Genomic DNA, 124868 nt, shown 5'->3' with positions numbered 1-124868 from the left:
AGAGCACCTCCTCCCAGCTGGTCACTGCACTGAGGCTAGGAAACACTGTCACCACCGATAAATCTACGATAATCGAGAACTTCAATAAGCATTTTTCTACGGCTGGCCATGCTTTCCACCTGGCTACCCCTAACCCAGTCAACAGCTCTGCACCCCCCACAGCTACTTTCCCAAGCCTCCCCATTTCTCCTCCACCCAAATCCAGATAGCTGATGTTATGAAAGAGCTGCAAAATCTGGACCCCTACATATCAGCTGGGCTAGACAATCTGGACCCTCCCTTTCTAAAATTATCCGCCGCAATTGTTGCAACCCCTATTACTAGCCTGTTCAACCTCTCTTTCGTATTGTCTGAGGTCCCTAAAGATTGGAAAGCTGCCGCGGTCATCCCCCTCTTCAAAGGGGATGACACTCTAGACCCAAACTGTTATAGACCCATATCTATACTACTCTTTCTTTCTAAAGTCTTCGAAAGCCAAGTTAACAAACAGATCACTGACCATTTCGAATCCCACCGTACCTTCTCCGCTATGCAATATGGTTTCCGAGCTGGTCATGGGTGAACCTCAGCCATGCTCAACGTCCTGAACGATATCATAGCCACAATCGATAAAAGACAATACAATGCAGCCATATTCATCGACCTGGCCAAGGCTTTCAACTCACATTCTTATCGGCAATCTCAACAGCCTTGGTTTCTGAAATTACTGCCTCGACTGGTTCACCAACTACTTCTCAGATAGAGTTCAGTGTGTCAAATCGGTGGGCCTGTTGTCCAGACCTATGGCAGTCTCTATGGGGGTGCCACAGGGTTAAATTCTTGGGCTGACTCTTTTCTCTGTATACATCAATGATGTCGCTCTTGCTGCTGGTGATTCTTTGGCTATGCCGGATTAAGTGATATGACATGCTATTCTATAAAATCCTTTCTCTGTAATTAATATTACCTGATTAAGATAATCATGTAAATGTAATTAACTAGAAAGTCGGAGCACCACAAAATAATATTTATAGAGCAGTTATCTTCCAAATAAACTCTTAAAGACCTAGTAATATTTTACATCAATAGCAGTCAATATTAATCGTCACCTTATTTCAGTCTCATCTGAAAGTTGTAAATTCTTGGTTATCTTCACGAACCCTGGCTAACAAGTTGAATCAGCAATACAAAATTGGGTTTAATTATTTATTTACTAAATACCTAACTAATCACACAGAATTGCATATACACAGAATGAATCATACATTCATTACACATTTCGTCATAAAGGAAAACGTCCCTAGCGGGCGGAACAGATATGACAGCTGGCTACCCAAAGAAAAGGGTTTGAGTGAAAGAGCGGACGGACTGAGGAACAAAGGGAGAAGCGATGTCTCTTTTGTAAATATTGTATCTTATTCATTCCAAATTACCGCCCATTTGGAAAAGGAAAATGCAATAAATATTTACTCTGAGCTGCGCTTCGGTAGGTTGGTGGTAGATGAAAAGCTGTGTCCTTTGAAGAATGTCTCTGCTGGTAAATTGAATACGTTGTAGTAACGTCATTGTGTGGTAGACGGGATACGCTGTCTGTTCTTTCCTAGCCCACGTTTGCAGCTGCTGTTGCTAACTCAACGGCTAGGAGGTATCACTTCTGTAGTGAATAAGAGTTCAAAGTTCATACCATTCGCAACCAAAGCTCACGCTGAGGTTGGCTTCGTTCTGTAGTTATTATCTGAACCATTTTGACATCGGACCGTCGTCCTCACATCCTCGGAACAGGAGGTTACATTTTCTTCAAGGCTTTATATATTGGAGTGAGAAGGGTGTGTTTGAAAAGTTTTATAACCCATGTCTCTTCACAGGGGTGCGCCACTGATTGAGCAAATCTCTCATTTGGAAGCTAAAATTACATTTAATCTCTTCACCAATAATTTTATATTCAAACATTTAAATTGAACAACAATTCCATGTGAATCCGATTACTACAATGTGTGGTGTCATCCTATCATTGATGAGAATGTCTCAGATGACAATCGAACTGACATCATATTCATTAAGTACCACCGCATATGTTCAATTGCTCGGATTACCAGAATATAGTTCATTTCCCCCCACCTTCTGATGTTCCCAGAGTCTCTATGTTAACCAAAGGATTATCAAATGTCACATCAGTAAGGTAGAGAGAGAAAAAAGGAGGGAGAGGTATTTAAGACTGTCATGACTGTCATGACAATACCATTCTGTATACATCTGGCCCTTCTTTGGACGAGCTTCAATGCCATACAACACTCCTTCCGTGGCCTCCAACTGCTCTTAAATGCAAGCAAAACTAAATGCATACTCTTCAACCGATCGCTGCCCACACCCGTCCGCCCTTCTAGCATCACTACTCTGGATGGTTCTGACTTAGAATTTGCGGGCAACTACAAATACCTAGGTGTCTGGTTAGACTGTAAACTCTCCTTCTAGACTCACATTAAGCATCTCTAATCCCAAATTGAATCTAGATCCGGCTTCCTATTTTGCAACAAAGCATCCTTCACTCATGCTGCCAAACATACCCTCGTAAAACTGACTATCCTACCGATCCTTGACTTCGGCGATGTCATTTACAAAATAGCCTCCAACACTCTACTCAGCAAATTGGATGTAGTCTATCACAGTACCATCCGTTTTGTCACCAAAGCCCAATATACTACCCACCACTGCGACCTGTATGCTCTCGTTGGCTGGCCCTCGCTTCATATTCTTTGCCAAACCCACTGGCTCCAGGTCATCTATAAGTCTTTGCTAGGTAAAACCCTGCCTTATCTCAGCTCACTGGTCACCATAGCAGCACCACCCATAGCACACGCTCCAGCAGGTATATTTCACTAGTCACCCCCAAATCCAACTCCTCCTTTGGCCGCCTTTCCTTTCAGTTCTCTGCTGCCAAAAATCACTGAAGCTGGAGACTTATATCTCCCTCACTAACTTTAAGCATCAGCTGTCAGAGCAGCTTACCGATCGATGCACCTGTACATAGCCCATCTGTAAATAGCCCACCCAACTGCCTCATCCCCATATTGTTTTTGCTCCTTTGCACCCCAGTATCTCTACTTACACATTCATTTTCTGCACATCTATCACTCCAGTGTTTAATTGCTAAATCGTAATTATGTCACCACTATGGCCTATTTATTGCCTTAACTCCCTAATTTACTACATTTGCACACACTGTATATAGACTTTTCTATTGCGTTATTGGCTGTACGTTTGTTTATCCCATGTGTAACTCTGTATTGTTTGTGTCACACTGTTTTGCTCTATCTTGGCCAGGTCGCAGTTGTAAATGAGAACTAGTTCTCAACTGGTCTACCTGGTTAAATATAGGTGAAAAATGTATATATAAAGTGGGGCAAAAATGTATTTAGTCAGCCACCAATTGTGCAAGTTCTCCCACTTAAAAAGATGAGAGAGACCTGTAATTTTCATCATAGGTACACCATGACAGACAAAATGAGGATAAAAAATCCAGAAAATCACATTGTAGGATTTTTAATGAATTTATATGCAAATTATGGTGGAAAATAAGTATTTGGTCAATAACAAAAGTTTATCTCAATACTTTGTTATATACCCTTTATTGGCAATGACAGAGGTCAAATGTTTTCTGCAAGTCTTCACAAGGTTTTCACACACTGTTGCTGGTATTTTGGCCCATTCCTCCATGCAGATCTTCTCTAGAGCAGTGATGTTTTGGGACTGTTGCTGGGCAACACGGATTTCAACTCCCTCCAAATATTTTCTATGGGGTTGAGATCTGGAGACTGACTATGAAGCCACTCCTTCGTTGCCCGGGCGGTGTGTTTGGGATCATTGTCATGCTGAAAGACCCAGCCACATTTCATCTTCAATACCCTTGCTGATGGAAGGAGGTTTTCACTCAAAATCTCACGATACATGGCCCCATTCATTCTTTCCTTTACACGGATCAGTCGTCCTGGTCCCTTTGCAGAAAAACAGCCCCAAAGCATGATGTTTCCACCCCCATGCTTCGCAGTAGTATTCTTTGGATGCAACTCAGCATTCTTTGTCCTCCAAACACGACGAGTTGAGTTTTTACCAAAAAGTTATATTTTGGTTTCATCTGACCATATGACATTCTCCCAATCTTCTTCTGGATCATCCAAATGCTCTCTAGCAAACTTCAGACGGGCCTGGACATGTACTGGCTTAAGCAGGGGACACGTCTGGCACTGCAGGATTTGAGTACCTGGCGGCGTAGTGTGTTACTGATTGTAGGCTTTGTTACTTTGGTCCCAGTTCTCTGCAGGTCATTCACTATTCACTGTGGTTCTGGGATTTTTGCTCATCGTTCTTGTGATCATTTTGACCCCACAGGGTGAGATCTTGTGTGGAGCTCCAGACCGAGGGAGATTGTCAGTGGTCTTGTATGTCTTCCATTTCCTAATAATTGCTCCCACAGTTGATTTATTCAAACCAAGCTGCTTACCTATTGCAGATTCAGTCTTCCAAGCCTGGTGCAGGTGTTTCTGGTGTCCTTTGACAGCTCTTTGGTCTTGGCCATAGTGGGGTTTGGAGTGTGACTGTTTGAGGTTGTGGACAGGTGTTTTTTATACTGATAACAAGTTCAAACCGGTGCCATTAATACAGGTAACGAGTGGAGGACAGATGAGCCTCTTCAAGAAGAAGTTACAGGTCTGTGAGAGCCAGAAATCTTGCTTGTTTGTAGGTGACCAATTAATATTTTCCACCATAATTTGCAAATAAATTCATAAAAAATCCTACAATGTGATTTTCTGGATTTTGTATCCTTATTTTGTCTGTCATAGTTGAAGTGTACCTATGATGAAAATTACAGGCCTCTCTCATCTTTTTAAGTGGGAGAACTTGCACAATTCATGGCTGACTAAACACTTTTTTGCCCCACTGTACATATGTATTATTTTAGTTTTAATCACTTAATAATTTATAAAGAAAATTAATATCAGGAAAAACACTATACCTAATTGATAGGTCTAACTTTACTTGTTACTTCTGTGAACCTTTGTTATCCCCCTCATGAGGGAGAGAAATTAGAAAATATCTTAAAGTTTTTGGTAACAGAAGTGTTTCTTAAACATACAGAAAGCAGAACCTTTATTGATGAACTAAATATAAATGTTGATATTAGTGGGCAGGGGTCTTCAACATTATTGTGTTTGATGTATTTCTAATAATTTTTAAGACTTTTTCTGGTAATGTTTTTTAAGATTCATTTTCCATCTGTTTGACAAGCCTTTGCTTATTCCACATTTTTAGGATGGGAATTGGTAAAATGTTGTTTTACATGTGCCTTAATTAAAACAAAATGTAGACTCTTAGCTTGCTCATATGAACTTCACATGTTGGTGCTCATGGGTCCTTCTACATGGAAATTAAGTTAATTCAAACATGTTTTATTTTATTCCATTATGTTGTTACTTTGTTTCCAGTATGGCACCAGAATAATTGGTTTTATTTCAAAAGGTATAACCCTAACCCTAAAGTTGATTAATTAAATATATTTTATAATATAAATGAAAGAAAATGACTTATCCAAGGGCTTGCCAGTGATTCTTCCTTGCCATTTGTAAAGGGCCAAAAAGAGCCCGTCGGCGGACATTGTGCGTGGCAAAATGGGCTCACTGAACCCTGGAAATGGGATTTGCAGCATGCCCGGATCTCTCTCTTTCTCCCTCTGCCCATTCCAACACTGCCTGCCACGCCAGCCTACACCCAGACGTTTCCTGGGAAACTCAGCCAGGCCAGCATCTGAAAACAATTTGGTTCTTAATGAGAATTTACTTCACACATGCGGTGTGGGAAAATGGGGGGGGTTCTGCTCCTTGGACACTCAACATTGAATGCCCTGTTTATGTACAGTATTTTAACAAATTAAGCTGATGGTTTAATTGAAGCTACAGTTTATGCCCAAATGTCTGGGTCAAGGTTTTATTTTTCTATTAAGAGTAGGTCTTTTGATGCGTCTCAGCTCACATCCTCTGAAATTCCTATTTATCTTTTCCTAATGAAGTACATTAGATGTATTGATATTTTCCTTATGAAGTACATTAGATCTATTGATATTTTCTTGTGAAGTATATTAGATCTATTGATATTTTCCTAATGAAGTATATTCGATCTATTGATATTTCCTTTAAGAAGTACATTAGATCTATTGATATTTTCCTTATGAAGTATATTCGATCTATTGATATTTCCTTTAAGAAGTACATTAGATCTATTGATATTTTCCTTATGAAGTATATTAGATCTATTGATATTTTCCTTATGAAGTACATTAGATCTATTGATCGTTTCCTTATGAAGTATATTAGATATATTCCTTTGTCTCCCCATATAATTGTACCTGAAAAGTTTTTGATTACAAAATGGGTAGATGATATGATAAACTTTTGAAGTGTGACACTTCTCCCTTTCTCAATATAATATTGGGTTTCTAGGCTTATCAAACTGTCAGCTCTCTGTAACTCACCTAATATTGCACATGTATGTCTCTCTGATTAACCCTTTAAGTGGAAAACAGCCAGACTTAATCTCTGTGACACTCCTCCCCAAACTTTAAATTGCAGCCCAATTAATGGCAGTGGTTGTTGTTTTAGTGGCTGATTATGTAATGGCATTCTGTGCTCCTCTGTGAGGTGATTAAGCTTGCCATGGGGAGGAGTGCCAGCTTCAACTGGCGACTCTCTTTGTCCCCTGGTCCCTTTTCTCTTCCATTTTGTTTGAGTCCAGTCAGCCAGTAGCAAATTGTCCCTGCAGCAAGGGGCAATACGGTTGGACGGTACTGTGGTGAGTGTCCTCCTCCCACACACAAACTAACTATTTCCCAGTCCTCAGCTCCTTGGTTAAATGAACTTTAACCCAGCATAGAGGGGGGCTTTCAGAGTAAAGAAGCAACTTGTATTGTATGCCAAAAATAATGGTAGGCAGAGGGGGATGGGGAAAGATGTATAGAGTAAGGTAGTGTGGACTCAAAGAGAGTGGGGGACATGTAGGTGTTTGAATGTAGCAAATTTTAAAAATGTAATTGAAATAAGTTCCCTATCTTACTGTATTTTACCATGTTAATATAATATATGCCACTTGGTAGATGCTTTTATCCAAAGCCACTTACAATTAAATGATTGCATACATTTCTATGTGATCCCTCTGTTGCTCAGCAACTCACTGCCTTCCGGAAGACAAATAATATATACGAAACGCTACAATCTGGTTTTAGACCGAATCATACTGCTGAGACTGCACTTGTGAAGGTGGTAAATTACCTTTTAAAGGCTTCAGACCAAGGCTCTGCATCTGTCCTCGTGGTCCTAGACCTTAGTGCCACCTTTGACACCATTGGTCACCGCATTCTTTTGGAGAGATTGGAAAGCCTAATTGGTCTACACGGACAAGTTCTTGCCTGGTTTAAATCTTATCTGTCAGAAAGATATCAGTTAGTCTCTGTGGATGGTGTGTCCTATGACAAATAAATTGTAAATATCGGTGTTCCTCAAGGTTCTGTTGTAGGACCACTATTGCTTTCACTATATATTCTACGTCTTGGTGATGTCATTCGGACACACAATGTCAACTTTCACTGTAATGCTGACGGCACACAGCTGTATATTTCGATGAAACATAGTGAAGCTCTGAAATTGCCTACCCTGGAAGTCTGTGTTTCAGACATAAGGAAGTGGATGGCGGCAAATGTTTTACTTTTAAACTCGGACAAAATAGAGATGCTAGTTCTAGGTCCCAAGAAACAAAGAGATCTGCTGTTTGATCTGACAATTCATCTTGATGGTTGTACAGTCGTCTCAAATAAAACGGCGTTACTCTGGACCCTGATCTCTCTTTTGACGAACATATCAAGACTGTTTCAAGGACAGCTTTTTTCCATCTTCGTAACATTGCCAAAATCTGAATTTGTTTGTGCAAAAATTATGCAGAAGTTAATCCATGCTTTTGTCACTTCTAGATCAGACTGCTGCAATGCTCTACTCTCCGGCTACCCGGATAAACCATGAAATAAACTTCAGTTAGTACTAAATACTGCTGCTATAATGATCATATAACTCCAGTGCTAGCCTCTCAACACTGGTATCCTGTGAAGGCTGATTTCAAGGTTTTACTGCTAACCTACAACGCACAACATGGACTTGCTCCTATCTATCTCTCTGATTTGGTCCTGCCGTACATACCTACACGTACGCTACGGTCACAAGATGCAGGCATCCTTATTGTCCCTTGAATTCCTAAGCAAATAGCTGGAGGCAGGGCTTTCTCCTATAGAGCTCAATTTTTATGGAATGGTTTGCCTATCCATAGGAGATATGCAGACTTGGTCTCAACCTTTAAGTCTTTACTGAAGACTCATCACTTCAGTAGGTCCTATGATTGAGTGTAGTCTGGCTCAGGAATGCGAAGGTGAATGGCAAGGCACTGGAGTGATGATCCGCCCTTGCTATGTCTGCCTGGCTGGCTTCCATCTCTCCAATGGGATTCTCTGCCTCTGACTCTATTACTGGGGCTGAGTGCTCTTCCATACTGTCCGTAGGAGGAGTGTGTCACATTACGCAAGGCTTTAAAAAATAAAATACTACTTGACTTGAGTTAGTTGAGCCACTGACATGTTCTTTCTGTTCCGTTCTGTGCCCCCTTGGGCTTGTGCGGTGGAAGAGATCTTCGTGGGCTATACTCAGACATGTCTCAGGGTAGTAAGTTGGTGGCCTGTTGGTGTGGGGTTTGTGCTTTGGCAAAGTAGGTGGGGTTATATCCTGCCTGGTTGGCCCTGTCCAGGTGTATCGTCGGACAGGGCCACAGTGTCCCCCAACCACCCCCGTCTCAGCCTCCAGTATCTATGCTGCAATAGTCTATGTGCCGGGGGGCTGGGGTCTGTCTATCCTATCTGGTGAAATTCTCCTATCTTCTCTGGTGTCCTGTGTGTACTTAAGTCTTTTCTCTCTCTTTCTCTCTTTCTCTCTCTCAACTTGAGCCCTAGGACCATGCCTCAGGACTACTTGACCTGTTGACTCCTGGCTGTCCCCAGTCCACCTGGTCGTGCTGCTGATCCAGTTTCTGCTGTTTTGCCTGTGGCCATTGAACCCTGACATGTTCACCCTCTACAACCACTGTGATTATTATTCAAACCTGCTGGTCATCTATGAACATCTTGAAGAATGATCTGGCCTTAATAATCATGTACTCTTATAATCTCCACCCAGCACAGGTTCCTCTCTAGGTTTCTTCCTTGGTTCCTGCTTTTCTAGGGAGTTTTTCCTAGCCACGTGCTTCTACATCTGCATTGCTTGCTGCTTGGGGTTTTAGGTTTGGTTTCTGTATTATCACTTTGTGACAACAATGGCTGGAATGGAGTGAATGGAATGGTATTAAAGCATATGGAAACCATGTGTTTGATACCATTCCATTAACTGCGTTCCAGCCATTACAATGAGCCCGTCCTCCCCATCAAGGTGCCACCAGCTACATGTGTAGTGCAGTATAACAGAATTAGTATTAGTATAACCAAATTTTGTGGCGCGACTGAGAGCATAACACAAGTACACATACTGAACACAACCCATATAAACAGCAGCACCCACAACAAATAGAGTAATAAAGAGTTAAATCCACTTAAATAAATAAACAGCGGACTGGCTGCCTTGTGTTCCTATGCTCCAATCTGGGCATGAAGTGATTTGTTTCATTCACTGGCTGCAGTCAGACCTCTCCCACGGCTTACAGTGGGGAAGTCACCAGTCCCCGATATCAGATTGTTGTTGCTGACTGTGAACCAGACATGTCAGGGGAATTGTCAAGAATGTCTTTTTTTGGAACTGGTCTGTTTCCATAGCCCCCGATGCCCTCAACAACCCCCAAGGCTCACACGGTGGAGAGGTGGCATTGTACGATTGGAATTAGTGTAGAAAGAAGAGCACAGTTGACGTTTGTCACTGGAGCCATGTAGACAGCATTGTTGTCTCGGACTTCACAATATGTATTATTAATTAGTCTGACGTGTATGGGGAATTCAACTGAGTGAAGCATGAGATTATTTCTCCCAATTGCGTCACACTGACTGAACTGACAAGCAAGATTATCGTGGCAGGATAGTCATGTTTCAGCGGAGACGTAATTGTTGGACTTGGAAAGGTCCTTACACACATATCATAACAACAACACATATCCTAACGACGGATAAAACCAACGTACAAACAATGGAAGGTCAATGTGAGAGCTGACATATCTGTTCACTATGTGGATGACTAACAGGAGAAAACAACTCTGCGATTGCAACCCTGACACTACGAGAAGAATTCAATTTGTTTTCAGAAATGGGATGCACAGGCGAGAATGGCTCATTTCCTGGTGACATCCAGGCTTCCTGTCACTAGTGTGTCCTCAGCACCCCAAAGCGATACACACATCCTTCCTAAAAAATGTTCAGCCAGTAACCGAAAGTTGCTGGTTCGAATACCTGAGCTGACAAGGTGAAAGTCTACCCATGTGCCCTTGAACAAGGCACTTTACCCCGAATTTGCTCCAAGGGCATCGTGCTACTATGACTGACCCTGTAAAACAACATATTTCACTGTACCTATCCCATGTATTACACACCGACTCAGAAAAGTTGAAGATGTGAGTTTGCAATTGTGAAATGTGACCTCCGAAATAGGACTTTTGGTAACAGCCGGATGTTCTCTGGGCAAAAAGACGAGGGATAGAGGAGAATAAAGTGCAGGAAGGTGAATATGACAGAGGTAGCTAAGGTCATAACTTCACTGTAGCCTTACTCAATGTATCTGCTGTTGAATAATAGCATCCAATCATACATCCCGTAGTAGGGTTTTTAAATGTTATGACCAGGTATTCTTAGCATTCACTGGAGCACTCATTACAAATGCAAAGCCCCAGTGTTCAAGACCATGGGGCTTGAGTGAGCCCCCTTTGTGCAGTAATTGGAGATTGTTCTGTTGAGGCTAACAAAGAAGTGCTGGTCCTCCTCTTCTCTTTCCCACTATCTCCTTCCCTTCATCTCTCGTCACTACTGTCATTCTCATTATGCTCTCCACACTCTTTTCCTGACAGTCGTGTAACTTGTTGCATAAATACTGTACAGTATAAGCAAACTTTGAGCACAAACGTCTAGGATTGACTTGTGTTTTTATGAAAAAACCTCTTAGAAAGTCCATTGTTTCCTTTGAGCACTTGTGAACCTGTTTCTCTAGCTGCCAAATACTGCAGGTATTTGCAGGTACAGTGCCTTCTGAAGTATTCACACCCCGAGGGCTGGATTAATGCAGGGGTTTACCGAAGCTGAAGCACCTGGGCCCAGGCCCGTGGGGGGCCCAAGAGCCAGCAAAAAAATAAATAAGGAAATGTACTGTACAAGTTAAGAGTTTGGACACGCCTACTCATTCAAGGGTTTTTGTTTATTATTTACTATTTTCTACATTGTAGAATAATAGTTTAGACATCCAAATTATGAAATAACACGTATGGAATCATGTAGTAACCAAAAAAGGGTTAAACAAATCAACATATATTTGAGATTCTTCACAGTAGCCACCCTTTGCCTTGATGACAGCTTTGCAAACTCTTGTCATTCTCTCAACCAGCTTCATGAATAATGTTTTTCCAATAGTCTTGAAGGAGTTCCCACATATGCTGAGCACTTTTTGGCTGCTTTTCCTTCACTCTGCGGTCCAACTCATCCCAAACCGTCTCAATTGGGTTGAGGTCGGGTGACTTTGGAGCCCAGGTCATCTGATGCAGCACTCCATCACTCTCCTTCTTGGTCAATAGCCTTTACACAGCCTGGAGGTGTGTTTTGGGTCATTGGCCTGTTGAAAAACAAATGATAGTCCCACAAGCGCAAACCAGGTGGGATGGCATATCACTGCAGAATGCTGTTATATCCATGCTTGTTAAGTGTGCCTTGAATTCTAAATAAATCACTGACAGTGTCAACATCAAAGCACCCCCACACCATCCCACCTCCTCCATGCTTCACGGTGGGATCCACACATGCGGAGATCCTCCGTTCACCTGCTCTGCATCTCACAAAGGACAGATTCCACCAGTCTAATGTCAATTGCTGGTGTTTATTGGCCCAAGTAAGTCTCTTCTTATTATTGGTGTCCTTTAGGCCTGATTCACGCATTCTCCTCTGAACAGTTGATGTTGAGATGTGTCTGTTACTTGAACTCTGTGAAGCATTTATTTGGGCTGCAATCTCAGGTGCATTTAACTCTAATGAACTTATCCTCATGACAGCCAATTTCATCATAGTGCTTGATATTTTTTTGCGACTGCACTTGAAGAAACTTTCAAAGTTCTTGAAATTTTCCAGATTGACTGACCTTCATTTCATAAAGTAATGATGGACTGTCGTTGCTATTTGCTTATTTGAGCTGTTCTTGCCATAATATGGACTTGGTCTTTTACCAAAAAGGGATATCTTCTGTATACCGCTATCTTGTCACAAGACAACTGGTTAGCTCGAACGCATTAAGAAGGAAAGAAATTCCGAAAACGTACTTTTAACTAGGCACAACTGTTAATTGAAATGCATTCCAGGTGACTACCTCGTGAAGCTGGTTGAGAGAATGCCTAGAGTGTGCAAAGCTGTCATCAAGGCAAAGGGTGGCTGCTTTGAAGAATCTCAAATATAAAATATATTTAGATTTGTTTAACACTTTGGTTACTACATGATTCCATATGTATTATTTCATAGTTTTATGTCTTCACTATTATTCTACAAAGTAGAACATAGTAAAAATAAAGGAAAACCTTTGAATGAGTAGGTGTGTCCAAACTTTTGACTGGAAACTGTATATATTTTATTTTTTAATGAACACTGCCAACCACAGGAGGATTCAGAAAACCGCTCTCAATGAGTGTCGACAGCCTGCTGCTACCGCTCCGCTAATCTTCAGATGGGGGGAGGAGGAAGGGAACACACGTCGGTAACTGGGGGCCCTGCCTTGATTGTGTAACTGATTAATAAAAAATAATAAATACATGTTACTGGTAAATTGTGTGAGTCAGTCATTTTTATCCAACCACAAGAGCCCGTTCTCTATTTTTTTTAAACAAAGCCCCGGGTCCTATAATTTCTTAATCCGGCCCTGCACACCAATCAATCAATCAATCAGTCAATCAAATGTATTTATAAAGCCCTTCTTACATCAGCTAATGTCACAAAGTGCTGTACAGAAACCCAACCTATCTCCTGAAAACCCTCCTCTCCTCCCTTACTGCATCCTTTGACTCCCTATGTCCCCTATCCTCCAGGCCGGCGCTCGGTCCTCCCTCCCGCCTCCGTGGCTCGACGACTCCTTGCGAGCTCACAGAACAGGGCTCCGGGCAGCAGCGGAAATGGAGGAAAACTGCCTCCCTGCGGACCTGGCATCCTTTCACTCCCTCCTCTCTACATTTTCCTCCTCTGTCTCTGCTGCTAAAGCCACTTTCTACCATTCTAAATTCCAAGCATCTGCCTCTAACCCTAGGAAGCTCTTTGCCACCTTCTCCTCCCTCCTGAATCCTCCCCCCTCCTCCCCTCTCTGCAGATGACTTCCAACCATTTTGAAAAGAAGGTCGACGACATCCGATCCTCGTTTGCTAAGTCAAACGACACCGCTGGTTCTGCTCACACTGCCCTACCCTATGCTCTGACCTCTTTCTCCCTCTCTCTCCAGATGAAATCTCGCGTCTTGTGACGGCCGGCCGCCCAACAACCTGCCCGCTGACCCTATCCCCTCCTCTCTTCTCCAGACCATTTCCGGAGACCTTCTCCCTTACCTCACCTCGCTCATCAACTCATCCCTGACCGCTGGCTAATGCCCTCCCGTCTTTCAAGAGAGCGAAGTTGCACCCCTTCTGAAAAAACCTACACTCGATCCCTCCGATGTCAACAACTACAGACCAGTATCCCTTCTCTCTTTTCTCTCCAAAACTCTTGAGCGTGCCGTCCTTGGCCAGCTCTACCGCTATCTCTCTCAGAATGACCTTCTTGATCCAAATCAGTCAGGTTTCAAGACTAGTCATTCAACTGAGACTGCTCTTCTCTGTATCACGAGGCGCTCCGCACTGCTAAAGCTAACTCTCTCTCCTCTGCTCTCATCCTTCTAGACCTATCGGCTCCTTCTACTGTGAACCATCAGATGCATCTCCGGCGCGGCCCACGCTTGGATTGCGTCCTACCTGACAGGTCGCTCCTACCAGGTGGCGTGGCGAGAACCACGCGCTCTCACCACTGGTGTCCCCCAGGGCTCTGTTCTAGGCCCTCTCTTATTCTCGCTATACACCAAGTCACTTGGCTCTGTCATAACCTCACATGGTCTCTCCTATCATTGCTATGCAGACGACACACAATTAATCTTCTCCTTTCCCCCTTCTGATGACCAGGTGGCGAATCGCATCTCTGCATGTCTGGCAGACATATCAGTGTGGATGACGGATCACCACCTCAAGCTGAACCTCAGCAAGACGGAGCTCCTCTTCCTCCCGGGGAAGGACTGCCCGTTCCATGATCTCGCCATCACAGTTGACAACTCCATTGTGTCCTCCTCCCAGAGCGCTAAGAACCTTGGCGTGATCCTGGACAACACCCTGACGTTCTCAACTAACATCAAGGCGGTGTCCCGTTCCTGTAGGTTCATGCTCTACAGTCCGCAGAGTACGGCCTCACACAGGAAGCGGCGCAGGTCCTAATCCAGGCACTTGTCATCTCCCGTCTTGATTACTGCAACTCGCTGTTGGCTGGGCTCCCTGCCTGTGCCATTAAACCCTACAACTCATCCAGAACGCCGCAGCCCGTCTGGTGTTCAACCTTCCCAAGTTCTCTCACGTCACCCCGCTCCTCCGCTCTCTCCACTGGCTTCCAGTTGAAGCTCGCATCCGCTACAAGACCATGGTGCTTGCCTAGGAGCTGTGAGGGGAACGGCACCTCAGTACCTCCAGGCTCTGATCAGGCCCTACACCCAAACAAGGGCACTCGTTCATCCACCTCTGGCCTGCTCGCCTCCCTACCACTGAGGAAGTACAGTTCCCGCTCAGCCCAGTCAAAACTGTTCGCTGCTCTGGCCCCCCAATGGTGGAACAAACCCCTCACGACGCCAGGACAGCGGAGTCAATCACCACCTTCCGGAGACACCTGAAACCCCACCTCTTCAAGGAATACCTAGGATAGGGTAAGTAAGGGTAAGTAATCCTTCTCACCCCCTTCCCCCCCCCAAAAAAAAGATTTAGATGCAAGTGGCTGTTCCACTGGATGTCAAAGGTGTATGCACCAATTTGTAAGTCGCTCTGGATAAGAGCGTCTGCTAAATGACTTAAATGTAAATGTAAATGTATAACCCCAAACAGCAAGCAATGCAGGTGTAGAAGCACAGTGGCTATGAAAAACTCCCTAGAAATGCCAGGACCTAGGAAGAAACCTAGAGAGGAACCAGGCTATGAGGGGTGGCCAGTCCTCTTCTGGCTGTGCTGGGTGGAGATTATAACAGAACATGGCCAAGATGTTCAAATGTTCATAGATGACCAGCAGTGTCAAATAATAATAATCACAGTGGTTGTAGAGGGTGCAACAACCTCAGGAGTAATTGTCAGTTGGCTTTTCATAGCTGACCATTCAGAGAATCTCTACCGCTCTACCGCTCCTGCTGTCTCTAGAGAGTTGAAAACAGCAGGTCTGGGACAGGTTGCACATCTGGTGAACAGGTCAGGGTTCCATAGCCGCAGGCAGAACAGTTGAAACTGGAGCAGCAGCACGACCAGGTGGACTGGGGACAGCAAGGAGTCATCAGGCCAGGTAGTCCTGAGGCATGGTCCTAGGGCTCAGGTCTTCCGAGAGAGAGAGAAAGAAAGAAAGAAAGAAAGAAAGGAAGGAAGGAAGGTAGAAAGGAAGGAAGGAAGGAAGGAAGGAAGGAAGGAAGGAAGGAAGGAAGGAAGGAAGGAAGGAAGGAAGGAAGGAAGGAAGGAAGGACGAAAGAAAGAAAAAGAGAGAGAGAATTAGAGAGAGCATACTTAAATTCACACAGGACACTGGATAAGACAGGAGAAATACTCCAGATATAACAGACTGACCCCAGCCCCCCAACACAAACTATTGCAGCATAAATACTGGAGGCTGAGACAGGAGGGGTTGGAAGACACTGTGACCCCGTCCGACGATACCCCCGGACAGGGCCAAACAGGCAGGATATAACCCCACATATTTTCCCAAAGCACAGCCCCCACACCACAAGAGGGAAGTCTCTAACCACCAACCTACCATCCTGAGACAAGGCCGAGATAGCCCACGAAGATCTACCCCACGGCACAAAACAAGAGGGGGTGCCAGCCCGGACAGGAAGATCACGTCAGTGACTCAACCCACTCAAGTGACGCAGCCCTCCTAGGGATGGCATGGAAGAGCACCAGTAAGCCAGTGACTCAGCCCCTGTAATAGGGTCAGAGGCAGAGAATTCCAGTGGAGAGAGCGGAACCAGCCAGGCAGAAAAGGCGAGGGCAGTTTGTTTCTCCAGTGCCTTTCCATTCACCTTCACACTCCTGGGCCAGACTACACTCAATCATAGGACCTACTGAAGAGATGAGTCTTCAATAAAGACTTAAAGGTTGAGACCGAGTCTGCATCTCTCACATGGATAGGCAGACCATTCCATACAAATGGAGCTCTATAGGAGAAAGCCCTCCCTCCAGCTGTTTGCTTAGAAATTCTAGGGACAATAAGGAGACCTGCGTCTTGTGACCGTAGCGTACGTGTAGGTATGTACGGCAGGACCAAATCAGAGAGATAGGTAGGAGCAAGCCAAGGTAATGCTTTGTAGGTTAGCAATAAAACCTTGAAATCAGCCCTAGCCTTAACAGGAAGCCAATGCTGAGAGGGTAGCACTGGAGTAATGTGATAAAATTTTTTGTTTCTAGTCAAAATTCTAGCAGCAGTGTTTAGCACTAACTGAAGTTTATGTATTGCTTTATTCAGGTAGCCGGAAAGTAGAGCATTGCAGTAGTCTAACCTAGAAGTGACAATAGCATGGATTCATTTTTCTGCATCATTTTTGGACAGAACGTTCCTGATTATTGCAATGTTACGTACTGTTGAAGTCGGAAGTTTACATACACTTAGGTCAGAGTCATTAAAACACGTTTTTCAACCACTCCACACATTTCTTGTTAACAAACTATAGTTTTGGCAAGTCGGTGCATGACACAAGTCATTTTTCCAACAATTGTTTACAGACAGATTATTTCACTTATAATTCACTGTATCACAATTCCAGTGGGTCAGAAGTTTACATACACTAAGTTGACTGTGCCCAAACAGCTTGGAAAATTCCAGAAAACGATGTCATGGCTTTAGAAGCTTCTGATAGGCTAATTGACATCATTGAGTCAATTGGACGTGTACCTGTGGATGTATTTTAAGGCCTACCTTAAAAATCAGCCAAGACCTCAGACTTTGTTTTTAGACCTCCACAAGTCTGGTTCATCTTTGGGAGCAATTTCCAAACGCCTGAAGGTACCATGTTCATCTGTACAAACAATAGTACGCAAGTATAAACACCATGGACCACGCAGCCGTCATCCGCTCAGGAAGGAGACGCAGTATGTCTCCGAGAGATGAACGTACTTTGGTGCAAGAAGTGCAAATCAATCCCAGCAAAGGACCTTGTGAAGATGCTGGAGGAAACAGGTACAAAAGTATCTGTATCCACAGTTAAACAAGTCCTATATCGACATAACCTGAAAGGCCGCTCAGCATGGAAGAAGCCACTGCTCAAAAACCGCCACAAAAAAAGCCAGACTATGGTTTGCAACTGCACATGTGGACAAAGATCGTCCTTTGGGGAGAAATGTCCTCTGGACTGATGAAACAAAAATAGAACTGTTTGGCCATAATGACCATTATTATGTTTGGAGGAAAAAGGGGGAGGCTTGCATGCCGAAGAACACCATCCCAACCGTGAAGCACGGGGGTAGCAGCATCATGTTGTCGGGGTGCTTTGCTGCAGGAGGGACTGGTGCACTTCACAAAATAGATGGCATCATGAGGAAGTAAAATTATGTGGATATATTGAAGCAACATCTCAAGACATCAGTCAGGAAGTTAAAGATTGGTCGCAAATGGGTCTTCCAAATGGACAATGACCCCAAGCATACTTCCAACGTTGTGGCAAAATGGCTTAAGGACAACAAAGTCAAGATATTGGAGTGGCCATCACAAAGCCCTGACCTCAATCCTATGAAAAATTTGTGGACAGAACTGAAAAAGCGTGTGCGAGCAAGGATCCTACAATCCTCACTCAGTTACACCATCTCTGTCAGGAGGAATGGGCCAAAATTCACCCAATTTATTGTGGGAAGTTTGTAGAAGGCTACCCGAAACGTTTGACCCAAGTTAAACAATTTAAAGGCAATGCTACCAAATACTAATTGAGTGCATGTAAACTTCTGACCCACTGGGAATGTGATGAAATAAATAAAAGCTTAAATAAATCACTCTCTCTACTATTATTCTGACATTTCACATTCTTAAAATAAAGTGATGATCCTACCTGACCTAAAACAGGGAAAATTTACTAGGATTAAATGGCAGGAATTGTTAAAAACTGAGTTTAAATGTATTTGGCTAAGGTGTATGTAAACTTCCGACTTCAACTGTAGATGGAAAAAAGCTGTCCTTGAAACAGTCTTGATATGTTCATCAAAAGAGAGATCAGGGTCCAGAGTAATGCCGAGGTCCTTTACAGTTTTATTTGAGACGAATGTACAACCATCAAGATTCAACAGCAGAACTCTTTGTTTCTTGGGACCTAGAACTAGCATCTCTATTTTGTCCGAGTTTAAAAGTAGAGCATTTGCCGCCATCCACTTCCTTATGTCTGAAACACAGGCTTCCAGGGTAGGACATTTTGGGGCTTCACCATGTTTCATCGAAATGTACAGCTGTGTATCGTCTGCATAGCAGTGAAAGTTAACATTATGTTTCCCAATGACATCACTAAGAGGTAAAATATATAGTGAAAACAATAGTGGTCCTAAAACAAAGCCTTGAGGAACACTGAAATGTACAGTTGATTTGTCAGAGAACAAACCATCCACAGAGACAAACTGATATCTTTCTGATAGATAAGATCTAAACCAGGCCAGAACTTGTCCGTGTACACCAATTTGGGTTTCCAATCTCTCCAAAGGAATGTGGTGATTGATGGTATCAAAAGCAGCGCTAAGGTCTAGGAGCACGAGGATAGATGCAGACCCTAGGTCTGACGCCATTAAAAAGTAATTTACCACCTTCACAAGTGTAGTCTCAGTGCTATGATGGGGTCTAAAACCAGACTGAAGCGTTTCTTGTATATTGTTTGTCTTCAGGAAGGCAGTGAGTTGCTGTGCAACAGCTTTTTCTACAATTTGTTTGAGGAATGGGAGACTCAATATAGGCCGATAGTTTTTTATAGTTTCTGGGTCACGGTTTGACTTTTTCAAGAGAGGCTTTATTACTGCCACTTTAAGTGAGTTTGGTACACATCCAGGGGATAGAGAGCTGTTTATTATGTTCAACATAGGAGGACCAATCGCAGGAAGCAGCTCTTTCAGTAGTTTAGTTGGAATAGGTTCCAGTATGCAGCTTGAAGGTTTAAAGGCCATGATTATTTTCATCAATGTGTCAAGAGATATAGTATTAAAAAACTTGAGTGTCTCCCTTGATCCTAGGTCCTGGCAGAGTTGTGCAGACTCAGGACAACTGAGCTTTGGAGGAATACGCAGATTTAAAGAGGAGTCCGTAATTTGCTTTCTAATGATCATGATCTTTTCCTCAAAGAAGTTCATGAATCACTGCTGAAGTGAAAGCTATCCTCTCTTGGCGAATGCTGCTGTTCTTATTTTCCTCAATTAAGTTGGAAAAATAGGATGGTCAAGCAGAAGTGAGGGCTCTTCGATACTGCACGGTACTGTCTTTCCAAGCTTTCCAAGCTAGTCGGAAGGCTCCAGTTTGGTGTAGCACCATTTCCGTTCCAATTTTCTGGAAGCTTCCTTCAGAGATCGGGTATTTTCTGTATACCAGGGAGCTAGTTTCTTATGACAAATGTTTTTTGTTTTTAGGGGTGCGACTGCATCTACGGTATTGCCCAAGGTTAAATTGAGTTCCTCAGTTAGGTGGTTAACTGATTTTTGTACTCTGACGTCCTTGGGTAGGGGGAGGGAGTCTGGAAGGGCATCTAGGAATCTTTGGGTTGTCCGAGAATTTATAGCACAGCTTTTGATGATCCTTGGTTGGGGTCTGAGCAGATTATTTCTTGCGATTGCAAATGTAATAAAATGGTGGTCCGATATTCCAAGGATTATGCGGAAAAACATTAAGATCCACAACATTTATTCCACGGAACAAAACTAGGTCCAGAGTATGACTGTGGCAGTGAGGTCTGGAGACATGTTGGATAAAACCCACTGAGTCGATGATGGCTCCGAAAGCCTTTTGGAGTGTGTCTGTGGACTTTTCCATGTAAATACTAAAGTCTCCAAAAATGTGTGACTCCAAGGTCCAATAGGAATTTATTTCAAGTTGGTAGTTGATTGTTCCTAGACAGCAATTTTATTGCTGTAGATGTTCCGAATGATTTAAGTCAAAACTGAGGAACATTCAATGTTGTCTTGGTAAGTAACTCCAGTGTATATTTTGCCTTGAGTTTTAGGTTATTGTCCTGCTGAAAGGTGAATTAATCTCCCATTGTCTGGTGGAAAGCAAACTGAACCAGGTTTTCCTCTAGGATTTTGCCTGTACTTAGCTCCATTTGTTTATTTTTTAAGCTGAAAAAAACAAATCTTAAATGATTACAAGAATACCCATAACATGATGCAACCACCACTATGCTTGAAAATATGGAGAGTTGTCCTCAGTAATATGTTGTATTGGATTTGCCTTTCGGTTATTGACAAAATGCTCTTACCCACTAGGCTACCTGTAATGTGTTGTATTGGATTTGCCCCAAACATTACACTTTGTATTCAGGACAAACAGTTAATTGCTTTGCCACATATTTTGCAGCATTACTTTAGTGCCTTATTGCAAACAGGATGCATGTTTTGGAATATTTGTATTCTGTACAGTTAGTATTGTGGCGTAACCACAATGTTGTTGATCCATCCAGAAGTCTGTTATCACAGCCATTAAACTCTGTAACTGGTTTAAAGTCACCATTGGCCTCATGGCCAATCCCTGAGCGGTTTCCTTCCTCTCCAGCAACTGAGTTCGGAAGGACACCTGTATCTTTGTCGTGCCTGGGTGTATTGAGACACCATCCAAAGGGTATTGTAATTAATAACTTCACCATGCTCAAAGGGATATTCAGTGTCTTCTTTTTGTATTTTTAACCCTTGTATTTTATCTGGAAAATCTCCCTGGCCTTTGTTGTTGAATCTGTGTTAGAAATTCACTGCTCGACTGAGGGACATAACAGATAATTGTATGTGTGGGGTACAAAGATGAGGTAGTCCTTCAAAAATCATGTTAAACACTATGCAACTTATTATGTTACTTGTTAAGCTAATGTTTTGTCCTGAACTTATTTAGGCTTGCCATAACAAAGGGGTTGAATACTTATTGACTTGATATTTCAGGCCTTCATTATTATTATTTTTTTTTTTAATTAAAAAATCAAAATTCCCTTTAACATTATTGGGTATTATTGGGCCAGTGCCAAAAAAAATCTCAATGTAATAAATAAAAAATGTAACACAACAAAATGTGTAAAAAGTCAAGGGGCGTGAATTCTTTCTGAAGGCACTGTCCATGGAACTCTCTGCCACCCCAGGTAACTCAAGGTAGCAATAAAACCAGATAAAAACCAGATAAAAGAACGCGTCGGGGACTGTGAGGAGACAGACATTTTGATATATTTTATATTGTATTGTGTATTGTATTATGTAGTGTTATGTATATTATGTATTTTTTGTTGTTTTGTTCCCTGTTTGGACCCAAGATTTGTTTTTTTGCATACATAATTAGCCCATTATCTGACTTGTTAAGCACATTTCTTCTCCTGTAGCTATTTAGGCTTGCCATAATAAAGGCTTGCCATACTTATTAATTCAAGACATTTCAGCTTTTCGTTTTTTTTATTCATTTGTACAAATTTCTAAAAACTTAATTCCACTTTGAAATGTTGGGGTATTGTGTGTTGATCAGTCACAAAATCAAAATGTTATACATTTTAAATTCAGGCTGTAACACAACAAAATATTGGACAAGTCAAGGGGTGTGAATACTTTCTGAAGCACAACGTTTTTGAGGATCAAAAATAGCCTTCTTCTGTTACAGCTAGACAGAACAACAAGAGAATCCAAAAGTTCCTGTCCAATATTTGGTCGAGTTCTTTTCCCATCTCCATACATAGTGCAAACCTAATCTGGAAGAGATGGATTCTAGTTGTCTCAGGTGACATTGTTTCCAGGTCCTGCCTGAGCCGGAAGGTGGAAAAATCTAGAATCCACTTTCCAAGCATGTGGGAGATCAAGAGATCAAATTTGATCGTAAAAGACAGTGGGATATCTAAAATGAGGTAGTAATTGTTTAGCAATACTATATATTTGGGTTAAGCAAGAGGCAAGATATCTGAATACCAAGGTGCACTAATAAGGTTGTCATTGTATCAACTGAAAGGGTATTTGGAGACATTTTTGAGTATTATATTTCCAAGAGGTAACATACTGTAGAGCAGCAGAGGTCATAGCACTGAACCCAGAGCAACGCTTGGGTATTTTGCTAAATGATTTGTCATCTGTCATCTAGCCAAATGTACAAATTGATTCCGGTCTGGTAGATAGGATTAAGGGGACAGAAAGATAGTGGAGGTGAAAAAAACATTTTGTTGTAAGACCTAGGGGGAAACAACGTTCAGATAGAAATCCATTTTTTTCATTGACAGAACAAGCATGATCTGATCAGTTAAGAATTCTTTCCTATGTGTGAGACATGCAGTTAAGTGTAATTTCACAGTGTTGCCATTCTATTAAACATGCCATGTTGTAGAGTGCCTGCTAATGGAGAATGGCGGTGATACAGGCGACAATACGCTTGCGCACGTTCTCCGTTGTTCTCTTCACATTCTCACACAAAACACAAGGTCCAGCTGTGAAAACAGTCATTGTACAAATTTCTATTGGAAAAAGAGCAGAAATACTGTACTACAACCAGTAACAGCTTTGTGCCCCTCAAAGTGCAGGACACACCATATGAAAGGGCAGTTGTTGTTATTGTTCAATAAGTTTGTTTTTTTTGCTCTCATCCTGAAGACACCTCAGCTGGTCGACAGCTCTTGCATTGTTCTCACCCGGGCTGAAAAGAACTTGAAGACCATAAACATCTCCCCGGTTTATGAATGTGACATTTGAGGCCTTGTTGAAAGAAATACAATGCAACACTCTTACAATGGAACCCCCCGCCTCTCATAAAAAAGAAATTGGCTGTATTTACATACTGTTATTATTACCCTACTGTCAATCACCGCCATACACAATATACACTTTAACGTCCGACTCAGCCTGAAAGGTTAGTCTCACCGGGCACCTGTTTCCCAGGAAAGCCAAGGCCAGCTGTCGACATAGCTCAGGCTGTACTCTGCTTACACTTTGTGTGTGTGTGTGTGTGTGTATATCTATTGTAAAAAATATTCTGTAAGAAATATTGTGAAATGTATAACCTACTTTACCACTAAAGATTCAATATTTACTCCTAAAGATTCGACAAAACTTAAAATTAGAGATATATACCGTGCCTTCGGAAAGTATTCAGACCCCTTGACTTTTTCCACATTTTGTTTTGTTACAGCCTTATTCAAAAATGGATTGAATTAAACATTTTCCTCAGCAATGTACACACAATACCACACATACCAATACCACAAAGCGTAAACAGATTTTTTGACATTTTTGCAAATGTATTAAAACAGAAATACTTTATTTACATAAGTATTCAGACCTTTTGCAATGAGACAGCTCAGCTGCATCCTGTTTCCATTGATTATACTTGAGATGTTTATACAACTTGATTGCAGTCCACCTGTGGTAAATTCAATTGATTGAACATGATTTGGAAAGGCACACACCTGTCTATATAAGGTCCCACAGTTGACAGTGCATGTCAGAGCAAAACCCAAGCCATGAGGTCAAAGGAATTGTGTGTACAGCTCCGAGACAGGATTGTGTCGAGGCACAGATCTGGGGACGAGTACAAAAAATGTCTGCAGCATTGAAGGTCCCCAAGAACATAGTGGCCTCCATCTTTTTTAAATGGAAGAAGTTTGGAACCACCAAGACTCTTCCTAGAGCTGGCCGTACGGCCAAACAGAGCAATCTTGGGAGAAGGGCCTTGGTCAGTGAGGTGACCAAGAACCTGATGATCAATCTGACAAAGCTCTAGAGTTTCTCTATGGAGACGGGAGAACCTTCCAGAAGGACAACCTTCTCTGCAGCACTCCACCAATCAGGCCTTAATGGTAGAGTGGGCAGATGGAAGCCACTCCTCAGTAAAAGGAACATGAAAGCCTGCTTTTAGTTTTCCAAAAGTCACCTAAAGACTCTCAGACCATGAGAAACAGGATTCTCTGGTCCGATGAAACCAAGATTGAACTATTTGGTCTGAATGCCAAGTATCACGTCTGTAGGAAACCGGGCACCATCCCTACCACGAAGTATTGTGGTGGAAACGTCATGGGAGACTAGGATCGAGGCAAAGATGAACGGAGCAAAGTACAGAGAGATCCTTGATGAAAACCAGCTCCAGAGCGCTCAGGACCTCAGACTGGGGTGAAGGTTCACCTTCTAACAGGACAACAACCCAAAGCAGACAGCCAAGACAACGCAGGAGTGCCGGATTTTAACCCGATCTAATATCTCTGGGGAGACCTGTAAATAGTTGTGCTGCAATGCTCCCCTCCAATCTGACAGAAATTGAGAGGATCTGCAGAGAAGAATGAGAGAAACTCCCAAAATACAGGTGTGCCAAGCTTGAAGCGTCATACCCAAGAAGATTCAAAACTGTAGTCACTGCCAATGGTGCTTCAACAAAGTACTGACTAAAGGGTCTGAATACTTATGTAAATGTCTTTTTTTGTAGTTACATTTTTTTGTAGGAAACTAGCAAAAATGTCTAAAAACCTGTTTTTGCTTTGTCATTATAGGGTATTGTGTGTAGATTGATGAGGGATTTAAAAAAAAACAATATTAGAATAAGGCTGTAACGTAAAACAAAATGTGTAAAGAGTCAAAGGTTCTGAATACTCAGTGGCGACCCGTCATTCAGGGCCTATTTTGAGCTCCAAATTTTTTGCCCAAAAAATGTAATATAGTGTATATATTTATTTATTTTTTGGGGGGTGGGGGGAGGTTTCTCATGCCCCTTGGGTGCTGCCATAGAGTTATATTAGAAGTGCCCATCCAAGAAAGCTCAAAGTCATTGGCCACAGATAAAAGGAAGTCAAATCAAGTTATATCTACAGTAGCTTTGATTAGACTGATCATGTCAACATAATACTTTCAAAATCTTAGCTTGCAGTCATCATCATGTATCAAGTCGACAATCTACTGGCAAATCCTTTTTAATCCTTGTCATATGAAGAAAAACAATGAAGAGAAATTATAGATCAAATGTGTCGGTGCTCATTGGCCATAAACATTACACAACAAGTTGGAAATTGCAAATTCAACAATGAGTGCTTTGGAAGGAATCAGTGGATAACTGCAAGCATTGCAAAGCCATCACTAGCCTGCTATTCAGTGGAGTGGCTGTGTGGGCCAAAGTCTGGGTTTAAGGGTCTCTTTTCCAATCTTAAAATTATAAACATTCAACATTGACCATGCTGTCAATCCAGAATGATTTCTGCCGCACTCAAAACAACTGTTAACTTGGAACTGGGAAATCTGACTTCAGTGAGTTCAAGACAACTGGGAATTCGGGAAAAAATGAGCTCCGACTAGGAAAATACGTTATAAATGGTCATAAAACTTGGAATTGTAGGTTGGAAACTTGGGCCTCTTTCTAAAGCTACGACCTGAAGATCACTGACGTCATCATGATTCAACCTTGTTTTTTTCTGAGTTCCCAGTTGTCTTGAAAGCACCATAAATCCAGAGAATGCCAGACATTGATGACAAGGTTTGATAAAAAAATTTGCCCACGAAGGACCGCCGCAACACCTTCCTGTTCAAGTGTGGATAGCACAACAAGGTGAGTCCAAAAATGTCTTGTATGCTGCTGCATAAATGATGTAATATGCCAGGGAGCTATGTATACTGTAGCTAAGAAAGTACTACTAAGTGTATGTTGTGTAGTAAGCTGTTAGTAGCACACCCTAATAATTTTCTATTTTCCCTTCTTAATTTTGCCTACTGTTCTGACTTGGTGGTGCACAGGTGGCCTATAACCTGTTTTAGAGAAATGTAATCAGCGAATATTGTAAGCGCTTTTATTGTCTACTTATATGCCCCCTTTATTTATTGTACGGTTCTGACTTGGTGTACAGGGAGAACACTGTAAGAACGGCACATGTTCTGAATTCAGTCGCTGTACATTTCAAAAGTGCTGAACAAATAGTTATATTGACTATATCTGTCCTAGCTCGCTCATTAATGTCTTAATCTAAATTACGGAGTGCTTCTTCTAAGGGGCGGCAGGGTAGCCTAGTGGTTAGAGCGTTGGACTAGTAACCGGAAGATTGCAAGTTCAAACCCCCGAGCTGACAAGGTACAAATCTGTCGTTCTGCCCCTGAACAGGCAGTTAACCCACTGTTCCTAGGCTGTCATTGAAAATAATAATTTGTTCTCAACTGACTTGCCTAGTTAAATAAAGGAGAAAAAAAATAATGCTGAATGAACTGTTTTCACAGCTAGACAAGGAATTGGTTGTTAGCCAGATGAAGCAGTGCTAAGGTGTTGGGACTCCTTTATGTAGGCCCTAACATTTTGTGGGCACTGGCTTTCACCGTTATAGTGCAATTAATGTATTGTTTAGTGTTGTGTTGTGTAGTAGCTTTGCTGGCATGCTCCGAAAAAAAAAAAAAAAAGTGTTTGCCCCATCAAGATGTACATGCTAAAATCACCAATGTAAATACTTTCCGAATGCACTGTATATCTACGTCAACATGACAAAATTGATAGCCTAAGTTTTTTTCACTCTGCATTTATCTTTGTTTATAAAAGCACGATATTGTGAAGGAACATTTTATGTTTGTGCTTTTCTAATAACCAATTCAACTTGGTTCATGCAAGTGACTGATTGAGCGTTCCTGGGAGGAATCCTCACTATCAGTATAAGCAATTTTAGCAGTACGGCCAGAACATTGTTTTGAGAACTGAAAGGGGTGTCTCAATTTCAAGCCTTGTGAGGTTTTGGTCGGTCACATGCATGAACCAAACGTTAATAACGAAATAATGATGAATAATGAATAAGCTAAATCATGTGAATATAACTTGTCTGTGTAAGCAGTATATAAGAGAACTAACGGGACTGACCCGGCAGAGCTCCTGACAGACATGTACTACTTGGTGCATTAAGTTTGTTGGAACCTCTCCAGCTTGCTGATAATAAAGAATGATTAATTTAACATTGATTTCAGGTGTCTCTGGTGGTAATTTCCACAACAATATAGCGATGAATCATGAAATGAACATCATGAAATATGTACTAATTATGGAGTTATTTGTTCATGTATGAAAACATGGGATTCCCTTTGACACATGCCGCTGGCAGTGTCTGGGCCCTCTGGTTGGTTACTGTAATGTGAGTTGAAGTTGTCATGACAGCAGTGGCTTCTGCTTCACTGACCCCCCCCCCCCTAAATCCAGCTGATTCCTGTCTCATTATTGGAGAGCAACAATGACCACATACAAAATAAATCATTCAAATCATTCTCAGTTCAGAAGACATAAAATGGAGGGTTGAGCTTCAGTGTTTCTGTTTCCCCGTGTTGCCATTGACCTTTTCCCAACCCCCTTTAGAATGTCTTGTCAATAAACATTTTAGTTAGCTTATTACTTGTTATAGTTCTGTTCAGTAGGGAAGCACAGGAGAAACATGTTAGGTCTGGAATTATCAGGATTAGCCATCTCTATGTTTGTTTTGAAAACTCTTGTTCTTTGCCTTCTGTGGTAGTGAAGGGGTTTAAGACCTTACCCAGACATCTTTATTGGGTACGAAACACCCATAACAGCGGGATAACAGAGTACAGTACACCCAAGCATGATAACAGTTAGACAACAAAAAAACACAGCAGCTCAAAGTCACTCACAAACTCTAGTTAGGAGTAGACCACAAGCTCAGATCTAGGATCAGGATACCATACCTCCGATTATAACATTAGCCACCAGGAATTAAAAATCGAAAATGACTTTAGATCAGCTCTTGTGGCACGTTGTACGCTCAATACATTCAGTGTTTCTTATTATGCCTGGAGGCCACTGGGTGAGAGTGTGGGTCAATAACAAATTAATTCACCCCCAACGATTATTATCGTATCACAATGTTGAATCAACACACATTAACATGTCACAGACAGCGAGAGAGAGAGAGAGAGAAACAGGGCAGAGGGCATACCGACGTCTTATTCGATGACTGACATGCACCGGACTGGGTGACGCCAAGGGGGTTCTCCCTCTATTTGTGGTCTGACTTTGCAGTAAGAAGATTACCACTCAAGATCAACCAAAGAGATACGGTAGGTAAGGAGAGACTAGTTGGCATCCAGCGCTATAATGCAGGCTATAGCTTGGCAGCCTCACACAGTCTTGAGTCGACTCAGGGTTGATATCGGGTTTGATAGTAGGGACCCAGAAATGAGGCCAGAGGACTCCAGGTATGTACAGCCTGGGTCCTAATGTTGAACCTCTTCATATGACAGACACATCATTCTTTTTTAAATGACATGGTTTCACACTCCTATTTCACATCTCTGAATATGTCTCTGGCTGTAGACAGCATTCCTTATGCCAGTTTCAAACACTGTTGGAGAGGAGGATTTTTAAAAACAAAATCCCCTTTGCCTATTCTGTCCGGAGGGAATAACACAAGGAATTTTAGCTACAGGATGGGAGAGAGCAATGACCTCTGACTCCTGAGTTGTGACCCCTGTTATCTGATCTCTCATGTAACGCTGGCTGGCCACCCATCACACCGAGAGGCCTGGACACCAAAGGTTGTTCTCAGGACCCCTTGGCCTGGTTACACTTGTAACTTGTTCTGCACTGTTTGTGGACTTGGTGTTGTTCCTAGTTCTTATTGATATGGGCCACTGGCACTGCACTACAACTGAGAGGTCGTACTGGATGAGAATAATCGAAGAGCATTGACACATCTGAATATGTGAAGAATACTGTTTGAATTGAATAGTGTGTGTGCGTAGCATAGAGCAACGTGAAAGACGGTAATGTTATTTATCCACACAGTTATGAATGTCATACACAACTGGTTATTAGTATGTTAATAACATTAATGGGACATTAGAGGGTGGAACTTGCAGACAGATATCATCACTCATGTATCAGCTCCTATTGCACTGTCATCATACCAGGTATTAAGTAGATAAGCAAAAAGGCTTGGATCCATTTCCATGATCATCCTGTTCTTTGATTGACCACTATTTATTGACCCCTGCACTACATTACAGACGGAGGATCTTATTAATTTGTTTACCTTGTCGCTGGAGAACGTGTAGTTTATTTCGGATTTAAAAAGGCTTCTGGGGGCCTCCCAAGTGGCACAGTGGTCTAAGGCACCGCATCTCAGTGCTAGTTGTGCCACTAGAGATTCTGGGTTCGAGTCCAGGCTCTGTCGCAGCCGGCTGCGACCGGGAGGCCCATGGGGCGGTGCACAATTGGCCCAGCGTTGTCCGGGTTAGGGAGGGTTTGGCCAGCAGGGATATCCTTGTCTCATCACGCACTAGCAACTCTTGTGGAGGGCCGGGCGCAGTGCTTGCTGACACGGTCGCCAGGTGTACGGTGTTTCCTCCAACACATTGGTGCAGCTGGCTTCTGGGTTGGATGAGCATTGTGTCAAAAAGCAGTGCGGCTTGGTTGGGTTGTGTTTTGGGGGGCGCATGGATCTCAACCTTCTCCTCTCCCGAGTCCGTACGGGAGTTGCATCGATGAGACAAGAATGTAACTACTACCATTTGGATACCACGAAATTGGGGACGTAAAAGGGGTGTTAAAAATACTACAACAAATACTGAAGGCTTGATTTTCCCTTACGAAAAAGGTATCAACCCCTACAAAAATATTTATGAATTATAATCCACATGATTATTCGACATTTCCTGTTGCTGCAGGATTATTTTCCTGCTGTAGCAAACTGACTCAAATGATGATCCTCCTGTACATTTCCCTCTACATCCCAAATCTGTGGATATCTACATTACCAAGTGTGAAACCTGGAAAAGCCTGTTAATTACAGCAAATAGCCATGGTGCTTACAACGCCCCTCTCTTTGAATTCAGTTGTCCAACAGATTCCCTCTGCTGATAGACTTTCTTGTTGCTCTATTGTCACCTGGAACACAGTGTCCTTACAAGAGGTTGTTCAGCTCCCTGCCTCCCTCTCACACAAACACAAACAGGTTTGTATTGGCAATTAGTGTGATGGTATGGTATACTTTGCATGTATTGTATGCACCTTTATCACAAAACATGTATTACTCACACACACAAGGTGTTACACCATCAACAAAGTGAATTCAACTATATATTGTTCAATGTTTGCTTACAACAAGAGCCAAACAACAACATATAGTAAGAATTGCAATAAGATCTCTTCCGCTTACTATAATGAGTTGAGTCCACATCCCATGATTGTTTCCCCTTGTAACATTGGTCCACTGTATACTTCTAATGGGTGGTCTGTTTGGGTCAGTGGGGTTTGTTAATAGCAAGTTATTATTAGAAGGGCACCTATTGGTAGATTGTTTTTTTTTAAAGCAGACGTTGAGTATCCCTTTGAGCATGGTAAAGTTATTACACTTTGGATGGTGTATCAGTACACCCAGTCACTACAAAGAACTCAGTTGCCAGAGAGGAAGGAAACCGCTCAGGGATTTCACCATGAGGCCAATGGTGACTTTAAATCAGAGTGGATCAACAGCAATGTGATTACAACGCAATGCTGACCTAATTGACAGAATGAAAAGACAGAAGTCTGTACCAAGAAGGATGCGACAAACAAAAGAATATCCCTTCAGCAGTAGTCCTGTGGGCGAAAACACCTCACTGATGAGATTCCACATGTGAAAGTGAGATTCACATGTGGGTCGACATATGAAATTTAAGTACAACGTGAAAACAGCTATTTCTCGTGGGGAAAAGCGATTTCACATGTGAAACTACATATTTGTAAAGGCGAGCACACCTGTCTGATATATAGGTTAAGGAAACATGTTGTACTTTGGTATCCAGTTTAATTATAGTACTTGGGTCAATCATTTGGTCATACAGTATCTCCCCTTATAATCTGGAAGTGGAAGTTGACTAGAAAAATACATATTTCATAAAAAAAAAAAATCATTTTCATACAGTATCTTGAATGTTTGTGGGGTGGATGTTCGCTCTGAATTGGAGCATGTGCTTTAAATCAAACTCCACTCAGCCATTCATGACGTATAATTCTTAGGTTCCCTTCAGTAAGCACTCTTCAACTTTTCTATGACCTCATGAACACATAACTATAGTCACTCTCTCCACAAGAGTTATTATGTTTTACAAGGTCAGACTTTGAAGTAATGTGGCATATGAAGAGTCAGTAGCTATTCCCAAACCACAATTTTCCCAAAGGGACGTTTATGACATCAGAGGAAGTGAGGAAGATGAGGAAGCAGTCTAATGCTTTCCTCTGCTCCCATGGTAGCTCGGCGCAATATCCACCTCTACACCCCTCCTCTCCCACTCCCAGACTCCAGAGAACTCGACTACCTTCATCTTTCTATTCAACGGACCCCCCCTCCCAAGGAGGCCACAGGATGTAACTAGTCTGTCATAGTTAGAAGAGCACTGTAAAAAAACTTTTTTTTTCATTGGTTTGATTTCTACAGTCAAGTTTAACTGACTCATTCTACTGCCACTGTATTCTGTCACTTAACTTTAGGGATCCAGGCATTGTCATAATGCTGACATAGTAGCTATATAACGCTTGCCGTAACTATTAATGACGAGCATTGACATAACAGTGAAAATTATGCAACCGTTCATATCTACTACTACAACCAAGAAGACTCCCCTCAGACATAGATGCTTTCACATACGCGCTCATTGTAATGGTTGGAATGGGGTAACCGAAAGTTAAGTTGACCCACTCTTCCCTGTGCACCGTGAATGTTAATTAAGGCTGTCCTCTGCACCTCTGATTCAGAGGGGTTGGGTTAAATTCGGAAGACACATTTCATTTGAATGCATTCAGTTGTACAACTGACTAGGAATCCCTCCCTTTCTCATAGACTGAGTGCTCATTAACAGATTACACAGTCCAACACTGGGACTTCAACTTCTTCTGTGGGTGTGCTCCCAACCCATTCAAAGGCCCGCTTCAATTAGACACAAGCCCATTTACATTCCTCTGACATGCTTAGCTGAACCCTTTTATCAACCCTTCCCCGAATACCCCTCTTCCCCTCTGTGAGCCCCCTAAACCCCACCCCACCACTTCAACACCCCTCCTCCCTGCAACAAGCCCTCCATGGGTCAGGGTCCTAACAGCGCTGTTCTATTTTTCTCTAGCTCTTGTTCAGTTTCATTCCCGCTTGAGACAGTTAGGAGTAATTATAGCCACAGTGGCAGTTGGTTCTGACATTCCTACAGGGAATATTCAAATGGATTTCTTTTGTGAGAGCAGTCCAAGCATTGTGCTGTCTGGTGTCCTTTGGCCTGCTAATCATGCTAAATTGGTTTAATCTCTCATTGAAAGGTCCACCATATCACATCTTCATCAAACATACACCCAAATGTTTTCAATACGTGAGGAGTAGACCACCTGAGTTATATTGTATTGAAGGACGGCACTCAGTGTGAAGTCAAAGATGGAGGTGATCTAAGACGTTGTAGAAACAACAAAAATACATTAGTATTTTTTTCATTTATGAGAGCTGAAATAAAATGTCAAGGAAGATATGTTTTTTATTTATTTTGTTGTACTGTGGAGCGCATGCCTGAAATGTGGCTCTTTGCCAGGTTGCAATGACGTGCACTTGATTCCATTTGCACATTGATAATAACAGACTGACTTAATTTAAATGCATAATGAATTGCAACGCCTTTGCCAAGAGCTGGTAGCCTGAGATAAAGGAATAATTTGAGTAATTACAGTTTGGAAAATGCCATACTCAGTGTGTGCTTATAAAGAAGGCTGGTTTCAACTGAACTATGCTGTCCCAAATTCTAAATGACATACTACACATGATTTATGCTCTCAAGGTTTATTTGAACAGTGAATTATTGCTGGGAGGAGTCTGGACAATGTCTAGTTTAGCCTTTTATGGCTAAAGATTGTGCTGCTGCCAACAATGGAACCGATGGGGCTATGGCATGTGCAATTGACAGTATAAAACATGAATAACATGGGGGATAGTACACATCCTTGTGGCACACCTGTGTTTACAGATTACGATGTAAGCACACTCCACTAGGTGTTTGTTTACTGAGAGCATTAACTGGGCCTTACATTGTCAACCTTCAAGTGTATCCTTATAATGTCTGACTTCCTAGAGATGGTAACACTTTATTTGGATTGGCCACATGTAGATGCTCTACAGACTATCAGTAACATTTCAACTAACTATCTATTAGCCCTAACCCTTAACTTAACTCTTACCCTAACCCTAGCCCTAACCTTAACCAAACCCTTATTTTAAACCTAACCCTAACCGTAACTTTAACTCTCATAAATGCTGCTGCTCCAGTTTCAACTGTTCTGCCTTGTTATTATTCGACCATGCTGGTCATTTATGAACATTTGAACATCTTGGCCATGTTCTGTTATAATCTCCACCCGGCACAGCCAGAAGAGGACTGGCCACCCCACATAGCCTGGTTCCTCTCTAGGTTTCTTCCTAGGTTTTGGCCTTTCTAGGGAGTTTTTCCTAGCCACCGTGCTTCTACACCTGCATTGCTTGCTGTTTGGGGTTTTAGGCTGGGTTTCTGTACAGCACTTTGAGATATCAGCTGATGTACGAAGGGCTATATAAATACATTTGATTTGATTTGAACTTCAAGCAGTTGCTTATCAAGAGATAGTTTGTTGATAGTATGAAAATCTTGACTATCTCAATAAAGTGTGACCCTAGAGATCAAGGTGTCCATTGTGTACCATTTGGCTGGTTGGCCTGGTCTTCTTTGAAAGCACAGTATCTCATCAACTGGAAGACTGTGAGACATGAGGACAAAGCTGAATGATGGACACACTAGCTCTGTTTCCGAGTCGAGTTTATCACTTGGCAGAGAGTGAGCTGGATCTCCCTGTGGTCCAACTCTCCACGGTGATACAGGAAGTCCCCTGGAAGGGGACCCGGACATCTTTCCATCAGCACAGCAGAGAGTAGAGATTGGCCCAATCACTACATTGCCTTCTCCCTCATGGGGTAAGAGACTGATGATTTACAGACAATTTAAATGATTAGATTCAAAGCACCCTGACAAAGGCTTTTAGCTGAAATGTGTTGTCTTCTAGTAATAAATAACTATTTGTCTATTCAACTAAGTTAATCCATTATATCAACAACTATACCTAACATACTATACTGTATGTATTTTCAATTTTCTTTGTCTTCGCAAAACTGGCAAGCTACATTTATTTATACTTTTTTTGTTACAAATCAGAGAGTTTAAAAAAAATCATGTTTCCTCTCTGTCTCACTTGATTGAGTGCTCCTCCATATTAATGAATATATTGAGCTGGGGGATGGGAGAGGGATGTAATAGTTTAAATTGGGACGAGACACACCTTTTATGAGCATGCCTTTTACTTCCCAGCAGGGAGAACTCAGCGGGCTGGCCCTGGTGTTTGCAAGCATCCCATTTGTTCCAGGTGCCAGCTGGTACTTCCCCCGAATGACCCCACTTTCCTTTGCGCATCCATACAGGCGTAGACAGTACTGTCTGGTCTCTTGCCAGACACAAACATTTCTCACTTCATTTTCCTGGAACAATCGGCCCCGTTTCAATACACACCTGAGCCAAGGTAAACAGACACAACAAAGTGAGGGGTCTTCCACGTAATGTTACGTAATAAGGGACATTTACTGTGAAGGATCATGGCATGGGATATGCCTTGTTGATGTACAGAGGACCCCTGTCTCTGTTTCCTTGAGCTCCATATCATGATAGAGGAACTACTCAGTGAATAACCCATGGAGGTTTATCAAGAAAGAAAGTCATTTAGATAAAGTGTACCGACTAAAAACCCTGAACTACATCCTGAGAGAGTCAAAGGTGATGTCAAAAATAATAATAATCACCATGGTCATTGTAACAATAGCAATGTGTCATAGTCATATTTGTCTGAGAGGTTGGGTGTGCCGTCCCATGGCTTCCCCCTGGCTGCCTCACCTTTTATGGAAGGTTCCCAGCCATTCTAGGGCTCAGGCTCAGGGATGTGTCTGCGTTGTGACCTCACTTCCTCTCTGACTAAGCCCTGTGTCACACACACACATCCTGGGTCAAGTCTTGTGGCCGGTCAGTTAGAGCCAGGTCATTGTTTAGGGGCGTCGTGCCTCTAGCATGGACAGTGTGTACCAACAGATCCCAGGTCAGGAAACAGGGCTGGAAAATAAGACAAAGAACAGTCAAAACTTTGGCATGACATACTGTGGACTGTCCCTGCCATTTGCTTGTGCTACAGGCATTTTACAAGTTAATGGCGAGCTAATTCCAGAAAATAGCTTACGGTTGTGAGTGTGACGAAATCAATGCAGGGCATTCCTCTGGAGAATTTTAGAACTTGGATACTATCTTGTTGGCCTAATGTTATGTGCTAATTTGACTTTGTTGTTCTTCATATTACCATCTCTGGTAACCACACACTATATCAAATAAAATCAAAGTTTATTTGTCCCATGCACAGGATACAGAAGGTGTAAACGGTATAGTGAAATCGTTACTTGATGAGTGGAGTCTATTGTTTAGACATGTAGCTAGCTAACTGAACAATGAATCACAATCCCAACTCATAATGTTACTAATGGCTCTGAGATACGCAATGGCTCTGAGATACACATAATATTACTACCCAGATCACGTTTGCTAGCTAGCTAACAGTACGCTTTCACTTGCAATGAAAACACATTTTTGACTCAATTAGAAATGTATAATATCTGAAAATGCAGCTAGCTAGACTCTCTTACCCGTACACATGGATGAACGCTTCTCCCTCTCTGTCACGGATGCCATGGTTGCCCTTAGTTTGAAGATGTAATCCAGAGACAAGTGTTTTTTCAACAGCCTTCTGTGTGTTCTCTTTTCGACTCTCTCCGCATATTTGCAATCAAACGACTGAATTTTCTTCATCTCCTTAGCTATCATACTCTGCTTCCATCAGGCATTCCACTGATTTCAAACCTCGGTCCTCCAGAAAGTGGAGAGCTTTAGCAACACATTTGCAACACATTAGCAACACAGTTCATCATGATATCTTTCAAAAAGCTGCATTAGATAAGGATTAACTACACAGCTCATGTTATTTGCAGAAGCGTGCTACATGGCAGACCAATCTGAACACATCTATCGGCATGTCCAGCCCAACTTGTTCTCAACTGGCCTACCTGGTTAAATAAAGATGAAATAAAAAAGAATTTTAAAAATCCATTATTTCAGCCAATCATGGCTAGCAAGAAGGTTCCTGACTTTTTCCGTGGCAAAACCAACTAGGCTCGTAATTTAACAATATGTATTCATATTTACTGATGTCATACACGTTTGTTATTAAGGTACATGAAATCTAACATGTTCCAGAAGGCATTTCTGCCCAAAAACGCATGTTGACCAAAAAAAAACGTTTTACGTTCAAATGTTACTCCTGTGATGTAGTGATGAGCACCATACGCCTAGTTTCTTGAAACGAGTCACATTTTTAACCTTTCTGTTGACAGCAAAAAGAAACAGTACTGGGGTACTTTGTTTTCTTATGCAAAACTGTATAAACATGAGTACAATGTTTATATATGCAGCAACATCTCCATTTTAGATGTGATAGCAGGGGACCTGCCTGCCAGCAGGGAATTTGTTCCTTCATTAACAACATCCAGTGTGGCTGTCCCAGAATGCATTGGTCTGGAAAGGCAGCCTTTTGTTTGCCACTGACCAATCATTTCAGCTCAAGAACCTTCAGTAATACTTGACCTCTTAGGATCATCATCTGTCAATGGTGTTTTGAAATTTCAAAGACACAGAGACCTATTGAAAGTCATTTTAGGATGTACAAACAAATAGCCAGACATGGACTTACAATGTGATGTTTGCTGCAAGCTTGGCCTGTTAGTTAGTGGGTAAGCTCAAGTTGGTTTAGGACTGAACTAAATGTCCATGGTGCATTTTTACATGGCAGTGCAGGGAGAGAGACCAAGACTCATGACCTGTCCAAATCCCATTTCCTGTTCGACTGAAAGACTCTGAAAAATAGAGAAAAGATGAGGAGAAAGAGGAAACTTGTGAAGGGGGCGTTACTCCAACAAAAGACTCTTTCCTCAGAGTGCAGTTCACCCTTTTCAGGGCTTGGCATAGTTTACTCCGCACCATGGCGACAAGCTGAAGAACTAGCAGTGTCAATGCGCCTGTGTCCTGGTTCCCTAAAGAAAACCTCCACTGGGGGAAGTGAATTTCCCAAAGTTACTGTAATGTTAGGCTCATCAGAAAGAGACACAATGTGACGTGACAGACATCCTAATATGTGTTAGGTGGAAGAGTGGACAGTTCTTCGCTCCTGCTATAAGAGCTCAAACTTGACAGAGGGCTTCACAAAATAGAGCCTCTCAGTTGATTCCAAACCAATGCTTTCTGACAGAGTAGATCCTAAGTGAAGGACACAACTGGCCAAAATGTCCAATCAGAGTGATAGTGGGAGTTGCACAGTTCTATATAAGTTACAGTTAGGGATGGGGATGTCCTTCCACAGTTTGCATTTCTAATATCAGTTTTTTTTAAAGCCATGCCAAAAGAAGCATGGGTTTGGATCTCACTGACACCATGTTATGCTATTAGCTATATGGATGAGGCAAGTTAGCATGACGATAATATGGCAATGATACAGTTCATGCATCTGTGTCTTTGAACTTGACCAATATAGGAATAACCCTTTACAGGACAATGCCTATTTGACCTTTGCCTGAAGTAAGTCAGTCAGGACAGAATCCAGTGTACAGCAGCCATTAGCCTTTCTGAATGTCATTATCCATATCCACGACACAGTTAAAAATAAGAGTATACTGTTTGCCATGTCAGAACCGAGGAAATGAACGAGCAAAAACAATTTACTGAGTAAATCTATATATTTTTTAAAATCAACTGTTAGAGTACTTGACCAATTCAGCGTGTGACCAAACAGTGATGTTACCATGAAAGAATTAAGACTACACAAGTGGGGTGAGCAAACGAGGTCTACACGTGACACCTAATGTACGCACGAAACAGTTTGCTTTGTTGTGACTGCATATTACAACGCACACATTAACATTTCCTATTTTACTCTAATGCCAGAGAAACCAATCAAAACAGAAACATGCCTTTAATTCCTGCAGAGATTATTACTAGGAAATATTTTTCTGCTTGAATTCTTCCACTGAAGCTGATGATATTAGGATCTTCCATAACTGAATTGAACACCAGTTTGATAACAGAAGACTAGTGACTTCTCTGTAGCTTGTTCTCACTTCTCCCCTTCCCCACAACTCTTTCTGGCCACAATGATAAGAGCCTGATATCTCCTTTACATAACATTGTTCAAGATCTGTGTGTTTGGGCCAAGTGTGTGTGGTTATTTTTTTTTTGTCCTGTGTTTTAAAACATAAAGCACTCTTTTGTCTGAGAAATCTGAAAAGCCCCTCTAATATACGAGGGCTGGCCGAACGGCTTATGCTGAGCTGGATCCCGCCGTGCTCAGATTTGCCCCCCCCGACAACAAAGGGAATCCGAACAGCTTTCTGGACAATGGTCTCCATGGAGATTTTTGCTCTCTTGTCCAGCAACAGATTATGTAGATGACTCACACAACTACGACACGTTGTCACGGAGCCAATGGTTCCAATATTCCACACACGGTCAGTCCTGGCATGTCCCGAACGATGTGTCTCCCATCTCAGAGACCTTAGTGTTAACCCAGAGCATTAGGCTACTTCTCAAGGCTTCCCACAATTCTGACTTTAATGGAAAGTAGGTTTATGCTGTAACCTTATTCACAGTGAACACCATGACAACTGAAATAACATAACTGAAATAACCTGCCACCCATGCCCTCAAATGATGTTATCTTAAAAAATAAAAAACCCTAACAACACCTAACGAATAGTGACAATTTTACACCATCTCCATTCCGAGTCCTGCATTTGATGATGAATCCCTCCTTTGGGGAATATAGCTCCCATGATTCATTTGTCAATAAAAGGGGAAAAGACCGAACCCACTGGGCACACACTGGCCGAATCAAGGTTGTTTCCACGTCATTTCAATGAAATGACAATGAACCAACGTGGGATAGACATTGAATAAAACGTCTGTGGCCAGTGAGAAGCATCAACAATTTCACTTCAGGGGGTTGAGAGACATTCCAGGGACTTCACAGCTAGCCATGTGGAGATGATTACTGGTAAGGGATTTAAAGCCAATTGAAGTGCAGAGCATGTAGAACACATTGTTCCTTGCAGTCTCACCCAATATGGTTGACTTGGCATCTCATGGGCACCTCTACTGATCATCAATCAATCAATCAAATGTATTTATAAAGCCCTTTTTACATCAGCTGATGTCACAAAGTGCTGTACAGAAACCCAGCCTAAAACCCCAAACAGCAAACAATGCAGGTGTAGAAGCACGGTGGCTAGGAAAAACCTCCTAGAATCATGAAAGATCCAGAACACATCATCCCGTTGCATGATGTGTCCTGAGAGTTTAACACTGGCTTTCTTAAATGGCAAGAATCTCTCTGCCATGTTCTGTAGGCCTACTACCTCTGTTTGGGAAATAAATCAAATTGCAACATTATCATCTAAGATTCAATAATTAAATGCATTGTAATGACCATCCTAAAGTGTTTAAATCTGACAAGGTTGTATTTTTGGTCTGCTTTTTGATGACAGTGCTTCTTTCTGTATGTTGTCAAGACGTCAATAAAGAGTCCCAAACTGTGTTTTGGGTGGGGTTGATTGGCGCTATCTATACTGACTGTGAGAACCGGATGGAGGAAGGAGAAAAGTCACTTTTTTAGGGCTTCGGAGGGAAAAGGCAAGGATGTGGTGATTGTTATCTTTCATGAAATGTTGTTCTTCCCCTCCCTTTAAGACTTATATTTGACTGGTTGAACTGGTGGAACTCTGGGGCTTGTTTGTTGATCTTAGAAACAAGATTTTAGATAAGTGGTGGATGGGTGGATAATTAGAATTGGAACTCACGTTAATGCTCGTGGTTGGTCAGGGACATTAAAATCCTGCTAAAAGACATTGAAGAGTAAGCTGTTCAGTTTTTTTTCTTCTATTTCCAACGATGCCATCCATACTACTTGTGCTTGTCAGTGCGTCTTATGTGTGAGTAATAGACATCTAGATATAGGACACACTTTGTTGCAGATGTACGTTTCCATTTAACACTTAGGCCTACCTAAAGTAACATGAAACCCTAGGAGGCCTTGTAAAAACCATAGTCAATTAATTTAGCTTTCTGTACTCTCATTCATTGAGCATTTCCTAAGATCATATTCCTCTGGAATGCTTTATGAGAGCAGTTTAACACTGTAAGTACACCCACAGGTATTTTACGACCTATGACTTGAAGGGGTTTGAAAAAAACACCTACGCTACTCCCCACCTTAAAACCACCCCATTTTCTACCTCACGTCTAGGTAAAACTTGTTTGAGGGAAAGCAATAAGAATGGTTGTGGGTTTCCTCTCCACTTTCTTTTCCACTCTTGCTTTTCTTTCAATGGGTTTTCCTTTTCTACACTGACACTACACTGGCACCCGGCAAGGTCAACAGAACAGCAGTCATGTTACCAAACAGACTAAATTGATGTTGGTGTGTCCCGTAATGTAGTAGGCTACTGGGAAATCATTTGCTGCACTTAACCTGTCCTGCAGCGCCATGTCTCTTTCTTATATGTATTGCTTTCTTTTAACAGATGATTTGCACTCAATACTTCATTCGCCGTCCAGACCAATGGCTACAGTGTAATGCTAAACTACAACATAAACCTAGAGTTAGTACCGCCTATTGAGTTGAGTTGCCTATGCGCTCTCGTTGCCTTCGCCGTCATTCTCTAGGCCGTGTCAGGGTATGCTATGCTCAGACGTGACCTCTGCACATGTGACTTTGACTTACAATCTCTGTAGCCTATCATTTTTTGATATCCTGTGAAAAATATACTCCACAAACAATTCATCCATTTAATTATGGGTATTTTTATTTGCATGGGTACATATTGTATATCAAACATATTCTTGTATGGAGTGGGGGGGGGGTGTATTCTACAAAATATGATCAACCCATAGACATTCAAGGCTTTTCTCAATCCAATGATTGTGTTGGTGTGACTGTACGGTTGTGGAGCTACATATTGGACACAGATTCTGTTGGTGTTGCGCCTAGAGAAGGACCGAGGCAATGATTGGGAGTCCCGTAGGGCGGCTCACAATTGGCCCAGCGTCGTCCGGGTTTGGCCGGAGTAGACCGTCATTGTGAAATAAGAATGTGCTCTTAACTGACTTGCCTGGTTAAATAAGGGTTCAATAAAAAAATGGTGAACCAACCAGATGCAACAGAATGAAGAGATGGCAAAAAGAAAGTGGAATGGGTTGGTGGTGAGATGCCAAATTCAGCTGGCACAAGGGTGTGTGGAATGTCACTGTTGAAGTATCATGATGGATCAACTGGAGCACGATGGAGCATTTCCAGTACTAGTGAGTAACCGGAGCCCTCCTCTTCCTCATGGGGCCAATGCAGGGGCATGTATTCATGGATGCCATGGGAAGCCAGGCTTGCCCCCAAAAAAAAAAATGACCAAGATAACTATTAAAAAACATTACATCATTTTCCCTTCAATTCGCAAGAGGCTGAATGTATCTCACAGGAGAAAGCCTCTGAGCGAACGAAACAGCGCCGCCTATGTCTCTCTACGTGTAGGTCATCTAGCTGATGCTGTTTGGTCCAAACGAGTATTACATTGTTGCCGCCCCTAGCACTGAACGCAAGGGAAGCCAGCGAGCATTTGGCCTCCCTTGATTAAAATAAAAAGTATGAAACATTTGCCAATCGGCGTTGAGCTAAACTGAGCGAGCTCAACTGTGAATGGTCCTGGAGCAAAAAGTGTCAAGGGAAGCTAGCTTGGATTTTGGCATCACTCCTATCAAATCGCACTGAGAGCATATGTCATTGACAGAGACAACTTGAATTGTTGCATCTTGTTATGTTGTTGTCCTCCGGTGGCTAGCTAACTGGCTAGCTAAAATTCTCCCTTTCCTAAATTAGCCATCGACGGAGATAGGGATTTGGGTTTTACTTCATTCTTTGTACTGGCCAATGATTATAATGGCGATTCTGATCCAACCATTAACTCATACATTGTTGTGCCCCTGGCCTGAAAAGATGGATGTTAAATATGTAACTAGATGTAGAAAGCTAATATTAACGAGCTAACGTTGCCCATGAATGGAAGTTAGGCTAGTGAGCAAGCATTTTAGCCAGGTAGCCTAGGACAACTAAAATAAAAGCATGTACTGTATGACAGGGTGATAGACTGTTTCCTCAACATGAAAAAGAGGAGGATGAGATTGGCGTTTCTCTACAAGTAGGGTGAGTCAATATGTTTTTCTATTTGCACGAATGCGCTAAACACATGCACGCACGCACACAGAAATCAGAACCATGGACAGCCACATCATATTTAGCTTACGTTGATTGGACTAAATTGTTTTTGGTATCTTTTAGTTGTGACTGTGTTAGACTAAACAGAGGTTGATGATGTTGAAATGTTGAAGTTGAAATTGTGCTGGAATAGTGGAGGCAGCTCCTGTTTTCTCTGCGACTTGCGGTAACTCTCTCTGGCTCTACGTCAATAGCTGTTTAGTGATCCAAAAATGTTGGAAATATTAACTTGCTTGATCATGCTGTAGGTCATGTAACTGTCTGTTTGTTATGTGCAATATGCTATCTGGACTTCACCAGACAGAGGTGGCTATCCAGTTTTGTGATAAAACAAATATGTGGAGGAATTTATTCTGCCACTGTTTCTTCTTATTGTCTCGGCTTTCAGGCCTATATATCACTATTGCCAAACAACGCAATTATCACAACACATTGGTTGTAATATGTAGGGGCTTGGTTTTACTGGTGATTTTACCCATGCACCACTGCTGGGTCACTTCATCTCCTTTACCTCTCTCCTCTGAGAGTCATGAAACAAAGTCTGTGGAGCTCATAAAAGCACAAACCACCGTTTCTTAATTCCCTTTTTCCTTTCTTCTTCTCGCCCCTCCATGTATTTTTCTGCATGGCTACTCTCCCACTGACCGCTCGGACATTGGAGGGGAGGGGGGTAACTAGTCTAAGGTCCCAGCTGCTTTGGTTCACATTCGCAACAATGCGAGTCATCAACTGTCCCTGACCGTCTGAGTCCACAAAGTAGGATCTGTTAATGAAAGACGACACTTGTCGTTGAAAGTCAGGTGCTATGTTCTCACATTATATAGCGACGTCATGCAACCCAGTGAATTCTATCTGATTTCATACGTTTTCAAAACCCATTTTGTAAAGAAATGTGTCAAGTACAGCAACAATGTGTACTGTAGCAAATTATTATAGTGAAATTAGTAGCATATAAAGTCCAGAGATCTTATCTGGATGGGCCATCTATATGCCCATTTGCTTGAGATTCATACTGATGTTCGCCTCAATTACGCCATGTCGGGAGCAACCACTATAGGAGGAAAAGTGGGCTGAGTCCTGTCGTGGACGAATTCCGTCTAAGTAAAGGGGTTCAAAAAATAAACAAAGAAAGAGCAATGGCAGTGGAGCTCCCCAAAATGAAAGACCCTGTGTCTCTCTGCAAGCAGGCTTTTGATCTCACTTAGTTTGATGGTCCGGAGAGCTGACAGCGATGGTGCCAACGCTCGCTCACAGACGACCAACTGGAGCATGGATATAGATATTCTCCCCCGTCAAAGAATGCACCAAAGAGAACTCATGAAGGAAGGGTTTCCTTAGTTAGTTTTCCATGTTTTTCTTTTCCCTTTCAGTCATTTCCCTCACTCTATGCGCTCTATTTCACACACAGACACAAACACGTAAGGATTTAAAGGAAAAAAAGATATATAATTACAAGAAATCACGAGAAAATGTTATGACGTGATTGAATAGTTCTATGAATACATCAATATTTGGTGAAAGGAACCTTTGCATGACAGATATACTGTACACACAGATATACTGTACACACAGATATACTGTACATACACTCAGAAGAGGGTATGGATATGCCATGTTTCCTTACAGCCCCACCCCCTGAGGGAAGAGGGCTGGGCGGAGCTGTAAACCTGAAGAGACAGAGGGAGCAGCACATGTGATTAATGGGCAGAAGAAATGGGGCACTGGGGATGGAGCTGGGAGCAGAGACGATGGAGGAGGGCGGTTACTCATGCACATATAGCTTGGGGCGGGGGGGTAATGTGCACAGCTGGTGCAATCCCAGAGATGAAAACAAAGGATTTCTAATAACACAATTGAATAATTGTATTATTGGTATCCTTATGGTTGTGTATGTATTATTACTACCACAATTGCTGCTGGCTATGCCAATACTTAAAGTAATAGAACGCAATAATAGGTGTCATACTAAGTAGTCATCTCTGTGTTCACTGCATCCATTAGAATATCTAAATTCATGTTAGTAAGCATACTAAATCAACTGCACCACATCTTCAATACAGATGTTTGTATTTTTTGGCAGGCTATTCTGTTCTTCCTATTGATTTGAATAAAATGTATTCACATTTTATCTATCTACTACTAACTCATAGCTTATTACTCTGCAATTACCATTCTACAATGGATGTTCTTAGTACATACATGATAATTCCAGCAGCTGAATGGCTGAGCTATGCACTTTTGATTGACAGCAATTGACTCAGAAATGAGCCAAGGCCATCCCGCCAAAGGGTTTGCATTGTCCAAAGGAGAATTTAAGTTTACAAACAGTGATGATGATCATGATGATGATGATTTTAGTTGGTTTAGGTTGTACCAGTTGCCTAGCATTTATGATTATTATTATGATGGACAAATATTCTCATTATTATCACTGTCTTTATTATTTAAAGATTGTAAATCTACAAATGAATATTAATTGAAAAAACATTATTTTAAGGCACATATATTCGTGTTCTGCACCACATCAAGCGCTATGATGAAACTTGCTCCCATGTAGACTGCCACAGCAAAGGAAGACGCTGAATTACCTCTGCAGCAGAGGATAAGTTTATTAGAGTTACCAGCCTCAGTCCAAATAAATGCTTCACAGAGTTCAAGTAACAGACATCTCAACATCAACTGTTCAGAGGAGACTGTGTGAATCAACCCTACTAAAGGACACCAATAATAATAAGAGACTTGCTTGGGACAAGAAACACGAGAAATTGACATTAGACTTGTGGAAATCTGTCGTTTGTTCTGATGAGTCCAAATGTGAGATTTTTGGTTTCAACCTCCGTGTCTTTGTGAGACACATAGTAGGTGAACGGATGATCTTCGCATGTGTGGTTCCCATCGTGAAGCATGGAGGAGGAGGTGTGATGATATGGGGGTACTTTGCTGGTGACACTGCCAGTGATTTATTTAGAATTCAAGGCACACTTTTAACCAGCATGGCTACCACAGCATTCTGCAGCGATACGCCATCCCATTTGGTTTGCGCTTAGTCGGACTATCATTTGTTTTTCAACAGGACAATGACCCAACACACCTCCAGGCTGTATAAGGGCTATTTGGAGTGCTGCATCAGATGACCTGGCCACAATCACCAGACCTCAACCCATTTGAGATGGTTTGGAATGAGTTGGACAACAGAGTGAAGGAAAAGCAGCCAACAAGTGCTCAGCATATGTGGGAACTCCTTCAAGACTGTTGGAAAAGCATTCCAGGTGAAGCTGGTTGAGAGAATGCCAAGAGCGTGCAAAGCTGTCATCAAGGCAAAGGGTGGCTACTTTGAAGAATCTAAAATCTAAAATATATTTTAACAATTTTTTTGGTTACTACCTGATTCCGTCTGTGTTCTTTCATTGTTTTGATGTCTTCACTATTATTGTACAATGTAAAAAAAAAAAGTACAAATAAAGAGAAACCTTTGAAAGAGTAGGTCAAATATCAACAATGGACTAATGAAACAAATACCAAATATAGTTTTTGGGTGGAGTCTTCCTTTTATGGGGAAGGGGGGGGGGTATAAACTGACAAAAAGATTTGCTTTTACTCAGCCTCTCTTGCGCACTGTGCTCATTCCATGAAATCACGCAGCAAACACACAGAACTCAGCCGCTGGAAAATATAAAAAAGTTTCTGATTCGAGGATTTGTGCGAATATAGGTTGATACTTGGAATATTCTCATTGATGACCACTATTATGGTAAGGAAACATTTGCTTAATTTCTAGACTAGATTTTATTAATGTACATGGCCGAATTAGTTTTGGCGTCTGGTCATCAATAAGAATGCAAATCAAAGTTGTGCATTTAAGTTAATTTAAGTTAATAATAATCATATCTTAAAAACAGAAGGAATCGATAAAAATACGTTTGAACAAAATAACGTGAGTTTCAAGCGCATTTCAAGTTCATGTTGAGAGATTCCGTTACATAGTTATTGCAATTTTTTTTCTAAAGTTTATGGATTTTTTTTTAAACGTTGAAAAAAACATTGAATAAGTGCATAGCTTCCCAATGCGACCCCCCCCTCATTCTTAGCACAGTTCAAAATAGCCTATCATGATGATCATTTAGCTCATGCATCAGTGCGATGCTTTTCCATCTTGTGGAATTCAGCATACAGTCCAGAATCAGTTACCATACTAAATATCATATCCACAAAGAATCGGCCAGGTTTACCGACTTTCCTGTTCGTTTGCTTTTATTTGATCACATATTTCTACAAGACAATGTACCCTAATTTACTATTGGACAAAATAATTGCCTCTGTCTCCCATTCCATTCTGTCTCCCATTCAAGGACTTTTGTTCTGTATTTGTATTTTATGCTGAATTAGTCTACTGAATCGTCAGTCCTCATTTCACATAAAATTGAAGGAGTATTAAATAGTATTTTATTTTATACGTTTTATTTGATTTTTTATGACTGTTCTAAATCGGTATTTTCCCTATTTTTTTTAAGGTGTTTCATGATGGAGTCCAAGATCATACTCAGAACATCCTGTGGCAATAAGGATTATTTGATTTCGTGTCTGCAATGACAACCTATCAAGTGCTAAGGAATACCATTGCCAGCTGTGCCTTGGCCTGCCATCGCCCCTCAGTGGACTAAGTGGTGGACTACAGAATTTATAGGATTTAAATTCAAATCAGAGCCATGGGTGACTCAATGTATTCCGACTTAATAGCCAGACACTACAACTTCACAGGGAAGCTCCGGAAAGTGGAGCAGGATTCCAGACTCAAAGCGGACTCTGTGGTTTTCATCATTGTATGTTGCTTCATTATCCTTGAGAATGTCTTGGTCCTGCTTACCATTTGGAGGACCAAGAAGTTCCACAAGCCCATGTACTACTTTATTGGGAACTTAGCCCTATCAGACTTGCTGGCTGGGGTGGTGTACACTGCCAACATCCTGCTGTCAGGTGCCAACACATACAAGCTGACCCCCACACAGTGGTTCTTCCGGGAGGGGAGTATGTTTGTGGCCCTGGCAGCCTCAGTCTTCAGCCTGCTGGCCATCGCCATCGAGCGCCACCTCACCATGCTGAAGATGAAGTTGCACAACAACGGCAACACGTGCCGTGTCTTCATGCTCATCAGCACCGTGTGGCTGATTGCAGCCATCTTGGGCGGCCTGCCCATCATGGGCTGGAACTGCATCCAGAGCATGCCCAGCTGCTCCACCGTACTGCCGCTCTACCACAAGACCTACATCCTGTTCTGCACCACCGTCTTCAGTGTCATCCTCATGGCCATCGTGGTCCTGTACGCGCGCATCTACGCCCTGGTGCGCACCCGCAGCCGCAAGCTGGTGTTCCGCAAGGTCTCCAACGGCCGCGGCGGGGGTAGCGCTAGCAGCAAGAGCTCGGAGAAGTCCATGGCCCTGCTGAAGACCGTGATCATCGTGCTGAGCTGTTTCATTGCCTGCTGGGCTCCACTCTTCATCCTCCTGTTGCTGGACGTGGCCTGCGACATCCGCATGTGTGCCATCCTGTACAAAGCCGAGTGGTTCCTGGCCCTGGCCGTGCTCAACTCGGCAATGAACCCCCTCATCTACACGCTCACCAGCAACGAGATGCGCCGCGCCTTCCTAAAAACGCTCATGTGCTGCAGTGTCTGCACCCGGCCCTCTGGCAAGTTCTCTCGGCCCATCATGGGTGCAGAGTTCAGCCGAAGCAAGTCGGACAACTCGTCCCACCCCAATAAGGACGAGCCAGAGTACTCGCCAAGGGAGACCGTCGTATCCTCTGGGAATATCACCTCCTCTTCTTAAAGGGCCTTGTGGACTGTTGTGAGAAAATTAGCTTCACTGCTTAGGGAACGTGGATGTGTGTATATATGTTTTTGCGCAGTGTGCAAGTGTGTGTGTGTGTGTGTACATTATGTATATATGTGTATAAGTAGAGTGTGAGTGTTTGTATGTGGTTTTGTTGCACCGTGGTTGTGTCTATGTACAGTGTGTAAGTTGCCTCTTTAGTTGATCATTTTTCGAAGGGTCTGTCTTTGATGCATGAGAAGAAACTCATCAGAAAAAAAGGGCTAAACTGGAAGAAAGTGAATATCTCTGGCCATCCAGTAGCCCATGCTAGAGAGTAGAACTGAAAGAGTGTTACAGTTTGTGTCCTTCTCCCCCCCCCCCACACACACACGTTGAGGACGGCCAGCACTGAACTGAATATTTTCCTATTCAAAAGACAATGTCATGGGGAAGCACTTACAGTGCAGCACCCAACGTGTAAACCTGACTTCTCAGTATTGAGTTCAACCATGTTCTTCTTACAGATTGAGAAGAAGCCATTTTAGTCAAAGGTATTTTTTATGTATTGAGTACAGCACTTGTTGTAAAAAGGCTCATTAAAAAGCATCAACCAATTATAGGTGTTTACTGATTCTCTAAGGTGTTGATGGAAGTGTGACAATAGTTAGCAGCGTTAATTGTTCTTATTGAAACGTTTAAGAAATACAATTAATGAAGCTCTCGTGTTTCTTCGACTTAACTCTGAAGGCTAGTACAATGTAAATTCTACCCCTTGATTAAGAATGTGTTTTGTACTTGTAATTTGTTTTATTTCACTCTTATTCGATACAAGTTGTCCTTGTAGCGATGCAATGTAGTTGCAATAATAATTTATATTCTGGTTGATGTGTGACAAAGGTCGTCTTTCTTTTTCCAGTTATGATTTCTTTTTACCTGCCTTAATAATAAAGGAGGATTCCTTTTAGATGTTGTAGATACTGTGGCTCCAGCCATTCAACATTTTGCATATTTGCCTGTTCCTCGGTTTCCACTCTCTTGTGAAAACCAGCATGCCCCAATATTAGGGAAGGACACGAGGTCGAAAAACCCCCACAAGAGATTGACATATAAGGATAAACTCAATAGCAGTCGTCCATTGTTGAAAGCACCGACCCCAATAATGACTTACATTTTTCATAAAGGAAGAAGTGAATACAGACCTTACTGTGGGCACACACATCATCAATAGCTCACTGGAATAGTTCGGTGAAACCGCCTATGGTTTGTTCAGTTAGTAAATATGTGTTATTTAGAACCGTAAAACACCCACAGACATGTACAATAGCGCTTGTCAGTTGTCAATTAATCAGTTTGCCAAACTTCCATGTGACCCCAAGTCATATTTTGCACGTGTTTTTGTTGCAATGATTTGGTTAGCTCTTAATAAATATTGGAAATAAAAAAGGTTATTGTTGTCTTCTCTTAATGCACACTGAGACCTGGTATGGTAGGCCCAGTACAGAATGTTGTGACATTAAAGCAAAATTATCGTTTTATTTTTTACCAAGGAAGTTGTCATTTTGTGACAGAAATAAGTTCTGCCACCTAAAGATGGGGGACAGTAGTGAGAATTGGATAAATATCTGTTAATAATAGGATAATCCTCTAAAGCAAGGAGTTTGGGGGACAGGTCCATCACTGAAGGAAACTTACCCAGCTGTTTCAGCAGAACAGGAGATGAGGGCAGAGGGTTATCTCGTCCCCAGCCGGCTCTCGGTCAAACCGATAAACTGGCAAGTAATAACAGAAATGAAGTTGAACAAAAACTATCAAAACCACCACAAGGACCTCTAATGACATGTTCGATTTAGAATACCAGTATTGAATACTGTTGCTGTCTGGTGTTCCATTCAACATTTGTCCAGATATGTGGTGTAAAGTGCTTAAGTAAAACATACTTAAAAGTACTACTTAATAATTAAGTTGTTTGTTTTTGGGGGTATCTGTACTTGACTATTTATATTTTTTACAACTTTTTCCTTCACTACACTCCCAAAGAAAATAATGTAGTTGTTACTCCATACATTTTCCCTGGCACCAAAAAGTACTCGTTACATTTTGAATGCTTAGCAGGATAGGAAAATGGTCCAATTCATGCACTTATCAAGAGAATATCCCTGGTCATCCCTGGTCATTCCTCTGATCTGGTGGACTCACTGAACACAAATACATAAATTGTACATTTGTTGGAGTGGGCCCCTGGCTATATATACATTTAAAAAACAAGAAAATGGTGCAATCTGGCTTGCTTAATATAAGGAATTTGAAATTATTTATACTTTTACTTTTCATACTTAAGTATATTTTAGCAATTACCTTTACTTGTAAGTATATTTAAAACCAAATACTTTTAGACTTTTACTCAAGTAGTATTTTACTAGGTGACTTTCACTTTTACTTGAGTCATTTTCTATAAAGCTATCTTTACTTTTACTCAAGTATGACAATTGGGTACTTTTTCCATCACTGGTCTAGAAGCAGGGTTGAATGTTGCTCCTTCAATTTGATACATTCTAACCTAGGCTATACTGCACCAAACAGGAAACATTTGATTAATTTTCCTGTTAAGAAATGAGCTTTTGCTCCAAAGTTCAACAATGAATATATTTTACACATACTCTGGGTCTTTGGAGTTGACCAGGAAACATGTATTGTTTCATCGTGCTGTAATAGAGAGTAGTGTGCCAGTCATTGGTACACTACTCTAAATCATAGCTGACCCCTCCCATGTAGGCTACTTCATTCTGAATACCAGCTTCTTCCCTCAGGTAGACTCTATCCGCTCCCAGAGGGCAAGCTGAACAGATTAAGCCCTCTCATTTGTTGGGGTAATCTTGGGGGCACACCTATTTAAACTATAGTCTAAGACTATGGGTGGCACTCAAGTCTAGTTCTGATTTACAATAATTAAGATACTTAGCGCCCCCTATGGCTATCTGCCGTTATTGCTTCATAAAGCAGATTCATTGACCGTTTTTGGGACCAAATGTTCATTTCTTTTTCTGTATATTTAATTCTGTATGTAACAGGTGTAACACATGACGAGATCCTCCCACTAGGCATACCACGTCATTTCAATGTGGTAATTTCAAATGACATTTCAACCTTTACTCACCCACTGAAAAAGACAGCCAGAAGTTTGTTGAATTTCCAATGTTTTATCATTGTGCCTTCAACCATCTAAAAGCACAACCGAATTCCAATGGAAATGTTAGATTTTTGGTGTAGATGGTTGTGTTACTCATTTTAAGGGCGAATAAATACTGTTACATTACTTTAAGTTGGCCTTAACTTTAGGCTATTTACTGTATTACAAAAGTAATATTGAATCGGTTGATTACTCAACATTAACAGGAGACGTGAATCTAACATACACATTTTTAATTTGTAGAATTCAAGCCAGACTAAGGGCTCTATTCAATCTGTAAAGATTCTGTACACACATTTAAAGGTCATTTCCGATTGAGCCGACATATGCAGCGTTTACTGTAAATGCAGTCTCTGCTAAAGAGGAACATTGCCTTTAAATTTCAATCACAATGTAAAGCTGAACTTCTGCAATGGAGATTGAATAAATCACAGATGGAACTATACAAGCAGAAGATCTCCTTCAAATGTTGATATTTAATTGAGTTGACAAGAAAACAATTCAATATCATTACATTACATTTACATTTATCCAGTTTGTCTACACATGAATAATTGATATGTTGGACTCACATCTCCATCTCAACCCTAAATCTAAGTTGAAGGGCTACTCCGGGATTTTGGCAAGGAGGCCCTTCATCTACTTCCCCTGAGTCAGGTGAACTCGTGGATATCATTTTTATGTCTCTGTGTTCAGTTTGAAGGAAGTTGCTAACTAGCGCTAGTGCAATTTCTAACTAGCGTTAGTGCAATAACTAGAAGTCTATGGGTTTCAGCTAGCATGCTAGCTGATGCTCATAGACTGCAATGACTGGAAGCAAATTCCCATGAATGCTAGCATATACCCATAGACTTCCAGTCATTGTGCTAACACCAGTTAGCATTGACTCAGGAAACTACCTTTAACTTCCTGCATACTGGACACAGAGTCATAAAAGTGGTATCCATGAGTTCATCTGACTCTGGGGAAGTAGGTAAAGGGCTTCATTGTCAAAATCCTGAAGTATCCCTTCAAAGAATAGTGCTTTAAATAAAGTTTGATTTGATTTGATTCTTTATCTTAGATTTTTGGTTGAGATGGAGACGTAAATCCAACATATTAATGATTGGCGAGTAGAATAAATGTGAAATCAACAAAAGCGTCAAACCCTAGGCATAGTGCCTTCAGAAAATGTTCCCACCCCTTGACTTTTTCCGCATTTTGTTGTGTTATAGCCTGAATTTAAAATGATGTTTTTAGAAATGTTTACAAATTAATTTAAAAAATGAAAAGCTAAAATGTCTTGAGTCAATGGCAATCCTAAATAAGTTCAGGAGTAGAAATGTGCTTCATAAGTTTCATGGGCTCACATGAAACTTAGCAGTGTTTAACATTATTTTTGAATGACTACCTCATCTCTGTCTATTATCTATAAGGTCCCTCGGTGGAGCAGTGAATTACAAACACAAATTAAACAACAAAGGCCAGGGAGGTTTTCCAATGCTTCACAAAGGGCACCTATTGGTAGATTGGTAAAAAAACAGACATGGAATATCCCTTTGAGGACGGTGAAGTTATTAACCAAACTTTGGATGGTGTATCAATACACCCAGTCACTACAAAGATACAGACGTCCTCCCTAACTCAGTTGCCGGAGAGTAAGGAAACCACACTTTCACTCACACACTTTCACCATGAGGCCACTGGTGACTTTAAAACAGAGTTTAATGGCTGTGATAGAAAACTGATGATGGATCAACAACACTGTAGTTACTTCACAATACTAACCTAAATGACAGAGTGAAAAGAAGGAAGCCTGTACAGAATACAAATATTCCAAAACATGCATCCTGTTTTCAACAAGGTACTAAAGTAAAATTGCAAAAAAATGTGGCAAAGAAATTAACTTTATGTCCTGAATACAAAACGTTGTGTTGGATTTGCCCCAAACATAAGACCTCACTGAGTACAATTCTTCATATTTTTAAGCATGGTAGTGGCTGCATCATCTTATGGGTATGCTTGTCATCGCACGGAGTAGGGAGTTCTTTTTAGCATAAAAATAAACAGAATAGAGCTAAGCACAGGCAAAATCCTAGAAGAAAATCTGGCTTGACAAACTATGACTAGATTTGAAAATGTTTGGGGCCTCCTGGGTGGCGCAGTGGTTAAGGGCGCTGTACTGCAGCGCCAGCTGTGCTACCAGAGACTCTGGGTTCACGCCGAGGCTCTGTCGTAACAGGCCGCGACCGGCATAGCGTCGTCCGGGTAAGGGAGGGCTTGGCCGGTAGGGATATCCTTGTCACATCGCACACCAGTGACTCCTGTGGCGGGCCAGGCGCAGTGCGCACTAACCAAGGTTGCCAGGTGCATTGGTGCAGCTGGCTTCTGGGTTGGATGTGCGCTGTGTTAAGAAGCAGTGCGGCTTGGTTGGGTTGTGTATCGGAGGACACATGACTTTCAACCTTCGTCTCTCCCGAGCCTGTACGGGAGTTGGAGCGATGAGACAAGATAGTAGCTACTAACAATTGGATACCACGAAATTGGGGAGAAAAGGGGGGTAAAATCCCCCCCCCCCAAAAAAAAAAGATTTGAAAATGTTTGTCTAGCAATGATCAACAACCAACTTGACAGAGCTTGAAGAATTGAAGGATAATGGGAAAATATTGTACAATCCAGGTGTGCTGCCAAATGTTATTTGAACACTTTTTATGTAAATTAGATATTTCTGAATAAAATGTTCAATACATTTTCACTTTGTCATTGTCTGTAGATGGGTGGGAGAAAACATATATTTCATTGATTTTGAATTCAGGCTGTAACACAACACAATGTGGAAGTCTGAGGACAAAATGAGGGAAATGATCTCAGAGAAATTGAAGATGGACCACAGGAAGATTGAGGTGGAGTGCGACCACAGGACTGGAAAACCAAGTACCGGCCCGATTACTCGTCATGTTCCTGAGGTTCAAGGACAAGGTAGCTGTTCTGGAAAGAGCCAAAAACACGAGAGGAACATATATCTTCCTCAACGAGATCTATCCTGAAGCTGTGCGCCAGAAGAGGAAAGAACTGATCCCAGCCATGAATGCTGCCAGAGCTCGTAGGGACATTGCTTACATCCGCTAAGACAGACTCATTGTCCACCCTCCTTCCCAGAAGCCTGGAGGGGATGAGAGAGCCAAGCCTATGGGTTTGTTGCTTCTACCCCGCAAAACACACACACACACACCAATTGATTAATGGACTGCTTAATGTAGATTTTTTTCTCTTGCTTTTTTGATATGGTTTATCTCTGATAAGCTACCCAGGAAAGGGCTGAAACTAGCCCATATTAATATGTGTAGCCTTAGAAATAAGGTTCATGAAATCAATACCTTACTAACATCAGATAACATTCATATATTAGCCCTTTCAGAGACTCGCCTAGATAATTCATTTGACGATACAGCACTAGCAATACAAGAATATAACATCTATAGAAGATGCAGAAATGCTTATGGGGGAGGTGTTGCTGTATATATTCCGAGCCAAATCCCTGTAATGGGACCAATCCTCCATCATTTGTTTCAAGTGTATTATTCTATAAATAAATCTCTTTGCCAAAATTCGTCATCTCTCCCATGTCTTATTCGACTAGTATGTTTATTGCTTGCCTACATTTTACTCCCTCCCCTATGCTTAATTTCCTTGCATGCTGACCCCCCTTCCCTTCTATCTTGGGACTGCAAGGCTTGGTACATTTCCAAATAATTTTGGTAGCTCATGTTGACCAGTAGTGTGTGCCACAGAAAATATTTGACTCCAGCCACAAAATTAAGGGAATTAGAAGGGGAAGAGTATTAATGGCATGGCAAGAAAGTGGCCTTGCCGAAATCCTCCTGTTTTATCCGGTGTCCTTTGTGAATTTAAGTATACTGCCTCTAATTCTCTCTCTCCTTTTCTCTTTCTATCTCTCTCTCTTTTTATCTCTCTCTTTCTCTCTTTCTCTCAGAGGACCTAAGCCTAGGACCATACCTCAGGACTACCTGGCCTGATCACTCCTTGCTGTCCCCAGTCCACCTGGTCGTGCTGCTGCTAGAATTATAGCTGTTCTGCCTGCAGCTATGAAACCCTGACCTGTTCACCAGACGTGCTACCTTGTCCCGGATCTGCTGTTTTCGACTCTCTCTCTACCACAACTGCTCTCTCCAACTCTAAGTGATCGGCTATGAAAAGCCAACTGACATTAACTCCTGAGGGGCTGACCTGTTGCACCCTCTACAACCACTGTGATTATTATTATCTGGCCTGCTGGTCATCTATGACCTTTTGAACATCTTGGCCATATACTGTTATAATCTCCACCCGGCAAAGCCAGAAGAGGACTGGCCACCCATCAGAGCCTGGTTCCTCTCTAGGTTTCTTCCTAGGTTCCGGCCTTTCTAGGGAGTTTTTCCTAGCCACTGTGCTTCTACATCTGCATTGCTTGCTGTTTGGGGTTTTAAGCTGGGTTTCTGTACAGCACTTTGTGACATCGGCTAATGTAAAAAAAAAAGGGCTTTATAAATACATTTGATTGATTGATTATCATGTCACTAGAATAAAATCCTCAAAATGTATTGGAAATGAGCATCAAGCTCATCACCTTGCACTTTCACCACCCAGTGAAGTTCAGCATAATTCATTTCATCTGTAGCCTAATAAACTGCATGATTGCCTGACGAGTCGTATTGGGAAGATCACACACTCATAACGCCAAATTTACTTCGATATGATTGTTATATCAGTATATGCTCACAAAAGCGTTTCCACCAACATTTCTTTAATAATTAATTTTACCAATACAAAAAGATCCCACCATGTCTAGCCTACTTTGTTTTGTTGACATTTGAAAAGTTTACTGAAACATTTTCTGTTTCCATCAGGACATTACATGTACTTTACTTGGAAAAAAAGGTTGAATGGAAACCTGGTTAGTGAGACAGAAGCGTATACTATACTAAATTAAAATAATTATTTGAACAAAAATGTGCAGAAAGTGTGGTTTCAATTTTTAAAAAAAATCTAAATAGTGTGCCACCACTGGCATTCGACCCCATACCTCACGTGATCAAATGAAACTGACTTCATTGTAGCGATGGGCATTCCGGCTCTTTTCAGTCAGCTGTTTGGCTCAGCTCACCAAAAAGAGTCAGCTCTTTTGGCTCCCAAACGGCACTTTAAAAAAAAAAGGTTTTGGATTTTTTTCAAGTCAAACAGTTTGCAATAGTTTGACTATGATTGGTGTTAAAACAATTCTAATGAAATTATTGTTTGAAATCATATTCTATCTTAACCACAATGTATTTAAAAATGCAAATTGGTTTGTTATGAAAAAGAATGCTATTAAACATTTGCATTTAAAGTATCACTTTTTAATGTATATTAACAAAGTGCATATTAATCTAACCATTCAAAACTAATACAATCTGAACAGCATAATAGAATATTGCACCATATCAAAGAAAAATTAATAACAATGTGCAAAACCGCAGCATCCCACTTAAAACATTAAACTGGTCCCTCTTTTCTCTCTCTTCTTTATTGCCATGTTATAACCAGCAGCTCACAGCAATGCTGACCATATTTTGCTTTTATGAGAGATTTGCATTCAGAAATGCAAGCTGCCTCACTTTCGAGTGACTGGTGCGGTTTCTTATCTCATTAATTATTTGTCCCGTTTTCGAGAAGATCCTCTCAAAGGGAACGGATGTGGCCACTATGCAGAGTCTCCCTGTCATGCCTTTAGTAAGCCGTGGGTAGACAGAGGCCTTGTTCCTCCGCCAGCTCAGAGGATCTGCTCCTCCGAATAGGATCGGACCTCCATTATGGCATCTGCTGAGGGATTCCTTTGTCCTGCATCCCCAGTTGTTCTCTTGTCAAACAGCATCCAAACAGCAGACGTTTGTGGCACTACTGCTGGTGCTTCTGCTCCATCTGTTCCCTCTTCTTCCTGTTGACCTGGTGCCTGAGCCAGATGACTGCTGAGGTTGTCCCTCCCTGCTGCTGAGGTTATTCTTTGAAGAGCCTCATCAAATGCTTTGGCATCACTGAAGGCTAACTTCTTACACCTGGGGCCAAGTGCAGCGGTTTCAGATAGCACGTGATTATATTCCATTCTGTGGAACTTTCTGTCCATTGATGAACATAGGGTGTCCATCGACTCTGTCACACGTCTTGTGGTTACATTTGCTTCTCTCTGGCGGCTGGCTGTGATTCGCTGCAGACCCTTACACAGGAGTATCATTTTTGAGACTGTCACATAGCTGAAAAGAAAGAACAGTAACTTATTAGTTCAGGTTCATGTTTTGTCTACTGATACTACATTCTGATCTACTGCTCATATACATATATAATACTGGATTAAATAATGATGTAGTAATAACTGCCTACTGTACCTCTCTCCACTGATCTCCACAGTGACCTGCTCAAAGGGTTCCAGGACTCTGCACACCTCCTCCACCACCTCCCATTCCTCTTGGGTCAGAGCATCAACAGGTGCATTGACAATGACCAGGATAGAGATGAAGGCATCCTTTGACTCAAAAAACCGCTTCAACATATAAAATGTTGAATTCTACCTTTTAGTGCAGTCTTGTTTAGGCCTCAGCTCAGGCATCCCCATCTGGCGTTGTGTAGACTTTAGTTTTTCAGCACCTACTGTGCTCCTGTGGAAGTATTCCACAGCTGCTTTCACTTTGTCCACAGTGGGCTTCATCACCTTCAGAGCATCTCTTACAATCAGGTGGATTGTGTGGGCAAGACATGGACGATGGGTCCATTTAAAATTTTTCATGGCTTTCGTTATGTTAGCTGCATTGTCACTAATACAACAGACCACTTTTCCATCTACTTGCCATTCTCTGGCAACTCTCAACAGCTCCTCTGCCAAGTTCTCTGAGGTGTGTCTGTCGCTGAACTCAAAGCAGTCCAAGGAGACAGCTAGACATCGAAAAATCTTGAAGTGACATGTAACCGGCATGGGTTTGAACCTGGGTCCTCTGTCTCACCAACACAAGTGACTGCCCGCGAGACAACATGCAAAACATTTGAGCTATACAAAATGTATCAACTGGATAACTCCCTCAGCAACAATCCAAGCTTCCCGTGGAGTGAGGTATGGCACGTTCCTAACTCTGTTCCACTGTGCTGACATGCTTTCCTTTGCACTGCAGGCGGCATGGTAGTCACAAGGTCAACATGGAGTGGTAAGACAGCAATGCCATATTCTGCTTGAGGACTGAATGTTTGCCATGTTCTAACAAACAACCCCCTTTACAGATAAAAGTAACATGGATCAATGTGAATTCATCTGACATTCTGGAGGGAGATTCATTGAGAGTTCTGTGTGGAGTTGCCATTGACTACACTGCTGTCTTTATAGAGGTAGGAAAAAGTTGCTGCAAACCAATGGTTACACATATGAGTTCCTCATGTCCTCACAAGAGCTGCTGGGAGAGAGCCCTGCAGGGACACGGACAACCTTGAGGTGTGACTATGAGGCTGTCTGTGTCCAAGGACAAATGTACAGTGGTGGTTTGAGGGGAGGTGCCTATTATGTCTACTATGGTTATATTCATCCTGGTTTATAGGGACCACTATTTTCAATCTTAAGTTGCTTAAATTATGCCAATTATGCCTACAGGGGCCCCCTCAAGGGTGCGTGCTTAGCCCCCTCCTGTACTCCCTGTTCACCCACGACTGAGTGGCCGTGCACGACTCCAAAACCATTGAGATTGCTGACAACACAACGGTGGTAGGCCTGATCACCGACGAGGGTGAGACAGCTTATAGGGAGGAGGTCAGAGACCTGGCGGTGTGGTGCCAGGACAACAACTTCTCCCTCAACGTCAGCAAGACAAAGGAGCTGTTCGTAGACTACAGGAAACGGATGGACGAGTATACCCCCTTTTACGGGGCTGTAGTAGAGCAGGCAGAGGATTTCAAGTTCCTCGTCCACATCACTAAGGATCTATCATGGCCCACTCACACCAACACAGTCGTGAAGAGGGCACAACAATACCTCTTTCCCAACAGGAGGCCGAAAAGATTTGGCAATGGCCCTCAGATCCTCAAAAGGTTCTACAGCTGCACCATTGAGAGCATATTGACTGGCTGCATCACTGTTTGGTATGGAAACTGCCAAGCAGTTTGGCGAGCTTGCCAGGAGAGAGTGACTACTGCGTCTGGATGATCTTGTACCCAATGTGCAGCGCATTAAATTATAAGGTAAGCAGACGCCTGTTAAACCAGAAGTCTGAAATTAGAAAAAGCACTGTGTGGTTGATGACTCTTTCCAGTATGTAAGCGGCACTGGGGTTGATAATTACAGGAACAGTCGATACCTAAATGTATGTACAAACCCGTAATAGGATGTATATGTGATAAATGACACAGAATCCCAGGTGTAATAGTTAGAAATTCCTGAGGGTCTAATGGAACCTTGTGTCAGGAACTTGGTTATAGATTCGGATGAACCAAGTCAGTACTGAGGTACTGGGTGACAAGTGATTGAAAGTGTTATATGCACATGGTGTTCTTACCTGAGGGAAGACACTGGTGTTATGTATGGTGTTCTTACCTGAGGGAAGACACTGGTGTTATGTATGGTGTTCTTACCTGAGGGAAGACACTGGTGTTATGTATGGTGTTCTTACCTGAGGGAAGACACTGGTGTTATGTATGGTGTTCTTACCTGAGGAAGACACTGGTGTTATCTCTGTTCTGTAAGGAAGACACTGGTTTATTTGGTGTTCTTACCTGAGGGAAGACACTGGTGTTATGTATGGTGTTCTTACCTGAGGAAGACACTGGTTTTTAATGGTGTTCTTACCTGAGGAAGACACTGGTGTTATGTATGGTGTTCTTACCTGAGGAAGACACTGGTGTTATGTATGGTGTTCTTACCTGAGGGAAGACACTGGTGTTATGTATGGTGTTCTTACCTGAGGGAAGACACTGGTGTTATGTATGGTGTTCTTACCTGAGGAAGACACTGGTGTTATGTATGGTGTTCTTACTTGAGGGAAGACACTGGTTTTATGTACTGGTGTTCTTACCTGAGGAAGACACTGGTGGTATGTATGGTGTTCTTACCTGAGGAAGACACTGGTGTTATACCTAAATGTTCTTAAGGAAGACACTGGTGTTATAGGATGGTGTTCTTACCTGAGGGAAGACACTGGTGTAATGTATGGTGTTCTTACCTGAGGGAAGACACTGGTGTTATGTATGGTGTTCTTACCTGAGGGAAGACACTGGTGTTATGTATGGTGTTCTTACCTGAGGGAAGACACTGGTTTTATGTATGGTGTTCTTACCTGAGGGAAGACACTGGTTTTATGTATGGTGTTCTTACCTGAGGGAAGACACTGGTGTTATGTATGGTGTTCTTACCTGAGGGAAGACACTGGTGTTATGTATGGTGTTCTTACCTGAGGGAAGACACTGGTGTTATGTATGGTGTTCTTACCTGAGGGAAGACACTGGTGTTATGTATGGTGTTCTTACCTGAGGGAAGACACTGGTGTTATGTATGGTGTTCTTACCTGAGGGAAGACACTGGTGTTATGTATGGTGTTCTTACCTGAAGGAAGACACTGGTTTTATGTATGGTGTTCTTACCTGAGGGAAGACACTGGTTTTATGTATGGTGTTCTTACCTGAGGGAAGACACTGGTGTTATGTATGGTGTTCTTACCTGAGGGAAGACACTGGTTTTATGTATGGTGTTCTTACCTGAGAGAAGACACTGGTTTTATGTATGGTGTTCTTACCTGAGGGAAGACACTGGTTTTATGTATGGTGTTCTTACCTGAGAAAGACACTGGTTTTATGTATGGTGTTCTTACCTGAGGGAAGACACTGGTTTTATGTATGGTGTTCTTACCTGAGGGAAGCTATTGGTTTTGTTTTGATATATGTATAATTGGTGTGATTATAGATTTGGTGTGGAACAATTGTTGTATGAGTTGAGTGTATTTGATAACAGTGAATGGACATATGCTAGTCAATATCAAGAATTTCTATGTACTGAAAAAAATCTAGACTGGTATAGAGAACAAATCTTTAAGACTAGTACAAGAAGGGATACATTTGCGAATTGCATATTGGGAAAGACATGTTGTGAGTTTACTCTTCCATTACATCCACAAGAGAGGAGAGAGGGAGACTGTACTGAAGTTAAAATACAATTGAAGCCAATTGTGGCTATTTACCACACATATGTGGAACCATTTACAGTCGTGTGGTTAGTGAATAAATGTAGTGAAACTAAAGAAGAAGAAGGTTAGAGGAAATAGAACTGCGTTCGGTACATCATCCTATCTTAGGTTCTACTACCCGTATACGGGGATAGAACTGGGTTTTTCTACAGTACCATACAGATAAGTCACTCAGTCCACATTACATAGAACCTGATTAAAACAAAATCACGGGGCACCATGACAGATTCAACCAAAGGCAGTGCAGAGACAGTGGATCCCACACCAATGAAGGGTGAGCCTGACCTCTGACACTGGCCTGACTGATGCTGACTTGGAGCTTTTCGTTGACGGTTCTCTGCCTATATGGATCAAACAACAGGGAAGAAACTTGCAGGGTTTGGTATTGTGACAATTGATAGAACCACATACAAGAACCATTACCAGATACTTTCTCAGCTCAACAGGCTGAACTTTTGAATCTAACCATTGCCTGTAAAATGGGAGAAGGGAAAAGGGTTACAATTTTCTCTGATTCTGCTTATGCAATAGGTCCCTCCTGGTGTGGTGTCTGGAGGAGCAGGGGTTTCCACAATGCTAGTGGAAGTCCTATTCGGAATAGAACTATGGTTTTAGATCTCTTGGAGGCTATGATGCTGCCCTCTGCTTTGGCTATTGTGAAGGTTGCTGCTCACACTGGGGGGGAAATGTTGTGAGTATGGGTAACGCCATGGCAGATGAGGCTGCTAAATTGGCTGCCTCCAAGTGTTCTTCTCTGCTACTGTTGGGAAAGACACTGATGATTTGGCATCTTAACAGGCTTTGGATGCTGGTTCTCATTTGGTATGGCAACAGCGGGGTCATTTCCCTACGCCAAGAGGACCATTTGTCCATCTTGCCATGGATTTTATAGATCTTGCAGAAAGAAAAGAAAAGAAAAGGTACTGTTTAGTCCTTATTGACAGGTTCACCAAGGTGGGTGGAGGCCTTTCCCACAACACACTGTGAAGCTAAGACAGTAGCAAAGCTACCAGTGAGGGAGATTATACCTAGATTTGGTGTTCCTGGGGTTTATCTGCAGACAATGGTACCCACTTCACTTGTGATGTAGTGAAGCTGGTAGCCATAATGATGGGAGTGGACCAGAAATTTGTGTCCATCTACCACCCCCAGAGTAATGGGTTTACCGAGAGAGCTAACCAATCCATTAAACAAGGGTTAGCTAAGGCATGCCACTCCACCAAGAAATCTTGGTTGGATTGTTTACCAATGGTGTTAATGAAAATGTGCAGCTATGTTAGTAAAGACCTGAGGTGTACACCAAAGTCAATTTTGACAGGATATCCATGAATGTTTCCGCACACAGACCCATGACTGACAGACATATAGACCTCACTCTAGCTGAAGGAGTACATGAAAGAGCTAAGTACTATTGTCAGATCTCTCCACTCTAACACTAGGAAAGCTCAGGAGGAGGTACCAGGTGAGGACCCCGACTATCTGCCTGTGGAGGTTGGAGACGGGGTCAAAATCCGGGTCCACAAGAGAAAATGGAACCAACCAAGATGGATGGGGCCATTCAAGGTAACCATGGCAACACCAACCGCAGTCAGAGTTCAGGAAAGGTCTGACTGGCCCACCTGCCAGAAGGTGTTCACCCCACAGGAGATGATGGAGCCAGACACAGCCTTAAAATAAGAGGCAGAAGCAGATGTGAGTCGAGACCAACGACTTGAAAAAGATGAAGGGCAAGACCAAAGCCATGAAGAACCAACTGTTTTACATGATCAGGAAGTTTATGTTGAAAACCCTTGGGGGGTATAAGAGAGGGAAGACAACAACATGTGGTTGTTGGTGGTTGACTGTGTTGGCTCTATCCACACTACTTGTTTGTGTGGGTGATGCCGTACCTGTCAACACGTGGGTAAAGTTTGTTCGAGACTTAGGTAGAAAAGTGTCCCCAAACGGGACTGTGGTGTTAATGTTGTCTAAACCCAAATCCATGAGAGAGTTGTTTGGTTCAATGAGTAGACCAATGGCAGAGACAGATCAGGCCTGTGGAATGTTGTATTTTATGAGGAGGGCAAAATAAAAGCAGAGCCAGCGTAATGGTTCACTGGGAAATTTGGACATTTTATGTTCCAGATATGAATTGGTATCTTATCATTTGTAGTTCCTGTGTTGATAGGATTTTGCTGTGTTTTGATTTTTTGTTGTCTTGGTAAATGGGCAGTGAAGAAGAGCATGCCTGGTTTAACAGTATTGGCTTTACCTGCCTCATATGATGAACACTATGAATCCACTGGTGTGACCCTCTCGCTTGCCCAACTGACCCAGAGGATTATTACTATACTACCTATATGTGAATGGTTCCAGATGTCTAATGTCGATTTCTGTACATGGTTATATGAGACTAGGTAGTCTCAAAGGGGGGAGTTTTGGGTTACCTTGGGGGTCAGGTGTGGGGCTACACCAATGCCATGATTACTGCATATATGTGATAACCTTTGTATGCTTGCAATGCGCAATGATGGAAAATTGAGATGTACTGCTTTAGTTCTGAGAATTGTCTGCACCTGCTGATAGTCACGCAGCCTCAAGGCGGAGATAGTAGAGTGAGAAACCACAGTCTAGACATGTTTTTCTCATTTGACATACTTTGTATCTAATCTCTGTCTGCAATTGCATTTTATTACTAAAGAGTTTTATACCAAGGTTCCTGTGTCTGTGTCGTCTATCTGGAAGACTGATTGTTAAGGGAAACGTACATCACCCCATGCAAAGGACCACTCAACAGTTCCATTTACTGCGCAGTACTTTAATGCTACTACTGCAGACAGCCAATGACTCTCAGTCAGGGACAGGAAAGGCAAATGATTACTGAGGCCATCAACAGCAGCATTATTTCCAATCAGATTTGTACATACCTTAACTGTTGGGTTGTTTGTTCAAGTGAAGTGGCATAAAAAGTTATACTGTGGAAAATTATATTTAGGATACCAATTAAAAAGACAAACAAACAAAGGACATGTTGGAATTTTTGTTTGATCTGTGGAATAGTTTGAAAGTGTGTACTTAATGAAGGTGGTGGAGAGTTTCAGTCTTCTATGCTGACTCCTGAAGTCCAGAAAGCACATCAGACTGAACAGGCAATCGAGGGCAACATTAATATAAAAGACATGGATGGGGAAGCAGATGGTGAGGGGAAAGAAAGAGCAGTGTTTTAAATTACATTTACACCCAAGAAACCAATTTTTCTGCCCGTAGTTGCATGATTTTGAACTATAAACTAAATGCCCATAAATTCTTCCTTAGAGGATTATTTGTCTGCCCCCCCCCCCCATTTTTATTATATCAGAAAGTCAAGTTATGAAAGTGATCTTTTCAACATTCTCAACTTTCAATCAATCAACTTACAAACTAACAAGCAAGAAGAGATAGTCTACTGCACTTTTTTTCTCTCATTTTTGCTACTATAAGTAAATAAATACATCAGAAACTACAAGCACCATAAACATCTGTTTGACTTCAAAGTAATGCATTCTGGGAACAGATGTTATTTTATCGAGCGTCTTCTCTGTTCTCTGAGGGCTTGTCAATGAGAAGAGAACACCAATTCCCATCATGCAAATTCACTTTTTCCCTCGAAATTGTCCCGTCTGCCGTATCACGAAATGGGAAAATGAGAGCAGCGAAAGGAGTAACCAGGCAGATGAAATTGAACATAAGTTAACGTGCACATAGACACATTAAATATGGAACAGTACCGCAGTTGTATTACGACGGTTCGTTATGACATAGAAGTTGTACGGTGTTCTGTCTTTCTTCGTTTTTGTTGTTAGCCACATGGACGTTGAACTAGCTGGCTAACGTTAGCCACCTCCCTGTCGCGAGCAGCGCCGGGGTGGATATCTTCGTTTAGGCTTCAGCTCATCACCGTACTGCAGTATGTTACAGTGGCTAAAAAGAGGGCCAGGGCTCGGTTATAGCATTTGAGCGTTACCGCTGTGCAAAAACAGCGTCGGTTCAAACCATTGGTCAAAAATGCACAACCCTTTGCAAGCTATAATTAATTCCATATTCTATGCAAGTTAGCCAGCCAGCTTAGTCAGTAGTTAATATGATGGTGCAGTACAGAAATTAATTGCAAGTAACGTTTCATTGCCCGTGGTACAGTGCTGCCGTTGTATTCCCGAAAAGGTAAGAAAAGTTGTCCTCTTTTGCTAAGTAAGCAAAGTTTCTTGGTTAGGTTATCAAACAGTTAATCTCCAAGATATCTGTCCACTAGTTTCCAACTTGGGGATCATACAAGGCAGCATGGAGCGAAGAGACACCATGGAGCGAGGAGACACCATGGAGCGAGGAGACACCATGGAGCGAGCTGGCAGCATCCAACTGGACATCCCTGACTTCAGCAACTCTGTGCTGTCCCACCTGAACCAGCTGCGTATGCAGGGGCGGCTGTGCGACATTGTGGTGAACGTGCAGGGCCAGAGCTTTCGTGCTCACAAGGTGGTGCTGGCTGCCAGTTCCCCTTACTTTCGAGACCACATGTCACTGAGCCAGATGAGCACCGTATCCCTGTCAGTCATCCGCAATCCCTCTGTGTTCGAGCAGCTCCTCTCCTTCTGCTACACCGGGAGGCTGTGCATGCAGCTGGCGGACATCATCAGCTACCTGACAGCTGCCAGCTTCCTGCAGATGCAGCACATCATCGACCGCTGCACCCAGATCCTGGAGGGCATCCATCTGAAGATCAGCCTGGCGGATGTGGAGGAGGAACTGGGGGCTGGAGTGAGGCACAGGGGGGCTGGGAGCTTGGAGGCCAGAAGAGGAGGAGGGGGGTTAGGAACATCAGGGGGCTCGCGCTCCCTTAGCCCGCGCCACAGCAGCCCCAGGGTTCTGGGCCTTCGAGGAAGCAGTGCTGGAGGGGCCTTGGATATCCGGGAGGTGGGAAGCCCAGCGGGGGAGTCCATGAGCCCCCAGATGGTGGAGCACAGCGGGCTGGGCCCAGAGGGGCTGGCTAGGGGGTGGTAGTGGGCAGCAGGCTGGGGAAGGAGCCCATACTGCGCATCAATCGGGCTGGCCAGTGGTACGTGGAGGCCGAGTCAGAGAGAGGGAGTGGTGGTGAAGAGGGGGAGTCAGTGCGGGTGGTGGACGGGTTGAGGATAAAGACTGAGAGGTTGGAGGAGTGGATGGGGGCCGATACCCAGGAGGAAGGGAGCGGGGCGGAGGAGGGAGCAGCCATGATGATCGACACGTCCGGGCGCAGCTCATTGGTGCAGGAGGGTATTGTCACGGGGGCCAAAAGCTCTCAGCCCTCCAGCAGCTTCAGTGAGACAGAGAGGTGGGTACAAGTTCCAGGGAAGCAGGCCCTTCATGGTTTCATCTATGCCTTTATATAAAGGGAGAGTGTGCATGCAAGTTTTAAACTGCAGTCAAATTCAGTACGAAGTACCTCAGAAAAGCACTTTGGGTAACATTTAAAGTTGAGTGAAAATTCAATACAAAGTAGCCTACTATATGTATTACTAATGGAAGATGGAGTGCTAAGGTAAATGGCAAGGTGGAGCTACTCACCGAACTGAGGTTTTACGGATCCAGTATCTCTATCTTGTTAGGTTTAGTCCTACTGGCAGTGTGGTGGTGATGGCCGAGAGACAGAGAGCCAAAAGTGAGTCACCCAGCAGAGCGGACAACCAGCGCCACACCAGCTCACAGGTATGTGTCACCCTCATCGACTGGTATTCTACCCTGGTGGTCAGCACTATGCATTCCCAAAGTCCACCATACATCGCTAGTCCTGTGGTTTGTTTGCCAGGGGGAGGAGCAGGCCGTGTTCGACATGGGTGGTTACGAGGAGTACCTGCGTGAGCAGGTGGGTGACCGCTGGTTCCGCTACAACCCTCGGCTCACCTGCATCTACTGCTGCAAGTCCTTCAACCAGAAGGGCAGCCTGGACCGCCACATGCGGCTGCACATGGGCATCACACCTTTCGTTTGTCGCATCTGCGGCAAGAAGTACACCCGCAAGGACCAGCTGGAGTACCACATTCGCAAGCACACAGGAAACAAGCCCTTCCATTGCCACGTCTGCGGCAAAAGCTTCCCCTTCCAGGCCATCCTCAACCAGCACTTCCGCAAGAACCACCCGGGCTGCGCCCCTCAGGAGGTGGCCCACAGTGCCTCCCCAGAGACCACCACCGTCTCCTCACGCGGGGGCCAGAACGAGGAGGAGTCGCCCAGCCAGGAGGAGCCAGAGGGGGGTAGCAATGGAGGAGGGGCCTCTTTTGGAGAGGGTGCCCAGGCCTCGGTCTCCACCACTGGGCCTGATTGACTCAGTGGACCATGGAGGGAGATGGTTGGGGTATGGGAGAACAGGGTATTTTTTTTTTTTTGGGGGGGCAGGCAGGCAGGCAATTAAGCTGTCAATTTGTGCTCTCCTGCCAGGCGAAGGAAAAAATATATATCTTGAAGTTGCTTCAAAGGAAAGGATGAAAAGGGAGTAGGTGATTTCAGAGGGTTTCAAGTCCATCCAGGGTGTTATTTTTATAAGCATTTTTCAAATCCCTTCAACTAAACAGCAGGGACGGGAGTTCCAGAATGATGCAAAAGAGTAGTTTGATAGGGCACTTTGTATTATATAGTTATTTATAAGTGATATGTCCGCTTTAGACCACATCTACCTTCATAACACAAACTGAACAGATAAATCGAACACATGAAGAAATGCCACACTCTAATAACTTCATACAACACTGAATGCCCATAGTTTTTATTTGACTGTCTATTTTCCCATGTTACAGTTTTATACTTTTGTATTACCGGTTTACAGGTTCAGAATGCAGAAAAATAACAGGCTGAACTGGTCACAGTTTGGTCATATTGTATTAATATTGCCAAAACACTGTGCCAGTATAATAACTACATATATACATACTCTCCATTTTTTTCCTTTTGCCTTGAGACAATCTTGAGCAGTTGGGGGTCAATGATAGATAATCAGACTCTTCATATATGCTCATTTTAAGTGCCAGAATGGCTTAAAAAAATGCAATTGCACATGAATAGTAGACATGGCCCAGTGAACATAAAAACTGTTAATTTGGTAGTAATAAGTGCAATGATGAAAATAACACAACCTTCTTGACAGATGTCAAGAAGACCGAAGGGTCTACATGGCTAAATGCTTTCGAAAGTGTAACATAATTTAATCAGTACAACAATTTTACAGATGTATTGTGAAAGAGGACTCTTGATCTATCTGTAATTTGCCAGTTAAAACCTCATATCTCTACATTCTTCAACTAGCTGCTGAATGCATACTTATATACAGGAATGCAAAACACAGGAAACTCAATGGTCTTCAACCTCAGATAAGCTACAATAAAACTCAGTTACCTCTCACACATCACTACGCAATACAGGTCTGCTCAAAGCAGATTGGTCGATACACTCAGCAGAATTTACCGTATGTAATTGTTTTCTCATTTTTCTATGTTGTGGTTAACGTTAACTACTTTTTTTTAATGATTTTTTTTCAAGTGACAAGATTTTTTCTCCCGCATAGATCTCATGTCTTTCGGAACATTTTTGTATCTAGCTCTGACAATGTATCTGGAGGACGTAGAGACGAGACGAGATTGTAATGGGGGACACTCGTATCCCTATCGGGGGAGTCCTAAGGAGGAGCAGGATGGGAGACTAATAAGACCTTGCGGCTGTACTGTAGTACCACCCAAGAGAAAGCAGGAGGTCACTGACTGCCACGGATGGCCTGTCACCAGAGGATAGACACGCAGCCTGCGTGCTTGCTACAGTAGAATGTGCTCCTTTGGCAATCCATAAGAGGCATCCTGGCAACCAATGGAATTGAGAGGATAAGCCAAGGAACTTATCCCCCCCCCCTCACATGGAGGCCAACATTACTATGCCAAGCACTTAAAGGAGGGGTTTGAAAGGATAGCATTTAAAAATTATGTAAAAGGTATATATCGCATATGCATATTTAAACACATTTGTTGCTATATAAGAGTAAAGAGAACCTAAACTTGCTAAGATTTTGAACGCAGATATAATGGTAGCATAGTGGATTGGCTGTTCTCTCTCTCTCTCCCCCCCCCTTTTGGTTTTACAGAGCTGTGAATCATTTGTGTTTGTGACAGGAGTTTTTATGAATGGGTGTATGCAAGTGAAAAACAGCTACTGATTTGTCCACTGGTTATTTCATATCCGGATTGAGAATGCATTACACATCACCACAGTACACCTCAGTCTAGATTCGTCAGACAAAAACAGGTCAACATTTGTTACAACAAATATCAGGTATTTTTGTTTACTGTTTTTAAGTTTACTCTCTTTGTAAGTTACGTTTAATATTATGGAGTTTAAAAACATGCTTGGGCTAACAAAAGTGATATCTTACAGCAAGCTTTATTTAGCAAGTGTGCAAAGCTTAAATATACATGTTTTAATAACATGAATAAAATATTTTATTGTGTAAATGAAAATGCCATTATGGGAGTAGCAATGCAGCTATTATCTTACGTCGAAACTAGGGATGCACAAATGTGGAACTGAAACCGGTTGCTTTGGGCCCAAGCCGTTAGAGTTTTTAGGAACTCTGTTGGGGTCTCAACTTACAGTTTTGCAATTTAGTTAGTTGAGCATCAGCAGTTTTTTTCTCTTATGTCAGTCAATTATTGAGCGTGCACGAAGGGCACATGCCCAGGGGCTTCCCATTAATTTTGCCAGTCACTCTCCCTCAGATATCATATTAACGTGGCGTAAGTCATGGCAAAATCTGTAGAATTGCAGGAAATATGGTGTAAAAAGGAAGAAGGAAATCTCCACCCGATGGCAAAATGAGTGGAATAGCATTGAAATTAAACAAAATCGCAGTCTTCTCTCTGCACCATGGCAAAATGTGTAGAATTGTAGCAAACTTGCTTTAAAACAGCAATATTTTCTCTGCGCCCAATGGCAAAAACAAAAATGTATTGCAGGAAATTCACTCAAAACATATATTTTTTTCTCTATGCCATCAAGAGGGGTCCACTAAAATATTTTTCTCCTGTGAGGTGGGGGGGAGGCCTCCCAACAAAATGTTGCTTTAGGCCCCCAAAAGGCTAGGGGGAAATCTTGGTCAGTAACCAATATCATTTTGTCCATGATGACTGATATAATTTCTGTATCAGCCATCATGGGAAAAATGGTATTACAGAAATTGTGTCAACAACTAGCTATTTATCAAAAGGCCTTTTTAACATAATTGATAAAAGACCATTTTTTGTAAAGGTCCAATATAGTTTCACATAGAGAACACCAATCCCCGGGTGTTGGGAGTTGTACAAGGTGAACAGTGCACCATGTCATTTTATTTTAGCTCAGATTTAACACCATATAATATTGGTACAGAATATTGTTTTTTTCAGCCATATTTGTCTTACACTGATGTGAAGTCAAATATGTTTCAATTAGGGATGCATGATATAAGTATTTTAATACTCAATATTATGTTTGCAGCATGAAGATTCTTAACAATGAGATGGCTTCAGCTAACATTTTTTTAAAAATGTGTCACGCTCACAGATCATGCCTCTAAGCCAGTGGTCACCAACCTTGGTCCTGGAGAGCTACAAGGTGTGCCGACTTCGAATTAAAACATTCCCGTGCGTACATAGCATTCCAAAGTAGAACTAAAGCGGAATCATTTGAATTGACAGTTGATTTTCAGATACATTAGATTTCAATCATTTTAGAGATTACATTACATTTACAAACCTTGATGCCGGAAAACCTGGAATCCAGATAGGGAAATGTTCCTGCATTGTGTTTTAAAAAACGATTTGATTTTTAAACGATTACTATATGAAAAAAGAACAAAACTCAATGTTTGGTTTTACAAGATTTTTTCCCCAGCAGGTACCAGGTTTGCCAGATTTCAATTTAGTTTGAATAGTACTCCCAGGCCTTTTTGGGGATTCGACCAAGATTGATTGTCATGCTGTTTTCTTTGTCTATTGCTCATAATTCAAATAGCTTTTGTTACTTTTTTAATAAGCTTTAACTGTGCAGAGGACATGTGTATTTGCAGTGTAAATATGATTATTGAACCCTTGTATATGTATTGTTACTGCTGAATGTGGATCAATGACAGGAACAAGCCATCTCGTGTAGCCTCTCCAGTTTCAGCAAACAGATCTATGTCGTCTCCACTTACCTCGGTATGTCGTGTGAAGATTCTTACTAAGCTAGTGCGAGGGTGTCAATAATGCATATATAGTTGATTTAAGTACTGCTCTGGAAAGTTCTGTTTTGACCCATCTATCCAACTGTGAAAAACAACATCTAGCTAAAAATGTTAAGATGTCAAAATCAGGAATCCAAACATTTCAGTTACTTGAATGAATTGTCAAGCTGAGGCCCTTATTTAGCATCAATGCATGCCATCTTTGTCATAGGTTTTCAATGCCAAACTTGGGAAAGTTTCTTTATCAATATATTTGCTCCAAAACATGCCAAATAATGTTATTAGGTGACATTTAATATATTCTACATTTTGTGCTATTATGTCTTGGTCTTGCTGATCCATTGTCCTGATTCATTTTTTTTAAATATTTCTTTTTCTACAATTGTCTTGTGTGAAATGTCTATACACAAATGCATACATGCAGTAGATCCAATATGATTTTGACTGCAAAATGCTTACTCCAACTAATTATTAGGCTATGTAATTAATTGGCAAAAATATTTAATACTTAAGGCAAAATATTATTTGACGTAAAAAATATATTCATAAACAAAGAATATCTCAAAGGAAATGGAATATATTAAATGACAATATTTTACATTTTCACTGTCAAGAAATGTACAAAACCAGCTGTGGTCTTGCAAGATCTTGCAGGTTATATGTGAAGTTCCCTTTTTATTTTATTTTTTGCATGGTCCTGTTCCTGAAAATGAAAAATGTCTTGATTATACTGTAAAGGGTAATGCTTTGGGTTGGTGGTATGAAGGGGGGTTTGGTTTATCGCTTGGGGTCATTTGTAAGGCCAAAGGTTGATTTGTTAATTGCTTTTGATAATGTGAAAAAGGGTTACTTCACAATAACCACTATATCATTTTCATTATTAAAGTTCATTCTCTTCAAAGGAAATAAAGCACTTTAAGTGTTACTGTGATTGGCTGGTTTTATTTTTAGTAAGGTCAGATTTAGCAGTTTGCGTACATGTGACAGGATGAGTACATGTGTGAATGGATGTGTACCTGTATGTAGAGGTCGACCGATTATGATTTTTCAACGCCGATACCGATTATTGGAGGACAAAAAAAAGCCGATACCGATTAATCGGACAATTTTTAAAATGTATTTGTAATAATGACAATTACAACAATACTGAATGAACACTTATTTTAACTTAAAATAATACATCAATAAAATCAATTTAGCGTCAAATAAATAATGAAACATGTTCAATTTGGTTTAAATAATGCAAAAACAAAGTGTTGGAGAAGAAAGTAAAAGTGCAATATGTAAGAAAGCTAAGGTTTAAGTTCCTTGCTCAGAACATGAGAACATATGAAAGCTGGTTGTTCTTTTTAACATGAGTCGTCAATATTCCCAGGTAAGAAATTTCAGGTTGTAGTTATAGGAATTATAGGACAATTTATCTCTATACCATTTGTATTTCATGTACCTTTGACTATTGGATGTTCTTATAGGCACTTTAGTATTGCCAGTGTAACAATAGCTTCCGTCCCTCTCCTCGCTCCTACCTGTGCTCGAACCAGGAACACATCGACAACAGCCACCCTTGAAGCAGCGTTACCCATGCAGAGCAAGGGGAACAACTACTCCAAGTCTCAGAGCGAGTGACGTTTGAAACGCTATTAGCGCGCACCCCGCTAACTTGCTAGCCATTTCACATCACATCTTTACACCAGCCTAATCTCGGGAGTTGATAGGCTTGAATTCATAAACAGCAGAACTGCTGGCAAAATGCACGAAAGTGCTGTTTGAATGAATGCTTATGAGCCTGGTGCCCACCATCGCTCAGTCAGACTGCTCTATCAAATCATAGACTTAACACACAGAAATACAAGCCTTAGTTCATTAATATGGTCGAATCTGGAAACTATCTCGAAAACAAAACATTTTTTCTTCCAGTGAAATACGGAACCGTTCCGTATTTTATCTAACGGGTGGCATCCATCTGTCTAAATATTCCTGTTACATTGCACAACCTTCAATGTTATGTCATAATTACGTAAGATTCTGGAAAATTAGTTCGCAATGAGCCAGGCGGCCGAAACTGTTGCATATACCCTGACTCTACGTGCAATGAACGCAAGTGAAGTGACACAATTTCACCTGGTTAATATTGCCTGCTAACCTGGATTTCTTTTAGCTAAATATATACTTCTGTGTATTGATTTTAAGAAAGGCATTAGTGTTTATGGTTAGGTACACGTTGGAGCAACGACAGTCCTTTTTTCGCAAATGCGCACTGCATCGATTATATGCAACGCAGGACACGCTAGATAAACTAGTAATATCATTAACCATGTGTAGTTATAACTAGTGATTAAGTTTAATGCTAGCTAGCAACTTACCTTGGCTTCTTACTGCATTCGCGTAACAGGCGGGCTCCTCGTGAGGCAGGTGGTTAGAGCGTTGGACTAGTTAACCGTAAGGTTGCAAGATTGAATCCCTGTGCTTGACAAGGTAAAAATCTGTTGTTCTGTCCCTGAACAAGGCAGTTAACCCACCGTTCCTAAGCCATCATTGAAAATAGGAATGTGTTATTAACTGACTTGCCTAGTTAAATAAAGGTGTAAAAAAAGAAATTTGCGTCCAAAATGACCGATTTCCGATTGTTATGAAAACTTGAAATCGGCCCTAATTAATCGGCCATTCAGATTAATCGGTCGACCTCTAACTGTATGTATACCTTTTGAGTGTTTGTTTAAAAGTGTCATTTTAAGGACGGTCCTTTCACCAATCTACAGATACTTAATCAATTACTCATTTGACAGATTTACATTTAAAAAAGTACTCACTTTAAAAAAAAAAAGTGGTCCACTGTCCATCCGATTTGGTTTATTTTACATTGATACAGAGATCAGAAATTGGCTGTTACATGACATGAATGACAAATCCGAGGTTGGTGTGTGTGTGATCAGGGGTCACAGGGGTCAGCCACCCGGCCGGTGAACACCATGGTGTTGATGGTGGACTCTCGGATGAGCAGGAGGAAGGGCCGGTTGGCCATAAACACCTCCTGGTTTAAGTTGATGGAGCGGCCGATGGCCACCACAGCTGTGGCAGCAACCACCTCACTGCCTTCCTCATTCACCTGCAACATTTGTTTATTTGTTAAAAATAGTTTTGAAAGTTTATGATCATTGATTTAATTAAGTTAAACAACTATATTTTATGCTAGTTAATTGTTCAGTTAGGCCTAGTGCCCCACCTGATGCACATTTGATCTGTTAGCAAGTCATTTTTCCCCCAGCTACTTTAAGTAATGATCCTAATGGATTTCATATGATTCTTATGGATCCTGTACATACCTCTATGAATGCTTTATGGAATGCATCTGAAATGTACAGATTATTTGCCTCGTCTTCCAGGATGCCTGAGAGGCTGGCATCCCTGGGGCTGAAGAGGTCCTCGAGCCCCATGGCCTGAAGTTGCTCCTTCAGACTGAAGCTGTCTTCGATGCGGAAGCGTGGCAGATGCACCGACACCGCGGTCTCCCTCATGTTATCCAGCCAGCCAGTCAGCTTCTTCAAGTCCAGGTTCTCCTCCACCTTACAACAACAGCAGATGTTCAGTGTGATTGGTGGTATGGAGGATGAGTTGAAATTATCTAAATGTGTCATGAATAGCAAATTACTAAAACATGAATAACCTTGGGAGTACAATATAATTGTCAGTGAACAGTAACTGACGACAGTAGGCACCCGGGACCCACCTCAGACAAGGGTGTTCCTTTCAGTGGTAGGATCAGCACCATGGTGATGCCCTCTCCGCGGTACGGCAGCTCCAGCAGCTGCACCTTATCTTCAGTGAACCTGCCGTAGCGAAACTTGGTCTCCTGGTACATCATGGACACTGGGCATGTCTTGGACTTACTCACGTAGAAGTCGGCCTTGAAGACTTTGTCTTTGTCGAATTGGCTTTTCCACTGACCCTGTGAGACAGCAAAAAATAAGGCGACAGTTGAATGAAAGGCAACGGGTGGTGGCCAAAATGAGACTTGTTTTGGCCTGTCCATCCATAGGCAGTGCAGAACACAAAATGTGTGAGAAAAATATACTCAACACACCTTGAAATAGATGGTGTTGACCAGGACCAGCACAGTGTTGGAGTTCAGTGATCCCTCCGGCAAAGTGTTCTGAATCCTTTTTTCCGTCTTGTTTGAGATCCAATCGTTGATGGTCACCCGGGACAGCTCTGGCTTCTCCTGAAAGACCCATGTTCACAGAATTGCACTTCTACCATGTCACATGCCTTGAACTACTTTGGTAACTCTGGAATTGAATTACTCAACACTTTGCAGTAACTTCAGATAAATAACATGTAGTAATACCTCAGTACATCTAATTCAGTTGTTCCCACCTCTGGTCCTTGACTACCCCCAACAGTACACATTTTTATTGTACCCCTGGACATGCACACCTGATTCAACTTGTCAACTAATCATCAGGCCCTCAATGAGTTGAATCAGATTTGTCTGAGGCAACAACAATGTGTGTTGTTGGGGGTACTCGAGGACTGGAGTTAGGAACCACTTCTCTAATTGATTACTCAACTCTGGTCCATAATAGTAACAAGTGACTTAATTAACTCTTGTACACACAGTAATTGTTATTAAAGAGTGCATAATAACACATGCAATTTGTGATGTGTGAAAGGGTCAAATTAAGCAGTAGGCTATGAAAAATGCAAGAGGGAATGACCTTGAAATTGAGTGGCATGAGTTTGGCGCCATACACCAGCTCACTGATATTCTGGTAATTCTCACTGAATGCCAGAGACTTTTCTCCGAAAAGACGGTTGGCTGAGATCAGCTCTGTCGTCTTGTCTTTCTTGCGGTACAGGCGACAGTTTAGCTTGGCGAAGAAGAAATGCACTTGGTCCGACGTCTTCTCTTTGATCGTGTCAAACTCAAACACCTGAATTGAGATTGAGACAGCAGACATTGGGAGGCCTGAGCTGTTATTGGTTGTGGCTATAAATAAATAAACATCATTGAAGAAGAGCAAGACAGACTGAGTCAACATATTAACTGACATCAAACCCACATTTCTAAGTTCCTCCTGCCTAATGTGTATGAAACAAATGCTGAGTGGGTCATGCATGTAATTGTAAATGTATAGTAACAGTCTCAATCTTGATGGTTTTATACACGGAGTGTAGGAACACTTGCTCTTTCCATGACATAGACTGACCAGGTGAAAGCTATGATCCCTTATTGAGGTCACTTGTTAAATCCACTTCAATCAGTGAAGGGAGGAGACAGGTTAAAGACGGATTTTCAAGCCTTGAGACATGGATTGTATGTGTGCCATTCAGAGGCTGAATGGGCAAGACAAAATATTTAAGTGCCTTTGAACGGGGTATGGCAGTAGGTCCCGGGCACACAGGTTTGAGTGTGTCAAGAACTGCAACACTGCTGGGTTTTTCACACAACAGTTTCCCGTTCGTATTATGAATGGTCGACCACTCAAAGCACATCCAGCCAAAAGGAGGTGCAACAAAATATTAGGAAGGTGTTCTTAATGTTTTGTACACTGTATTTTGGCCTTTTAATGCGGGTTACCAAGACCATTTAAAGAGTGACTGCCCCTAAAAACCAACTTCTCATTTTGTCATGGAATGAAGGGTACCTTAACAGTTTTCCATGGGTTGGGTTTATTTCAATCCCGCCCACAGCTGGAAGCACCCAAATAATCATCCATTTGGAGTGCAGCTGCACACGACCCGATCTTAATGCCCATGGTAAATTTGTACACAATATTTCAAAAGGACAATAGCTCCAAATTTCAATGACTTACAAACTTCAAATCAACTATATATATTGTCAAAATTCATATACAAATATTGAAAGCATTTAATGAGACAACTAAAAGATGTGCAACGTGAAAATATTGTCCCATTTACATTGTGTAATTTATTGATTGTCCTTAACTAGCCCCAGAAATGGGTTTGACGTCGGATAGCCTATTTTTCCACGGTCGCACACCAGCCGACTGAAGCTAATTGGCTAGCACTACCTATCCTAGGCAACGTCAAGACACTAGACCTGGTTCGACTATTTCAAGTTATCTAAAGGGGTGAGTGACTAACTGTGTAGTGTTTTGGCAGAAGTGAATGTACAAAAAGCTTGCCACGTGCGAACACACGAGACACCAACATTTCGCTTCAGACCTCTTACGTTCATAATCTGTTTGAGCGTGTTGTTGCAGGCGCCGAGTTTGGTCATGGCGAAGGCTGTGGATATGCTGATAGGGGACATGAAGATGTTGGCCTCGCTGGGTTTACCCTGGGATAGCTGCTTGAACAGGGACAAGGCGAAGCGACTGTTCGCCTTGGACAGCTCCCACACCCGGGGATTGGTGTTCTCAGGGACTTTCTCTGGTTTAGCATCCGCTGTCAAGGCTTCATCATCGGGGCTGCGGTAGACACACTTGGGCTCCAGGGGCACGTCTTTGGGCTTGACATGGCAGAAGTCTTTGAACGCCTGGGAGGTTGATAGTAAGGCGAGGAGCAGCCCCAGAATCCACACAAACTCGGACAACCTCATCCTGAGGGAGAGAAAGGGGTCTGGGTCAGGTTATATGAGGTTTATTCAATCCCTTTGGTCATTGGTCACAGGATAATTTAGACTTGGGAAACCATCTGTCTCTGGCCAACTGATGGCATGTAAGGATCAATGAAGCACCGGGGGAAGGGGAAACTAGCAGACACTGCAGCTCACAAGGACTAGCGTTGGTATAGGCTGCAGTATGGTACTGTATACACATCTATTGTTTTAAGCTACCTTGAAATACTGGTACAAACCAGAGGAGGCTCCTTCAGGGAGGAGAGGGATGTCCTCATTTTTTTTAGGATGTCCTACATTAAGCCAAACCATTGGCTTAAGTAGAACATATTCAAAATAACTTTCATAAGGTGAATGCACCAATTTGTAAGTCGCTCTGGATAAGAGCGTCTGCTAAATGACTTAAATGTAATGTAAAAAACCTACCTCCCTTACTTTTTTAAGTCACCAGATGCCACTACAGCACACATTCTAACCAACATAACACCACTCAAAGTAACTTCCAAAGTTCAACTGTCTCTTTGCCTAGTGGGAGGTCGTTGTAATGTAGGGAAACACAAAAAAATAACAAAGCACACACCGGGGCTATCTCAATGGGGAAATTCATAATTTTAAAGAGTTTCCACTCAGTTTGCTCTCCGAATACGTGGTATTTGAATAAAGCTTAGGGTATGTTATGTTATCACCTTATTAGAAGCACCTTTTTTTTCTTTAAATTAGTTAGTCGTTTTATTCAGCACCTGTAAAAAAACAACATTGGATGCAAGTAAAACCTCTACTTTAATGGAATTCATAACTCAAGAGTGGCCATCTAAGTATGTACAGTGGGGTCCAAAATGATTGACACCCTTGATTAATATAAGCAATAAAATAATTTAAATACTTAGCTATATTGTATGCTAACATTTTTTAAATGATATTATTTTATACTAATACTGTACATGCTAACCTCTCGTTATTGGTAATCTGTAACTTTCTCACTCATTATTCATGATTCATTCAGGATGATACTTAATCATGGTAGCATCCACATTTTTATAAACATATTCTATTCGTATTTACAATTAATGTGACTGCAAAATGAAAATACATTATTTACCATTTCATTTGGGCACAAAATAATCAGAAACACAACCAAAATGAACTGCAAATGCATCCAACAAGTTTGTAGAGTCACAAGCTTGATGTAGTCATTGGGTGCTAGGAATATGGGACCAAATACAAAACCTTTGACTACTTCATATGAACCTTTAGGGGTGTCAATTTTGACCCCTAGCTTTTAGAGAAAGAAAAGTATTACTTGTGACACACAATCTTTCCCGGCGCAATTGTATCAGTATAAAATAATTTGCCAATTATTTTAGGATAGAACATAGCTCAATATTTGAATGATGTAATACAGTCATTATTGATCATCTTTATCAAGGGTGTCAATAACTTTGAATCCCACTGGATATGAAAGGGATTGAAATAGCAACTAGGAACCACACAATGCTAAAAGAAAATATTATGTTTTAAGTGCGAAGACTTAACAATAGAACAACCATTTCTGTTGAGAAGCTTTGAATTTACCCGTCTGTTTATTCAGCGAGCCATTGACAAATACCTGTTGCTAAATACGTGCCATCTTTGAACATAGCATCGCCTCTTTCAACCAAACTAAACCCTATGTAACAATATTATGAATTGACAATGCCTTACCTGAGGTCTCTTTTCCTTGTAAATGACTGTGTGTGTGGAACCTAAGTATCGGCGGCGAGTTGAGCTCATGAGTCCCTCATAGGGGTCAGTGTCCTGTAGCGCAAGTGGGGGGCTGGAGAAAGGAAGATTTACTCAGCTCAAACTTTGAAGTTTTGACTTTGAAGTATTGATCCGATTCAGTTGAGTCGGTCCCACATGTTGATTGATCCAATGTTCTAAACACATCTTTAATAGTATTTGTTTATATGAAATAATACAATAATGCATCATGCCAATACACAGAGAATGGTCACAGTGAAGAATAAATAAGTACAGGCTCATTTGTACAACTGTACAGAAATACCACATACATGGTGCAATATTGATAATGAGAAGGATTTTTATTGATTTATTTCACCTTCATTTAACCAGGTAGGCCAGTTGAGAACGAGTTCTCATTTACAACTGCGACCTGGCCAAGAAAAAGCAAAGCAGTGCGACAAAAAACAACAGAGTTACACATGGAATAAACAAAAGTACAGTCAATAACACAATAGAACAATCTATATACAGCGTGTGCAAATGGAGTAAGGAGGTAAGGCAATAAATAGGCCAATAGTAGCGAAGTAATTACAATCTAGCAAATTAACACTGGGGTGATAATGTGCAGATGCCGATGTGCAAGAAGAAATACTGGTGTGCAAAAAAAGTTAATAAAACAATATGGGGATGAGGTAGGTAGTTGGATGGGCTATTTACAGATGGGCTGTGTACAGCTGCTGCTCAGATAGCTGATGCTTAAAGTTAGTACATTTAAGAGAAAGATGTTGCTCTACATCACATTAACAGCATTATTTTTGATCAGCTTTAATATTGCAGATTGTAGCTTCCATCAATGTAATTATCTGCATCATTTCCAATCTCCCATTAAATACATTGTAAATACACAGTACCAGTCAAAAGTTTGGACACCTACTCATTCAAGGGTTTTTCTTTATTTTGTACTATTTTCTACATTGCAGAATAATAGCAAACATATCAAAACTATGAAATAACATGTATGGAATCATGTAGGAACCAAAAAGTGTTAAACAAATGAAAATATATTTTAGATTTGAGATTCTTCAAAGTAGCCACCCTTTGCCTCTGACAGCTTTGCACACTCTTGGCATTCTCTCAACCAGCTTCACCTGGAATGCTTTTCCAACAGTCTTGAAGGATTTCCCACATATGCTGAGCACTTGTTGGCTGCTTTTCCTTCACTCTGCGGTCTGACTCATCCCAAACCATCTTAATTTGGTTGAGGTCAGGGGATTGTGGAGGCCAGGGCATCTGATGCAGCACTCCATCACTCTCCTTCTTGGTAAAATAGCCCTTACACAGCCTGGAGGTGGGTTTAGGGTCATTGTCCTGTTGAAAAACAAATGATAGTCCCACTAAGCCCAAACCAGATGGCTTGGCGTATCTCTGCAGAATTCTGTTGTAGCCATGCAGGTTAAGTGTACCTTGAATTCTAAATAAATCACTGACAGTGTCACCAGCAAAGCACCCCCACACCATAACACCTCCTCCATGCTTTACGGTGGGAAATACACAGGCGGAGATAATCCATTCACCCACACCGCGTCTCACAAAGACACGGCGGTTGGATCCAAAAATCTCAAATTTGGACACCAGACCAAATTACACATTTTCACTGGTCTAATGTCCATTGCTCGTGTTTCTTGGCACAAGCAAGTCTCTTCTTATTATTGGTGTATTTTAGTAGTGGCTTCTTTGCAGCAAATCAACCATGAAGGCCTGATTCACACAGTCTCCTCTGAACAGTTGATGTTGAGATGTGTCTGTTAAAATCTGTGTAGCATTTATTTGGGCTGCAATTTCTGAGGCTGGTAACTCTAATGAACTTAACTTCTGCAGCAGAGGTAACTCTGGGTCTTCCATTCCAGTGGCGGTCCTCATGAGAGTCAGTTTCATCACAGAGCTTGATGTTTTTTGTGACTGCAATTGAAGAACCTTTCAAAGTTCTTGAAATGTTCCATATTGACTGACCTACATGTCTTAAAGTAATTATGTCATTTCTGACTGTCATTTCTCTTTGCTTATTTGAGCTGTTCTTGCCATAATATGGACTTGGTCTTTCACCAAATAGGGCTTACTTCTGTGTAAAACACCTAACTTGTCACAACTCAACTGATTGACCCAAACGCATTAAGAAGGAAATAAATTCCACAAATTAACTTTTAAGAAGGCACACCTGTTAATTGAAATGCATTCCAAGTGACTACCTCATGAAGCTGGTTGAGAGAATGCCAAGATTGCCTTGATGACCACTTTGCACAAAGAATCTCAAATATAAATTATATTTTGATTTAACACTTTTTTGGTTACTACATGATTCCATATGTGTTATTTTGATGTCTTCATTATTCTGCAATGTAGAAAATAGTAAAAATAAAGAAAACCCCTTGAATGAGTAGGTGTTCTTAAACTGTTGACTGGTAGTGTATGTAAACAAGATATTTTTACACTTAATACATTTGCAAAAATGTATAAAAACCTGTTTTCGCTTTCATTATGGGGTATTGTGTGTAGACTGATGATGTTTTATTTAATCCATTTTAGAGTAAGGCTGTAATGTAACAAAATGTGGAAAAAGGGGTCTGTATACTTTCCCGAATGCACTGTATATATACATTTTACGGACACAATGTATTCTACAATAGTTGTCTTTCCTTATTTTATTTTTTTCATCCTTCAACTACCCTCAACCCCTCCCATCTACAGTTGCAAGAAAGTATTTGAACCCTTTGGAATTACCTGGATTTCTGCATAAATTGGCCATAAAATTTGATCGGATCTTCATGTAAGTCAAAACAATACAGTCTGCTTAAACTAATAACACACACAATTATACGTTTTCATGTCTTCATTGAACACACTGTGTAAATATTCACAGTGCAGGGTGGGGAAAGTATGTGAACCCTTGGATTTAATAACTGGTTGACCCTCCTTTGGCAGCAATAACCTCAACCAAACGTTTTCTGTAGTTGCGGATCAGAACAGCACAATGGTCAGGAGGAATTTTGGACCATTCCTATTTACAATACTGTTTCAGTTCAGCAATATTCTTGGAATGTCAGGTGTGAACCGCTCTCGAGGTCATGTCATAGCATCTCAATCGGATTGAGGCCAGGACTCTACTGGGCAGCTTTAACCAACACCTCCAATCTCATCTCATTGATTGGACTCCAGGTTAGCTGACTCCTGACTCCAATAAGCTTTTGGAGAAGTGATTAGCCTCGGGGTTCACATACTTTTTCCAACCTACATTGTGAATGTTTAAATTCTGTATTCAACATAGACAAGTAAAATACAAGAATGTGTGTTATTTGTTCAAGACTGTGTTTGTCTTTTGTTGTGACTTAGATCCGATCACATTTTATGCAGAAATCCAGGTAATTCTCTGAAGACTGTACAGTTTCTATTTGACATTTTTTTAACTGTGCTGTTTCACAAAAGTTCTGAACCTATTGTATATACATTTTACGGACACAGTACATTTGACATGAGTTATCTTGTTGTTTTTAGTCCCACCCTTCAGCTCCACTCAACCCGTCTTATCTCTTAACACCATCCAGTTTTGATTTCCATTTGCCATATTTTTCAGCTGTGATGTTTCACAAAAATTCATAACTTTTCTATTCTCAGTTTCTACAGATTGTCAATTAAAGAAAAGTTGCTAAAATATTAGATTATTACTTTTCAAATCACCCAGCACTGCTATCTGCAGAGTTAGCTCCATGTGAATGTTGTAATTCTTCAGCCATTCCTGAACCTGCAACCAAAAACCAGCTACATATGGACAGTACCAAAACAAATGATCTAATGTTTGTCTCTTCGTAGCAAAATCTGCTGAAATGGTTCTATCCCTATATAAACTCATCAAAAAAAATGTCCTCTCGCTGTCAACTACATTTATTTTCAAACTTAACATGTATAAATATTTGTATGAAAATAAGATGCAACAACTCAGACATGTGACTAACAGAAATTGAATGTGTCCCTGAACAAAGTGGTGGGGGTCAAAATCAAAAGTAACACTCAGTATCTGGTGTAGCCACCAGCTGCATCTCCTCATGGACTGGAATTGAGATCCTGGCTCTTCGCTGGCCATAGCAGAACTGACATTCCTGTCTTGCAGGAAATCACGCACAGAACGAGCAGTATGGCTGGTGGCATTGTCATGCTGGAGGGTCATGTCAGGATGAGCCTGCAGGAAGGGTACCTACCACATGAGGGAGGAGGATGTCTTCCCTATAACGCACAGCGTTGATTGCCTGCAATGACAACAAGCTCAGTCGGATGATGTTGTGACACACCGCCCCAGACCCTCCACCTCCAAATCAATCCCACTCGAGAGTACAGGCCTCGGTGTAACACTCATTCCTTTGACGATAAATGCGAATCTGACCATCACCCTTGGTGAGATAAAACCGTGACTCGTCAGTGAAGAGCAAATTTTCCCAGGCATGTCTGGTCCAGCGACGGTGGGTTTGTGCCCATAGGCAACGTTGTTGCCAGTGATGTCTGGTGACAACCTGCCTTACAACAGACCTAGAAGCCCTCAGTCCAGCCTATTGTGGACAGTCTGAGCTGAGAGGGATTGTGCGTTCCTGGTGTAACTCGGGCAGTTGTTGCCATCCTGTACCTGTCCCGCAGGTGTGATGTTCGGATGTACCGATTCTGTGCAGGTGTTGTAACACATTGTCTGCCACTGCGAGGACGATCAGCTGTCCGTCCTGTCTCCCTGTCTTAGGCATCTCCCAGTACGGAAATTGCAATTTATTGCCCTGGCCACATCTGCAGTCCTCATGCCTCCTTGCAGCAAGCCGTAGGCATGTTCACGCAGATGAGCAGGGACCCTGGGCATCTTTCTTTTGGTGTTTTTCCAGAGTCAGAAGAAAGGACTCTTTAGTGTCCTAAGTTTTCCTAACTGTGAACTTAATTGCCTACCATCTGTAAGCTGTTAACAAACATTCCACAGGTTCATCAATTGTTTATGGTTCATTGAACAAGCATGGGAAACAGTGTTTAAACCCTTTACAATGAATATCTGTGAAGTTATATGGATTTTTACAAATTATCTTTGAAAGACAGGGTCCTGAAAAAGGGACGTTTCTTTTTTTGCTGATATACAGTGGGGAGAACAAGTATTTGATAACCTGCAAAATTGGCAGTGTTTCCTACATACAAAGCATGTAGAGGTCTGTAATTTTTATCGTAGGTACACTTCAACTGTGAGAGACTGAATCTAAAACAAAAATCATGTACGATTTTTAAGTAATTAATTAGCATTTTATTGCAGGACATAAGTATTTGATACATCATTAATATTTGGTACAGAAACCTTTGTTTGCAATTACAGAGATCATACGTTTCCTGTAGTTCTTGACCAGGTTTGCACACACTGCAGCAGGGATTTTGGCCCACTCCTCCATACAGACCTTCTCCAGATCCTTCAGGTTTCGGGGCTGTCGCTGGGCAATACGGACTTTCAGCTCCCTCCAAAGATTTTCTATTGGGTTCAGGTCTGGAGACTAGGCTACTCCAGGACATTGAGATGCTTACGGAGCCACTCCTTAGTTGCCCTGGCTGTGTATTTCGGGTCGTTGTCATGCTGGAAGACTCAGCCACGACCCATCTTCAATGCTCTTACTGAGGGAAGGTTGTTGTTGGCCAAGATCTCGCGATACATGGCCCCATCCATCCTCCCCTCAATACGGTGCAGTCATCCTGTCCCCTTTGCAGAAAAGCATCCCCAAAGAAGGATGTTTCCAACTCCATGCTTCACGGTTGGGATAGTGTTCTGGGGTTGTACTCATCCTTCTTCTTCCTCCAAACACAGCAAGTGGAGTTTAGACCAAAAAGCTCTATTTTTGTCTCATCAGACCACATGACCTTCTCCCATTCCTCCTCTGGATCATCCAGATGGTCATTGGCAAACTTCAGACGGGCCTGGACATGCACTGGCTTGAGCAGAGGGACCTTGCGTGCGCTGCAGGATTTTAATCCATGATGGCGCAGTATGTTACTAATGGTTTTCTTTGAGACTGTGGTCCCAGCTCTCTTCAGGTCATTGACCAGGTCCTGCCATGTAGTTCCGGGGTGATCCCTCACCTTCCTCATGATCATTGATGCCCCACAAGGTGAGATCTTGCATGGAGCCCCAGACCGAGGGTGATTGACCATCATCTCGAACTTCTTACATTTTCTAATAATTGCGCCAACAGTTGTTGCCTTCTCACCAAGCTGCTTGCCTATTGTCCTGTAGCCCATCCCATCCTTGTGCAGGTCTACAATTTTATCCCTGATGTCCTTACACAGCTTTCTGGTATTGGCCATTGTGGAGAGATTGAGTGTGTGGACAGGTGTCTTTTCTACAAGTAACGAGTTCAAACAGGCGCAGTTAATACAGGTAATGAGTGGAGAACAGGAGGGCTTCTCTTAGAAAATCTAACAGGTCTGTGAGAGCTGGAATTCTTACTGGTTGGTAGGTGATCAAATACTTATGTCATGCAATACAATGCTAATTAATTACTTAAATCATACAATGTGATTTTCTGGATTTTTGTTTTAGATTCCGCCTCTCAGTTGAAGTGTACCTATGATAAAAATTACAGACCTCTACATGCTTTGTAAGTAGGAAAACCTGCAAAATAGGCAGTGTATCAAATACTTGTTCTCCCCACTGCATTTATGGGACATATTGGTTGCAAGAATTTAGTATAATAATTTTAATTGAAAAAGTTTGGAATACGGTGTCGTTTTGTGTATCAGTTCATAAACCATCTGCCATGGAATCGTTACAATTGTCTTTAACCAATTTTGGTCTTTACAGTTTTTGCCGATTGCTTACACACTGGAAGTGAATGCTTTGACAAAAGCATCAAAACCTTAACTTTTGTAACCATGCCGTAAACAAGAAGGCACCAAAAGTACAAACACATTTTCTGCTTTGCACTTTGTTTGCAATTAAGCAAAACACTGTTTCTTACATTCGACACTTCGTTCAAGAATGAAATCTCTTGCAAACATTGGGAAAACAAGAAAAACATACCTGAAATTGGCAACACCCACACACAAAAACACTTGCACTGTAATTGAACACCAATAAGTCTGAGCCTTAGCACTACAAATAGACCTCAGGTAAGCCCACCTCTTTGGTGAGATCTTTGCAAACAGAGGCAGTGAGAGCGAGAGGAAGAGAGCAATAGCCGGAGACATATTTCCGGAGACATTAGGGCCACTTTGTCGGACCAAGTCATAAATCACGGCCTGACGATGAGGGAGGCTGGGCAGAGTCCAGCCCAAACTGAGTCGCTACACGGTAGCATCAAGAATACGGACATTTAGACTGGAGAACAGGTATGTCTTCAACTTTCTACACTAGACTGTTGCACATCATTCTGCATCACAGTACAATACAATGTAGTCCTACAATATTATGTTTATGATCCTCAGTGAACAAAAAAACATATATTGTGCTGTGAAGTACATGCAATATAGTTTTGATGTTAGTATGTAAAAAAATAACCTAACCAATGACTGCATATTCTTGTATTTTCTACAGAACTGCCAGACGACCTCCTGTGGGTGAACGGCAACATCTGTTCACCCATGAACAGGAACTGGCCATTGTCAATCTAGTGTTGGCGAACAACACCATCCGCCTACATCAACTACGAGGGTAAATCATTACCGATCCCACAACATTCCATAATATCAAGCGTGTCAGTATGTCGACACTGTCGCATCTTGGGTCAACACCAACTTACGATGAAGCAGCTGTACAGGGTTCCATTTGAGAGGAACCGTTTCATTTTGACATAGAAGTGAGATGTTAATGTCCAAGTGTTGCTTCTTATTTGGCTTGTGTGTAGAGTTGAGACAAATTCCACAACAAGTGTGTAAGCAATCGCAAAAAACTAATGCAGAGCCAACAGACAAGTTCCTTACGGTTTCCCCCTCCCACTTGCCTCTTCCATTTTTGCGGTAATGCTGCCAATTAGTTGTGTGTTTGTAGAAATACAAATGACAGCTAAAAAAAGCATCAGTTTCACAATATTATTTAATTACAGTCCCTGCCAGTAAAGAATCACTGTTGCACATAAGTTACATTTACTTCAAACTTCCAGTTAGTTTACCCCCCCCAAAGCAATTGTATTATACAAAAATGCAATCCAATTTTCACACAGTGAATTCTTTAACAAAAGAGAAATGGTATAACAGCTACATCCACATTGTAAAAATATTCTAAACATTCCTTAAGGGAGTAGAATATAAAAACAAACATTGTCTTCATCATGTTGAAGTTAAACATGTACCTTCACTTAATTAAGCAAATTCTTACAAGACAACTTGGGTCGTAGTAATCAAAAGCAATTACATTTCCCAAAGCAATTACATGTCCCAATTACAGTTCCCAAACCAATGAGTGTGTTCAGCGTGAACAAGAGAAAAAGAAAAGCGGTCTCTCCCATTGGGACATGGCCGCTCACATGGAAATCAACTCCCAATAATACCCATCGCCTGTCAGTGTGTGAGGTGTTACAATGTGGGTTAATGGTACATTTCATATCAACTTAAAAGTTAAGTGATCCTGTGCTACTTGTTTGCAGCGGTGGCAACAATTAAGCAGAGGTGGGCCACCGCTTTGTAATGAATATAGGGGGAACACTGATTGGATTTAGTTGTCCTTATTAGCAAATCCTAAGAAGTAATTCATTCCGCAGTATTTAGTAAAAACTCAATGAATAACTGAAGACATTTCCTGGACAAGAAAGTAACATTCTTGGAAAATAATTAAGTTACTCGTGTTGTCTTGGTGTATGGCTATCCTACTATCAAAATGTTACTGCGTTTACCCAATACGAGTCAATCATCACACACACACTTAATTTAAATTAGGAAGCATAAAATAAAAGACTACCGGGATCTTCTCTCCACAACTTCAAAAAACAGACAACCTTCTAGAAGGGTTGGAAAAATAAAAGCCCCTTGGAAACGGCAGATGTCTTTCCTCTAATCAAACACAGACCAGACAATGCTACGACAGCCCAAAATATTTTCTTGTTTGGATGAAAGACACAAAATGGCTATGTAAACAAACAGGTGAGTTTCCCGGTATCAATGGGTCTTAAATATTAACTTGCGTTGCAGTTTTACAAGTGTAGATTCTGGCACTGAACTCCTTTGTCTCAAAGGATAAGCGGTTCCTCGGCTCTGCATTGGCAATCAGCTGATTGACTCATCTTTGCACAGCTGATATGTAGAGACCATTTAATATAAATGCTGACTCTTGAAGGAGTTGAATTAACAGTGGGAAGTTGATGTACTGTATAGACAAGCCTGTAGGTTTGCATCTTAAACTTTGAAATAGTCAACCTGCTGGAAAGCTCGTCACATTTCTTAAGCCTCAATCAGTGCGCTCAACAATAGAACGACTGAGAACAGACAGTATTCAAATGATAGCAGTGAAGGTATGGAGTGAAGAGAATTCCCATTCAGACACATTAAAAGGATACATTTTCCCACCAATTTGTTTTTCGAAAGAAGCGAATACGTACATTTATAAGGACATATTTAAACATACATGTTTAAGTTTTAATATTATATTAATTTGCACTGGTGCAAAATGTTCACCTTTTTTCAAACACTTAAATATGAAAAAAATCATTGAGCAACAGACAGGGCTTTGAACCACAGTAGTTAATTTAAGAGGTAATTCACTTTCCCAGTGCGGGCAATGGCAGTTCCTTCTGGTTAATACCTCGGATCGAAAGCAGTTCTTAGAAACCACAGCATGTTAAATGGACAAACTCCACCACTTTTCTACCTCATTTTCATTATCTCCAGCACAATACCATTGTCAACATGTGTAAATGGTGCATTTCTACATTTTATTTTTTAAAGTTACATTCTACCCGAATGACATCAAAAGCTACATTTTAAAAAGTGATTTTCAAACACTATGCGAGTCGCAGTGACACAGGGACCATGAAAATATCCTCCCTTGGGCTATAAACTCATTGCCGGTTTTAAAAATCAATGTTTATTTTGTTGTTGTAAAAAAAAAAAAAAAAAACTTTTAATCCTGCTCTGATGTCCCAGAGAAGCATTTTTTAAAGGACCTTTGTCATTTTAACCACAGGTCATAGAAACGTGCTGTTTACACAATGTAGACACTGGTTTGGTAATGATCAATGAGGTAAAAAAAAAAAAAAAAGTGGTGGAATTGCCCTTTAAGAAGTAGCCTAACCCATGAAGCATGGCAATATAACAAACCATTACATTCTTTTGAACCTTCCACAAATTCTGTCTCTACAATGCATTACAGCAAGGGTTTTGTATCCAATCTTTACGATTGTTCAAATGTCAATAGCGCTTTCCCAAGAAATAGTAACACCAAAAATCAACAATAGTATAATGTTACATAGCGATTATACATAAAAAAAAAAAGGTCACACCAAAATTGGTGTTTTTAAGATGTCTCGAGAGACCAGTTTATATTGGTCTACAAAATAGTAACAAACACATCAAATAAAAGAGGTGAATAACTGAATAAATGTACAAAGAACGTACATTATTAGTCCAATTCCTCAATAGGGAGTCAAGGCATGGTAAAGATGTACGTTGACCCACGTTCAGAGTGATCCCATAAGTTGGTAAATTAGCATCCCCTAGCGGCTAACACACCGACAACTCCCAACCAGGTCCTCAGAGGACTTTGACGTTCTCTGTAAAAAGGTGTCTGCACACCTTCAAGACAAAAAAGTGTGCATTATTAATCCACATTCAGAGAGCAATGACTCAGCCTTTTATGAGGAGACATGTTGCCTTGATGATGACGCTGATGGGAGGAACATACAGCATGTCCAAATACATCAAGCCGTCTGATACAACCGTACGTCCAAATGCAATTGGAAGGATTGTTGGAGTTGAATTTTACTCAATGGTTTGACAGATATTAGTAAGCACTGCTCTTCAGATAACAGAAGTGACGCTCCTGGCATTAATGCAGGCTTAGTGGTACCAGTGTATTCTTGGTACGTCTCAGGGCTGTCAAAGCCACAGAGGTCAAACAGGTCAGTGTGATTTAGACCCAACTAAGCACATACATGATCAGTGTTTCCCCTGTGATTTTTTTTTGCGCAGTTGTGCCAAAGTTGGGAGGGGGAGGCGATGGTATGGGACGGTCTCCGACCAAATGTTGAGGCCGTCCTCTTGGTCACAGAGATAAAAAATAATAAAAAGGTATGTTTTAACGCAAATTTCCTGCAATTCTACACATTTTGCCATGGCTTATGCCGTATTAAATTAACATAGGGGAAACACTGCATGATACATATATAATAGTCTTGTGATTACGCCAATGGTTGTCACTAACCACAATTTCCCCAGACATTTAAATATTTGTGTCTGTAGTTCTGTTCAGCCCCCAAACTACAGGTGCACATTTTCCACAATGATACATACTTTCTATTTTCCTATGAACTTCTACAACTACTACAACCACCACCACAATGGCTCTACACTACAACGCAATTCATTTCCCCACTATGACAATAGTTTGAAGTCACATTAGTGCCAAAAACCCGATGATACAGAGGTGACTGAAGCGAGATAACGTAGTCATTGATAACAAACATGCATGATGCCATGCCAACTTATCATAACGATTCACAAAGGGATTGTGTCATCATATCCTTGAAAAATCTGTTTTAATTTATTAAAAATACGATGAGGTATGAAGGGACCATTGGTTATGGATAGCATGAAGAGTAACGCAAACCGCATTGAGTAATCTACATTATGGTCTGATTAACAGTCATTTTCCGTAATATTGCTAGCAAGAATGCTAACAAACAAATCTAATGCTCTGAAATTAGTACAGAAAACGGTTAAACGAGTGAATGCTCAAAAAGATCGCAACCATTGAGGTCCAATGAATATTTCAATGTCATGTGCACAGAACGTCTATAAGAGAAAAGGACTGAAGTCAATGTCATGTGCACAGAACGTCTATAAGAGAAAAGGACTGAAGTCAATGTCTGGCTTTGCAAAAAGCCAACACAGTATAGGTTGTGCACATACAGTGTAAGCTGTTTCACATCTCAAATAAAAACCTCAAAAAGTGAGATGTAACTAAAAACATGTATAACATACTTAAATATTTCCATGAAGACAAAGACTTGATTAAAACAAGTGACTATTCCAGTCGTTGGATATCTTGTGAATTCAAATGGAATAGCCCAGCCATCATTTCACAATGAAACTGGAATTCATTTTTTACCTAGAAGGCAAGCAAACTTGTTGTTCTTAATTTCATAGTCTGCGTGTATTTGACAGTAACATTATCCGCATGACTTATTTATTGTTAAGTTTCATTTTTTAGGGATACATAAGCGGTGAATACCATTCAGTACCAGGTAGTTAACTAAAGATGTTGACTTACTTGAAATAAATGCAATAACTGGTTAGTACTATTTAATATTTCTACTGACGGAATAGGATTGTAGGAGAGGTGTAACCGACAACACAAAAAGGTGACTGCTAGTGTCAAACGTGACTGCACTATTCCAAATAGTTAAATATTTCGAAATATCAATTCAAATTGCAACATCAATGCAAGGGGTGCATCATAATGCACATAATCCAACTGCAAAACTTGCTGCACTTTGAATTCGTTCATATTTAGAAAAAAACAACACTTATTTGGCAGCGACAAAATGTCACTGTCTCCTCCCACCCTGCTGAGGTGGTTCTGCGGTTGTTGATCCAGTGATACGAACTGCTTAGCTACCTCTAGCTCTGCCATAGCCCAGTTCAGTGGCCTGTCCCCACCTACGCACTGACCCCCCCCATCCAGAAATGATTAACCCCTCCAGGAAAATAACAGAAACCCTTTCACGAGAGCAACTTCTTGGAAGTTAAAATAAAAACGACACAAATGTCCGCTGCGGTTGGTGGAAAAGGTGATCAGAGGAGTGGAGTTGAGGAACTGAAATAGGAATTTGCCTTTCCTGTCATTCACCGTGTTATGGGTATGTGATATAGCATACGTGACACATTGGTGGAGGTGAACCTCCACCCAATTGTATATATTTTTAACTAGGAACTATACAGTAGATTGATGAATAAAAACAGTGGCTGTTTTAACCCTGCTCTGTACATGATCAACTCTATTATGGCCTTAGGGAGCAGCCATGGCTATCTTCGACTACACATTCTTAAAACAGAATGCGGGTTTGTAAGTTTTACCTTTCAATGTTATATCCATCCTCAGGATGAAAATACATATGAATAAATACATATCCTCAGTACAAACAATCCTTAAAGCTATGAAAGTGCAAAAAATACGCTTTGTAGATCAATGTCTCAAATTCTAGCCATGGTTAATGTCTGGCTTCATTCCTCTGTTTCTTTTTACTCCATCTTCCCATCTCTGGCCACCCAATCAACAGCAGACGAATGCTTAACACGTGACTCCCTCCCACCCAATCCCTCGCTGCATTTAAAATACCCCCCCAAAAAGAAAAGGAAAACTGCTTGAATGCCAAGCCTAAATGTACACCGAGTATACCAAACATTAGGAACAGCTTCCTGATATTGAGTTGCAACCGGTTAAGCCCTCAGAACACCTTCAATTTGTCCGGGGACGGACTCTACAGGGTGTCGAAAGCGTTCCACAGGGATGCTGACCCATGTCGACTCCAATGCTTCCCACAGTTGTGTCAAGTTGGCTGGATGTCCTTTGGGTGTTGGACCATTCTTGATACACACGGGAAAATGTTGAGCGTGGAAAAACCCAGCAGAGGTGCAGTTTTTTGACACAAACCGGTGCGCCTGGCACCTACTACCATACCCTGTTCAAAGGCACATAATTTGTTTTGCCCATTCACCCTCTGAATGCCACACATACACAATCCATGTCTCAATTGTCTCAAGGCTTAAAAACCCTCATTTAACCTGTCTCCTCCCCTTCAGCTAAATTGATTGAAGTGGATTTAAGAAGTGACATCAATAAGGGATCATGGCTTGTCATGATCATGTCATGGAAAGAGCAGGTGTTCTTAATGTTTGTGTACTCATCGCATATCCTTTTCCCTGTTTCACATCAGCCTCATCCCAAAGCATGGATGGCAGAGGCTGTAGTAAATCTCCTTTTCCAGAGTCTGAAGGCGGTTGTGGTGGTGGTGAGGGGGGGGATACCAAAAGAGGTCCAGGCCACTGAACTAACAAAGGGACGCCTTTGTCTCGTCTAGTTTGTTACAGTTTCAGCAAAATCTCAATTACTTCCCAGTTGAAAAGTGATAACTCAATATCTTCAATTTGTAGCGTCTTGGCTTTATAAAACTTATTCACAGCCAGTTGTCAACAAGTATTGTTTCTATGAAATGGAGAGCTTTTGACCAGATGTGAAAGTGCTCCTTCAACAGAGCACCAAGTATGAAATCCTCAAGTGGCAAAAGAGTGAAACTTAACGAAACGCTCTACATGTTTTGTCTGCGAATAACATTGCAACTCAGCTACAAGAACTTACAATTAATTCCAAATAGAAAGTCTGCATTTTAGAACTTGTATATACGCTAAGCACGAAGATTGTTGTTAGGGATGCTACTAAAAATGTAGCACATTGTGAAGCTAACGACAGATGTTATGTCAATGCGATTATGGGGGCCTTGTCTATTTGAAACCAAGGAACTGGCCTCGTCTTTATATTCTTCTTCTAATCAGTATTGGGTTCACGGAGCATAAATCTCAAAACCCTTGGTTTCCAAGGCAGTGAGAGATTGTATATGACAACATTCATCCACAGAATAACAAAAATGAACAAATGAAAAAAAATATCAAATTCACGGCAGATACTGCTTAGTTGTAGACAAACTAAAGTTGCGAGTGTGCAATTTGTGTTGTATCAAATGAAGCGCCGTTGTCTATGCAGGCACTACGTCCACATTTGCATATCAGTGGCTTTTTCAGTTACTTAAGATATTAATAGCCCTTATATCCCAAATCCCTGTAAGAAACCTAGAACGGTCTCTCACCATTGTAAGCGAGGAGAGGGACTGCGCCTCTCTCCACATGTTTTGTGATGGGAGTTAAAATGCTCTTCGTGGCTTCAACCAGATCTTGCAAATGTGGATTTAGGTAGGGCATACCAGACAGTTTGGAGGACCTGGTTGTGTGTTCCACTCTAAATGTTGGAAAGGTTTAAGCGTTCAGAGGATGAGGGGTTCCCCAAGGCTCTGTGTGGTTAACTGACTGGTTGGTTGTAGCAGTGGTTGTAGTACCAGACTCCAGTTGTGTGGCTAGGAACACGGGAGGACCGCGATGTTCTCCTGTCGGTCAGTTCCCCCGGTGGTGGGGAGGTCTGAGGACAGGCTGAGGGACGAGGTATTGCTGGTCAGGCAGGACAAAATGCTGCCGGCCGCACTGCCATCCAGCAGAACACAACTGGAACCGTTATAGCCCTCACTGCAGGGAATAAAAGGTCAGAGAGACAACATTATGAACAAAACATTTTGTATTATTGTACAGTATCAGTCAAACGTTTGGACACACCTACTCATTCAAAAGGTTTTAATTTATTTGTTACTATTTTCTACATTGTAGAATAATAGCGAAGACATCAAAATCATGAAATAACACATATGGAATCATGTAGTAACCAAAAGGTGTGTTAAACAAATCTAAATATTTTCTATAATAAAGAAAAACCCTTGAATGAGTAGGCTAAAACTTTTGACTGGTAGTGTCTGTGCAGCAAAGCTCCCCAATCTGACAGAGCTTGAAAGAATCTGCAGAGAAGAATGGGAGACCTAACCTAACAAAATGAGCAGGGGGAAAAAATCAAGGGGTCTGAATACTTTCTGAATGCACTGTATACTTCCATTCATTTTTGGTAACGGGGACCTTCAGACAAGTCTTGTGGGAGTCCTAGAGCAAAACAACCGACATGTTCTGTACGTGTAGCCCAAATTGTTTCCGACGCTACAGACAGAAGTTGGCAGACCGGCAGAGAACACCATCGTGTGTTTGTGAGAGAGTCTCACCTTTCCACAGATTGGTCATAATAGTTTCTAGGCCAAACCGTTCAGATGCTACAGACGTGGTTGTGAGAAGACAGACTTTTGGGATGTCTCATGGTCCGACAGGCACGGTTCTAGCTCTGCCACCTTTCACTGCAGATGCGGAAGTGCGACATTGGCGGATGCGATGGATTGAGACACATCCAAAGCAAAAAACTGGTTCTAGCTTAAACTGACGGATTTTGATGGGGATTTTTTTATTTATTATGCTAAGTAGATTTCAGTTGGGCCCCGGAAATCAACTTTAGGGGGTTAAGGGAGATTTATGGGGCACACTAAACGGTTCCTTATGGCACAGCAATTGAAATAAATGGCTACTAGTCTCCCAATGTGCGGTTTACCTGAGAACCAACGAGTGCTCCTCTCTCTGCATTTTGTTCTCAGTGGGCTTCAGCTTGTATGCCCCGCTCCCATCATGAGACACATGGTTCTCCTGCAAGGGGACAATGGCACCACTGTCAGTTCACCACAATAGTGACTGGGAGACTGGAAGCTTGTATGTTTTGGAGTCTACATCAATATTGTCTTGGTAGAAAAGCTTTCAGGCTGCACCTGTTCGGCTCGCTTGTGTTTCACTCTTTGTCTTATAAGTGGGATAGCAGTAGGTGACATTAGCCCAGGGCTCGTTCTGCCCTGCTCCTGTTCGCTAAGCCTTTTTTTAGAGATCAAAGCAGGCTGTGTGTCTCCCTCTCCTGCTTCAGTCTGTCGCTCTTTCTATCTACATTTGGCCATTTCTGTGCCCCCTTCTCTCTCTCTCACCAGGGCTATCTGGCGGGTCCTCTTGCCAATCTCCCTCTCCACATGGTGGAGCTCCAGGCTCAGCTGTTGGCTGGAGACGCTCCCCGACGACCACTCCCCCGGGCTGGGTTGGGCCGCCTGGGCAGTCTGCTTGTTGATCTGCCGATTGACCTGCTGGAGCTCCATCGTCAGCTGCTCCCTCTCCTGGACTGGCCTTTCACTGAGGTGGGCCTGAGGGGGCTGGGTGTACGCGGCAACACCCCACCCTGCACCGTTCCCATAGGGGTAGTCTGCTGTGGTGGACAACAAGAGCAGGTCAGACTCTGACAAAAATGGAGTAAACAGAGCAAAACCCCTAAAAGGTGTGTATGTGTTCTCCCTGTACCTGTTGCAGCGGTGTGTTTGGGGCTGTTGGTCCCCTGTGGGGGGGTCACGGCCTGCCCTGGCCCGGCCATCTGGTAGCCCGTCTTGGGGGTGCGGGAGATCACCCCGAAGCGCGACACAGTGGGCAGGGAGCCGAAGGGGATGATAGGGTCGTCGTCTCTGGCCTCGGCCGACCTGCGCTGGCCCTCCGCACCTTTCCCCTCAGTGTTCTACAACACCCAGAGTTATTATGGTACCATTAGAAGACGTACAGACCCACTCCACTGTAACTAGGAAAACTGTAGTTTAAAGACTTTTGTGAGCTTAACCGTGTTCTGAATAAGTCACAGCACTTCTTCTATAAGTGACCTTTGATCAGTCAACGAGGACAACCAATAGAATAGTAAATGCAAGAACCATCTTGTCTCAACAACAAAAATGAAAGATGACATTTTGGCCTATTACAAGCTTTTGGAAACTGTTTTGAGCTTGGTAGAGCTTTAGATATTCAGATTTGGAACTTTATTAAGTGGTCAAGCTTTACACCAACAGAACATAGATTGATGACTCACCATCCTCTCCATGGTGTCTTTAGACTTCCCCTCCTTGCTGCCAATGTAGGAGCCAATGGTGTCACATGACCAAGGAGAGTACTGGCTAGCGTAGTCTGGCTCACGGTACTTTGCAAACACTTGGGAGTTCTCCATGTACTGCTGTTGCTGACACACACAAACACACATTATTATTAGCTAACTCTTCCTTTAAGTGACTAACTGCTGCGGTAGTACGTGGGCAAGATGCCACTGCGTACTACCATAGAAACACTAGACGAGTGTAGCCTCTTACCTCCTGTGTGTAGTTGGACTCGTAGGTGTGTGGCAGCGTGGGCGAGGGGGCAAAGGGTGGGGGAGTGACCTGCTTCCTGTCCTCCAACTGGGCCATGATCTCCTGGCGTCGGCGGTGCAGGTAGTCCAGAGTGGGAGGGGGCTGGGGCCGACTGTAATCCTCCTGTACAACAGGACATGTGGACACCTTTACTGTAGTGCACTTTTTGCAGCTTTGGAAATACATTTTTTTGCAGTGGATTTATCCTGGACAGTCTTATGAGGATTTCGACCGGTCAATGTTTTTAATTTGCTGTTTTATACTCTTGTGAATTCAATGGTTTTTACTAGATTACTTGTAGTTGTTCATGTTGTCTGTCTGTCTAATTTTTTTGTAATGACTTGGTGCTGCCTATCTTGGCCAGGGCGCTCTTGAAAAATAGATTTTAATCTCACTGAGCCCTTTCCTGGTTAAATAAAAAGTAAAAAATGATACATTCTTGACACTTCCCGATATGTAAATGTGTTTTTATTACGCACGCAAGACTGTATGCTAAAGGGCATATCTTGTGATAATCGGCTGAGTAATGTCACTACTCAATGTGGATAACGCTGATTACTAAACTCCTAAAAGGTAATTGCATAGGTGTTTAGAGTTATAGAGATTGTGAAAGAGCCTAGTACTGCAGACGTGTGCTTACCCGTGTGGAGTAGGGCCTCATGTGGGAGCCAGCGGGCTGGTAACCCTCGGGAGGGTATCTTTCTCTGGAGGCCTCGTCCGCAGGCATGGAGGAGAGTTCCTCCCGGTGGGGATAGGTTTGTGGAGGTGGCGGCGGGTAGGAGGGGTGTCGACGGCCGTCGTAATGAGGGGGAGGTGGGTACCCATGGGGGTTGGCATTGGAGAAGTGGGGACCCGAGGGCTGTGGGGGAGGGGGACACTCATGCTCCTGTGGGTAGGTGCCGGGGTAGGGGGACTCTGGGTAGGCAGGCGTGGCCAGGTCGTTAGGGGGAGGGAGGTTCCGAACGTAGCGGGGCTGGGGAAGGTACTGGGAGGACTGGTAGGGGTAGGGGGGGTTACCTGAGAGGACATAGAAGAGCGTGGCAACAGGATTGGTATTAGATAAGCACAATAGAACCACACTGGGAGATCTACAAGACTAATTGCTCCCAGAGAGAAACACTTCCTTTCGTCAGCAGACGCGTCATAAGCTTGAGATACATAGGAAATCACGGGAAAAAGAGTGGTCTGTTCTGCCTTACCTGGGGGGTACTGGGTGGACTCGTACTGCATGGCTGATGGTGGTGCCCTGGGCTCAGGGGGGTAGAAATGTTCACCCTGCTGTGAGGGGTACATGGGGGGCCCCCTGGGCACTGGCTTATGCATGGCCAGGTGGTCCACTGCCATCCTGGGGTGGGCCATGGACCGATTGGGCACGGGGTCCAGTCTGGAAAAGACAGGGAATTTCAGTGTGTGTGTGAGTATGTGTAACAGACGCTGTGTGTGTCCATCTACTCACAAGTCAGGGGGAGAGCCGGGGGCACTGTGGCTTCCCTGGGACTGGGGCTTCCGCATAATGGGCTCATAAGAGGGGTCGGCACCGCGGGAGATGAGCTGGGGCAGGGCGGAGCCTGTGACTGATGCCACCATGCCATTGGTTAGGCCCTTGTGGGCCAGCCCCTCCATCATCCCCACCTCCTCGGGCAATAGGCCCACCTCGTTGAGCTGCGTCAAGGATAGGCTGAGGGGCCGTCGGGCGGCCAGACGCTTGTTCATCTTACGATACCTTCAGAAAGGAGGAGAAATACATGGTTAGTGAAAGAGGTTGACATGATTGTTGTCACACTATCAGAGCGGATCTGTGCAATGAACAGTCAACGTCTCATTGACATCAAAACATAAAACAAAACATTAACTGTTAAGTAAAGTTGGGAATATGCCCAACGATCCCCATTGGGAGTGGCTCACGGTGGAATACTCACTTCTCTAGCTCGTCCTGAGAGTGGGCGAAGGTGCAGCTGGCTCCTCGAGGACAGCCCCCCTTCTGCTTCATGTCCCGACACATGTACGTCTTGTATTTACTGTGCTGGGGAGGCTGGGGAGGAGCCACCACAAGGGCATGTTAATTATGGAAAATACAAAAGGTGTTATTAAAGTTAAGATCACGATCCAGCAGACAGTCATTGACTGATATTATTAGCTTTAACAAGTATCAATCAAGATTCAAACATTGGTCATATCCATTAGGCACCAAACAGAAGGAAAAGAACCTGACAAACAGGAAGGGACTACCTGGACTTGTCTAATAAGAAAAACACTCCTTACATTTTATGTCGCAAAACATTTTCAGTTGCGTTGCCCTAATGAACACGACCCTGGGATTATCAATAATTTCAGCCCTATTCCACTGATATGCTTTGGGGGGGGATTGAGTATCTAGAATCAGACCTGTTGCGTGTCGCTCCCCTTCTTGCTGTGGTTCTGGATGAAGTCCACCAGGCCGTGCACCACCGTTTTCACCGCCACCAAGCCCGTGTCCAGCAGCTCCCACGTGGGGGGAGGGGAGTCTAAGATGGAGGACAAGACAGGGTATTTTGTGGGGTCAAATGCATTATACTTGGAAGAGCACTGGGGACCCGGTCTAATAGGCCCTGTGAAAGTGATGGCGACTTGCTTGCACGGCAGTGTCGCTTACATTTGAAAAAAACGCATACAATTTGGATTCCTTTTACTGATACATAACTTTTAAAGTGAGCGCGTTGAGGGCTTTTCGCACTGCCAAGCCAAACAAAACTGTACTGAGTGGACAGTGTGTACAGACGACATCCGGGCCACCACAGTTTGGTACGGGTCGGAACGATAGTTTGAAAAGGGTATTGATGTACTGTGAATGGACCAACCTGGGCTGGGGTCGATGTTGGCAAGCAGCTCCAGGTGTGGTCGCAGACGGTTCAGGTTGGCCGGGTCGCCTGTCCTCTGCAGGGCAATGGTCAGCTCCTGAACGCTCTGAGCAAACGACGCTGGCGTCTGCAACTGACACACACACACACAAAATCTCTGTTCAAATACACAGCAACACCACTAGGGCTCACATTTAAGTTACATCAAAATACACACACACACACCTCCTACATACCTTGTCGATGATGGACTGCATGTGGGACTTGTGCGACTGGTCCCCATAGAGCAGAGAGGACCACTGGTCAGGGGCGATGCGGAGGCCACCCTCCATGGCGATCTGGACAATCTGGGAGTCATGTTCGCGCCGCAGTGCCTCGTATGTCCGGAACTCCTCCTTCAGCTGCATCAGGGACGAGTCCTCGTCTCGCTTGGTCACCTGAAGACACAAGGTGACAGACAGGACATCACGGTTGTGTTCATTAGGCACCAATATGAAGAACATGCACTGAAAGGGATTTTTTTGTTTTTGGTTTCAGTTGTGTGCCCTAAAGCAGTAGGCCCTGTAGAGGAGCTGCACCACATGGCCTATGTTGGTCTTAGAACCGTGTTTAGGTGTATGTTTGTAGGTAGTCAGACCTACCTTAAAGCAGGAGGCCCTGTAGAGGAGCTGCACCACGTGGCCTATGCTGGTCTTAGAGGCCTGGGGGAAGCGTGGCTCTAACCTTTGGACCACAAACAGCACCAAGACCTTCCTGGACAGAGCGGAGCCGTCCTCTAGAGCCAACAGCACCAGCTTCAGAGCCTCCTCCTGCATCGCTACAACAACACATACATAATATTTTCACATGCTTCCGATAGCATTCATTTTCTCAGTCGTTCAGGGCGGATGTAATTGAAACATTTGTCATTTGGGCCGTGTGTGTATGTGTATGAGTGGCTTGCTCGCTATTTTGCCCGCCTGTGCTTGCGCTTCTGTCCGTTTGTATGTTACCTGGGCCGAGGAATTGGCAGCCTCTTGCTCTGACTGCAGCCCACAGGTTGGAGGAGAGCTGCTGTGGGTTCTGGTGCTGCAGAATGAGCTCAGTGACGGTGCGCTCCCCTAGGGACCTGGCCGCCCGCGTGGCCCTCACCCGGCCCTCCTCCTCCACCAGCTGACAGTGCACCAGGGTCACCAGCTTCCTCTGCATGGGCCGGCTCAGAGAGCTTTGTGCACCGCTGGTGCTCAACCCTACACCCGGAGAGAGAAGATGAGGGGTGGAGTGTGAGAGAAGGCTGGGGTTGTATACATAGCAACTTACAACCAGTGCAACAGTAAGGGAGGAATTGTGAAACAAGTAAATACACAAGGATCAAAGCAAATGGATAACGATGAGAGGAAAGTGTGAGGCTGTTTATACCGTATGCCAAGCTATTCCCGAAATATATTGCTGTGAAAAATAATTCTCTATTTTTGCATATTTTTTTAAATATTTTTTATACTGAATGCAATCAGATCTTCAACCAAAACCTAATATCAGATAAAGGGAACAAATAACAATTATATACTTATTTGATTTATTTCATAAACAAAAGCAATGCGACACCCAATTCCCCTGTGTGAACAAGTAACTGCCCCCTTACACTCAATAACTGGCTGTGCCACCTTTAGCTGCAATGACCCCAACCAAACGCTTCATGTAGTTGTTAATCAGGCTCTCACGTCTCTTCCATGCAGAACTGCTTCAACTCAGCGACATTTGTGGGTTTTCAAGCATGAACTGCTCGTTTCAAGTCCTGCCACAACATCTCAATTGGGATTAGGTCTGGACTTTGACGAGGCGGTTCTGCATGCAAGAGTGGGCCTTAATTTCTCCACAGCGATGTGAGAGACTTTTTTTATTTAACCAGGTAGGCAAGTTGAGAACAAGTACTCATTTACAACTGCGACCTGGCCAAGAAAAAGCAAAGCAGTGCGACAAAAAACAACACAGAGTTACACATGGAATAAACAAAAGTACAGTCAATAACACAATAGAAAAATCTATATACAGCGTGTGCAAATGGAGTAAGGAGGTGGAGAACAAGTTCTCATTTACAATTGTGACCTGGCCAAGATAAAGCAAAGCAGTTCGACACATACAACAACACAGTTACACATGGAGTAAAACAAACATACAGTAGAAAAACAAGTCTATATACAATGTGAGCAAGTGAGGTGAGATAAGGGAGGTGAAGGCAAAAAAAGGCCATGGTGGCAAAGTAAATACAATATAGCAAGTAAAACACTGGAATGGTTCATTTGCAGTGGAAGAATGTGCAAAGTAGAAATAGAAATAATGGGGTGCAAAGGAGCAACATAGATAAGTAAATAAATACAGTAGGGAAAGAGGTAGTTGTTTGGGCTAAATTATAGATGGGCTATGTACAGGTGCAGACTGATCAACAACTACTGGAAATATTTGGTTGCAGTCATTGTAGATACATGTGGCATAACCAGTTAGTGTCACGGGGGAAATTACTTTTTCCACACAGGGGGATTGGGTGTTGCATAACTTTGTTAATTAAATAAATTAAACAAGTATCCACTGTTATTTGTAAACTCAGGTTCCCTTTATCGAATGTTAGGTTTTGGTTGAAGATCTGATAGTATCAAAAGCATGCAAAAATAGAGAATCAGAAAGGAGGCAAATACTTCTTCACAGGCACTGAAAACTAGTGCACTAGAATAGAATGTGGATTGTCATGATACAAAGGGGGAGTGTGTGAATCTGATGCTATTAAATATGATATGTTGAGAAATTAATGCAGGGTGAATAGAAGCTTTTCCCATAATTAATGAGCCATGGTTGTGACGGTGAGCAGGATGAGGTGGTGTCTGACTGACCTCTGCTGTTGCTCAGTGGTTTCAGGTACAGAGCCAGCTCCTCCACACAATCACTGGCTTCCTCATAGTGGGCTATGTCCTCTGGCCCCGTCAGCAAGGTGGTAGGCTGCCGTTTGGGCACCTGGGGAGACAAAACAGACACACCATGGTCACAACACAAACGTTTAAATATAATTTCCATTGTGTGTGTGTGTGTGTGTGTGTGTGTGTGTGTGTGTGTGTGTGTGTGAGAGAGAGAGACACTGCATATAAACGGACTGAATTTAAGGGACAAAAAAAGTGATACACTATATTAATGTTTTGATTAATAAAAGTGTACAACCATTCCAATGGGTGTATCCTAGTAGGCAGTAGGAACAAATCATCTGATCAACCACTTGGTAGATGCAAGGTGGAGCATGTCTTGTCACAGGGCAAACCACACCAGTAATGGTGGTGCAGGGGCCAGACGTGATGAAAGAAAAATCTAAATGGAGGATAGATGGTGTGATGGGGCCAAACGCTCCTTCGGACCATTAAACAATCCAGAAGAGAAGCACTGTCCTGCACACTTGCCTTCACAAACATCTGACACGTGATCGAAAGAACAGTCTCTTGCAACTTGATACACAAGTGCAAATTACCACTGTCAAAAGAGTGGAGCGATGGATGGAGGAATAGGGAGACCTTCAACTAGAGGTCGACCGATTCATCTGCATTTTTGGATGCCGATTGCATTGCACTCCACGAGGAGACTGCGTGGCAGGATGACCACCTGTTACGCGAGTGCAGCAAGGAGCCAATTTAAGTTGCTCGCTAGCATAAGAAGTATATTTTTTTCAACCTGCATATTTAGTTAAAAGAAATTCATGTTAGCAGGCAATATTAACTAGGGAAATTGTGTCACTTCTCTTGCGTTCATTGCACACAGAGTCAGGGTCTATGCAACAGTTTGAGCCGCCTGGCTCGTTGTGAACTAATTTAAAGGATTAAGGTTAGGGTTCGGTGAAGGGTAAGCTAAAAGGGTTAACTTCTTATGGCTGCGATCAACATCCGGGGAAATCAACATCGGGATCAACACCCGGGGAAATTTCAGAGCGACAAACTAAAAATACAACATCGTAACATTAAATATTCTTTAAAATTCAAGTGTCTTACATCCTTCAAAAGATTAGAATCTTGGTAATCAAACTGCGTTTTCCGATTTAAAATAACTATTAGAGAACAAATGCCATGCTTTTGTTTGAGAAGAGAAATCAACAAACATTTTCTGCCATGACAGTTTTGACACATTCACATCTGAAGGTAAAATTATGACTTACATTCTGATATCTTGCTCTTATTTCTCCTCCTAAGGGTCCCAGTGATCAAATGAAGTGCTGTTTTCTTTGATAAAAATCCATTTTTATAGCCTAACATGAAACATTTTGTAAACCGCTTGTGTCGTGAATTCCATCTCTATCAACTTTTGATGAAGCATTCGATGTAATTACACACAGTAAACAATCGTTTATCTAGTCATGGTTGGTTTCATTGCAATCCTCTGGATGTTTTCAACACAGCCAAACTTGATTGTTTTTGCGAGGCGTATTGACTGAAATTAACCGATTTGAAGACAACAACCAATGCTTATTGCACACCAATAATATTAGCGTAGTTTCGTTGATTGACTGTATTTCTGCACAATGACTACTGATCTTCTTGAATTCTAGCTTGGTAGATAGCCAATGAGCTGAAGTAAACACCAGTATGTGATGGTTATGGGTTGAACCACCATCCCTTGTTTGTAAACGCACGCGTAACGAACTTCATTCGCCATTGGCGATCAGACTTGTTGCAGTCACACTCGTTACGCACAGCAGTATTTTGGAAAGTAGTATTTTGGAAGGAGTTTTTTTGACGATTTCATTGAAGACATCATGGCGAATAAATCAGGAAAAGCGAAGTCCAAGTAGACAGATTTGCACCAGATTACAGAAGAAATTGATCGAGAAAGTGAGACAGATTTGTTGTTTGAAGAATCTTTGAGTGAGCATAGTTATGATTCAAACACTGAGGAGATGTTTCTGCAAGGAGAGGACATAATTATGGACTGGTAAGTGCTAATGCCGTTGTTTGAGATATAAATAATTAGATTTTTTTTGTGCAAAATATGATTATTTATTGCAATTTATAGAAATATAATCAGTAATTAAATGTGTAAAGTACACATTGGCTATAGATATATGAATTAGCCATTGGGTGCTGTTGGGGGAGGGCAGGCCCACAACAATGGCAGGAATTGAATGGAACAGCACTTCACCTTAGTGACTGTTCCCTCTGCTCTATACAATACATATGTTTATTTTACGTGATGATAAAAGGCTCATACATAACAAATATTTTTTCAGTGTTTTCTTTCACAGTGATAGCGACTCCGACTGGGAGCCCCCGGTGCCAAGGTGCCCACCCCCCACAGAAGCGGGTTCATCCAGCCCGGCCCCTGCTGTCTCCGACTCCACACCTACCCCCGCCCGGCCATCTAGAGGTGTGAAGACACTAACACAGAAGCGGAGGAAGGGGAGTGTGGAACCTGCTGGCAGAGAGGTAGAGGGGCAATGGCACTCTGTGCTGGAGGAGGATGTGGGGCCACGTCTCCCAATATTCAGACCAAAAAGGCCACCAGGACCTCAGCTGTTTTTCACCCCATCAGTTGTTGATTCGCTGGTGTGCAATACAAACAAGTATGGGGCTAGGAAGCAAGCAGGAAAGGAAGAGGCATGGAAGCCCATTTCCATGTCAGACCTTTTCTGCTACCTTTCACTTACATGGGGCTGGTGAAGTTAAAAACCCTAAAGGATTACTGGAAAACATCCCCACTCTATCAATTGCCTTTCCCCCCCCACTGTGATACCCTCTAAAAGGTTTCTAAATATCTCACAGGCACTTCACATCAGTGACCCAGAAGTCGATGGGGAGAATGACAGGAGGAGAGGCACCGTAAGGTTTGACATGCTCTGCAAAGTCAAACCTCTCTACCCCAGCATGGTTGAGGCCTGCAAGATCCATTTTCAGCCCGCCCAGAACTTGTCCATAGATGAGGATGGTAGCCTCAAAGGCCAGAATTGGCCTAAAACAATACATGCGTAACAAACCAACAAAATGGGGTTACAAGCTGTTTGTTTTGACTGAAAATGTGCATACACATGCAATTTTTTTGTTTATGAGGGGAAAAGCAGTTTTGCGACCGGTAAGGGACTCGGTTACGATTCCGTGATGGAGTTATTGGATTTAACTGCTGGGGAAGGGCTACAAACTATTTGTGGACAACTTTTACACAAGCCCTACCCTGTTTGCAGACCTGAGGAAGCTGGAGGTGTGGGCTTGTGGCACCATTAGGACCAACAGAGTGGGCTTTTTAAATGACATGAGGGCTGAGCGGGGTACCATGCGATGGATCCGTGAAGATGGCCTGCTGTTTGTGAAGTGGATGGACACCAGAGAGGTGGTGATGTGCTCCACTATCCACAAGTCCTTCAGTGGCGATCACATCCTCAGGCGTGTGAAGGACGCTACTGGGGCATGGACCACCAAAAATGTCCCCATTCCTGCAGCTATCAAGGACTACAACAAGAGCATGGGAGGTGTAGACCTATCAGACGCACTAATAGGGTACTACAATGTTCTCCATAAGACAAAGAAATGGTACAAGACATTGTTTTACCATTTCATTGACATTGCTGTGGTGAATTCCTTCATCCTGCAGAAGGACATGGCGAAGAGCTGTGGACAGCCCCCCATATCACAGCTAGCCTTTCAGGGAGCTGCTCATCCAGGATCTTGCTGGCTATAGCACGAAGTCCACTACATCACATTCTGCCCCTCTACCTCTGCCCCCTCTACCTCTGCCTCCAGTGGTGTTCATATGCCAAAGTTCATAACTGCAGGCATGAATGTGCCTCAGGGCCAAAAGGGCACAGCATGGAGGAGTCGTTGTTTTCTGTGTCGCATGAAGTCCCCCATCACCTGCACCACTTGTTCAGTTTGCCTCTGCTTTACAGCAGAAAGAGACTGCTATGGGACATGGCACCAGCAGCAAAATATTGTGTAGAGAACTGAGGGGGTAATATACTGGGGGGGTAATATCTTTTAAAACATTTTTATAAAAACATTTGTGTGTTAGAATTGCCTTTTGATATGTTCTATATAGTTATTTGCACTGTTGTATATAGTTATATCATTTCACCAATTCGGCCACTTGGGTACATTTGGGCAACTTGTGTGGGACACCTGGGTGACTTCATGCTAAATGTCATGTAGCTCACCCATTCCTGAAGTTATCAGTCTGAAACTTTGCACAACTACACTTGCCCTCTTGTGTTATCCATCAAAATTATCCCCAGCATCCTATGTGGCTATTCTAGTACATGTGAAAGATGCTACAACAACAAAACAGAAAACGTATGCTCTTTCTTTCTATTTTCTTCTATCAGATCTATTGTTATATTCTCTTACATTCAATTAACATTTCCACAAACTTCAGAATGTTTCCATTCAAATGATACCAAGAAAATGCATATCCTTGCCTCTGGGGCTGAGCTACAGGCAGTTAGATTAGGGTGTCTCCAGGCGGAAATTGAGAACAAGGGATGCAGCCATAAGAAGATAAGGACAACAAAGTCAAGGCATTGGAGCGGCCATCACAAAGCCCTGACCTCAGTCCTATAGAAAATTTGTGGGCAGAACTGAAAAAGCGTGTGCGAGCAAGGAGGCCTACAAACCTGACTCAGTTACACCAGCTCTGTCAGGAGGAATGAGCCCAAATTCACCAACATATTGTGGGAAGCTTGGGGAAGGCTACCCGAAACATTTGACCCAAGTTAAATAATTTAAAGGCTATGCTACCAAATACTAATTGAGTTCATGTACATTTCTGACCCACTGGGAATGTGATGAAAGAAATAAAAGCTGAATGAAACATTTCACATTCTTAAAATAAAGTAGTCATCCTAACAGACCTAAAACAGGGAATATCTACTAGGATTAAATGTCAGGAATTGTGAAAAACTGTGTTAAAATGTATTTGGCTAAGGTGAATGTAAACTTCTGACTTCAACTCTATGTGTGGAATTATTTATTGATTCAGAATGGCCCTCCCAAAAAACAACATCTGTAGCTTGCTCTCGAATAGCAAATACAGGGTACGTGCGGTGAAATTTACGAATATGCCTGGTAGGCTACACCGCTTGTAAAGCGGATTAATGTGCTTAAATTTAAGAACTGAGCAATCAATAGCTGCACGAGACCTCTTTTAAACTGTGGCCAGTCAAACTGGTTTTTAACGCGATTGTGCAATGACTGGGCTTGTAAGAACACGTTTCACTAGGCTCTGTAGGCGTTGGGCTCTCCAACTCTGTCCCAGGAGTTCTAGGCCTATAGGCTATGCTTAGAGTTATTTGGACACTTTAGTTGGGATACGAACCTTATCAAAACATCTAGCTAGGCGTATGGGCTAGGCTACGTGATGCATTCAACTATTTAAACAGCACACGCTGTTTCTTACCACACACTGGGCATCAATATTAATATTCTCACCCATCAGACCATTCTCAATTTAAATCTAGTCTATAAAATATACTACATATTATGTGTGAAATTAGTTTTGATTTAGAACGGGCCATTATCATGCACCTGTCAGAACAGGGGCAGGGGGAAAAATACATGTCATCTGTATGCACTTGAGTAGCGAATGGAGAACGCTTTTCTCGCGGGTCGTTTTCATGCCAGCCAGGTAGGCTACTCCAGTTGTAAGCAATGTGCTTAGTATTCGGAAAGTTTTAAAATAAATATAGTAGGCGTAGCCAATAGAAAGCTGATGGAATCTTATTTTTAATAGAGGCCATCAAATTTGTTTTATCACACAATTGCATCACATTACCTATAGAAATGTTGTGCAACATGGGCTTATAGGAACACTTATTTCATTCCATGCATCAACCTGCTATGAGGAGTTGGCTCTCGTTTTACAACAGGTGATCCTATCCCGCTGAAACGCAATGCCAGGGCTCTCATGGAGTGTTTGATTTGATCGCATTTGCATTGCTGTCTGAGTGATAAGAGGGACAATAGAGTGCTGAGTACCAGGCCATTAGTGACCGTCCGTTAGCAAGTTTGGTCGGCTACTAATGATGGTCATGACTCGGGACTTGCCAGTGTGGCACACACCCACCCTTTCCCTCTCTCCCGCTCCCTTTCCTCAATCCATCAGACCTCTGATGTTTGGCAGCTGTAAAGAGGAGTAGTGCCGAGGGAGCAAATGAGTATCAGTGTTTGCTGAGTCATTGGGTTTGCCAAGGAAGAGGAACTCTGACACACACACACACGTGCGTCATCCCTCCCAACATGACATGCAGGTCTCCACCAAGCACTCCCAGCTGCAGGAATGTTCTAGATCATAATTTCAGCAAACCCTTAACCAGCCGCAGTTGCTGGCTGTGCCTGCTCCCATTTTGAAATCCAAAAGCCCCCTTTCTATTTATAGATATCTATTAATGTGTACACATTGTGTAGGCCTACTTTTAGTGAATTCATTCATATCCCATGAGTACAAAGAGCAGGATCTGGACTGAGGACTGTGGAGAGTAGCAAAGGCAAGGAGTTGGCAGTAAGGCAGTGTTTTCTGTCACATACTACCTCTGCCAAAGCTATTTGGGCCATAATAACACAGTATTTTTCCTTGTCACATGGAGATAGTATGCTGAGTGCCTTCAACACAGGGCAAACCAGCACTTCATTTAAACATCCTATGGGAACTATTATCAACCGATGAGGAAGTGAGGCCAACTAGCATGGTGGTTGATTTATGAAACATGGTGGCAACCCTTTTACCAGAGGTTACATTTTTTTTTTTGAGCTACATCTCTTTTGAAAAGTAACTGGACCCCAAACAAACAGCCTTCGAACTGGAGCTCAAAGGTTTGCTTTCAGTTTCTCTGCAAACAAGTGCAGTTTCATGCAGACACACACTCCCATTCTAAAAGGCAAAATTTGCATTAAAAGGGGAAGGGGTAAAACTTTTTCCAGTTAACTGCTGAGGGTGTAAGACTTCCTGTGTATTTGTTTTAGTTGAAGGGTAATACTTTTTAGCGTGTGTGTGTGTGTGTGTGTGTGTGTGTGTGTGTGTGTGTGTGTGTGTGTGTGTGTGTGTGTGTGTACGACACGTACAAAAGTGTTCTTTCAGTCGACATCTCACTATTGGATACGCCCCTTGTGTCCTATTTGCAGAAACCTTATTCAACCACTTCTAATAGGCCAATTAGAACTTTGTAGGCGTGAACCCCGCATATCTATATAGCATCCGCAATGCTCACGCAACCCGTCTTCAACTGTATATTAGTAGGCCGTGTGTAAAGACAAGATTAAATTAAGAATATATTACCAAGTGCTTGTCAAATTGTGAATGAGAGACTGATTAACTGTGTGCAGCATGCACAAGAAACAGAGCAGAGTGCATGCCTTTCATGGAACTTTAAAAAAATCATCATTAGTCGCATCATGTAGCCTTAGTTTCTATTTCTAATACAAACCTTAGGCTCTAAGAATGTATCACAACTAAAGTTGCATGAATAACTCTAAATTAAGCATATGGGAGGACATGTTTCAAATGATCACTTTGTTGACTGCTCAACACAGAATAGCCGTATGTGCGCATTACTTTGGAAATCGTTTGGGGGGGGCTTTCCATTTTATTCAGCTATGTTCAATTATATTCTTTTACTATAAAAACAGAAAAAATAATGCCACAGGAATAATAAGCAAATATTGTCTGTTAAATTAACTAGTGCAGCCTAAAGCCATATGGCATAGCCAGATCAGGGCCTAACTTAAGGACGACTCAGAATTTGCTATTCGGTTCTTCTAAAATAGGCTACATTTTCTTTACATCATAATATTTCTTTTGGCCTGCCTAACATAAATAATGGCTTTATTGTGATGGTGCAGGCTATATTAAATGGATTCATTATACTTTTTAGAATGTAAAATGTTCCAAAAGGTCCGCATCAGTGGCTTGTAGGCTGCACTGGGAAGCACTTAATTAAAATAAACACGTTTAGCATTTAACGGTCAATTACCATGAGACCGGCAGTTTGTTTTGCATGACAATTCCCGGATGATCAATTGTCATGACAGCTACAGCCATAAGCACGATAACTGAAAACTAGAGGAAACTCTGACCACAACATCGGTGGGCTGATATCTAAAAATCTGAATGGCTGTCACACAGTGTGCTGAGTCCCAGCCACGCGCTACGGAACCCTGCTTCAGGATCCATGTTAGCCTCCCACCTTTCATGTGTGCACTCTCTCCTTGCCCTTCCTTCTCAGTTGTGGTCTCTCTGGCCATCTCACCTTCTCAGAGGTTCATCTTTGTGACATTATGACTAACAGTAGTCCTTCCTGTATCCCTTCGAATGCGTCACAGTAGCTAAATAAAACAACCGCTGGGGACAGTAAACATCTCATGACAGTTGGGGCGGTAGGGTAGCCTAGTGGTTAGAGCATTGGACTAGTAACAGGAAGGTTGCAAGTTCAAATCCCCGAGCTGACAAGGTACAAATCTGTCGTTCTGCCCCTGAACAGGCAGTTAACCCACTGTTCCTAGGCCGTCATTGAAAATAAGAATTTGTTCTTAACTGACTTGCCTAGTTAAATAAAGGTAAAATAAAATGTTAAAAAACAGCTATTGTCCCTCATGTGCAACATTGGTTGAGTTATGAAAACACAGCCACGTGTTCTTTTGCCTAACCAGCAGCAAGCTAGTATCATATTTCTGATAAAATCTCACAAATATGATACAGTGGTATTGTAATGAGCAGTGGGGATTCAATGACTGTTTGTGCATGACAGATACATCAAACAGATATCATCATGCAGAAACTGATAGATAGCATGTGACAGATAATATATTTTTGTGGCCCTGAAAGACAAACTGAGAAATGGTTTTGACAATGTTCGGCTTCAATTTGTACAGGAAAAAAAACTGACAGTGCATTCGCAAAGTATTCAAACCCCTTGACTTTTTCCACATTTTGTTACATTATAGCCTTATTCTGAAATTGATATTTTTTCTCTTTTTTTTAAATCCTCAAATCTACACACAATAGCCCATAATGGAAAAAGCCAAAACAGGTTTTTAGAAACTTTGGCCAAAACCCCCCAGAAATACCTACTTTACATAAGTATTCAAATCCTTTGCTATGAGACTCGAAATTGAGCTCAGGTGCATCCTGGTACCATTGATCATTCTTGAGCTGTTTCGACAAGTTGATTAGAGTCCACCTGTGGTAAATACAATTGATTGGACATGATTTGGAAAGGCACACACGTCTATACAAAAGGGCCCACAGTTGACAGTGCATGGCAGAACAAAAACCAAGCCATGAGGTCAAAGGAATTGTCTGTAGAGCTCAAGAGACAGGATTATGACGAGGCACAGATCTGGGCAACGGTAACAAAACATTTCTGCAGCATTGAAGGTACCCAAAAACATAGTGACCTCCACCTTTCTTAAATGGAAGAAGTTTGGAACCACCAAGACTCTTCCTAGAGCTGGCGGCCCGGCCAAACTGAGCAATCGGGGGAGAAGGGCCTTGGTCAAGGAGGTTACCAAAAACCAGATGGTCACTGACAGAGCTCCAGAGTTATCTGTGGGGATGGGAGGACCTTCCAGAAGGACAACCATCTCTGCAGCACTCCATCTATCAGGCCTTTATGGTAGAATGGGCAGACGGAAGCTACTCCTCAGTAAATGGCACATTACAGCCCGCTAGGAGTTTGCCAAAAGGCACCTAAAGGACTCTCAGACCATGAGAAACAATATTCTCTGGTCTGATGAAACCAAGATTGAACTCTTTGGCCTGAATGGCAAGCGTCACGTCTGGAGGAAACCTGGCACCATCCCTACGGGGAAGCATGGTGGTGGCAGCGTCATGCTGTGGGGATGTTTTTCAGCGGCAGGGACTGGAACCAGTCAGGATCGATGCAAAGATGAAAGGAGCAAAGTACAGAGAGATCCTTGATGAAAATCTGCTCCAGAGCGCTCAGGACCTGACTGGGGGCGAAGGTTCACCTTCCAACAGGACAACAACCCTAAGCACACAGCAAAGACGATGCAGGAGTGGCTTTGGGACAAGTCTCTAAATGTCCTTAAGTTTCCCCAGCTAGAGGCCGGAGCTAGAGGCCGAACCCAATCTAATGTCTCTAGAGAGACCTGAAAATAGCTGTGCAGCGATGCTCCCTATCCAACCTGACAGAGCTTTAGAGAATCTGCAGGGAAGAATGTGAGAAACTCCCCAAATACAGGTGTGCCAAGACTCAAGTCTGTAATGGCTGCCAAAGCTGCTTCAATGTACTGAGTAAAGGGTCTGAATACTTAAGTCAATGTTATATCAGTTCAGTTTTTGCAAAAAAATCTGAAAACCTGTTTTTGCTTTGTCATTATGGGGTATTGTGTGTAGATTGATGAGGGGGGGAAAAAACTATTTAATACATTTTAGAGTAAGGCTGTAATGTAACAAAATGTGGAAAAAGTCCAGGTCTGAATACTTTCCGAATGCACTGTAGCTCTCCCACAAGACTCAAAATATGAACCCTTCAAGACTTAGGTACAACAGCCAGAATAAGATAAAGACAAGTGAAAGTTATTTTGTCTCTAAATGTAATGGGAAAATTGCATTGACTGGCAGAATAAATCTGTCCCAATCCAGAATCGGGTAAACTGCTACTACACAAGATAAATGAAAGAACACCAATTTCCCAAACCAGATATTTTGTTTCTCAGTCATCACCAGTATGTATGAGCATAAACCGTTGAGTACCGTTCCCGCTCTACATTAACATAACCTACATTCACCTCATCAAGTGATACAAACTGTCATTAGGAGAATAGGGGAGAGAATAAGGGTGGCAATTGTCCCCACATTTGCGTTGGACCTATCCCAACAGTTACAATATTCATAATCTTATGAATGTGAACGTGACATTGAGTGAGTACCTAGCCTGGCATCTCATCTGAGTAGCACCTACCTAGCCTGTCTCACCTGATTAGTACCCGAGTTGTACCTGCCTAGCATCTCATCTAAGTAGCCCATACCTAGCCTAGATTATGTCTCACCTGTCCTCCCACCAGCTGCAGTAGGGCAGTGTTGACAGGCAGCAGCTCGATGTCGGAAGCGATGGCCGTCTGGTCGAAGGGGCAGGCCTTGCGGTGCAGCTTGTTCAGGCACATCTTGCAGACGGTGTGTCCACAGCCCAGGCTGATGGGCTTGCGGACGCTCTCCTCGAACAGCTGGGTGCAGATGGGACACAGCAGGAATTCCGTCCATTGCGGCGCTTGTACAGGCATTGTAACCCACAGAGGTCACTAGGGGAAGCACAATGGCTTCGACAAAAAACGCCTTCCCTTTCAAATAAAAAGGTAGATCCTTCAGTGCGTTGCCACGTAGGGTGCGTTTTCTTTTCGAAAACAAAGTGACGCAAAAGACGTGACAAATTCCACTGGAATCAAAAACTCTTCTGACCATCAATTTTCTTCTAAATGTTCAGACATCATGAACATTCAGTACATGGTATGACCTGAAAAGACAAAGAACAGTCAACTGCATACACCAAACCCAAAGAGCAAACAGATTAGTCCCGTGGGAAGAAAAAACATCCACATTTGCTTTAACTACCTAACTATGCTATGCTATGGCCAGCTAAAAGCAGCAAGGGTGCAGCAGATTCACCTGTCTGCCCTTTCAGTAAAGGACAAAACCAGCAGGACGTCAATGAGACTCCCCTGTTGTCTTCACTGAGGACTGGGAGCGTTGGGATATCCCCCAGCAGCAGTCGTGTTCACTAAATGCCAGTAGGCTGATGAGTTACTTAGTGGCTATTTTAAGACCCTTCCTCTGTCCAATAAAAAGCGCTCATCTGAAAACAGGAAGTTTGGGGCTTCAATGGGGAGAGACTGCTTCTTGTTGCTGTGTACGAACAGGTTGCCGTAAGTGAATAGCCACATTTCAGCTGCAAAAGTGAAACCCTGGGCTAGATGTTATACCATTATTGATGCGTAACGAGTGGAAAGAAGCATAATTTCGACTGTCTCATCACATACCAAAGGGAGTTTCACATGATTAACATTCGGCAAACCGTATGCAACGTGAGCATGACTATCAGGAAACAACCAAATGGTTCACTCCAATAAATCATTGTCTTTATGTAATCACGTGGCAAACTATGATTCACTTCACAAGCATGTCTGAGCCTGTAGACAAAAAAAACACTTCTGTTGCTATGACCCATTAGTGCGTATCAACTCTTCTTTTCCATTAGAAATTATTTGAATATCAAGATAGATGCCAATACAAAAGTCTGCTGTGTAAACCTCTCTTATACAAGCAGTGCTCTCAAAACCCACCGAAACAAGACAACCCAACCAACAACAAAAAAAGACTCACCACAAGAAGTATGGATGATATGATGGAAATGCATCTGTTGCAACATGAGTGGACAGACAGAGAGGCTAATCACTTCTTAGTTTGTTGCGGATTTCCAGAGTATAAGATAGTCAACTCCATGATGCTGGTACTGGTTAGCTAGTCTGCAGAGATAGAAACACTGTGCGCCTAGTGTTGCCACTTTCTCACCTGACATGTGAAAACAATGAGGAAGAGGTTCTCAGTTGATTTATGCTCCCGGAAACAAAAACAAACCTAACAAAGTAGTAATTCGAATTTGCCTAAAATCTGCACGTAACCTTGCATCTGATTCAAGATGGACGTTTGTAACATTCAAATTATATATTTTGTTCACATACGTACGTGCCCGTGCCACCACCGGCCCGTCACTAAGGCATAATTTGGTCTTGTGGCCAGTGTCAAAAAAGTCACAACCGATGTCTTCGACCTGAACAAGGATTTCACAGGATGAAAATAGCCAGAGGGGTGTACTGAGTGGGTGAGTTACCAATCAGAGTAGGGCTGTGGCGAATGTAGCAACATACGCCACATGAAATACGAGCAGGAAACACTCTCACAGTGTTGCTATCTCTGGGTTGGTGCCCCCCCCCTTGGGTTGTGCCGTGGCGGAGATCTTTGTGGGCTATACTCGGCCTTGTCTCAGGGTGGTAAGTTGGTGGTTGAAGATGTCCCTCTAGTGGTGTGGGGACTGTGCTTTGGCAAAGCGGGTGGGGTTATATCCTTCCTGTTTGGCCCTGTCCGGGAGGTGTCATCGGATGGGGCCACAGTGTCTCCTGACCCCTCCTGTCTCAGCCTCCAGTATGCTGCAGTAGATTATGTGTTGGGGGGCTAGGGTCAGTTTGTTATATCTGGAGTACTTCTCCTGTCCTATCCGGTGTCCTGTGTGAATTTAAGTATGCTCTCTCTAATTCTCTCTTTCTTTCTCTCTCTCTCTCAGAGGACCTGAGCCCTAGGACCATGCCTCAGGACTACCGGGCATGATGACTCCTTGCTGTGCCCAGTCCACCTAGTCTTGCTGCTGCTCCAGTTTCAACTGTTCTGCCTGTGATTATTATTATTTGACCATGCTGGTCAATTATGAACATCTTGGCCATGTTCTGTTATAATCTCCACCCGGCACAGCCAGAAGACTGGCCACCCCACATAGCCTGGTTCCTTTCTAGGTGTCGGCCTTTCTAGGGAGTTTTTCCTTTCCACCATGCTTCTACACCTGCATTGCTTGCTGTTTGGGGTTTTAGGCTGGGTTTCTGTACAGCACTTTGAGATATCAGCTGATGTACGAAGGGCTATATAAATAAATTTGATTTGAATGGCCCAGGATATGAGTGTGTGTTAAGCCTGGGAATTGGCTGTAACAGGTGACAATGGAACAACAGGGGCTTTACCTCAGTCAGTGTTTGACAGACAGTGGGAAAGTACCCTCTTATAAATTCAACTATATACTAATCTACACCAAGAAGATAAATATTCCTATGTGTTTCTGGGAAAGCTGATCGACATTGCGGTCACTGCCTGGGACTGCTCTGGTTCCACTCAAAATACAGTAGCAGAAGGCCACCTGTCATTTCCTTTAATACTTCTGGACAAAACAAAATGGTGTAATAGGGAGGCTATGTCTGCATGTGATCTAACAACACAAGACCTAATAGATAAGTGAATCCAGTGCAGCCTTGTCCATAAACTACAACTACTTGAAATAGGGCAAATGAGGGAAATGGGATACCTAGTCAGTTGCACAACTGAATCCATTCAACCGAAATGTGTCTTCTGCATTTAACCCAACCTGAATCAGAGAGGTGTGGGGGGGCTGGCTTAAATCGACATCATCGGCGCACAGGGAGCAATTGTTGTTGGGGGTCAACTGCCATGCTCAAGTGCAGAACGGCAGATTTGTCCACCTTTCCGGCTTAGGGATTCAAAACAGTGACCTTTCGGTTACCAGCCCAACGCTCTTAACCGCTCGGCTACCTGCCGCCCTTCCGAGGTCAACTTCCACACAAATCTTCCATTGACATCAATAGTTAGGTTTCCATCCTATATGCAACAGATTATCATGCAAATATTACAAAAGTCCACTTTATTTTTTTAATATGCACGTTTTCCCACAAGAAGTTTGTTTCCACCAAGCTGACTTGCTGCGGATACAAGGCTGTGTGTGATGACGTAAAGTTAGTACACATTAAAAAACTAATTCAATGCGTTTCTATAGCATTTTTCACTATATTGATGGTTTTGTCACACAAACTGTTGCAATAAATGGCAAACTTGTCCAGTCTGGTTTTCACGTATTCCCTCTAGACAACAGTTTGCTGGTAAAGTGGACACTGGATAGGTTAGGTTATATGATGAGTTGGAAAAGAGCAAGATCATGTGTATTTGTTAATCGGCAGCTAAGCACTGATCATCATGTTACTAGCATACAAATTAACACCCTGGATATTTATTGGAAAAGAGCATCAAGCTCATCACCGTGCACTTTCACCACCCTGTGAAGTTCATTATTATTTGTAGCATCTGTAGCCTAATAAACTGGGCATGCTTTTTCCAAGTCGTAGTGGGAGGGCCACACAACATAGCACTGCGTGACTGCAAATTTACCTCAACATGGTTATTCTATCAACAATTGTGCAGAAAATCGCTTCCACCGCAATTTGTCACATAATTCAGTTTACCGACCCAAAAAGATCCCACCATGTCGAACTTGTCTGAAATTGTCTGTCAACATTTATAAAATTGCATCGGCACTTCCTGATTCCATCACCATGAGCGTGGTTTTTTTGTTGTTGTTGTTGGTATGACTTTACTCACATAATAACTGGACATTGGAAATATGGTTACTGTAAGACAAGGCACAATAGTTTGAATTACATGGAACTCAAATCAGAGATTTGAGGTCTACGCTTTCATCTTTCACCCTCATCGCAGACTGATGCGACACATCCTGCAGTGACTTCTAGCCTAGACAAAATACAGCCTCTGTATTAGCTATTACTCCTTCACCGAAGTGAGGTTACAATTACATGACTAAATTTACACCCAACTCCCCCTGACCGTCTGGCTATTATAGCCTGGCCTACATACTGTGTGGTTACATTTCACACAGTATTTAGGCCAGACCCTTTTACTCACATCTAACTTACGCAATTGTGCATGTTCCAAATGCCATATAAATCATGATGTGACACTCACAGATTAATGTTCACTAGCTATCCTAATTGCTGGTCTCTTTATAACGTTCCCTTTATAGCCAATTTCAACTAGACAGGAACTAGTGTAATTTGCTATCCGGCTGACTGTATTCTATCAGTCCCAAACAAAGTCAAGTAAGGCCTAGGCCTAAATCATAGTAGAAACTGTGGCCACTGCAGACATACAGTCATGATGAGGATGCAGATGCAGAACACTCACAGCTACCAAACCATTTTTTTTTACCATGACTCATAATAGCTAACAATAAGGAACTGCATATAGTCTTACACAACCACTACTCACAGGCCTATTAATTACCCTACACTAAATCAATTCAATCCAGACCAGTATCTGTGATGCATTTTAAAATTTTATCATCAAAGCCACCATTTTTCCTGAATATGTAAAAAAAACACTATAAGTAACAAGTAGTTGCATTTTTGTTTTGTTTCACTGTTCACTCTAGTTATGCTGTTGGATATATGAATACTACAACCTGGGAACTCAGTTTGAATAGCATTGGCACTTCCTCTGTTTTCCACTTTCACAGCAGTAAGATCAAAAGTTGTTAAGTTGTTAGGCCTCTGAAAATGTATTAGTTAAAAGCATTTAAACATAGCAAGCAAATATATCACTACGGTGCAATGGAAACAATGCAAGAGTAGCTAGCTAGCTACTGAGTTACTTCAAATTAGGCTAGTTAACGTTACTAGCTAGCTAAAAAAGGTACCCATCGCAACATTTGGCAAAAGCCCATATAACCTAACTATTTGACTAGTTATAACGCTGTGTCTATCTAGCCCGTTCGATCTAGTTTGCTTTGGCAGAAATACTAGCTACAGAGAACTTCCTATAAGGGTAAGGTAGTAATGCAAATTCAGTGGACACATGTAAACGTTAGCTAGGATAGCTAACTAACGTAGCTAAGTTACGAGCAAGCTAACGTTAACGTATTGACACGGCCAACCAGTTAAGTAGCTAGCTAGTAATCACAATTACAAGTTAATATTTTTTAATCTACTTCATGCACCTAAGGTCCTCAATAAACCATGAACAATATCTAACTCGACAGCTAGATTGGACGCGGCTATCCCGGTTAATTAGCTAACGTTAGCTTAGCTGCTAGCATAGCTAGACGTAAATTTGCCGCAAAAATAAAACACGTCGAACATAAACCGTAGCTAGCCAACGTTAGCTGTTTATAGCTAATGTAGTCCCGCCGGCAGAATATACTTACAATTTCCAATAAAATGCCATCAATCTTCAGCTGTTTCTATGATAATATTGTTGTATTTCCTCGGTGTAGCTGGAGCCTGGCAGTAACGAGCAAGCGAGTTACTGTCTATTAGGTAGGGTGTGTGTCAGACAGCACCCAGAACAGTAAGGAAAGGTGCAAGACCTGAGAAAAAAAATTGTAACACATAGGCAGTTTACTATAACACAATTTCTAAAAGGAAAATGTTGCAAATTTGCTTTACTGTAATTTACATAATAAAAACATTTGCACATGCATATCACTTTTGTTGTACAGAATATTTTGCTGGAAATTGCACTGATTGGTTATTGAAAGAGCCATGCATAGTCCATCCCAGCCTCCACGAAGCATATCACTTGTTGAACAGAATATTTTGCTGGAAGGTGCACTGATTGGTTATTGAACGAGCCATGTATAGTCCATCCCAGCCTCCACAAAGCATAGTCATATGACTGTTAGACTGCACTGTTACATGCTCAAAGTTATTAAAATGTATCAAATACAATGATTTTACTGTTTAACCAATTGGACAGAACTTGCTTTGTGCATAGGCCTAGCCTGTCTATCTTGACCATCTGCAGCACACACAACAGCTACTGATATTTTATTGTTGCTCCTTAATTACTTGTTATTTTTCTATTTTTTATTTATTTTATTTTAGTAAATACTTTCATAACACTTTTTTTAAGAGTTTCACTGTAAGGTCTGTTGTTTGCGGAGTCAATCACCACCTTCCGGAGACACCTGAAACCCCACCTCTTTAAGGAATACCTAGGATAGGGTAAAGTAATCCCCCCCCTTAAAAGATTTAGATGCACTATTGTAAAGTGGCTGTTCCACTGGATGTCATAAGGTGAATGCACCAATTTGTAAGTCGCTCTGGATAAGAGCGTCTGCTAAATGACTTAAATGTAAATGTAAATGTAATCAGACCAGAGAATCTTGTTACTCATGGTATGAGAGTCCTTTAGGTGCCTTTTGGCTAATGCCAAGCAGGCTGTCATATGCCTTTTACGGAGGGGTGGCTTCCGTCTGGCCAGTCTACCCATAAAGGCTTAATTGGTGGAATGCTGCAGAGATGGTTGTCCTTCTGGAAGGTTCTCCCATCTCCACAGAGGAACTCTGGAGCTCTGTCAGAGGGACCATCGGGTTCTTGGTCACCTCCCTGACCAAGGCCCTTCTCCCACGATTGCTCAGTTTGGCCGGGCCGCCAGCTCTAGGAAGAGTCTTGGTGGTTCCATACTTCTTCCATTTAAGAATGGAGGCCAGTGTGTTCTTGGGTACCTTCAATGCTGCAGAAATGTTTTGTTACCCTTCCCCAGATCTGTGCCTTGTCATAATCCTGTGGGACCTGATGTAGACATGTGTGTGCCTTTCCAAATCATGTCCAATCAATCGAATTTACCACAGGTGGACTCCAATCAAGTTGTAGAAACATCTCAAGGATGATCAATCATGCACCTGAGCTCAATTTCGATTCTCATAGCAAAGGGTCTGAATACTTCTGTAAATAAGGTATTTCTGGGTTTTTTCTCGCTTTGTCTATATGGGGTGTTGTGTGTAGTTTGATGAGGAAAATGTGTTTTCAATCCATTTTAGAATAAGGCTGTAACGTAACAAAATGTGGAAAAAGTCAAGGGGTCTGAAACATTCCGAATGCACTGTGTATATATATATACAGTACCAGTCAAAGGATTCTTTCTACATTGTAGAATAATAGTGAAGACATCAAAACTAGGAAATAACACATATGGAATCATGTAATAAACAAAAAATTGTTAAACAAATCCAAATATAATTTATATTTGAGATTCTTCAAAGTAGCCACCCTTTGCCTTGATGACAGCTTTGCACACTCTTGGCATTCTCTCAACCAGCTTCATGAGGTTGTCACCTGGAATGCATTTCAATTAACAGGTGTGCCTTGTTAAAAGTTCATTTGTGGAATTTCTTTCCTTTTTAATGCGTTTGAGCCAATCTGTTGTGTTGTGGCAAGGTAGGGGTGGTATACAGAAGATAGCCTTATTTGGTAAAAGACCAAGTCCATGTTATGTCAAGAACAATTTTCCATTTTCTAAGTGTATGCAAATTGCTTCTTGGATGTGTGAACCACGAGAGCAACACCACACCCCAGTATTAGGACATTCTATCCATGTCCGACTCTCTGTACATTGATTTTAGACTAGTGTAACTAGTGCTTCGGTGACCACGTGCATGTGATGAGTAACATTATCTAGTGTTGAGTAACTTTGCCTGAAAAGAGAAAAATGTAATTGCCTATGTTGCTTAGCAGGCTAAAATGTTATTCTGGTGTGCAGGACCCCATGTGTCAAAATAGTCTCAAATCAAGGCATAGAGAGTGTGATATGACTATGATGTAACACTGCATGTTGGTGTTTTTTTTCTTCAAGTTCACGCCTCCAGGAAATCATTTGCATATACTTTGAAAATGGAAATGAAAAGCGAAAATAGAAAATGCTATATTGGGCAGTTATAAAATTAAAGCAGTCACTTTCCATAACACTTTACACATTGCATTGACCATTTTCTGTCAACCATTTGCCATGTTCTGTGTACCATTTATCATTTTCACTTAGAATTTCCGTTTACCGTTTCCAATTTTCAATTAGCCATTTTGGATTTAATTTGAACAATTCAATTTCATTGTGGCATGAATCATGGATTTATTTTATCAACGTTTTATCTGTTTTTTTTGTAGAACCATCTGCAACTGGACAGACATTTATACACTACATGACCAATAGTATGCGGACAGCTGCTCGTCGAACATCTCATTCCAAAATCATGGACATGGTCCCCCCTTTGCTGCTAAAACAGCCTCCACTATTCTGGGAAGGCTTTGCACTAGATGTTGGAACATTGCTGAAGGGACTTGCTTCCATTCAGCCCCAATATCATTAGTGAGGTCAGGCACTGATGTTGGGCGATTGGGCTTTGCTCTCAGTCGCCATTCAAATTCATCCCAAAGGTGTTCAATTGGGTTGAGGTCAGGGCTCTGTGCAGGCCAGTCAAGTTCTTTCATTCCGATCTCGACAAACCATTTCTGTATGGACTTCGTTTTGTGCTGGGGGCATTGTCATGCTGTAACAGGGAAGAGCCTTCCTCAAACTGTTACCACAAAGTTGGAATCACAGAATCATCTAGAATGTCATTGTATGCTGTAGAGTTAAGATTTATCTTCGCTGGAACTAAGGGGCCTAGCTCAAACCATGAAAAAGAGCCCCAGTTCATTAGTTCTCCTCCACCAAACTTTACAGTTGGCACTTTG

At 42.2% G+C, this 124868-nt stretch overlaps 4 protein-coding genes and 1 long non-coding RNA gene across 8 annotated transcripts; 2 read left to right on the top strand and 3 right to left on the bottom strand.

Moving 5' to 3' along the window:
• Positions 1–46712: 46712 nt before the first annotated feature.
• LOC118387732 (sphingosine 1-phosphate receptor 1) lies at positions 46713–50361 on the top strand. Its single transcript, XM_035776405.2, has 2 exons — positions 46713–46856; positions 47617–50361. The coding sequence occupies exon 2, from the start codon at positions 47812–47814 to the stop codon at positions 48928–48930; it is 1119 nt and encodes a 372-aa protein (XP_035632298.1). The 5' UTR covers positions 46713–46856; positions 47617–47811; the 3' UTR covers positions 48931–50361.
• A 10975-nt stretch (positions 50362–61336) lies between these two features.
• LOC127910374 (uncharacterized) lies at positions 61337–61987 on the bottom strand. The gene is made up of 3 exons (XR_008074775.1): positions 61954–61987; positions 61803–61916; positions 61337–61460 (listed from the first exon to the last, which is right to left on the bottom strand). It is a non-coding gene; the product is annotated as an uncharacterized LOC127910374 (long non-coding RNA).
• Positions 61988–65906: 3919 nt separating this feature from the next.
• Positions 65907–73481, top strand: zbtb37 (zinc finger and BTB domain containing 37). Its single transcript, XM_035789427.2, is given in 5 exon segments — positions 65907–66504; positions 66593–67335; positions 67338–67651; positions 67926–68025; positions 68126–73481. Coding segments are annotated over 4 exon segments (1644 nt in total). The 5' UTR covers positions 65907–66504; positions 66593–66621; the 3' UTR covers positions 68642–73481.
• Positions 73482–75389: 1908 nt separating this feature from the next.
• Positions 75390–80998, bottom strand: serpinc1 (serpin peptidase inhibitor, clade C (antithrombin), member 1). Of its 2 annotated transcripts, XM_035776384.2 has the most exons (8): positions 80838–80933; positions 79823–79876; positions 78750–79119; positions 77272–77487; positions 76638–76775; positions 76284–76502; positions 75880–76119; positions 75390–75662 (listed from the first exon to the last, which is right to left on the bottom strand). In XM_035776384.2, exons 3-8 carry the CDS (start codon positions 79116–79118, stop codon positions 75486–75488), a joined length of 1359 nt encoding a protein of 452 aa, XP_035632277.1. In that variant the 5' UTR covers position 79119; positions 79823–79876; positions 80838–80933; the 3' UTR covers positions 75390–75485. The 2 variants fall into 2 exon arrangements, with proteins under 2 accessions (XP_035632277.1, XP_035632266.1); XM_035776373.2 differs by lacking the exon at positions 79823–79876 and having other exon boundaries at positions 80838–80998.
• Positions 80999–88929: 7931 nt separating this feature from the next.
• On the bottom strand, positions 88930–121922 carry LOC118387701 (roquin-1-like). Of its 3 annotated transcripts, XM_035776344.2 has the most exons (19): positions 121562–121922; positions 115788–116248; positions 104658–104778; positions 102786–103022; positions 102435–102610; positions 102030–102230; positions 101794–101926; positions 101342–101460; positions 100876–100988; positions 100413–100679; positions 100156–100340; positions 99597–99973; positions 98918–99079; positions 98644–98790; positions 98094–98301; positions 97730–98001; positions 97312–97403; positions 96173–96356; positions 88930–91637 (listed from the first exon to the last, which is right to left on the bottom strand). In XM_035776344.2, exons 2-18 carry the CDS (start codon positions 116016–116018, stop codon positions 96191–96193), a joined length of 3207 nt encoding a protein of 1068 aa, XP_035632237.1. In that variant the 5' UTR covers positions 116019–116248; positions 121562–121922; the 3' UTR covers positions 88930–91637; positions 96173–96190. The 3 variants fall into 3 exon arrangements, with proteins under 3 accessions (XP_035632237.1, XP_035632246.1, XP_052383684.1); XM_035776353.2 differs by lacking the exon at positions 88930–91637 and having other exon boundaries at positions 94408–96356; positions 98644–98784; XM_052527724.1 differs by lacking the exons at positions 88930–91637; positions 97312–97403 and having other exon boundaries at positions 96208–96356.
• Between the last annotated feature and the right edge of the window lie 2946 nt (positions 121923–124868).

The sequence above is a fragment of the Oncorhynchus keta genome, chromosome 1, assembly GCF_023373465.1.
Source record: "Oncorhynchus keta strain PuntledgeMale-10-30-2019 chromosome 1, Oket_V2, whole genome shotgun sequence".
Classification (NCBI taxonomy): domain Eukaryota; kingdom Metazoa; phylum Chordata; class Actinopteri; order Salmoniformes; family Salmonidae; genus Oncorhynchus; species Oncorhynchus keta.
This window is presented reverse-complemented; position numbering and strand designations above follow the sequence as displayed.

What these genes read in the sequence shown, in the direction of transcription:
- LOC118387732 (XM_035776405.2), top strand. Translation starts at nt 47,812, where the DNA reads ATGGGTGACTCAATGTATTCCGACTTAATAGCCAGACACTACAACTTC.
- LOC118387701 (XM_035776344.2), bottom strand. Translation starts at nt 116,018, where the DNA reads ATGCCTGTACAAGCGCCGCAATGGACGGAATTCCTGCTGTGTCCCATC. An exon ending in CTGCCAATTCCTCGGCCCAG is followed by an intron (nt 102,611 to 102,785) that starts GTAACATACAAA and finishes GTGTTGTTGTAG; the next exon opens with CGATGCAGGAGGAGGCTCTG. An exon ending in TGCAGTCCATCATCGACAAG is followed by an intron (nt 101,927 to 102,029) that starts GTATGTAGGAGG and finishes TGTGTGTGTCAG; the next exon opens with TTGCAGACGCCAGCGTCGTT.
- serpinc1 (XM_035776373.2), bottom strand. Translation starts at nt 79,118, where the DNA reads ATGAGGTTGTCCGAGTTTGTGTGGATTCTGGGGCTGCTCCTCGCCTTA. An exon ending in TCAACACCATCTATTTCAAG is followed by an intron (nt 76,503 to 76,637) that starts GTGTGTTGAGTA and finishes GCTGTCTCACAG; the next exon opens with GGTCAGTGGAAAAGCCAATT. An exon ending in AAGGAACACCCTTGTCTGAG is followed by an intron (nt 76,120 to 76,283) that starts GTGGGTCCCGGG and finishes TGTTGTTGTAAG; the next exon opens with GTGGAGGAGAACCTGGACTT.